This window comes from Phaseolus vulgaris, chromosome 3 (genome assembly GCF_051622355.1).
Source record: "Phaseolus vulgaris cultivar YP4 chromosome 3, ASM5162235v1, whole genome shotgun sequence".
Taxonomy (NCBI): Eukaryota; Viridiplantae; Streptophyta; class Magnoliopsida; order Fabales; family Fabaceae; genus Phaseolus; species Phaseolus vulgaris.
The window spans coordinates 52452196-52594864 of record NC_143500.1 but is presented as its reverse complement, the minus strand read 5'-3'; the positions used below and the strand labels follow the sequence as shown (position 1 = coordinate 52594864).

At 30.2% G+C, this 142669-nt stretch overlaps 17 protein-coding genes across 34 annotated transcripts in view; 10 read left to right on the top strand and 7 right to left on the bottom strand.

Moving 5' to 3' along the window:
• The window catches only part of LOC137808558 (phosphatidylinositol/phosphatidylcholine transfer protein SFH13), a 4502-nt gene extending 4177 nt beyond the window's left edge, over window positions 1-325 (bottom strand). Inside the window, exon 1 of one of the 2 annotated variants that reach the window (XR_016519331.1) lies at window positions 1-273. This exon is cut by the window's left edge and continues 13 nt beyond it. Coding sequence is in view for 1 of the 2 variants with exons in the window: in XM_068609725.2 (XP_068465826.2) it covers window positions 1-105 (105 nt within the window). In the remaining variant the exon portion in view is untranslated. The other variant, XM_068609725.2, reaches the window with a different exon arrangement.
• Window positions 326-9282: 8957 nt separating this feature from the next.
• Window positions 9283-11654, bottom strand: LOC137808557 (ubiquitin-conjugating enzyme E2-17 kDa). 2 transcript variants are annotated; one of them, XM_068609724.2, is made up of 5 exons: window positions 11501-11654; window positions 11259-11338; window positions 10198-10325; window positions 9658-9762; window positions 9283-9586 (listed from the first exon to the last, which is right to left on the bottom strand). In XM_068609724.2, exons 2-5 carry the CDS (start codon window positions 11326-11328, stop codon window positions 9443-9445), a joined length of 447 nt encoding a protein of 148 aa, XP_068465825.2. In that variant the 5' UTR covers window positions 11329-11338; window positions 11501-11654; the 3' UTR covers window positions 9283-9442. The 2 variants fall into 2 exon arrangements, with proteins under 2 accessions (XP_068465825.2, XP_090155951.1); XM_090299825.1 differs by having other exon boundaries at window positions 9658-9689; window positions 11501-11652.
• A 2471-nt stretch (window positions 11655-14125) lies between these two features.
• LOC137808556 (uncharacterized) lies at window positions 14126-17364 on the top strand. Of its 2 annotated transcripts, XM_090299824.1 has the most exons (3): window positions 14126-14457; window positions 14548-14634; window positions 15962-17364. In XM_090299824.1, exons 1-3 carry the CDS (start codon window positions 14330-14332, stop codon window positions 17190-17192), a joined length of 1446 nt encoding a protein of 481 aa, XP_090155950.1. In that variant the 5' UTR covers window positions 14126-14329; the 3' UTR covers window positions 17193-17364. The 2 variants fall into 2 exon arrangements, with proteins under 2 accessions (XP_090155950.1, XP_068465824.2); XM_068609723.2 differs by having other exon boundaries at window positions 14127-14634.
• Window positions 17365-21676: 4312 nt separating this feature from the next.
• On the top strand, window positions 21677-32375 carry LOC137808555 (DNA (cytosine-5)-methyltransferase CMT2). 5 transcript variants are annotated; one of them, XR_016519330.1, is made up of 23 exons: window positions 21677-22130; window positions 23820-23854; window positions 23953-24517; window positions 24746-24780; window positions 24890-24992; window positions 25535-25639; window positions 25713-25832; window positions 25924-26017; window positions 27342-27484; window positions 27592-27657; window positions 27743-27976; window positions 28833-28891; window positions 28976-29042; window positions 29130-29459; window positions 29868-29936; window positions 30036-30097; window positions 30334-30421; window positions 30662-30780; window positions 30858-30959; window positions 31457-31500; window positions 31579-31648; window positions 31892-31995; window positions 32075-32375. XR_016519330.1 is itself a non-coding variant. In XM_068609722.2 (23 exons), exons 1-23 carry the CDS (start codon window positions 21801-21803, stop codon window positions 32247-32249), a joined length of 3144 nt encoding a protein of 1047 aa, XP_068465823.2. In that variant the 5' UTR covers window positions 21677-21800; the 3' UTR covers window positions 32250-32375. The 5 variants fall into 5 exon arrangements, 4 of the variants coding, with proteins under 4 accessions (XP_068465823.2, XP_090155948.1, XP_090155949.1 ...); XM_068609722.2 differs by having other exon boundaries at window positions 30011-30097; XM_090299823.1 differs by having other exon boundaries at window positions 21763-22130; window positions 27329-27484; window positions 30011-30097.
• Window positions 32376-34970: 2595 nt separating this feature from the next.
• LOC137808553 (uncharacterized) lies at window positions 34971-40401 on the top strand. Of its 4 annotated transcripts, none has more exons than XM_068609720.2 (10): window positions 34971-35302; window positions 35483-35548; window positions 35923-36103; window positions 36613-36809; window positions 36942-36992; window positions 37839-37930; window positions 38121-38185; window positions 39353-39462; window positions 39617-39721; window positions 40017-40401. In XM_068609720.2, the coding sequence occupies exons 1-10, from the start codon at window positions 35030-35032 to the stop codon at window positions 40152-40154; spliced, it is 1278 nt and encodes a 425-aa protein (XP_068465821.2). In that variant the 5' UTR covers window positions 34971-35029; the 3' UTR covers window positions 40155-40401. The 4 variants fall into 4 exon arrangements, 3 of the variants coding, with proteins under 3 accessions (XP_068465821.2, XP_090155945.1, XP_090155946.1); XR_016519329.1 differs by having other exon boundaries at window positions 34984-35302; window positions 37751-37930; XM_090299819.1 differs by lacking the exons at window positions 39353-39462; window positions 39617-39721; window positions 40017-40401 and adding an exon at window positions 39227-39276 and having other exon boundaries at window positions 34984-35302.
• Window positions 40402-40475: 74 nt separating this feature from the next.
• Window positions 40476-42874, bottom strand: LOC137808554 (isoflavone reductase homolog). The gene is made up of 4 exons (XM_068609721.2): window positions 42311-42874; window positions 41373-41613; window positions 40929-41132; window positions 40476-40838 (listed from the first exon to the last, which is right to left on the bottom strand). The coding sequence occupies exons 1-4, from the start codon at window positions 42638-42640 to the stop codon at window positions 40675-40677; spliced, it is 939 nt and encodes a 312-aa protein (XP_068465822.1). The 5' UTR covers window positions 42641-42874; the 3' UTR covers window positions 40476-40674.
• A 1424-nt stretch (window positions 42875-44298) lies between these two features.
• Window positions 44299-52953, top strand: LOC137808552 (uncharacterized). The gene is given in 4 exon segments (XM_068609719.2): window positions 44299-44621; window positions 45206-45656; window positions 52308-52760; window positions 52762-52953. Coding segments are annotated over 3 exon segments (831 nt in total). The 5' UTR covers window positions 44299-44621; window positions 45206-45309; the 3' UTR covers window positions 52793-52953.
• A 1048-nt stretch (window positions 52954-54001) lies between these two features.
• On the top strand, window positions 54002-54549 carry LOC137805708 (egg cell-secreted protein 1.1). Its single transcript, XM_068605643.2, has one exon. It carries the CDS (start codon window positions 54051-54053, stop codon window positions 54465-54467), a length of 417 nt encoding a protein of 138 aa, XP_068461744.2. The 5' UTR covers window positions 54002-54050; the 3' UTR covers window positions 54468-54549.
• A 3023-nt stretch (window positions 54550-57572) lies between these two features.
• Window positions 57573-61567, top strand: LOC137805990 (diacylglycerol O-acyltransferase 2D). 2 transcript variants are annotated; one of them, XM_090299818.1, is made up of 9 exons: window positions 57573-57908; window positions 58014-58088; window positions 58633-58718; window positions 59436-59542; window positions 59624-59779; window positions 59851-59937; window positions 60860-60915; window positions 61038-61125; window positions 61249-61567. In XM_090299818.1, the coding sequence occupies exons 1-9, from the start codon at window positions 57610-57612 to the stop codon at window positions 61348-61350; spliced, it is 1056 nt and encodes a 351-aa protein (XP_090155944.1). In that variant the 5' UTR covers window positions 57573-57609; the 3' UTR covers window positions 61351-61567. The 2 variants fall into 2 exon arrangements, with proteins under 2 accessions (XP_090155944.1, XP_068461966.2); XM_068605865.2 differs by having other exon boundaries at window positions 60860-60957.
• Window positions 61568-66773: 5206 nt separating this feature from the next.
• On the top strand, window positions 66774-70814 carry LOC137808551 (diacylglycerol O-acyltransferase 2D). Of its 2 annotated transcripts, none has more exons than XM_068609718.2 (9): window positions 66774-67243; window positions 67325-67399; window positions 67562-67647; window positions 68648-68754; window positions 68837-68992; window positions 69494-69580; window positions 69772-69869; window positions 70047-70134; window positions 70450-70814. In XM_068609718.2, exons 1-9 carry the CDS (start codon window positions 67020-67022, stop codon window positions 70549-70551), a joined length of 1023 nt encoding a protein of 340 aa, XP_068465819.2. In that variant the 5' UTR covers window positions 66774-67019; the 3' UTR covers window positions 70552-70814. The 2 variants fall into 2 exon arrangements, 1 of the variants encoding a protein (XP_068465819.2); XR_016519328.1 differs by having other exon boundaries at window positions 66784-67243; window positions 69737-69869.
• A 1074-nt stretch (window positions 70815-71888) lies between these two features.
• On the top strand, window positions 71889-74166 carry LOC137808550 (pentatricopeptide repeat-containing protein At3g29230). Its single transcript, XM_068609717.2, has one exon. The coding sequence runs from the start codon at window positions 71889-71891 to the stop codon at window positions 73743-73745; it is 1857 nt and encodes a 618-aa protein (XP_068465818.2). The 3' UTR covers window positions 73746-74166.
• A 3383-nt stretch (window positions 74167-77549) lies between these two features.
• LOC137808549 (protein PIN-LIKES 3) lies at window positions 77550-81507 on the bottom strand. 4 transcript variants are annotated; one of them, XM_068609715.2, is made up of 11 exons: window positions 81291-81507; window positions 80957-81167; window positions 80794-80873; window positions 80584-80708; window positions 80177-80298; window positions 79831-80055; window positions 79241-79333; window positions 78901-79001; window positions 78248-78300; window positions 77968-78153; window positions 77550-77807 (listed from the first exon to the last, which is right to left on the bottom strand). In XM_068609715.2, exons 2-11 carry the CDS (start codon window positions 81089-81091, stop codon window positions 77683-77685), a joined length of 1245 nt encoding a protein of 414 aa, XP_068465816.2. In that variant the 5' UTR covers window positions 81092-81167; window positions 81291-81507; the 3' UTR covers window positions 77550-77682. The 4 variants fall into 4 exon arrangements, with proteins under 4 accessions (XP_068465816.2, XP_090155942.1, XP_068465817.2 ...); XM_090299816.1 differs by having other exon boundaries at window positions 80536-80708; window positions 81291-81412; XM_068609716.2 differs by having other exon boundaries at window positions 81280-81378.
• An 8249-nt stretch (window positions 81508-89756) lies between these two features.
• On the top strand, window positions 89757-98062 carry LOC137808548 (AT-rich interactive domain-containing protein 6). Of its 3 annotated transcripts, none has more exons than XR_016519327.1 (13): window positions 89757-89923; window positions 90260-91069; window positions 91178-91217; window positions 92265-92317; window positions 92781-92845; window positions 94164-94256; window positions 95707-95826; window positions 95915-95966; window positions 96050-96125; window positions 96307-96373; window positions 96452-96502; window positions 97412-97504; window positions 97784-98062. XR_016519327.1 is itself a non-coding variant. In XM_068609714.2 (13 exons), exons 2-13 carry the CDS (start codon window positions 90294-90296, stop codon window positions 97883-97885), a joined length of 1569 nt encoding a protein of 522 aa, XP_068465815.2. In that variant the 5' UTR covers window positions 89757-89923; window positions 90260-90293; the 3' UTR covers window positions 97886-98062. The 3 variants fall into 3 exon arrangements, 2 of the variants coding, with proteins under 2 accessions (XP_068465815.2, XP_090155941.1); XM_068609714.2 differs by having other exon boundaries at window positions 92781-92826; XM_090299815.1 differs by lacking the exons at window positions 92265-92317; window positions 92781-92845; window positions 94164-94256; ... (5 more) ...; window positions 97412-97504; window positions 97784-98062 and adding an exon at window positions 91819-91877 and having other exon boundaries at window positions 89766-89923.
• A 2196-nt stretch (window positions 98063-100258) lies between these two features.
• Window positions 100259-105946, bottom strand: PP7 (serine/threonine phosphatase 7). The gene is made up of 5 exons (XM_068609713.2): window positions 105334-105946; window positions 103971-104465; window positions 101367-101513; window positions 100748-100855; window positions 100259-100586 (listed from the first exon to the last, which is right to left on the bottom strand). The coding sequence occupies exons 1-5, from the start codon at window positions 105880-105882 to the stop codon at window positions 100509-100511; spliced, it is 1377 nt and encodes a 458-aa protein (XP_068465814.2). The 5' UTR covers window positions 105883-105946; the 3' UTR covers window positions 100259-100508.
• A 9133-nt stretch (window positions 105947-115079) lies between these two features.
• Window positions 115080-117998, top strand: LOC137808546 (thioredoxin reductase NTRB). The gene is made up of 2 exons (XM_068609711.2): window positions 115080-116552; window positions 117789-117998. Exons 1-2 carry the CDS (start codon window positions 115415-115417, stop codon window positions 117857-117859), a joined length of 1209 nt encoding a protein of 402 aa, XP_068465812.2. The 5' UTR covers window positions 115080-115414; the 3' UTR covers window positions 117860-117998.
• Window positions 117999-120145: 2147 nt separating this feature from the next.
• LOC137808545 (3-hydroxy-3-methylglutaryl coenzyme A reductase 2-B) lies at window positions 120146-124011 on the bottom strand. The gene is made up of 4 exons (XM_068609710.2): window positions 122706-124011; window positions 121985-122166; window positions 121541-121887; window positions 120146-120874 (listed from the first exon to the last, which is right to left on the bottom strand). Exons 1-4 carry the CDS (start codon window positions 123704-123706, stop codon window positions 120632-120634), a joined length of 1773 nt encoding a protein of 590 aa, XP_068465811.2. The 5' UTR covers window positions 123707-124011; the 3' UTR covers window positions 120146-120631.
• Window positions 124012-135559: 11548 nt separating this feature from the next.
• LOC150028911 (uncharacterized) lies at window positions 135560-136642 on the bottom strand. The gene is made up of 2 exons (XM_090300555.1): window positions 136160-136642; window positions 135560-135991 (listed from the first exon to the last, which is right to left on the bottom strand). The coding sequence occupies exons 1-2, from the start codon at window positions 136561-136563 to the stop codon at window positions 135700-135702; spliced, it is 696 nt and encodes a 231-aa protein (XP_090156681.1). The 5' UTR covers window positions 136564-136642; the 3' UTR covers window positions 135560-135699.
• Between the last annotated feature and the right edge of the window lie 6027 nt (window positions 136643-142669).

Genomic DNA, 142669 nt, shown 5'->3' with positions numbered 1-142669 from the left:
ACAGTGTTGAAGGTGGAAAAGGAAGGAAAAAGAGTTGTGAGTAAGAGAGAAGAGAAAGTTAATAATGAGAGTGGTGTTTGGGTAAATGTTTGCAGGTTCATGCATACATAGGAGCCATTAAAAAGGACAACATTTAATGACAAACGACAATGTGTGTGTTGAGGTTGTGGATCTCACCGGAAGAATATATGAGGTTTTTTTTTGATGTGAGGAGAAAGAGAGAGAGAAAAAAAATAATGTGATGGAAGGATGTGTAGACCAGCACGCTGCTCTGCAGAGCACAGTATAGGCACTACACATCTATAACTTGACACGTGTGGAAAACAAGCATGCAATGGTAAAGATCCAATCTTTCTAGTTTCAACACTTTCTTCTTAACAAAATTTCACAAAAACTCAAACCAAATCATTTTTAATAAAATAAAAATATATTTTACATAAATTATAAATTTGGTTCTACATTTTTATGTATATTACAAATAACACACTACAACAAATTAAATAATAATTAAAAATAACTAATCATTATATTAATTTAATTACATATTATTTTAAAAATTAACAAATTATTTGTATTTAAAATGGTTTTTATTATTAATAAAAATTTAAAATAATTTTTAAATTAGTATTTAAATTAGGTAAAATTGATTTAGCTACAAATATTTTAGATTCTAAATTAGTTTTTTAGAAATTAATTAAGAATTTATGTAAAACATATTTTATATAAATTATACATTGATTCTGCATTTTTATGTATATTGTAAATAACACACTACTAAAAAAAATTCATTAAATAGTAAAAAAAATAATCATTATATTAATTAAATTAAATATGATTTTAAAAATTAATAAAATAATTTTTATTATTAATAAATATTTATAAAATAGTTTTTAAATCAATTATCGGAATTTAACTACTAATATTTTATATTTTAAATTAGTATTTTAAAAACTAATTTAAAATTTAAATTATTACTAGTTAAAACATTTGTAGTTAATGGTTAGATACCAGTTTAAAAATTACTATATAGATTTTTTTAAATAACAAAAGTATTTTAGATATTAATAAATTTTTTAGTCTAGTCTCTAATTTAATTTAATAGTAACTAATTATTTTGCTTTCTAAAATTAGTTACAGTATTTTTTTTTTAATATAATTTTTTCTTACTTTTTAAATAATTTTATTGAATTAATTTCGTTTTTTTAATAAACTCACTTTTCATCTGTAATAAATAAATATCGCCCAAATAGCTTTAGAGACAAATTAAACATAAAAAAAATAATACTTAGACAAAACTTGAGAGCATAAAATGATTTTCATTGTTAAAACAAACTCAAGTAGTATCAAATACAAAAGATAATTTATTTGTTTATGTTTGGAAGTTTCACATTAAATGTTGAATTTATTCGTTTTTATGAGTCCCATTAATAATTTCTCTTGGAATTAACTACTTTTAGACCTTAGTGTTTCGGAAAAAGATCAAACGTTTACGAGAGAAAGTATCATTAATAATCCGTTTGTTAAAAAATAGAGTGAAAAAAAAAGGTAAGAAAATTGTTGGGAAAAATATTATTTACTTTATTTAACATTACTTGTAAATATTAACATTATTTTCAATTGTCTATAACAGTAATAAGAGAAAAAACTAAATAAAAAAAATACTTGATTATATGAATTATTCATTCTCTTTTTTCTCTTTCATTTTAACAAAATTTAATATGTATTACAATGTTTTTTTCTTTCTTAGAGTATGTTGACATGATATAAAATTTAAGATTATGAATTTTAAATAAAATTGTGAATAATAAAAGTAAAAAAAACATTTTTATCTTGAAAACATCTTTTATTCAACAAAATTTATAATTTTTTTATTAAAGTGAGACCTATTTTTATGGTCACAATTTCTCTTTTGACACAATTTTGTGAGTTTAAAAGGAGTTATAATTTTTTGAAAAAGACTTGGTATATGAATAAGCTCGTCTCACATTGTGCTCAAGAAGAGGAAAAATTGATGTGAGATAAGACTGAAAGTATTCATCTTACTTCTATTTCAATGAATAAGAATAAGTGATTAAAATAAAAAACATCTCAAGGGAAACAACAAAAGAAATCAAATAAATTTGAAGATTTGTTTTTTTTTTCTTTTGGAGCTTACAAGTATTAAAAACGTCTCTCACGACTATGTTATTGTGTTGTTTTGTGATGGTAATGTTTTTTTAGAGAATATAATTGCACTCATTATAACATTACATATATGGAATATATTCATATGCATAAGTTAAAGAATGCACATTTGTCAAAGTGACTTTTTGGGTATTTTATGTTGCTTTGGATACAAAGAGAAGATATTGGTTAATCCACACCTTTCTCCCTATTCCTTTATATGTGTTTAGACAGGGAAATGAATTTGAGAGATTGAAAAAAAAATATAACTAAAGTAGGTAGTTTAGATTGATTGGATTAAAAGAAAAAATTGTAAAAGATTTTATTGATGTAATATAATTTTTTATATTTTATATTTAAAAAATATTTTTAAAAATAATTTGATATCAACACATGATGTTGGAGATCCCACATCGACTAGAGATAAGGACCTTTCATTGTATATAAGTGGGTGCAAACCTCACTTTATTGAGTTGGTTTTATGGGGTTGAGTTAGGCTTAAAGTTTACTTCATAATACATTAATTTTTTTAATTAAAAAATTAATATTTCAAAATAACAAAATATATTAAAAAAATTTATTTTAATTATTAACCTAAAAATAATTAAGAATAAAATAATAACCTTTATAATCAATTATGATTTTCCTCCTAAACAAATGTATTTTCTATCTAAACTCCTCTAATATGAAAAAAAGAAGAAGTCTGAACCAATGTTTTATTTGTTTTTTTTCCTTGTACTTATTTCTTCTTGTCCAAAAAATAAATGTTTGTCTATCAGGGTAAACAAATAGTCCCTTACAAATCTGGAAAAACAAATAGTTCTTCATAATCTCATTTTTTTGTTGTCTCTATAAAAGAATGATCAAAACCAAACAAAGTGTAAAATTAAGTATATTTTATATAGAATTTACAAAAAATGATAGGTTTACAAAATTAAAAAACTACAAACTTTCATAACAAGATTTTAACAAAAATATGTGAAAATTAACATAATCATAACTGTGATTTCAGTATAAGAGATTAAGTTACACAATCAATTAATTATAGAAATATTGATATCATAAATAGTGATAAAATATTTACATTTTATTTATTTTAATAATAAATAAAAAATTGTTGGTTATTAAATTAGTGAAAAAAGCATATAGTTGGAGAGGTTGGAGAAGAAGAACAGTGATGGTGTCATGTCTTCTTCTCTTTCTTTGCTCTTATATGTCACCACTTTCCCCCACCCCTAATGTCCTTTCCCATCTTTTCATTTTTTCTTTTCTTTCACCCTTTTTTTCTATTTAGAGTACCTAAATTCTGCTATTTTATTTTTTAAAAATGCTACTCTTCAAACTTTCAAACCAGTAGAGGAATATGTACATAAAAACATTATTCACTCTTTTGGATAGTTGATTTTGATACTCTTGAGTATGACAAATATTTATTGTAAGAGGTTAAAAAGGTGTTTGTTTAAGTTGGTTAAAGATTTTGGTTTTCAAAAATATGAATAATGTTAAAATGTAGAAGAACTAAAAATGATGATGGTGAAGCAAAGGAAGTTAAACACACAATACCCTATGAAAGTTAAACAATAGGTGTAAGAAAAAAAGGTTTCTGTCATTTTGACTTTTCTTGGTCTCAGACCAAAAAGGGTTGAAAAATTGACAATAGTGTCTTAAACTCTGCTACTTTAACATTCTCTAATCTAAAACTTCTTTTCTTTCTCCTTTTTACTACTTTATGATAAATAATAATTTTGTTAGAAAAGGCAATGTTATGAAGAGAATTTGAAAGTTGAGTTTATAGATGAGGTAGTGTTGAAATTGCATGGTTTGTTTGTGAGGCATTGATGAGACATTTATGAAAACGGAATTTGAGCTCTTCACTTGCATGATGCATTAATGTTGAGTCAGGTAATATAGTAATATAAGGTATCGCTATCACTTTTCCCACACAATGTGACACTCTTTCCAAAGCCAATTTTCATCTCTTCCACACTTCTTTTTTTTATTCTTTTCTTCATAGGTAAAACTTCAAGGAAACTATATTAAATTAAAATAGTAAGATGTATTCATTAAAGTATATATTAAAGTGTACATAAATTAAATAATATAAAAAAATAAAAAATAATTAGTTGTTATATTAACTAAATTAGAGATAGTTTAGAGAATAAAAAAAATTAGTTTATAAATTAATTTTTGTTATTGATAAATAGTTTTTAAATTGGTATCTTTAGTAGTTCATTAGATACCAATTTATAAATTATCTATCAATAATACAAATTATTTTTGAAATCACAAATTTTTTTAAGTCTCTAAAATAGTTTCTAATTTAGTCATTATAACAACTAATTATTTTTTATTTTTAAAATTATTTTTTATTTAATAATTTTCTTGTAATATAAAAAAGTTAATAATGATGCGCGCCTTAATTAAAGTCTAATAATAAAAAATTATTGATATTATAAATAAACACGACAACTTATTATAATATTTATTTTACTAAATACTAAATATTTACTTGAGTAAAATAATCTTTCATATTTACTCACTCGACCTAAAATCTAAGCTCAAACAACTTAAAAAATGATGAAATAGATTAAAAAAAAATCAATTGTTACTATACTCTTTCAGTTTTACAAAAAAACAAGAATTGTACTAAATTTTGTGGGTGTTTTTGTTCACGAAAATCCATAACAGTATAAAAGGTGAATTGCAGAAAGTGAAAGTTGAGAGTCCCCACGCATACGCATGATAGCGCAATGTCAATTACCATCTTTAATGCCGCAAGAATATTGTTCACATCAGATTTACTATATACATTCATTCATTCTACATCCATAAAATGCCAACACACAACCTTCCATTCTCTTCAACACCTCTCTCTTTTCCTTTTCCATACTTTTTCACATTGCTTCTTCATTAACCAATTTCTTTTCACACTTCATCTCACTCTTCCTAACAAATATAAAACTCACATTCATCTTCTTTCCTCTCTCTCTCTGTTTCTACATGCTTAAACTTTCAATTGTTTTATAATCTAACAATAATGATACAATTTGAGTAGTTTTGGAGAAATTGAAAATTTTACCCGTCAATTCCGTAAGACACTTGAAAATCCGACATCTAGTCAAAACTGATTGATATATATGACTAAAATCGTTACATTCAAACATGATTAACAAGATTAATCGAGGTTAAGTAATAGATAATACATTTTAATTATTATTTAAAATTTTATTCTAATTTAAATGAAAGGTTTGTGATAATCATATAAATAGTAGCAGATTTCAATAATTAAGTATTCATAACAATGAGTGTCAAACATCATAATTTTATTTAAACATCAAAGTACCTTTTATAGATATCATCTGAAATCAAAGTTAAAAAACATCAGATATAATGAAACAAGAGAAATACAAAGAGATTGTGAACCAGAGAAAAAAGATAGAGAGTGAAAGAGAATAAAAATAGAAGAACTAATTATTCTTTTTTTGAATACTAAAAGAAAAATGATTTGCAAAATAATGAAATGGTGAAAGAGAGGGACAAGTCGAGTGGGTTGCATTGTGGATGGCAGCAATGTCTGCTCCCGAAACCCCAGAAAGTGGCAGTTAGTTGTCACTCTCAATTTGGCTCAACTGTCATCATTTATTGCACACAACAACAACTCACAGGTATTCATACAAACCACATGCATTAAATCACTCTTTGTATTTACCTAAAAATCAAATATACATTTTCTTAAAGTGAAGATCAATTTAGCTTCAATTCAAAAATAAGTGTTTTATTTTAGTTCAAAGTTTATTGGAGTTTCAGTTTGAACTAGATCTGATAATAATAAATATGTCGACAATGTATTCAAGGAAAGGAAACACGGAAAATTGGTTTTAATGTTGTCGGTGAAATTCAAATAAACACATTTCAGTTTAAATTTCAATTACGTTTTATTTTATTTTACAAGAAGAAAAAAACAGTTACACAATGCAGGAACAAGCATGTCTCTAAAATAGTGTTTTTTGTCAAAACACATATATTGCGTATCCAGAAATGTTTTTTAAATAGTGTTTTTGTGTGAAACACATATATTGTATACCGTCATTTATACGAAACTGGCAGATGTATTGGTAAAATGTCTAATTCAAAAAATATTTGTTAAATTTTTGCTTTTAGCATGGTTATAATATAATTTAAAAAATATTAATTTTTAAAAACTTAAATTTATTACAAAGTAAACTTTAAGCTTAACTCAACCCTATAAAACCAGCTCATAAGGTTGAGGTTTGCACCTACTTATATACAATGAAATGCTCCTAATCTCTAGTCGATGTGGAATCTCCAACAAAAATTTTTGTATAAAATTTTATTATGCTTATAAAAATAAGAAATAAATTTTTTTTAACCAGTTATGATAAATATCTTGCTAAAACAAAACACTGAAACATACTTGTGTACATAATTTTTTATTATTAATTTATATAATTTATAATTATATTATATATAAATTCATGTCCTCCTATCCTATAATTTTAAAATTATACATATTTTTGTATTTGTATGTGTAAATTGTTTATATGGTTTCACGTTTATTCTTTAAATTTTAAATATACGATTTTAGTTTACTTATTTTGCTTGATTAATAATTGTAATATTCTCAGTTTAAAATAGACATTAGTTTACTTATGTTTGGCTTACTTTTTTCAGAAACATGTATAATTTAATTAATTGAATAATTTTTCTGCTGTCTTATATAAATATACTAAGTCTAGAATCCAGTTTAATCAAAATAAAACACACAAAAAGTTAATTAAATATTAGATAAAAATATTAAGTTTCAAAGATAAAAGAGCAGCTATCTTTGTTTTAAACTGAAGATACTAAAATTGTGAATTGAAAAACAATAGGAGAACACAATAGTTCTTAAAATTGTTTTTTCAATTCAATTTAGTTTCAGTTGTTAAAGATTATAGGAACTAAAATATTTTTTTTAAAGAAGACTAAAACAGATAGAAAGTATACATGGACGAACTAAAATATGTAAATTATAAATATAAAAAACTAAAATGTAAAGAATAATAAGTGTAGGTATAAAATGTTAAAATATAGCTCAGAGTCCCGTGTTACATATATAAGCCTGACACTGAAGAAGAGTGATAAAGGGTCACGAGATTTCTGAGTTTGTGTTTTTTTTAAAAATTTAAACACTTTTAATAATTATATACACTTATATAAATATTATATAAAACTTTCATCTTAGGTATCATTATGAAAGTTGACATCTCAGTTAGGTTGACATCTCAAATAACAACAATTATTCACCATCACATGAAAAAATATTATTAAAAGAAAAAAAAAAGAAAATATGGAAGGATTAGACTAAAACTCATATGTTAATAAAAATGATACATAGGTAGACTATACTTGTTAATAATTTTTTTTTAAAGAATTTTAAGAATAAACTAAATGCAAGTCTATTATATCAATCAAACGAGTCTTTATGAATAACTCCTAAGTTAGTCAGTTTATCTGTGCATTCCCTTCACGAAAAATATTATTAACTCTAAACCTGATTTTTATTTAGTAATTAAGACAAGTGTTCAATCAATTACGAAACATCAACCGTAGTCATCACAGTAGATGCACAACTAACCAAGATAGAATCATATTCAAGTCATACATCAATAAAACCCATCTTTTGAACTTCCTCCATAAAACTCAACAACCAAAAAATTGTGAGTTAATAATTATATTTTAAATAAAATAATTAAAATTTTATTTTTGAGTTAAAAAGATAAATAATGATATTTTTTATTATCATTATATATATACATGATAAAAGTAAACATTTTAGAATGTGACTTTAAAAATTGAAAACTATGATAAAATGATGGAAATTTTTTTAAAACTAAAAACATTCTATAATTTTTTTTATGTGAAAGGAGACCTTAGATACTCATGTGAATAAATTTGGTATTTATTTTGTTTTGATATGTGAATTGATTTTGTATTTTGTTTTGTTAGGTTGTTACGAAGTTTGTGTCTCAACCAATGTCGGTAAGGGGCTTTTTGAAGACATTTCGCGTAACTTTAAAAAAAAGTGGAACAAATTCAAATCAGTTAGGGCCCATATTTTTGGACCCCTTTTATATTCTAATCACAGTTTTTCTTCTTTTCACTGTGAGTCAAGTAATGTTAGCTTATTCAGTTGTTTTATTTATTTTTGGTTGTCTAAAAGAACATAATGGACTCACACTTTTAACAAGTAGTTTAGATTACACATAATCCACTATAAATTGGAACAATCAGTAACAATAAAAAGATTAGCAAAAAGCCTCATAGAGTGAGTATTTATTAAAAAATACCATTTATACTTGATAAAAATACATAAATTTTAATTTTCCATCTTATTTATGAGTTTCATGACATGCATCTAATAAAAAAATCCATCTTATAAAATGAACAATAGAAGTATATTTGAATAAATTCCAGCATAAATATTTTATAAAAGATCTCTCAATACGCTAAAGCTAAAACATTTATAAATTAAAAATATAATATAAACAAACTCTTATGAAAAACTTGTATCTTCTCGATAAGCCAAACTAATTTATTTATTTATTAAAAATATAATTTAAAGAAAAAAAATTCTACGAACTTGATTTTTATTACTTAACTTCAATGTAAACATAAAATATAAAGTCAAAAAGTAACGACAAATACAAGGAAGGCATCGACATTAGAAGGTGAAGGACATACATTTTAAAATTAAATATAAAAATGTTTTATTTAATTTTATTTCCATATCAATTATTTCTAAGCTAGAAAATGTCTAATCCAAATAATATTATAACTTGTTAGTAAATTATTTTAGTCCACAACTTGGACATACCTCGCACCACCACCATATATATACCCCATCTGTTCTTTGCCACAATTTCATAGTTTGCTTCTATTATTGTCTCATATCCACAAAGTCCTATGTTTCCTTCTTTTGTCTAACATAAAAGAGTCCTATTACTCCCTACATTCCTATATCAATTAAAGGAAACTCATAAGATTCACAAGGATATTGATTTATTTTTGTTAAGAAATATTAAACTTAAATGAAAATTATGTTGCATCTGAAACTTCTTTTTCAATTTTAAAGCTCAAAAAAACTCGTATAAAAGAATAGATAATATAATATTTGTCAACCAATTCAACACTATTTATTTACTATTGCAGAAAAAGTAAGGAAAATGACTAAATAAGGAAAATAGGAAGTAGCATATCTAGCAGATCAGCCAGTGACTTAGCCCATGGCATATTTTTGAGTCCATGACCGGGCAGTGGACTCGTACTTGGGTCTATCAGTTTTGTACATATGAGCAATCTCCGGCACCAGAGGATCATCTGGGTTGGGATCTGTCAGCAGCGAGCATATAGACAAAAGGACCTACGAAATTTTAACATTTTAGTATATCACCTACAACAAAACTTAAAAAAAGAAATTATCAGATTGATTACCTTGGATATTGTGAGGGCAGGGCTCCATTGCTCTTTGAGAATGTCAAGGCAGATACTACCATTACTATTGATATTAGGATGGAAAACCTTTGTGCGGAATGAAACCTTAACAAACAGTTATATTAAAAAAACTTGCATTTGGGAGTGATTATGTCTAAAATCCTTGAATATTCTCTACTCAACACTAGCCATTTCTACAACTGATAATGATTAAAAAATTTGACAAAATTAAAAAAGAGTTCACAACCAATGATCAGATGAATAAATCAGATACAATACACTGCAAGTTCACAACAGATAGTTCAATCCACTACAATTGATAATGTATTGCCTTACTTGGTCCTTTATCAAATATAAACTTAAATCGAGATTTAGTCATTTACAACACTTCAATACAAAAATCTAATGAAATTGAAACTATTGATACGAAGAAAGAAGAAAATCATAGTTAGCACAAGAAAAAAGAGTTCCAGTGCATGCATACACATATACATATTAACATATTGGAAATATAAATATAGTGGTAGAGCTTTGATTTACCTTGGGTGGTTTGAAAGGATAATCAGGAGGAAAGTGAATTGACACAAGAAAGACACCTCCAGCAAATGGGCTATCTGCAGGACCCATAATTGTAGCTTGCCAATGGAACATGTCATCGGCCACTGGACCTGAATATAAAAGTTCAATTATTCAGACACTGACGGACAAAGAACAGTCCAAAATTTGACAGGTTTGAAGCAAACGAGAATAATTGGGGTCCTACCCTAGTTCCTTAGGGTCATACCATGGCATTATTTTATTTACCCACAAAAAAATCAACTGCATAACCTAAGGTGAAGTTTTCAAAATTTTCTATTCTACTAGTAGAAGAAGAGTCCACTGTCGGTTGTATTCTATAGACTTCGATGAATTATTGTGATAATTAGCAAAACACAAAAAAAATACCCCTACAAATGCATACAGTCTCAGGTGTGTATTAAACAGAGTAATCATAGCAAAACTGCCAAGCAACACTATAAATATAAATAAAGAACATAACATAGTTCATCACATAGCAATATCAACTAACATTTGTTCAAAGTTTTAAATTGATGTAACAAGGTAGTTTTTTCATGCTCTCGGATATTCAGTGAAGTCGCAGACATATATGGCCAATTTGGTCACAATTGTGGTTGCTGACACCAAAGAATCCAAAGAATCTAACACGAAAAATCTAATATAACAGTGAAATTGTTATAGACAAATTGTGGATTGTTATAGACATTACTAGCTAAACCCATAATTACTGTAGCAGATACCAAAACCCTTAACTTTGCCCCTGAAATAGCAACCACGGACCCTTTTTTAAAAATGTTTGTGTCACCCATTCCATCATGCTACCAAAAACCAGTCCCCATAAAAAGTAATTTCTAGCCCAATTTCAAGATTTTTGAAACCACTACTACAAATTGCTAATCACAACTGAAACCTCAACTCCAGTCATAATTTAAAAACCTCTTAGTCTATACATTTGGCCAGAAACAGAAACTAATCGATCAATGATGACTAATATTTTTCATTGTATAACTGAAAGAAAAAAACAAAAGGCAAGAGAAACATACCAGCACTGCAGGATGCAGGAGGATCTTTCTGCAGGTCCTTCAATTCCTTGTTGATTCGTTTGGAGGCCATCTGACCAACACTGTTCACATTCGAAATTGCATTTGTTTATAAATATCTTCATCTTCACCATATATTATTTATAACGATTAGGATTACATCAATGACAAGAGAAGGAAAGATTAAAAAAAAAATAAAAAATAAGAAAACAGTGCTAAAAAGAAAAAGAGAAACATTGAACAACCTGAGAGTTATATTAGGGTTTGGGGTTTGAGCGTTTGTGAAAACAAAAACAAAAACAAAATTGAAGTAGAGAATACGAAAGGAATAGAGCTCAAAAACCGCTTTCTGTTGCCTTCAATTCTTGCCACGCACAGGTTTACCTGGCACTGCAACACACCTAAGTATACTACTATTATGATTTAAAAAAGAAAATATTATTTAATTTTTTCAAATTTAATATTTAATGTATGTTTATAAATGTGAAACTTGGATTATTTTACTTATTATATAAATAAATGATTATAATTAAATGATTTTTATTTTGATAATTTTGTGAAAATAATTTTAAGATAATTAATTTTATTGAATACATAACCAAATAAAATTTAACATAAATTATCAAATAAACTAAAAATATTTTAATAGTTTAAAATAAAAACGGATATATAATTAATATAAAAAAATCTATCAAAATCAGAATAAATTCAAATAATACTATATTCATTTGTTATACTAGTTATCATTCAAATTATTTTATATACTCTTATTTTCTAAAAAAATAAAAAATTCTTTCTAAATATATTAATTCTTCAAAATATTTAAAGTTACCAATAAGATTTTTATTTATTCGGATTAAATTTAATCAATATTTATTGTAATTTTAAAATATCAATAATCTTTAAAAAAAATACATAATTGATTGTGAATATATAATTGTGTATATGTGTTGATAATGTGTAACATTGGGTGGTTTGTTTAATGACATGTGTCATGAAAGTGACATGTGTCTTGTTAATAAAAATTGGCTGATTGATAAAGTAAATGCAAATATTGTCACTTCTAATGTACAACCAAACCTCATCATAACATTCTTCTGCTTTTCCAAAATCACAATGCCTATGACTTTTCAAAAATTCTTCTCATTCATATTATAAATATTTAACCAATATTAATTCATATATTTGCTTTTCATTTTTTAGATTTAAATCTATATTTAATTTCCTATGATTTATATAAAGTTTAAAAGTCAAAATCAAAAGATCTCATTAGACTTAAATAAACTTTTTAGAGTTTTCAAGTATTGTATTTTTACATTTTGGAGAAATATAATGCTTATTGAAACATTCACCTTACAAATCAAAAATATCATGTGAGAATAAAATGCATGTTTTATTTCCTTCAATGCATTTTACTATAAATGGAAAAAATGTTTACTTTTTTCTACTGCAATGAATTAATATAAATAATTAAGAAAATAAGTTACACATTAGAGCAACACAACACATTAGATATCACTTAAAAACTATTTATTAATAATATAAACTATTTTTTAAGATATTTTTTTTTAATTTATAAATAATATTCTTATCTTCAAAGTTGAAAGGGTGGTCCAATGATAATTTCCTTAAGTGTTTTCTACTATTCACACCCTTTCGTTTTGTTAGACTTTATAGATCCAAATACATCAATTCATATTTGCACCTATTTTATATTTCAACAATAAAAATTTAAATCCTAATTACAAACGAATTACATTAAATATTGACAAATCTTTATTCCATCATTCAATTTACCAAGGTTTTAATTTTATCATCTAAAACTCATTACCTAGACCCCTTCCTGAATAATCATTAATCTCATAAGCATTCAAATATACTCGATATTCATTCAACCGTAATCGAAATAGAATGGACTAAGATTTTTTAAATCAGTTAAAAATATAATTATAATAAAAAATATATATTTTATTATAGATTCAAAATTATCTGCATAATAATTTGAGTCTTGAATAAACATATATTTTCCAAATATACTCACTACAAGTGATATAATCCGTGATCATTATTTCCCATTTAAACTAATTTTATCCCTATTAGAATAAAGTATCCTCACCCTTTATTATATTAATTTTTATCATCAAAGAATTTGATTTACCACGTTTAATATAATAATCCCTCTCAATCATTTTTACTTCTTTCGTACACAAGATGTCATGATTTGATTAAGTTATCCAAACTTAATTTCACTCTAGGAAGTTTTTTCTCAAATTTAATTTGATGTATATTTTAGAAAACAAATTATTTTTAATTTGATGTATATGTTGAATACATTATTACAAGTTATAATAATACAAATTAAAAAATAAGGTTATAAGATTGTCGTTCTCTTTCTCAGATTGGACCCAATGTTCAACTACTTGTATTAACATGGTCGTAAATTGTTGATTTTTGTGAAGTTTGAGAGGTTAGACATCTCTTTCAATTGTTTGTCTAGGTAGGGTGACATTTGTCGTAGGGTTCTTAAAGAAGTTGTTTAGTATTTTTACGTAAAAGGATTGGAACATCCATCTCTGTGATAAAGATTAAAAGGAAAAAGATATTAAGAAAGCGAAATATGATTAAATGAATGAAGTATTAAAAAGATGGAGGAGTATAAAAAAAAATTGAAGAAATCCAAGTAAGCATATACACATCAATGGTTAAAATAATTCATATTTAAACCCTAATAAGGAACAGTTGTTTCCAACTAAGCACATTTCATATTTTTCTTGTTAGGTTTTGTTTCTTGTTGAATTATAAAAGAGATTTTGACCTAAACTAACAACAGTGGAATCTATGTGAGATACAAGAAAATTTGAGAAAGCAAGTAAATGATTGAGCATAAGAGTCGGCAAAAAAGATGAAGAGAATATAAGTATTCGAGTAATATATATAGCTGCACTCAACAAGGTCCTTTTCTGCACCCTCGAAACTTTCGTTAACCAGCTGTGTTTGCATCCAACACTTACACTTCCTATGTTACTCTCACCATTCTTAAAACACCCTCTTCCATTCCCTCTTTCCACTCAACAATGAAGGAACCGCACACTCAAGAATCTCTTGTTCTTGAACCTCAAAATGGTGACACCATAGAAACTAGGTCCATTAGAAGTTCCAAAAGTTATGCCAATGAACAAGTTACAGGAGAAGAGGCATCAAGGTTTGAGGTTTGGGGATGGTATCTCTACGAGTTCTGCTCTTACTTCATTCAAACAGTTCTCATCCCTGTGCTTTTTCCTCTCATAATCAGTCAGTTACAGCACCTTCCAAGGGATCCTGTTAAGGAATGGTTCAAGAACCACCAAGGCCTCGTCTGTGCACAAAAGGAAATTAACCTGTAAGTGCACACATGCTTTAATTTCACCAGTTGAATGCATGAGGATGAATCTTACTTTGTTTTGATGAGTTTTTTCTTAACACCTCTTTCTGAACCATTCATTACATGTTCCCTTGGCATAATAAGAAAGTAGAAAAATGATTGATGAGTTTGAAATTTGGTAGAAAAGGTTTTGTTTCTTTAGAAATGGAGAGAGCGTGATGAAGAAAGCACAGGTTTTGATCATAGTCCTCATTATGGTGATGGATGGTGTCTGCTTTCACACTTCATCGTTACTTCTACTCAACAACACTTAGGATTTCACTTCACTTAGGTCACACACTAGGTTTATATCCACGTAGGATTGTTTTTCATAAATAATTTTACATAATATATATATATATATAAGAAAATTATATTTTAATTAAACTTTAAACTTGTATATTAGAAATGAATTAAATTTTGGAAAATTATTGTATGCATAATTATAATTTATTTATTATGAGCATCGAATAAAAAAATTTAAGTAACTAAAATTGATAATTATAATTGGTTTTTTGTTAAAATAAAATATTGATCACACTAAAAAACTAATATTTAAATATGGATAATTTTATATATAATAATATGTTAGTCTTAGTACTTTTTAAAAAAAAATTGTTGTATCTTTATCAATTATAATATTCCTCAGTATTAGTATTTAAAATATAATATTTTTAAATATAATAGTACATTATTATTTTCAATGAAAAAAATTAGATTATTTATATTATGTATGATTTTAATGAATTGTTTTTATTGGTTATATTATATCACTCTCTTATTATTAAAATTTATGTAATAAAAAAGGTATTAATAAAAAAAATATACTATGTTAGTATCTGATTGAAATCCTCGAATATTAATATATTTTTTAAATGTAATATCATTTTTCTAAATCAGTTAATTTTGTGAGCTTAGTTAATAAAATATTAAGTGTACTAAAAAAAAGTTCAGTATATTTAAAAAAAACTTAAGAAAATATATTTTTACCTTATATATAACTATAAGAAATTAAATTAAAAAAAATAGTTACTATATTAATTAAATTAGATACTAATAAATAAATTATTAATTTTTAAAATAATTTATATTATTGATAAATAGCTTTTAAATTGATATTTAATTAGTTATCATGTTTTTTTATTAAATTTAAAATTTAAATAATTAGTAGTTAAAAATTAAGTAGATTAACTAATTATTTTTTATTTAATAATTTTTTTTTAGGATTGTATTGATGCAAACATTATATTTTTAACCTAATGAGAAAGAATTACATTAGAACAAATGTTTGCATGAATTGTTGCAGTTACAGCACACTAACAGAGCGCGCCATAAGAGTGAGTGGTTCAACCTTCTCCTCTTTGGAGTGGACATCAATTGCATGGGGTGCAGGTCTTGCTCTAGCTGCTCCAATTCTCCCCTTCATTTCCTTTTACATCAATGCTTCCTTCCAAACACTCATCACAGCTTCATCCACTGCCATTGGAGCCCTCTTTTGCCTCCCTGTAGGCCTCTTCAAAACCACTAAGATCTTCATTCTCTACATTGCAATCATTGTTCTTGCAATCACACTCTCAACTGCAACACACACTCACCACTTAGCCCTCATGGCTCCCACATTTTCAACACCACCATCAAAGAGACTAACCCTCTTTTCCACAAAACAAAGACTCTCTAGTTGGATCTCTCTCTATGCCACTGTTGCTGGCTGTTTAGGTGCATGCATTGTCTCATCCTTCACCTACCACATGCTCAGGGAGCCCATTGAACATGAGTTCATCAGTCTTTGGATTGTGTCAATCTTTTCTGGCTTGTTATGGCTAGTGGGGGTGTTGCATGTGTTCACAGCTGAGAACAGAGCAAGTTCTGTGCCCAGCATTTTGTCCTCAAGGCTTCAACTTTTTACAATATTCAAATACCCAAATGCAATTGGAGGCTTGGTTTCTGTTCTCCTCTCCTCGTTTACCACAATGAGCATTTTCACTGGCGGGGTGCTTTTCATAGTGGGCCAACTCTGCATTGAGCCAGTGCACTTGCTTTATTTCTGGTTAACCTATTTCCTTTTCCCTCTGCTCTCCCTGCCACTGCTATTCCAACCATTGCAGCACCTAATCAAGGCCAATTCAGTGAAAATGAAGATCATGGGGTTTCTCTTGTCACTCATAAGCTCTGGTTTTGGGTTCTACTTTTGGGAGAGTCATTGGAAATGGGGGCACTTGCTGGTGTTTGGGGCGATTCAGGGCACATCAAGTGGGTTGTTGCACAGTTTTGGAAGGGTGTTGATGTTAGACAGTGCTCTACGTGGTGAAGAGGGTGGGTTTTCAGTTTGGTATAGTTGGGTGAGAGGTGTTGGGTTGTGTGGGGGTTTCACAGTGGGTTCAGTGGTGGCAGGGAGAGTGAGAACTTCTTTTGGGGCTGCGTTTTGCAGTGCCATTGTTGGAATAGTGGTTCTGCTTTTTGGAAACGTGAGTGAGTTTGGTGTTGATAAAGAGGGTGATGAGATGGCCTTGGATTCCAAGGAATCTATCAGCGTTTGAGAGTGTGTCGTGTAATAAACCAATGTTGTTGTTACATTGTACATTTTTTTTTCTTCACTTTTGTGCTCTCTTGCAAATGCAATGCAAGGTCGTGTAATAGGATTGATTTGGTTATTGGTTTTGGGTTATCCAAAGTCTCCAAAAAGTTATTGGACCATTCAAATTCTCCATCCTTTGATTTTGTTCTTATTGCTTAACTATTTTTTTACAAATTTTACAACTTAACATAAAGATAGATAAAAAGAGAGACATATGTTATATGTTATAAGGTTAATGATACATTCACAAATCATATTTTTTTTTACGAACACAATACAACTCTTAATACTATTATTTTAATATTTTTTCATATAATTTAATTATAAACTTATTTTTTTATATATTTATTTCAAAACTCATCACATCACATCAAAAGTTGTATTCTAAGGATTGTCAAAATATCATTTTTCTACAATATATAAAAGGATTCTCAAAATATCATTTTCTCACCTCAAATGAAGACGAGGGTAACAATACACTTTTTCTATTACACATTTCATTATTTGTTTAAATTTATTTGTGATTTCCAATCCATTTCAGTTAATAATAAAAAGTATGTTTAAGAAGTGTGTCGAACGCTAGAATTTCACTAAAAACGATGACACAGAGAGAAAATTAAAAATAAAATAAAATTGTATCATTATTTATTTTTTGGAACTCATAATTAAATGGTTTATAAAATTAACAAGATTTTAATAACTAACTACTTTATATTTTAAATTATTTTTTAATTAAATTAGTGACTAATTCAGAATCTATAGTAGTTAGTAATTAAAATCTTAATAACTAGTTAACTAGTTAATGTTAGATACCAATTTAAAAATTATTTTATAATTTTTTTTATTAATAATAAAAATTATTTTAGATACCAATAATTTAGTTTATAAAATAGTATCTAACTTAGTTAATATAATGATTAATTAGTTTTTATCTTTAAATTAGTTGATATTTAATAAAAAAATTAGTGCAACCTTAGCATTTTAGTTTAACACTCTTAAAGCCAAATCAATTTTCATAAAAGTGTAGTATGTACCACCCAAGTTGCCATCTTTCTTTGGTTTAATTATCTCATTTTAACTAGCCAAATTTATTCCATTTTAGTCACCATTTTCCATATAAAGTCTAAGATAATCTGACCAATAAAAGAATAAATACCAACAACAACAAAAATTCATGTAATAGGTTAGCATGTAAGTCTTTCAATTTTATTTTAGAAAATTTCTTCCACAAAACAAAATAACTTTACAAAATGATTAAGAATAAATTGAGAATGAGCATTTATGGTTTTCCTTTTCAGGAACACAAAAGCCAAAATGACTCTCTAGATAATCTAGGTTGCAAATGGAAGATAAGGTATAAGTTGTTAAGACATAAACAATTTATAATAAATATGATTAAAGGATAATCTAGTCTTTATGAGCCAATATAATTTTATTAAGGCAATTTGTAATTTTGATGATAAAAAATATTACTAAATTATGGTTAGTTTTATCACATCCATCTTAAATATGATAAGGAAAAACAATTTTTTTTATGAAAAAAATAAATGAATCCTCAAAAGATCATAAACTTATTAAAGAGCATAAAACAACAGGACACTATACAAGACTAGATGACATCAACAATAACACAAGAAGTAATTTTGAATTTTTAGCTTGTCTACTCTTCACCAATGTTGAGTCACAAATTCCTAAGTTAATTCCAACACAACAGATCAACTCATTATGAGTATGTACATTCAAATTAGTCTTTTACATATTATAAAGGGATTTTCAAAGGCAAAAGTTGTCCTAAGCATCGTAAACTTGAGTGTTACAAAGAAAGGTGTCAATCAATAGATAACCATACTATGCACATTAAAAATGGAAAAAAGGATTTGTGTGCAACTTCCAACGATATTTTTTCAATATGTTTATAAATAAATTTCTTTTTCGTGTATAAATGATTATTGAATTTAGCCATTCTACATGAATTAATTGCTTTGCAAACAATTGAATTTTTAAAAATTCTTAATGCAAGATCAATAGATCATATATTTGATGATATAAGAGAGAACAACATTTTTTTTTTGTAAAACCTTCATTCATAAATAATTATTGTGATGCAATCCTAGGTTGCATCTTCATTTATAGATTTATTTATTTATTTTTGATTTGAATATCTTTTATGGATGATGAACACTATTGCGAAAACATGAAAAATTGTAGAATTTTGGAAGAGATGAATATTATGACGCTGAATTTAAGTGAGCAACACTTAGATTCTAAAGTGAGATTGAACCAACACTATTAGGAGAAATCTAGAAAATTGTCTAGCAAGAAGACAACTCTAAAGAGAACTTTGAACAAGTAAAAATGTCTCAAATTGGACAACATTTCATTACTCAAATAAAAGTTAAAAATCATGTACAAGAGATGCCTATTTATAGGAGAAAGTCTATCAAAACCTCTCAAAATGAGAGTGTGACAAGTGTCACGACCTTATTGATGCAAATCCTCTTTATTGAGGAGAAGAAATGTGGAGCCTCATGTCTTCCTTGCCTACATTTCTATTTGCACCAATATTTTATTATTTTACACTTTACCTTTTTTCTATTTACATGCTTCTCTACTATGACCCAAAATACAAAGCCCTAAACTTCTTAACTACTCTATACAATTTTTACAAGGCTAAGACGAAGAAAAAACTTTACAAAAATCTCATAAAGATTTTACTGGGTCCATTGTGGCATCCTTAAATGCTATGTTTTTTCTATGTCTCCAAATTTTGCTTACTATACTTATCCATATGTAACCCCACATAGTATTTCCAATTTTAGATAATCTTAAGCTTTTGAATTGTTTAAAGTGAGATTTTGGAAGATTATGTTGGAGTGTAAGTTCACCAAACCATTTATAACAAATATTCCAAACTAGACCATGTGATGTTGAATCCAGAGAACAAGTGATTGATAATCTCTAATTCCATATTCCATAGGACACACACAATGTATTATCAAGAGTTATTCCCTTACGGTATAAATCAGCTTTTGTTGCTACTCTGTTTAATAAAACTTTTCAAACGAATACATGTGTTGATGGAAGTGCCTTTATATTCCAGATATGATCCAAAAGTGTTACTATTTTCCATGTTTTCATCATTCTCTAGCACATTGTATGCAGATTGGATCCAAAATATCTGAGATGTCTCACCTTTCCATCTCCATTCATCTTCCTTACCCATTATGGGGGTTGTGTTATTTAATTGACACATCAAACCATTTAACTAGTCTACTTCCCACAGGAACAAGTTCTTCTCCATTTATATGTCCTAAATCTAGGTATTGTTCTGCCAACTACGTGCCTCAGATATCATAGTCTCCTTATGGTTGAATAAGGTGTATAACCTAAGGAAAGTTTTTTTACTATTTATCATCACTTATCTTCCCACACTTTTATCCTTTCCCCACCCGAACAATCCATTGAATATTATCCTCAAAGCATTTTCCTCATTCCTCTATATAGCATTTACTTTTAGGTCTCCCCACCAAATCAAATCTGTTGGATTGAGTTCTAACTTCCTTAATGCTCTCCACCCCTCATACTTATATTATAGAATTTCTTTCCACAATCTCTCCCTTTCCACTCCTAGCCTTCATATCCATTTACTTAATAGAGTTAAGTTAAAGTTCTTCTATCTATCACTCCCAGACAACCATCATTCTTTGGTTTGCATTTCTTATCCCGATCTAATTATGCTATCTTTCTTCCATCGTTTTAGCCTCAAAGGAATTGTATTTGTATCTTTTTAATCGACTTCATGACTATTGTTGGCATTTTGAAAAATGACATATAAAACAATGGAAGTGATATTCTCCCTTTTCATCCCGCCAACCTATTCCTAATTTTCTGTACTATTCCATTCCATAAACTTTTTCTTCTATGGTTTTCACAATACAAACTCAGATACTTAAAAGTGATATTCATGACTCGACAATTCATGATTGAAGCAAATCTTTGTATAAATATATCGTCTACCCAAGTCATTTTCAATTAGTAAATTTAGTATAATTCACTTTTAAGCCGATGTGAGTTCAAAACATGTCAAAATAATTTTTAGCACTAATACATTTTGAACATATGCTTTGTGGCGTGAAAGCAAGAGTTTATGAAAAGTTATAATATATTTATAAAAATAGTAAATTTTATGATAAAAAGAAAAAATAACAAGTTAAATAAATAGTTGATTAAATTCAGAATTAAGATATTAAAATAATAAAAACTTCAAATTTAATTGAATAAATTAACACATTCCAGCTAAGCTAAATGAAAAAGAAAAGATCAGTACTAACAACACTTTTTTATTATTGATTTAAATTGAATAAAAATTATAACATGAATAATTTGTCTTCATTGAGTGAAAAAAAATGAGATGTATATATTTTGGTATTATTTTTTAAGTTAAGTGAGAAAGAGTTCCCACACATGTTGTGTCTCTTGTGCTTTCAATTAGATCTCAGTATAAATAGTGTCTGCTCCCTTTCCTATTTTTCAGAGAGAGTCAAATCTACATCTTCAAATCACCAAAGTCATGACATCAGCCGTTGATTCCCAATCGGATCCCCAATCCAACTCCCTCAGTCCCACACTCTCACCAAATGCACCCGATTGCGATCCTTTTCTTCCCCAAATTCACTGCAACCCCCCTCCGCCCCTGAACGACGCCGTTGAAACGCCTCTGCCGTTGCATGCAGAGAGTCTCCGCCGCTCTACCAGGCTGCACTCCGAGCCCGCCGCCGTGGAAAACGCCAATGCAGGGTCCAGAAAGCGGAAGCTGGCGACGGAGAAGGAGGAGAATTCTCTGAGACGCTCGCCGAGATTCTCAGCAGGTTCTGGATCAGGGTCGCGTCACGGCACCAAGGTGTGTCACTGTACTTCTTGCTTTGCATGCTGTCCTTTTCTTCCGCTTTTACTCTTTTTGGTAAAATCTGATATTTTAGGTCAGAATTCCGTTAAAATTAGTTTTAATCTCTTTCACTATATTTTTGGTCTTCAAATTGAATGTTTTTGGAGAATAAACTCAATTTCATTATACTTTTGGTTGTGCTCAAAACTACATTTGCACAATGATTTCATTTGCAAGTTTTAGTTTTATGTAAAAAAAAAATACTTTTTTTTATCCCAGTAATTATATAAACCTTACCAAAATGAGTTCAGAAAGAATATATATATATATATATATATATATATATATATATATATATATATATAAAGACTAAAATAAATTATAATATAGACATAAGATTAGAACAAATAATTTTTACTTATGAAGATTAGATATAAGAATTAGCAAGCTTAATTTTAATACACGGTCAACTTCGGACTCTTTAATAAAAACATATATATCTTTTATTAATAAGGATTTTACTGCATGTAATTTTAGTATATTTTTAATATTTTTAAAAAAAAAATCATTAATTTTAAGAATACTAAAAGTAAAAGGGTCTTATTTAGAATAAAGTAACTAATAAAGATAAGATATTTAAAACACATTAAAAATATTAATTTACTCTAACCTACCTCTGACAGTACCTACGGGTAGTATGAGAAATATAGACTTTTTTGGATAAAATAATTCTAAAATTTTCAAATTTTGTATTTGATTTTATTTAAAAAAAAAACATTGCTCCTTTCTCTGCGGTCTAATTTTAAAATGTATAGTTTGGATACTTAGTGATTCTTTAAGACTTTAAAAGTGTTGATAACACATTTAAAAAATGGTATATTTTAAAATTAGATGGGTGAACATTTTTTTTTAAAGAAATTAAAACTAAAATTAAAATATTTGAGATTAAAAATCATTTTATCCTATATCTATTTATTTATTGTTCATATATTCTTAGGGCCTGGGTTATGGTTAACAATGGTCTTTTATTGTATATGGAATGCAGGTTCCCCTAGACGAGAGCGAAATATTTAGACTCTAGGAGATTTAAAATATAACTTTTTAACAATAGTTATTTAATTCACGTAATTAATAACTGTTTGAAGGGATCAATTTAACATAAAAAAAGAAGAAATTATTGATCTTTTTCTTTTGTTCTTGTGGCCTAGTAATCATAAATACTATATGCAAAATTGATATATATTGAACAAGTTTGTACAAGTTCATGCATGTACAATCTAATAGTTGACATTGATTTATATTTCAATAAGTATTTACATTACAATACAAACATGGTGATCAAAATTCAACCACAGTTTTTATTTTGTGTGAAAAGCTATGCTGTAATTTTTCAATCCAACTGTTATATTGCATATGCTCTAACAGATGCGGTAAGTACGTCAAAGTTTATTCCTGGGATGTAGAGCAATGCACCAATTACCTTTGGATTTTGATATATCTATTTTTGAAGTACTGCATAATATTTATTATTTTCAAACTGTACTTGATTCTACAATTCATTCTCATTTTTGGTCTGTGTATCTTTTTTTTTCCTAGTATAATATTAACACATTGACACAATCTGCACTATTGATGAGGTGTCTTTGACTTTATTTTGAATTTCATGGCTTAAAATCCTGTTCTGTTGATTCTTGAGTTGTGCAGTGGCATGGGTCTAGGGGTCTGGAATTATCGCTGAAGTGAGTGAACATGGAAGTTGACATATCTTCACTTTCCTACATTGCTTCAATTTTCATGGTTTCAATTCCAGGCCACATAATGTTTTTTGATTTTGCAGTGTCCAAAATTTTCATGGCAAGATCTTTGGTGAGAGGCACTTGAGGCAATGCCCAAGATTAAATCCATCAAGTGAGGCATATACAGAAAAGCTTGACTTGAAACTGTCCGGTACATTGGAGCTTAGGAGATCCCCAAGATTTTCCTCTTCAAATGGAAATGAAAACATGGAAATTAATGTTTTACAAAGAAAAAGAACACCAAAAGCAGTTCACCAAAAGAAGAAAAATGAAAAAGAAGTTTCTACTTCAATTGAATTGTCTAGTTCACCAGTTGAGCAGCATTCTGAAGCTAAAACTATGTCTAGAAGATGTGGAATTGACAATACAAAACACTTGACTTGGTCTTCAGAGGCAATCACATCCCCATCCTGGACTCAAAATGGCAGAAGAACTTCTAATTCCTTTCCCTTGTCTGAGTTAGATGACGATCCACCAAGAAAGAAACATAAAACATCTTTTTCAGCTAAGGAAGGTACAGATTCAGAAAGCATTGCTGCCTTCATTGGTGATCCAATATCTGATGATGAAGCTCAGAAAAGATGGGAATGGCGATATGAATTAAAGGTTGTTGGCCTAATTTTCTTAGCATAATTTGATGCTATAAAGAACTTGTGTATGTTGTGCTCATAAAAGAGAAATATTAACCATGTTTTTGCCACTTGTAATGACGGTCTCATTTGAATTATTTTTTTACTTTTGAAGGAATGAAACAAGTTTTGTTAGTTACCATTTAATCCAAACACATTGTATTCCTCTTTATTGCTTGTCTGATTTTTCTGCTGAAGCTTGCAGGACAAAAAATGTAAAAACCAAAAGTTAAAAATAAAGTAAGTATTCATCAATTAATAATCTTATATGGTCTATTGTAGCACTCTTTCTCAGTTGTTGCGATATCTAATTTCTTATCCTTATATTTTGATTCTGTTGATTTCATAGTGAGGGTGAAGAAGATGAGATTATTGCAAATGTCAAATGCCATTATGCACAAGCTGAAGTTGGAAATTGCACTTTTAGTCTTGGTGATTGTGCATTTATAAAAGTAAGTTTAGTTTTAAAGAAGACAGATTTTTCTTCTGTTCTTTTTCTTATCCAGAAGTTTGGATAGTTTACATGTGTAAAATTAATTAGTAGCTCAACCAGAATAACCTTTTTATCAGTACTCCTTTTGCATTTTCATATTTTTTCACTACATTGCATGTCCACCATTACACTGACAATTTATTCAAGGTTATATATGTGGCCTAATTCTTTATTTCTTCTGCAATTTTTTCTTTTGATGTATCTTATCTACATTAATATTCCAATATATTTACTACTTTTTTCTTTTTAGTTGGGAGATAATTCTGGTTGAAAGCTTTGGTAACTACTGCTATATGTTCAAATTCATCAACCTTATTAACATAGATGTAATGAGGGTCCTTTTTAACATGCATGTGAATATTACTAATTATATTAATCTTTCTAATGTGCATGTGAGTATGTGAGTAACATAATAGGTGGATGTTAGTGACCTCTATGAACTTTAAAATCTCATGTCAACATAATGAGAGTAATTTATTCTCACCTTTTATAACCTTTTAGGGTGAAGGAGAAGAAAAACATGTTGGAAAGATTATTGAATTTTTCCAAACAACTGATGGACAAAGTTATTTCCGAGTCCAATGGTTCTACAGAATTCAAGATACAGTGAGTACTGAGTATGTCATGTTTATCTAATAATGTCAAAGGATATGTCTTTGTAACTTCCAATGATTTTCAGGTTGTTCAAGATGAAGGTGGTTTCCATGACAAGAGGCGTGTATTTTATTCATCAATAATGAATGATAACTTGATAGATTGTATAGTAGGAAAAGCTAATGTAACACAAATAACACCCAGGGTATGACATCTTGGTCAGACTCTTTCTTAATTGGTTTCTACATCTCTCTCTATATATATATCCTAAACAATATTATGTGTGTGACTTGCAGGTTGGTCTGAAGTTGGCTTCAATTTCACCATCTGACTTGTATTATGACATGGAGTATTGTGTGGATTACTCTACATTCCGCAACATACCAACAGGTGTGTCATTAAGGACAACTAGATGCTTTTGGTCATCAGTTTCTATATGTTAGTTTTTGTGAAGATGGGAAAGCCTATTAAAGATTTGTAACTGTTATCATGCATAAAATATTAATTACTAGAATTAAAAAATAGAAGATAAGAAAAATAATATCTTAATGGATAAAAAAGTAATGTTTACCTTCATATTAATAGGCACAAAACTAATTTTACTAGTCAATATAAAAGTATACCATTCTTTCTTTAAATCCAAAGAGATAATGCTTATACTATCTCAAAAGCCAGAAGATAAATTAGTTGCTAAAAACACCTTAAAAATGAAAGTACATTATAGAGCAAAAATTTGGAGTCCGAGAGAGGGAGTCCACCAATGTGGGACTTCAACTCTGAAGTAAAATCTATCTATTCCCTTATTGATATTATGGTGTTTTAGAAATACAAGTAGATAATGAAGAGAAAATACTTAATATTTTCTTGTATACGATTATAGTTTACACTAAGATGTGAAATGTTAACAAAGCTTAAAATACTCATCCTCATTTATACTAATAATCTTAATGAGGAAACAAATTACAAAATATTAGAAAATATGATGTTTGAGATCCCACATTGCTAGAGATATGATCAAATTATAATATATATAGTTGGATGAAAGGTTTTGTAAGGTTGAGTTAAGCTTAAATTTCACTACTTTAATATGGTATTAGGGTCATCAAGAGCCTATTTTCTACTGGTTTGGGGAGGTTGAGTTAGTCTTAAATTCTACTACCTTAATACATGACAAGTAAGAAATAATCCTAAGATTTAATTTCTACTATACTCTAAATTATTTGAAGTTATAATATTGATACTATGAGATGCTTCAATTCAAACACTTGCCCTTGTAAAGTGACTAAGCTTCCTATATACAAGCCCTTTTAAAATATAAAGTGGGTTCTACCAAGTGTGTATGAGGTGACTAATAGTTCTCCATTGGTGAGTATTAGTTGAGTGAATTTTGTTTCTCACATTTTACCAATCACGTGTCCACAACAGAGCCTGGAGAGTGGATGAAAGAGGCCTGCAGTGAAGTCTAGATTCTCATGATATTAATGAATGTTGACAGTGTTAACATGTACATATATTTCAACACCCCATGTCTTATCAATACTTTTTCTAAGTTTCATTTGTTCTTATGTGATCAACATTAACATTCATTGCTTTCACGAGTCTTCTAATATATGTTCTGTTCTTTTAGGATACTAAGAATCTATATATTGCCTTTGATCATCCCTTAAGACTAATGAGTTATCACCACCTTCTGTTCTTGAGAGTCTCTCAACAGATGCCTCTGCAGTGACAGAGAGTCTACCCTCTACTGAGCTGTGCAAGAAAGAATTATCATTACTAGATCTCTATTCTGGGTGTGGTGGCATGTCAACTGGACTGTGCTTAGGTGCCAAAACTGCATCAGTTAACCTTGTCACGGTATTATAAATGAAATGTTTCTCTGTGATGAAATTCTTCCTATTTATGGATTTCATCAAGTATCATCTATGATACACTTATCTTGCTTTGATTGCTGTTTTTCTCAGAGATGGGCTGTTGATAGTGACAGGTCAGCCAGTGAAAGCTTGAAACTAAACCATCCGGAAACACATGTGAGTGCTGACAATCGTCTGCTACCACAAAGATATTTGATAGTAACCGTTAACAGCAGAGATAATGTATTCCTTCACTGTATAGGTGCGAAATGAATCTGCTGAGGACTTTCTGGAATTATTAAAGGAGTGGGAAAAACTATGCAAACGGTATAACACCAATGTTGTAGAAAGAAAACTTCCATGTCGATCCAATTATTCAGGAGCAAAGGAACAAGAAGTTCATGATAATTCTGCTACTGAATTTGAAGTTTCCAAGTTAGTTGATATTTGCTTTGGTGATCCCAATGAAACAGGCAATCGTGGTCTATATTTGAAGGTAATAAATCCAATGTCAAACTTTTGGGTATTTAGTTTTTGTCTCATTAAACCTTATTTTTCATGAAGTCATGTTTATACGTATTTGCTTACTTCCTGCTAGATAGTGATAGTCATGAGACCATCAAACTAATACTAACAATTTTGTCAAATTCAATTGTATAAGCTAATTACATATTCTCTAATAGAAAAATATGAGTGTTGTGGATCTAAAAGGGCACGCAGGCTTGTGGGGACTATTTACCGTAAATTGAAAAATGTCTTCACTGTCCATGGATTGTGTGTTTAAATGAGCTTAGGCAAGCTGTTTCTAAATGATATGGTCAGCAGCACTCAGACTGAACATAGCCTCCACGCTTAGCTTGATAACAAACCTTACACGAACCATACCACTAAAACTCCTGTAGTAGTTGGAGAGACCAAGACCTTATAAAGCCCCACTAGAATTCCACATTTAAGATGTGGGACTCAAGTATCCTACCTTGTAATTGGATCCTAACATAGTTCAAGCTTGAAACTTCTAAGCGTTAAGCCGTATATGATTGCAGGATCTTTTGCATAAGGTGATTTCTTAGTGAAAAGTTGTATAAATGTTAGTGAAAATTATAGCATGGGTTTTCGATACATTACTTGAGTTTTTTACCATGTTATATTTTACCTTATTTTACCCTACTGAATCTCGAATAGCATATTTGGGTTACTGTTCTAGAGAGGTAAACCTATGTTGGAGGAAGGAGAATTCGTTACTTTAGGGTTCAAAGTAATTTTGGGTGGATTCCTATGGTTATTCAAACACAGACTAAAAATGCCTTTGTTCATAAATTGATGATGTTTGCATTCTCATGGTTGTTTTATAGGTGCATTGGAAGGGTTGCAGTACAAGAGAAGACACTTGGGAACCAATTAAAAGCTTAGGGTATGTATTTCTCTATTCTTTTCAATTTGGTGGATGATATTAAACAATCTGGGTGCATCAGTACTTATTTGTTTATTCTTGTAGTAAGTGTAAGGAAAGCATACAGGATTTTGTGAGAAAAGGGATGAAATCAAAAGTCTTGCCTCTTCCTGTAAGTTGTATTATTTATACTGTAGATAGGGCAAAATCTCGATGGATTATGCATTTTAAATAGAGTTGTTGCTTAAAATTATTTCAGGGAGAAATTGACGTTATTTGTGGGGGTCCTCCTTGTCAAGGAATTAGTGGATATAATCGCTTTAGAAACTCAGAGTCACCATTGGATGATGAAAGGAATCGTCAGATTGTGATTTTCATGGACATGGTGAAATTTTTGAAGCCTAGGTATGTTTTAATGGAGAATGTGGTTGACATATTGAGATTTGACAAGGGTTCACTTGGAAGATATGCATTAAGTCGTTTAGTGCATATGAAATACCAAGCAAGAATGGGGATCATTGCTGCTGGTTGTTATGGTCTTCCACAATTTCGGTTGCGGGTTTTCTTGTGGGGTGCTCATCCTAGTGAGGTCAGTTTTAAAGTTTGGTGCTAGATAAAGTTGACAAATGTACAATTGAATACAGGCATCTCTCCCTCTATCTTAATATCTATTTGGAAGAACATGCTTATGTTAATCCACCCAAATTTACCAGAAAGCGTGTCTCTCTTCATCAATGTCTTCAACAGCTTGCCATAATCATTGACATATATATGTAACATTCATTATTAAACCACAATGACAATGGTCTATGAGAATCTAACTATTCATAAAGATCTAATTCCATTATAATGGTTCCATTTTGGGTTGTGAGACAAAATCACTCTCTTTGAAACTACATTTAATGCAGTTCCCAAAGAGGCCACCACTAAAGCCAGTTAGGGATGAATGCAGTTAAGGACACTTTTAATAACAAAATTACTATTTACTATTTTGCAGGTTATACCCCAATTTCCACTGCCAACGCATGATGTTATCGTTAGATACTGGCCTCCGCCAGAGTTTGAGGTATTGATCCTCATGCGTAATTGTGTAATTCTATTTGTCTTGTATATTTTTCACTAGTTTTGGATTACATGCAGCGCAATGTTGTTGCTTATGATGAAGACCAACCTCGTGAATTAGAGAAAGCTACTGTTATTCAAGATGCAATCTCTGATCTTCCTGCTGTACTGTTCTTCATTCTTTTGCTTCTCTTTTTTTTGTTTGGATTGCTTCTCTAAAGTGAGTTTTGTTTCGTAACTGTAAAAGTAAGAAAGAGTAGCCTTCATTTATTAAGTGCTTGCGACGTTAACTCACTAAGATTGCAAGGAGGATAAACCCTTTTCTCACTTTAAGCACTTTAGATGAGCATTTCTTTATGTTTAACAGTGTTCCGCATGACCAAAGTAGTTAAATATTATAGGTCAAAAACTCGGAAACTCGTGAAGAAATGCCATATCGCAGTCCTCCAGAAACGGAATTTCAAAGATATATACGGTCAACTAAGTATGGTAATAGCGCCTTCCTTTGAGTACATAATTTGTGACGAGTCATAAAATCTATTTTTTCCAGATTCAAGATATTAAGTTTAGTTGTTTTGAGTTCTTCACAAGCACTAGTATTATTCTGTTTTAGTTGTAGCCATTTTATATTTGTTTTCCTTTTTAATTCTTCACTTATGCATTTTGGCAAATAGATCTGTGGACCAAACATCAGCTAAATCTTTTGTTTCCTTACTGTTCATTGAGTAGAGATGACTGGGTCAAAATCAAATGAAACAAAAGAGAAAAGGCCCTTACTGTATGATCACCGTCCCCACACTTTGTCTGAAGATGACCACCAACGTGTTTCTCAAATTCCAAAACGCAAGGTTGTAGTCTAGATTAAGTTCATGTCTTACACCTTTGATCCGTTCCTTGTTCACCCTTACATTTGATACGACTGTAGGGTGCAAATTTCCGTGATCTGCCTGGTGTAATTGTAGGAGCTGACAATGTGGTAAGACGACATCCGACAGAGAATCCGATGCTGCCATCTGGAAAGCCATTGGTGAGTCTTCATGTTTGTCACTGGAAAGAGGTTTATATCCATTTTCATTTATTTTATATGCATGCATCTGTTGCTATATGATTATTGAAACAACTCCTGATTAAAGGCATTTTGTAAAAAATAACAACAACAATGATAATATGAGATATTCAAGATTGATTCTTATAATAAGGACCAAACAAAATCTCGATTTTGGTTCTGGTACATAACTGTATTGGATCTTCAATATTGGCTATACCCGTTTTAAATTTAATGCTTTTGTTAGGAAGTTTGAGAAAATGTATGAAGAGATCTATAGCATCCAAGATTTCATGATATTGTTCCGATCTGTGTAAGCATTTGTTAAGAAAAAGAATGTTGTTGGATGTTTCTGGTTTCTTCAAGAAGTTGAAGTTAAAAGGGTTTTGAATGGCAGGTTATCTGTTTAGCTTTCTTAATTCATTTCTAGAATAGCATGAAGCCAAATTAATCTTACCTACTATTCTGTGTGGTCTCAGATCCCAGATTATTGCTTCACTTTTGAGCAAGGGAAGTCAAAGAGGTGATTTTTTCAATAAAGTAGTAATCTTGCTTTGCTACATTTGCATGACTTCTAATCTGTATTTTCTCATACATGCAGGCCATTTGCACGGTTGTGGTGGGATGAGAATCTTCCCACTGCACTCACCTTCCCAAGTTGTCACAACCAGGTCTTACCCGAGTCTATGATTTGTTAAAGAAATGACAAATGATGCTTTGACAATCCTGAAAGTTTATACAATTGTGATGAGTTTAGATATAAATATATACATAATAAAGAATAAATTTATAATTAAATGATATAAAAAATATTAAAATAATAGTATTAAAGATTGTAACATTGTTATATAAAAAATGTGGGTTATCAATGTATCATCACAAAATTGATTTCTTATATATTGAAAATCTTGCAGGTTGTACTACATCCGGAGCAGGATCGAGTGCTCACTATACGAGAATTTGCCAGACTGCAAGGATTTCCTGATTATTATAGATTCCATGGGACTGCGAAAAAGAGGTACAAAACCTTTGTTTACTATGTGTGTAGTTTGAGTTAATTGTGTGTATTATTTTTCTTATGACATTATAATTTGTAGGTACTGTCAAATTGGAAATGCAGTTGCGGTTTCTGTTTCAAGAGCTTTAGGTTACACCTTAGGACTTGCTTGTAGAAAGCTGAGTGGAAATGAGCCACTTGTAGCCCTCCCTCCTAAGTTTTCTCACTCTCATTATCTTCACTTGTCTGACAATGAACCTGCCAACACTCACTAGCACTCATCCTATTATTTTCCATTCATTTCATTTGAACTTGTTGCTCAGGAATTCTCCTTCCTATACCCTCTTCAACTACTGCACTTAACTTGAATTCACAATTTCACTTATTTCCTTTTCTCTTTAGCTTTGGCTAACTAGTAACTGCTTTCAACATTTAATTTGAGAGATCATCTTGAAAACTGCTTTCATTCGTTGGACCATGTTTGGTTTCAAGTTTCACAGATACCGTCAATTTTTTGGTGGTGACAAAAGGCTATAATGTTTTCTTCAAGGGAATAAAGAGTTATAGTAAGCACTTCAAAAAATCATGTGTGTGTTTACTAACATTCACTTGAATGTTCATCAAATTGATTAGATTAACTTTTGTCATAGAATTCTTTAGGTTGGACTTTTCTATTGCTTCATTAATGGAGTTTATTGAAAACAAACAATTTATAATAAGTATATGAACCAATCCAATCTAAGTCCTTTTAGACTTCAGATCAAATGGATCAAACCTTAGATCACTATTTTTTGAACTTGACCATTTAAATTAACTCATCGACACAAACCTATTTTGTATGTTTTATTTTAATGTATATTATTCCATCATATCTCTTTTCTAACTCCCACTACAATCTCTCTTTTCATTGTGTATCACTATTAAAGACATTCTAGTGATGTCATTATTTTTCCTTTCTTATTTGATTGGTAGGTGACATTTTTACACCCACCAAATACAATACATGTAGTTGACAGCTCGAATAATAATATTTTAATTATATTTATGTTATTTTTTAACTTTAAATCTTAATATACATTGTTAGAATGTATTGTGTTACCTATCATCGTTCTTTGTTGCTTTAAATAACGCGTCCACTAATACAAAATAACATCACATTTGCACCTTTGACAACCATGACACATGTAGTGTGCACTAGACCTTGATGTCATTAGACAAGCACACTAGACCTCTGTAGTGTCACAATCTCATTTATTCACCAAACCTATTTTGATTTTGTAACAACTAACGATAATACAACCTTTTGAATATTATGACTTTTTGAATAACGTGACATAATTAAAAAGTTCATATAATCATTCCCCTTTCACTATTCCTTTAAGGCTGATTCTTCCTACACCCAATCAAATTGGACCTACACCCAATTATATTTGTGAAAGTACCGAATTATCCTTAATGAAAATGAAATTAGGGTTTAGTGATTTCTGCACCCAAGTTTGTTTCTACCATTCTCCCACCCAACACCATATCTTGCACGAGCGTTCGCATCTTCACACCTTGGTTGACATTTCTCTGACAATGTAGTGTTGAATGGAAGGACCCCTTGAACAAAGATGATGTCAGGAATGCGAAGGTCGTCCATTGTTGCACGAAGGTTTGAGGGCATCATCTGCATCAGCGCACCCTACAAGCATTTTCAAAATAAACATGACAAAGGTACAATTGGGTTTTAGAATGTTCGTCGGGTGACAATCCCAATTGATTGGGTGTAGGAAGAGATTGCCTTCCTTTAACATGTAGAGACAACATAATCCAAATCCAACAATGATGAAATTGTTACCAGAGAGTGTGAAAAATTTGTTGGGGGTAGTTATACTTGTCAATTTGGCCTAACTCATAGGGTTTGACCCTGCCTTCGACTAAGGCCAAAAAAGTCCACAAAAAACTTATAAGGCTAAAATGCCAATAAAAGCTTGATGGGTTAGAGTCAATCCATGGACTATTTTTTAAATTGAACGGTCTTATTTAAAAATGAAAATGAAAAATATTATTTAGAAAATTTTATACACATGAAAAATATTTACTCAATTCAAATCCAAATCTAGTATGCACAAAGTCAGGTTAAATTTAAGTTAAGTTGGGATGATACCATGTCAAGTTGGTTTAGATGGGTCCAAGTCAATTCCGATTAAACCGAAACAAACAGATTCAAGTCAGACCGAGTTAAGCTTGACATAAATTGTATTCAAGTCAGACCGAATTAAGCTTGACATAAATTGTATTGTGTCAAACTCAACATGGATTAGGACAAATTATGTTGGATTAAGTCTAGGTAAGATCAAGTCTAGTTTTGGGTAAGTCAGGTTAAGGTTCAAATATATTAAATTGATAATTTTTTTAAAATGTATTTAAATTAATTAATTAAGTATATATACTCCAAACTATTCTTAATAATGTTTTGAAATATCTTAAAATATTTTTTTTTATTAGGAATGAGATGAATTTGTAAGATTTCCATGCATCATTTTAAGTTAAAACATGAAAAAGAAAGAAAACTATTTACTCATCTAATTGATAATAAAGAGAGAATGCAGACACACAACCTTTATCTTAAACACCAACTTTAGATTTAAACACTAATGAGAAATGAGGAAGATGTTAATAACCAAGAGTGTCAATTGTTGGGTAACTTGTTACTAAACCATCTCCTTTCAAATATTAAAAGATTGAATGAGAAAGAATCAATAGATATTGATTTAGAATTATCTTTTTAATCAATAAGATAAAATGAAAATCCATAAAAGAAAATATAAGATTATTTAGATTAGTGAAAAAGTGTTCAAACAACTAAAAAACAAATGAAAAATTTGTAAATGGAAGTGATTAATTTAAATGACTAGAAATAAATTAATAATTATTTTACAATTACATTACAAAAAATCATTCTCATACATTCCTTTAAATGTAGTTTAATTTATTTTTTATAAACAATAAGTGCATAATCAAGCATATATTATCCAAACCCTGGTTAGGGTTTAAGCACTTCCCGGCAAAAATGGCGGCAAGGTTCATCATTCTCCGAAGAACCTCCCTTTTCCGACATCATGAATCTCCTCTTCAACACTCTCTCTCTGCATTTCCATTCATCAGAACCCTCCATTCCCTCGTTTCTCCACACTCTAACACTACTAAATTTCGTTATCCTTATTCTGGAACCTTCCGAGGCATGGTCTCCGCTCCAGACCCTAATCTCCACGAAGCTCCTTCTCTCGCCCTCGATAATCGCCTTCCCGCTACAGTCATAACTGGTTTTCTGGGCTCTGGAAAGGTCTCCCTTTCCCCTCATTTTATTTTCCTCTGTAGAAAAAAGAAAACGGTTTGCAATGAGAAAACCATAAAATTAACACACAAAAAACTTGAAAAGGACTTCATCTCATTATGTGTTTTTTTTTTTCATTTTGAGTTTTAACCAATTGAACAGTTTATAACTTAGTTTTGGGCAATGCAGACTACTCTCCTTAATCATATTCTCACATCTCAACATGGTAAACGGATAGCGGTAATTGAAAATGAGGTATTGAGTTCTACCCTGCCTGTCTTTGTATCAAGTTCTGTGTACTTGGATGATGGCCTTGTCGAGTTTAATTGAAAATACTTAATTTCTGCAAGTCCACTTATTTTGAATTAGGAGTGATGTTTTTGCTAACTATGGTAGATGTTTTGGACCATATATAACTCATGGCATTGCATAGATAGTTTTTTTTCTAATGATGATGACTATAGCTGAATTAGTCACACTAGCAATTGTGCTTGTTGAAAAGATTATTTGGCGTGTTATTTATTTGAAGTTGGAGCAATTGTGAAGTGCGTGGAGTGTTTTAGAGGATTTGCCCTTTTGATTTTAAGCTTACTGTTATTTTTGAATTTGACTCGTTGGTGTAAATGCAGTTTGGTGAGGTTGATATTGATGGGTCATTGGTTGCTAGTCATTCTTCTGCGAGTGAAGAGATTATCATGGTTAACAATGGCTGCCTCTGCTGCACTGTACGGGGAGATCTTGTTAAAATGCTGTTGGAGCTGGTTACGAAAAAACGAGACAAGTTTGATCATATTGTTATCGAAACAACAGGTTTGTAAATTGCTCTGCTCATGTAGTTAAAGGAACTTAAACAGTAGAATTGAGATGTTGGAGGTTGGATTTTATTGCAAGTTGAAACTAAAATGTCCAAATTGTCAAGTAGCATTATTGCTTGTGGCCGCCTGAAATTCTTTTGGGATTTTTGGATCTTATGTGAAGAGAAAGTGAAATATATTAGTATTTTAGTGAAAGGGATTTTATAAAGAACAGTTTGTAGAACCACTATTAGTTCTGCTCATTGTTATCCTTATTTTAATGTTTCAATTTTGGAGAACCATAATGAGTTTTCATTACTTCCTTATCTTAATGCAGCAATTTTACTTGTGATCTTCTGAAACTTAGAATTCTTTTAGGGATTTTCCTTCGTATTTCTCAATTTGTTTGGAAGCCCTAGGGTGTAATGATAAAATGTATGTTCTGTTGTTAGCTTCATCCGTTAGGTGTATGAAACAATTCAATAGAAAGTTTATTTTAGTGTTTCAAGTTTAAACTTTTTTCAGGTCTTGCAAAGCCTGGTCCTGTTATTGAAACATTTTGCAGTGATGAACTGGTCTCACAGCATGTGAAACTGGATGGAGTTGTGACTTTGGTTGACTGCAAGCATGCCATGAAACATTTAAATGAAGTGAAACCAAGATTTGTGGTTAATGAGGCAGTAGAACAAGTTGCATATGCTGATCGTATTATTTTGAACAAGGTAACCTTCTGCCCTTAAGATTCTATGGTAGTATTTATGTGTTCTTTTCTACTTCCCTTTGTTCCAATATTGACTTCTAAGATATTTGTTACCGTGTTTCTAGATTCTGATTGTTTTTAATTGCTTTTGCAGATAGATTTGGTTACTGAATCCGAGTTAAATATATTGACTAAGAAAATTAAGGTGCGTTGTGTTACTTGTGGATCCTCTACACATTTTATTCCTTAATTGATCTAGGATGGTAGAAAAATTCTATTTAGCAAGTAAAAAAGATGATGTGTATTTGCGTTACACTAGGATCATGAAATGATGTATCATGTATGTACATGACTTGTACAAATTTCATACAAAGCTCAACATGTCCTTGGTGACTTCATATTTTATAATTAGATTTATATATTTAGGGGTGTATGGATGGGGATAAAACAGTCCAAAAGTTTTAAACTATTGATTTGCCTCTTTCACTCACTCACGCTCTCTGTCCCCTTCACTTTGCACACCACAAGATTAATTTCTTCTTTGGGTTTATCAAGGTAACTGATACTTGTTGTTGATTCTTCATCCCATCTTTCTTTGTTTGGTGTCACAACCTCATTCTCTCTTAGTGATTCAAAGAATTCTAGGGTTTGCATATAAATTTGAACTTGAATCTCTTTGAATAGACTGGATGCAAATGAATTGGAAGGAAACTTTTGACTGAATTGAATTGGTGCACAAATGAAACATAAATGGATTAAACAAGCTATTTCAACTCAAGTTTAACTTGTGATAAATATGTGATAACTTTTACAATAGGAGAGAAATTCAATTATTTTTTATGAAAGGGATCAGATTGATGTCCTTTGATTTTCTTTTATATGTTTTTTGATGGATCAAATAGTTATGAATAAATGAATCAGATTGTTGTTCTTTGATTTTTGTTTATATGTTTTTTTCATCAGCTTCTATTGCATTGTGTATGGATATACTTCGCTTCCCAAGAAATAGTGCTTATGGAAGTAGTTCTTCATTTTTGTGAATTGTTGCTAGCACATCAATGGAATGGCACAAATTACGCAAGCTAAATTTGGATCTGTTGACATAGACTTCGTTCTTGGTGTGGGAGGATATGATCTTGAGAGGTAAGAGGTGTTCAATTTGTTGTGTCTTCTAACATATTGCTACCTTGATTTATATTTTAAGTCCCATTATAGTACTTGATGCATATTTATAATATGGCTTTGAGTATAATAAATCACGATGCATATTTATAAATGTAGTGTATTTTCTACAAAATTATCTATTTTTCAATCGAACACATTTTTACTGCAGAATTGAATCTGAGGTACCTGGAGAATGTCCATCTTCTTCAAGCCATCGGGATGATTCTGGACATGGTAATTTTTCTAAACTCTTTTCCCACTTTTTTCATTATGTTTTCAACTGTGCTGTTAGCGCAAGCTGCGTAAAATTGGTCAATGATATTTCAAATGGAAAACAGAGGGTGTTGCTGGACAATGTAGAATTGATTGAATACCTTCTCTTTTTGAAATACTAATATAGAAGTACTACATAGTGAAGTGGATGTCTCCCAATTAGAAAGTCTAGCTTGTATATTTGGCGCATTTTATTTAGGACAACAACTCCTTGCCTGAGTACTCTCCCGATAAACCTAGAAAACTTCTCTATGACAGAGTGTTCCTCCATATCAACCATGTAATCATCTAAACAAAGGAAATATCGATCATATAATTATCAAAGCATCTCAAATATTTTCACCAAGGGACCATATGTCCAACATAGCCAAATATCTTAGTAAGTTATTCCTAATTGCCTGTTCCAAAATGAAATAAGGTAATCCAAAATAAAATAAAACCCTTAAATACATAGCAATATATAAGCCAAATTGTAAACCCTATATATGCAATTAGAAGCCCTAAACAACAAAATTGGTAACACAATCGACATTGTTCCCCCTAGACTAGAAGGACTTTCTGAAGATTCAAAATGACTGAAACATATACTGGGGCAAAAGTCCAGCAAACGAAAATAATCTTCTAGGTCTATTATAGTGTCCAAAGTAGGATGTTTCCTCCACTTACAAAGTAATGGTGAAAAATTATAGCTTAGAGTTTTCATATTCATGAGAACGTCTAAATCTCATTTGATGACTGTGTTAATGGGAAGCGAGTCCTTGAGAAGATGTGACGCCTGTAGAAAGCATTAGAACTCTAGTATGCTACCGTTTAAATAAGAGGAGGGTGAAGGACCTTGATTCTCCATATAACCAGGTAAAGAGACACCTGTTTAGCATATTATAGTCTGACATTAAAACTGTGCTAAAAAATGCACTGCATCCATAAGTTTATTAATTACTACTCAAAGCAAGGATATGCCTATTTTGTCACTGGACTCCCCTGCCCCGTGTCCAATCCTAGGTGGAATTCATATATGACAACAACAAAGGCTGCACAACTTGTTTGATAAAATAGGTTTCCAGAGTATTTTTATGCGTTTGTTCTGTTGTGGTGCTGCGTGACTTGATCTTTCCAATATATCCACAGAACACGAAGGACATCATCATCACCATCACCATCACCATCATGACCATGTGCATGATTCTTCTGTCTCCAGTGTCAGTATAGTTGCAGAGGGAACTCTTGATCTTGATGAGGTAATTGTTGCTCTTTTTCTTTTTAACCCTTCATAAAATAGTCTAAAATCACTGAGTTGCTTTGAGTGCATTTGACATGCTTCAACCTTTGCATCTTTGGTGCTTTTGTTAATGGCTGAACTTTTCCTCACTTTCCTTTTATACGATGGTCTAGGTTGACGATTGGCTTGAGAGAGTGATTGAAGAAAATGGAGAGGACCTATACAGAATGAAAGGTGTGTTGTCAGTGGATGGTTCTGATCAGAGATATGTGTTTCAGGTTCTCTCAATTTACCTATCTACAGTTTTTTTAAAGATATGTTTGGGAGGGAGGGTATATTTTTTTATTTCTAATCAATTCTTTTATTGGATAAATTTTAAAATAAACAAAATGGTAGATTAACATAAATTTAAATGTGTAAATATTTTGTTTATTGTTATAAATAAATGTTATATAATTCTCCTAATTTAAGAAAAATATGTCTACCCTCCTTTTCCGTGCCTTTCAAAACTCAATTACTACAACATTCCCAGGTGCGTAGGTCCTCTTACCCCATTTTCCCTAATACTTTCAGGGGGTGCATTCTATGTTGGATGGCTGTCCAGGAAAAACATGGGAACCTAACGAGAAGAGGACAAACAAGCTCGTTTTCATTGGAAGGAATTTGGATGAAACCACCCTTAGAAAAGGCTTTAGAGGTTGTATAATATAGCATTAGCAGCAGCAGGTTCTGAAGCAGAAGCAGCAGCTGCAGCCTTGGTTTTAGAATTTCCAACTAGTACATGGTAGCACTATCATAGAATCTGAACTTATTTTGTAGTATGAATATGCTCACTCTGCTCAAATTTCATTTTAATGTATTGTCAGAAGCAACATAGTTATAAGTATAAAAATTACGAGTGATACCTGATGTAAGAGGAGTAAGATGACTTGTTGAAAAAAATTATAGGTTTTAATAATCTCGTTTAAGAGTTAAATTTATTTTTTATTCAATATATAATTATTTATCGTTTATCGTTTAAAACAAAACAAATTTGGTTGAAGATAAAAAGACAACGTGTCTTTTTATAAGTAACTTTGTCTTCATTACCTCTCAAAAACAATAGAGATTATTTAATGATAGAGTAATTAAACTCGTTTACATTTCAAAATCAGAAAAGTCCACTTTCTCCCACAAAAAAAATCCCCTTAAATTAAGAATTTTTCTGCTAAAAACCGTGTGGGAGTTCATTTTACACATAAATTTTGAGGTACTCGTCCATGCGTGTGTAGTTCACTTCAGGGTAAAGCTTGGAAGCTTCTGCACCCTCTTCTCCAATTTCAAAATTTGTTAAACACCCCTCATAGAATATATGATAAAAGTGCCCAATCCCTACTTGAAGTTTGTAATCCAACCCTGCAAATCAAATTCAGAACAATTACAAATCAAAACGAATGGTCTAAGAAAATAAAGTTACTTTTTCCAAATAAAAATTGGATGTGTTACCTTTCAGTGTTGTAAGAAAGCCTTCTGGAGGAATGTATGTCTTCTCCAGTTCCTTTCCAATGAGTTTCTCCCAAATTCCAATAAGCTCTGCTTGGGACAGAATATTTTCTGGTGGCCTTAGGTACAACGTTTTGTTAAGGGTTCGTGGATCATCTATTGCTTTCACTGTGTATGTTGCAACATCATCTTCATCCAGAAAAACAGCTGCAATCATCACAGAAATGTCACTATAAAATAAAAGATATCTGTTTTGATTGAGTTTGGAGGGGTGACCAAGGTTTTAAATTGCAGTTGAAGCAGTAATTGAGGTTTCATTGATGATGTTGCAAGAAAATTGTAGGTAAATGCAAATGATGTGGTCACAATTGTTATGTTAGAGATACTCAAAAACCTTAATGTGGTGACTCAAAAATCACAATCATTTATTGAAACTTTGGTACTGACCTTTGAGAGTGCCATCCCCAAAGAGATGCACCTTGTCCCTTGGAGGGACAAAACACCCCATCTGAGAGAGGCTGCCAGCAAAGTATCCAGCAAAAAGGTTTGCAGAGATGTAAGTAAAAGGAATGTTGGCTTCCTCTATTGCTTTCCTCACAGCCATTTTATCTTCAAATGTTACCCTTCCTGGTTCTAATGCATCTCCCATCCTTGCTGGGTCTAGTCCAAATTCAGAAGGCAAGAAACGCTGCATGGAGCACAAACATTGTTTAGATATGAAAAATGTAACTATGAGAACCGCAAATTAAAAGTCACCAGTTTATAGCTGTGATTTGTTCAATACAATTTCAAAATTGCTCGATTTTAGTTGTTTCTTTTTTCAAGTGTAATCTGATGCAAAATTATCAACATATCAGCACTTATTAGATATTGTTTAGTAATTTGTGTCCATGTCCATCTATCATTACCAAAGAGTGGAAACAAAAATAACTAGTACAAGTGGGACACCACATTATATTACATGAATGATGATCATGTTATGGAAGGAATGGAAAAACAGTGGTTTTTATTCATGATAAAGAATGAAAATATTACTATATCAAGTGTATTTGTCTTGTGCAGTAGGTAAGGGAATCACTCCACATGCAAAGTGCCGAATTAAACAAAAATATGAGGTAATAAATAATACATTACTATCAATTGCCGCGTCTATGCTACTGCTAAATTGAGGAATTTTGTAACTGAAATTATAAAAAAAAATGATAAATATTAAGAAGTGAATTTTAAGTCTAATTCAACCAAATAAAATTAATATGAGATAGATTTACACACTTATATACTATGAAATGTTTTAATCTTTAGTTGATATGAGATATGAGATGTGCATAAAACTGATAAATTGAATGTTTTGTAAAAGAAATAGTCCTGAAAGAAGAAGGGTTGACCTTAATGTTTCCAGCTTCTTTGATGGCATGGACGAGTTTGAGTTGCAGAGTGATGCAGTGGGTTCTGAAGTGAACACCAGAGATGGCACTGATGACAACATCAACCTTCTTCACTGCATCCACAAGGCTTTTGTGATCAGAAAAAGAGGCTTCAACAAGATGAGCACCTTGTTTCTTGAAGGAGAGCAGCATCTGCAGCTTTTCAATTTGAAGGCCCAACTCTGGGCGTTGAACCACGTATGTTTCATGCCCCTCAGCCAAACATGCCCTTACTATCCTCCTCCCTATGTACCCTGTTCCCCCCACCACAAGAACCTTGCTTTTCCCCATTCCTTCTCTTCAAAACTGCTTTTCAATAACTGATTATTCACTCTGCTCTGCTACTGCTGTTACTGCTACTGCTAACAATATATATATAAGAATTGAGGAAGGTGGGGGTAGCTGGGTAGGTGGAGAACCATGTCGTGTTGACTCTGTTCACTGAGTGAGGTAGCCAATTTTGAAAAAAAAAAAGACTTTTTGACTAGTTTATGGAGTTTCTTGTTAAAACGTTCAAATAATGATGATGTTTAGTTCATATTCAGATTACATTATGGTTTAAATGTTTGGTCCAAAATATTATGTTTTTCTTGGTTTCATTTCTTTTACAAAGATTATTTATTCAATTTCGCAAAATATTTTCTTGTGTTAACACTATAATAACAGTTTTTACCTGAGTTGTATTTTTCATCATATTATTGGTGAAAGATAAACACTAAAATATGAAGAACTCTGTATCCACAGTTAACATGGACAATCTCCAAAATGTGGAATTAGAAGCCACATGTCAAATTAAGTATTGTTTATTTAATTTAATTGATATATAATCTTTGAATTTAACTCTAATCTATCAAAATTCAACTATGTTTAGACTAGATTATTGGTTTTAATTTTTTAAATTTGTGAATATGAGTGAGGGGCATGACTTTTTATTAAACACTTAAATATTAACTTATTTTATATATATTAAATTACAAAAATATAAATATTGGTGAATAACAATTGAAAAATAATTAGTCCTTTATTTTGTAAATATAAAACAATTTGGATTAGGGATGGCAAAGCGGGGCGGGCTGTGCGGGCCGGCCCGCGACCCGCTGGTAAAAAACGCGGGGGCGGGCTGACTTTTTCAACCCGTTAACCCGCATTAACCCGCCCCGCATTAGTCCACGGCCCGCGCGGGCTAGCAGCGGGGTGGGGCGGGCTGACCCGCTAACCCGCAAGAAAAAAAAAAGGATAAAAGTTCTTTTAAGGTGACATCCAATGTTATTAAAATGAAAGAATGTCAATAATGTTTATGTTTAATGTTTTTGAATTAATGTTTATGTTTATGTTTAATGTTTTGGAATTAGGTATTTTTAATGTTTTGGAAGTGGAAGAATAGTGATATTTGATATTTATCTTAATATTTTGATGTTTGACTATGTTTGAAAAGGAAGAAAAATTAATTTAGGTTTGATAGTAACAAATATATAAGTTTAATTTGACAATTTTTAAAAAAAGAATGTAAAAAAAAAAGAATGTGAGCTAACCCATAAACCCGCGGGCTAGCTCTTATGCTGGACGGGTTGAGAATTTTAGCCAGCAATAACTTTACGGGATGGGCCAACCCGACCCGCATTTTTGCGGGCCAAACACGGGGCGGGCTAATGCAGGAGGGGCTGGCCCGCTTTGCCACCCCTAATTTGGATGTTGAAAATCACAATTTTCACTGTGTTTTTCTAATTTAATTTAAAATAAATTTAAATACTTAACTCTGATTAGCGACTTAAACAAACTCTTTTTATAATTAAATTGCTTTTAAAAAGTCATAATTGAATTGGTTTGATTTGAGTTTTAAACAAAATTTACATAAAATCATTGTATAGTTATGATTACATTCAATCATAGATTTATCCAAACAACACATGGTATTTTGATTCAAATAATGTGTATCTGTCCATGTATGTGTTCTTCCTTTCATAGTATTTCGCTAAAAAAACCTCTGCTTTTGGCCTCGTTGGTATTACTCTTTCAGACCCTGAAACCAAGAGAGAGACTTTCATAATCACTGATGTCACATCTCCACCTTACTCATCATAACATTCTTTCTACCCTCCAATTTTCACACCTATCACCCTCTTTTCACTCCCTGCTGGTGCTGATTCAAATCATTGACACTGGTGTTGCAAATTGGAGAACCATAACTTTTAATCGCTGAATCATTGGGCTCTCTTTTTTTTGCATCCAAACCAATCAGCCTTTGCTTATGATATGCCATATTATTATTACAGTAAGTATAGCAAACCCTTTTTTCTTCATCATTGTTCTCTTCCTTTAGGACTTCTTAATCTCCGTTATTTCCCATGTATAGTAACTAATTATTTATTCAACTGGATTTAGTTTATAATTAAAATTCCACTTGCTTGCACAAATGCCCAATTTGTCTCTGTTATGAAAGAGAAGTGAAAGAAATGTACTTTAGATTTAGTTGGGTTTTTGAATATGAGAATTTTTGGGGTTATAGATGGATCTTCTCATCTTCTTTCTCCCAGTATAGAGTTTTTGGCATTTAGGTTTGGTGGCAGTTTTTCTTTGGTTTATTGTATTTTCTTACCATTAATTGTTATAGATTGTGACTTTTCTGCTTAGTTAGTTTGCTCCATGGAACTTGAATTGAGTTTTCCCAGAAAATGAAAATTGAAGTTGACACTTAATATCAGTCTTTCTGCAAGGGAATCTTAGCAGAAGAAATGGGTTAGGGTTGCTTGATTAGCAAACTTCTTGCTATTATGACTAATAAACATTATACTGAATCTTTGATCCAAGGAGTTGTAATTGGAAATTTGAAACTGACTGTGTTTTTATCCATAACAGGATTAGTTGGTGGGTGTACAAGGAGGACATTTTATAGTGGTCAACCATTTGCTTTGAACTGCTAAAGAATCATTCAAAGATCCGGTTGAGTGAGTACTAGGAAGATGGGATCTTTCATAGGTCATATATTGCCAGGGACCTTGTTTCTTCTAGTTGGGGCATGGCATATATGGGGATCTGTGGTGAGGTATGTATCAAATCCTAAGACATTCAGAGTCCATGTTTGGAATCCAGTTCCGGGGTTTAATGGAAGACTCAAGCACTTGGAGCTCTATGTCATTTCAATTGGTGCTTTCATTGACTTGTGTGTGGAGCTTTTGTTAGCAACCCAACTCAGGTTTTTTGTAGATGGATCCTTGAACACCACTTACTTCAATAACTTTGAGCACTCTGGAATGCTTCTAATGTTTCTTATCTATGGTGTTGTTGCTCTCTTGTCGCAAAAGACACGGTAAGTTTTTGCTGTTGTTCTTATTGATATTATGTTAGTCATTTCTTGTTAAAATTCATAACCAATCTCTCATTTCTTCCTGTTGTACCTGTGATTGAAGACCTTAGTTGTGTAATGCAATTTAAAGTGTTGGTATCCATCGCTTAAGAATAAATGTTTCCCATGTCTTTTAGTCAAGCCAGATCAATGCCCTTAATCGATGCAAATCTTTCTTTTTCTGGTCTGAAAAATTGAATGCCGATTAATTCTGATGTTTTTAATCTATGATACTGTTACCCTGCTCTCATAAGGGATAAGGTTAGTTTAGTTGTTTCTCTTTATTAAAGGAAAAGAAAGAATAGGGTAAATCCCTTGTGTATATTGAACACATAGGGTTATGTTTATATAGGAAAAAGAAACATATGGGCTAAGCCCATTACATAAATATGAGATATCTAACAATATCTATAATATCTCATAATATCAAATAATATCTAATTATATCTAATAATATCTAACACTCCCCCTCAAGCTGGTGCATATAGATCATATGTACCCAGCTTGTTACAAATGTAATCAATCCTAGGTCCTCGTAAGGGTTTAGTAAAAATATCTGCTAATTGATTATTTGAATTAACAAACTCAGTCTTGATATCTCCTGATATAATCTTTTCTCGAATGAAATGACAATCAATCTCAATATGTTTTGTCCTTTCATGAAAAACTGGATTTGAGCTAATATGAAGAGCAGCCTGATTATCACATATCAGTGTCATTTGAGTAACCTCTCCAAATTGCAATTCTTTAAGTAACTGTTTAAGCCAAATAAGCTCACAAGTAGCCGAGGCCATAGCTCTATATTCTGCTTCTGCACTAGATCTTGCCACAACACTTTGTTTCTTGCTCTTCCAAGAGATCAAGTTATCACCAATGGAGACACAATAACCAGAAGTTGACCTTCTATCAGATGGAGATCCTACCCAATCAGCATCTGAATAACAAACGACTTTAGTATGGTTATTATGACCATATAACAAACCTTTTCCAGGAGAGCCTTTAATGTACTTCACTATACGAATGACTGCATTCCAATGATCTTCACATGGAGAATTAAGAAATTGACTCACCACACTGACTACAAAGGAAATATCAGGACGAGTAACAGTGAGATAGTTCAATCTTCCAACTAATCTCCAGTACTTCTCAGGATCTGAAAGAGGCTCCCCCTGATTGGGTAGAAGCTTGACGTTGGGATCCATGGGAGTATCAACAAATTTCGAATTCATCAACCCAATTTCCTCCAAAATATCTAATGCGTATTTTCTTTGAGAGATAACAATACCAGTATTGGATTGTGCTACCTCAATCCCCAAGAAATATCTGAGTTTGCCAAGATCTTTGGTCTGAAAGTGTTGACAAAGGTGTTGTTTTACTTGTGAGATGCCATGGTGATCACTGCCTGTAAGAACAATGTCATCAACATATACTACAAGATAGATACACCCAGCACTCGAGTGACGATAAAAAACTGAATGATCGCCTTCACTGCGAGTCATACCAAATTGTTGAACAACATTGCTAAATTTTCCAAACCAAGCCCTAGGAGACTGCTTGAGGCCATATAAGGATTTGTGAAGACGACATACCAATCCAGAAGACTCCCCCTGAGCAACAAAACCGGGAGGTTGCTCCATATAAATTTCTTCCTGCAAATCCCCATTAAGAAAAGCATTTTTAACATCCAGTTGATAAAGAGGCCATTGTTGAAGAGCAACCATAGCTATGAATAAGCGAACAGAGGCCATCTTTGCTACTGGAGAAAAAGTATCACCATAGTCTAAACCAAAAATTTGGGTATAACCCTTAGCCACAAGACGAGCTTTGAGACGATCAATAGTACCATCAGGACCAACTTTGATAGCAAAAATCCACCTGCAACCAACAACAGATTTCCTAGATGGTAAAGGAACAAGTTCCCAAGTTCCATTATTCTGAAGCGCATTCATTTCATCAAGCATGGCCTGACGCCAACCAGGATGGGCTAAGGCATCACCTACAGATTTTGGAATGGATACAGAAGAAATAGACGAAAGGCAGGTATAAAAGGGTTGAGATAGTCTATGGTAACTCAAAACAGTATAATGTGGAGAGGGATTACGAGTAGAACGTATACCTTTACGGATAGCAATAGGAAGATCAGGTTCAACAGTCGGAGGTTCAACTATAGGAGCCGGAGGGGGATGAGGTGTTGGCACCAGAATAGAGTCTGCTGATGGACGATGAGACGGTTGACGACGACTATACACCTGAAGAGTTGGCGGCGGTGGTGAATTGTTAGGTGGACTAGGCACAACAAGAGGAATATTAACTTGATTAGATGAAGAAATTGAAGGAGAAGGACAAGACTTAAAGTAAAGGGAAGATTCACTGAAGGTGACATCTGCTGAAATAAAATAACGGTTTAAAGACGGTGAGAAACATTTATATCCTTTTTGTGATCTAGTGAACCCTAAAAAGACACATTTGTGTGACTTAGGAGATAATTTATCAAGACCAGGACTAAAATTATGAACAAAACATGTGGACCCAAAAACTTTGGGAGGTAAAGAGTGGAGAGGGTCATGTGGAAATAAAATAGAATGAGGAATTTTGTTATCTAAAACTGAAGATGGCATGCGATTAATGAGATAACATGCACTAAGAACAGCATCACCCCAAAAACACTGAGGAACATCACCATGGATTAAAATAGTACGAGTTGTTTCAACAAGATGTCTATTCTTGCGCTCAGCTACCCCATTTTGTTGAGGTGTATAAGCACATGAAGTTTGATGAAGAATACCATGAGAAGCCATAAAATTTTTAAAAGAATGAGAAAGATACTCACGTCCATTATCACTGCGCAAAATTCGGATGGAAATTCCAAATTGATTTTTAATTTCATTGTAAAATATTTGAAATATAGAAAACAACTCAGAACGGTTTTTCATTAAAAATACCCAAGTACATCTTGAATAATCATCAATAAAAGTAACAAAATACTGAAATCCTAAATTAGACTTAATACAACTTGGTCCCCAAATGTCAGAGTGAACTAAGGCAAAAGGAGATGAAGCACGTTGTGAGACACTACGAGGAAAAGAACTACGAATGTGTTTCCCTAACTGACACGACTCACACGATAAAGTAGACACATTAGACAAACTTGGAACAAGCTGTTGCATCTTGGCAAGACTAGGATGACCCAACCGAGCATGAATGAGAGATGGAGAATCCATAATTGCGCCAACATGTGCAGAGATCTGTAGTTGATAAAGTCCATGAGACTCACATCCGGTGCCAATCATCCGTCCCGAACTCCGGTCCTGTAAAGTAACAAAATCTTTGGTAAAAGAAATAACACAGTCAAGGGAACGAGTGAGACGACTAATGGATAATAAGTTAAATGGAGACCCAGGGACATTATCAATAGATAAAGATGAAAAAAGATTAATAGTACCAACACCATGTGATGGTACCCTATATCCATTGGCCATGGTAACTGAAGGTAAATAACCCGTAGTAGATAGGGAAAAGAAAAAAGATTTATTACCAGTAATGTGATCAGTGGCACCTGAATCTAGAACCCAAGGGCCATGGGAAGTGGAGTGAGTGAGGCCAACAAAAGATGTACCTGAATGTGCAACAGAAACTGTGGAACTAGGGTTCTGACGATCCTCATACCATTTAAGAAATTCATTGAAAATAGCAGGCTGGCTTGGGGTATCAATTGAAGTATGGTCCATGGTAGAAGGTTGCACAGGGGCAATTTGAGCAACCGCAACAGATCTAGGAGGACGACCATGTAAGGCATAACATCTGTCAATTTTGTGGCCAAGTTTGCCACAATGGTCACACTTGTGACGCCCTTTGCCCGGCTTGTGAGGGCGAGTACGATCATTATGCTGAGATACTAAAGCAGAAGAGTCATCAACATGAGACGTTATATCAGCGGTGTGTTTACCTGGCACGCGCAAAAGGGTAGAACAAGTGGAAGTAAAATTAGGCACAATAGGAGATCCCAAAATTTGATCACGAACGTGAGAATAATCATCAGGAAGACCATGTAAACCCAATAACATGAAGAACTTGGATCTTTGTTCTAGTTCTTGAGAAGGAGTAGAGGCAGGAGGTAATAACTCATTAAAATCATGAAGAAGAGCATGAAGTTTACCTAGATATTCTGCCATTGTACCATCAAGACGTTTGGGAGCAACAATTGTGAGAAGATTTTGACACACACCATAAAGACGTTGAGTATCATTGGTATATAATAATTTTGCTTGTTCCCAAACTTCTGAACATGTTTCATAGGTACGAAAAATTTGTTTTAAAGATGAGTGAATGGTCGATTTGATAACAATGCATAATTGAGCATCAATTTTCGACCAACGAACAACCTCATTTTCAGGAAGAGTAGGATGAGTAAGATGATCAACATAACCTTGACTCTTAAGCCATAATTTAATATCTGATGCCCAAGTGTCATAATTGGTTCCATCCAATTTGTCAATGGAAAGATGAACATTGACGTAATTAGTATAAATAGATGAATCCGGCATAATGACTGAAGAAGAAGCCATAGTGGCAGCGAAAGCGGAAGAAGCCATAAAAGATAAGGACAAATCCAGTCACCGGTTAATTGGCGGGAGCAACAAAGATGAAGGCTCCGACAGCGATTCCGGCGGCGTCTCCGGCGAAGGTCCGGCGAAGGTCCGGTGAGACAGTGGGGGTGGTGGCTGAAAAATTCCAGTGAATAGTGGATTCACCAATAAAAATTGAACCCTAAACCCTAAACTCTAACCTTATGCTCTAGATACCATATTAAAGGAAAAGAAAGAATAGGGTAAATCCCTTGTGTATATTGAACACATAGGGTTATGTTTATATAGGAAAAGAAACATATGGGCTAAGCCCATTACATAAATATGAGATATCTAACAATATCTATAATATCTCATAATATCAAATAATATCTAATTATATCTAACACTCTTCTTATTATTATGTTTCTGGCATTTTCTTTTGAAAAATGAGTTACTACAAGTCTCTAGAGCCTGTTAAGAACGAAAAAGTTGCTAATGGAATTTCAAAATGTTGGTATCCATCAGTTAAGAACAAGTTGTTCTAATCTAAAACACAATGAATGCTGCAATGCTGCTTGAATGTGTCTCTATCTAGTAATGGCTAAAAAGTTTCTATTAATTTATTTCTCACAAGTGTGTGGTGAGTTTGGTGAAGGTGGTTGGTGGTTGTTTTGGGTTGTTTGGATGACAAAGGTTAGGCAAAGAAAGTGCATCCAAGAAAGAAAGAGATCAAAACTCAGAAAGAAAAGTGTTGAAGGAGAAGAGATTACCTTGAGGAAAAGAAGGAAGCTAGCTTATGATGGAAGCTAGTCAAGAACCAAAAGAAAAAAAATAGAGGAAGAAAGGAGGTAGAGAACTTGCTCCACTTACAAAAAGATAAGCAAGGAGGGTGATTCACCACTTGATTCCTAGCACTCAAGATAAGAACCTACAAAGGATAGAATTTCATACCTCTCACAATCTTTCAATCTCTAAGCAAAATGCTCTCATTCATCCAAGTTATGGCCAAAACACACTAGAGCTTATAGAGCTAGACGGGTGGGACGGGTGGCCAAACAAACCCCTTCCTACAGTTGTGTCCAAACACAAAGCCACTAAAGGCATATTCAAACATCCTAAAGGTTATTCAATTTGTTGGATTCTTGATTCCCTCTCCTTAGCCTTAACCATGGCTCTGGTAGTTGCTCCTCTTTGAGATGTTTCATTCCCATCCATGCCCTCATCAAGTATGGAGGATAATTATAGGCCTGAAGATGTTGATGGTGAATGAGTGATAGGATCGCATGTTTCACTAGGATTTTTTTCCTTCTTCTGTTTACTGTAATTCTTGCTGTATAGGTGAAAAATGTCCCTTTAAATTTTTTAGGAACGTGCCTACTTTCTCATTATCTCTGGGGTTCTCTTTCTTCTGATTGTCTATATACATTAGTTCTTAAGCCACCTAGAGTTGTCTCCTGCATTGTAGCATGAAAATTGATGCTTCTGTTAATCAGTCCTAACATGCATCCTTTCATCCTTGTGATAAAATATGTTTCCTTTAAAAAACTGAACAAAAGTTTCCTTCCTGATTCAGAGCCACTGGTTCACTAGATTGATCGGTTATTTTATTCATGTAGTGTTTTGAACTAGCTTCACATAACCTTTTTTTCATGCTTTTGAAGATTCTAAGGGACAATTAGTTCCATAATCATGCTTGTGAGTTATTCTAGTGATGAGTCTGGATATCATCGGACTTTTATTACATGACTGTTTATCTCTCCTATAGTTTAGTGCTAACTGCCATATCTTCTTTTCTCACTCACTTGTCCTTAATTAAACCTATAAGTAGTACCATTGTACACATGCTATTGGAGGGAGATCACAAAGATCTTTGTGAGGCTAACAACATGCTATTCGGCAGATTTTGTGTCATTTAACAACTGATTCTTCCCAGTTTTTTCAATTTCCACAGACCTGTGTTTCCCTACATCTTAATTTATTTGTTAAGTGCTGTTTTTTTAACCTGTGGGCTCTTTTCCATTCTCATTTTCTTGATTGTCTTATGCAGATATCTTCCCTTGCCGGTCAGTGCTCTTTGTTTGATTGCTGCCACAGCATTCTGTGCAGAGTATCTTCTATTCTACTTTCACTCAACAACACACAAAGGCCTTGAGGGCTACTACCATGTCCTCCTTGCTTTCCTCATTGGGCTATGCATTATATCTTCAGTTGCTGGGGCCCTTTTGCCTACCAGCTTCCCAGTAGATTTATGTAATGGCATTGCTATAACGCTGCAAGGAATCTGGTTTTATCAGACTGCTTTAGTTCTGTACGGCCCCATGCTACCCTCTGGTTGTAGGCTCAGGGATAGTCATATCACATGTCATGCAAAAGAGAGTGAGATTCGGGCTGAATTGCTTGCTAATGTTCAACTCTTTGTTGCAGTTCTCACTGTTCTTGTAGGAACTGTAGCATGTTATGGCTTTGCAGCTTCAAGATATATGCCAACTGTGAAGAACTTGCCCAATTCAAGTTGCGTTAGAGGAGGAATGAAGTAGCAAAGCAATGCAGCATGGTTGACAGATAATTTTTTTCTTTAAATTTGTTGTCAGAGATTTGTTCCTATGCTGAAAAATATCAATCCCTTAAACGAATCTAATTACTTTCATTAGTGATTGAGTCTGTGCAGGGAATGGAGTTGGTTTTGCAGTATATTGACAGTGTTGTTTCTTGTAAAAGGTGTGCATATTGAAGTAGTGTGGTGAAGGAAATGAAATTTTTGGGACCAAATGTAAATAACCAGGGAAAGTGTTGTTTTTTATATGGAAACTTTTACTATGTAAATTTATGCAGTGGGTTTTGAAATTTCATCATGATAAGAATAAATCATTATAATTGTTGGCTTTCAACTAGACAACTTTAATAAGTATTTTAAAGATATCTCCTCCAAATGACTAACATTAATAATTAATAATCTTAGATTTATGGGTATGAACCCACTGTATATATTAGAGTTAAGGGAAATATTAAACTTTTAATAATGTTAACAGAAGAAAAAAAGTTGAATTTGTAATAATTTAAAAAAATTCAGACCAAAAAAAGTTTAAAACGGAAATCATAAACTATTTTTGAAGAGAGCAAAGAAAGAAAGTTCTTCCACCCCATATCAATTTGAATCTATATGCTATCATCTTTTAAAATTTTCAAAATTATACTTTATTCTGAATTTGAAAATCCAAAATTCAAAAAATCCAAATTAAAAAAGATGTATATATAGAATAAAATTAAAAACTCCAATTTTAACATATATTACAAGACACCAACTCGGTTTTCTTACCATCTTCGGGCAATTTCATCATGTTATTATTTAAAATTATACAATCCTCTACTTACTATTTCCTTTTCGCAGTGAATAGCAAGTAAAGTTTAATAATTTTTCTATATTACTATATGTTTTGAAAATTAAGAAGATGTCTATGGTAATTTTGTAAAGAGTTGGCTAATATATAAATGAGAAAAATGAAAAGTTAATAAAAAGCATTAAAAAGTATAATAATAGATCAAATGAACACAAATTTTAAAAGAACTCAAAGGACTAATTAGGATTTGATTAATCATTAACGTACATGTTCATGAAAACACAAAGAAAACGTAAATCATTGATTCAGTATAAAACAAGTTAATTATTTTGACACTGTTCATATCCTCACACCAGCTGTTACTAAACTACCATCTTCTATATAAATCTGAACCAAGGTTTCATCAGAATCATCATCCACTGCACCACATTTTCATCATTTCCTTCACTAAAATGGCTTCCACTAACACCCTCTTTCTCCTTTTTTCTTCTGTGACTCTAGCTGCATTGCTCTCATCAGCATCAATGGTTGAGTCCAGATTATTGGTCTCCAACAACCCCTCTTCAAGCCTCATGGTTCGGTTAAAGCTTGAGGGTGAAGCCTCCAACTGCTGGGACTCACTGTGGCAACTCCAAGCATGCAGTGGCGAAATTGTGACATTTTTTATGAATGGTGAGACCTACCTCGGACATGGTTGCTGCCAGGCAATTAGGGTGATTGGACATGATTGCTGGCCCAACATTGTTGCCTCTCTAGGCTTCACCGATGAAGAGACTGATGTGTTGGAGGGTTACTGTGAGGAGGCTGTTCTTCGTTCTCCTCCACCACCACCAAAATCTATGGCTGACCCAGAACACATTCTTCCATAAAGGAATTAACTTTGCTATTTCTGCTTTACAATGAATGATAACAAATAAGAGCTTTGTCTTGTTTCATTTTCAGTTTCACGTTTATGCTTTTGAGCTGTTCATATTTTTCTGAAATATATGAGTCAGTGAAACACGTTGTGTTTTTCATGCTTAAAATGGTTAATTGTGGCATAAGAATGGATTAACATCAAATTAGTAGGGAAAAAGTGTTTAACTATAGAATATGATTTGTATGATTTTATATTTTTTAGTGATGATATGTTCACATTATAACTAGAAAGAAAAATAAATTTTTTGTTAGCTTTGTATTGATCAAAGCTGATATATTTCAATTTGGTATTGATAATACTATTTTTTAGTTTTATTTATATTTTATCTTCGATTATTTTATATTATTCAACATAAATTACAAAATTTACTTATATCATTAATAATGATAATTTCCAATAATGTAATTATGTTATTAATCTCAATTTAGAATAATATTTTACTTACACAATAAATTAAAATGTAATATTTTGAAAAATATTTAATATTGTTTATTATTTAAAAAATACTAACTTTTTATGTTAATTACTATTAACAATTTTTTTTTAGTTTATAATAATTTTGAGAATATAAAAAAATAAAAAAAATATTAATAAAGTAATGTCTTGGTTCAAAAGTAATAAAGTATGTTTGCATATATCAATGTCTTGGTTCAAAAGTAATAAAGTAAAAAAATGTCAGTTACTTGGATCCATTATTTTACAGATAAAAGAATGAAAGAATATCCTTAACCTCTTAATAATAAATATCATATATCATTTTTGTATTTATCCTCATCATCTGTTATAGTATTTTTTATTATCCGTTATAATATTTTTTATTTTTTATTTATAAGGTTTTTTAATATTAATAAATAATATTTTTTTATTTATATAAGATGTGATTTATTTTCTAATTTTTAATATTTTAAGAAAATATTTTAATTTTAATTTTTATTTAATTTATGTTGTATATAATTATTGTTTATGAGTTATAATTTATTTAATTTTTTATTGTAGTATTTTTTATTCTTACATAGTTTTTAATGTTAAAAATAGTATTTTTATTTATTTATATAATATTTTATTTATTTTCTGATTTATTTTCAATTTTTATAATACATATTTAATATTTTAAGAAATTACGTAAAATTTCTGTTTTTTTAGTTATAATTTTTAAATTATACCTATGCGACCAAATTTTTGTATAATACACCAAATTTAACTTCTTGTACCAATGAAGTTGTATATATTAAATTTAGCAGATGGTCTATGACTTTTCACATGAGTAGACTAGACGCATAGACAAGACGGTCTATGCCTTTCACATCAAATTTTCATTAATAATATTAATTATTTATAAACAATTTATCAAGTATTCAAAATTATAATGGTGCTGGAGAATTAAATTATATTTATATTACTGCTCCAACTTTTAGATTTTATGTACTTTCATAATTATTAATCACAAAGGTCTACATTTATTCCAACCTAACAGAAACATGGCTAAGGTACTCTTAATCAAATTATATATGTTTTAGGTATCAAAGAAAGAACATAAGAACACATAAAAGTCCTGTTATGATTAAATCAATTTCTTAATTTATAATAAAAAAAATCAAACTTCTTTCATTAGGATATTTAAGTTGATTTTAATTACTTATTTATAATAGTTAATTTATTTTGCTTTTTATTTTCTTCTTTTATAAATAAATTGTTATTGAGAAATATATTAAATTGTGATATACCTAAACAGACCTTCAATTAGAACACATGTTCTAAGTATATAATTAAATCTTCCGAAACCACTTAAATTTGTCAATGACCATAAACTCCTCACATAAACCACATAAACAAATAATTATGTGTAACAATTATAAAATAATTTTTTTCATACATAGGCAATTGAAAACAGGTCTAAATATTTCATACCCTTAGGCAATGTGAAACAAGTTTGAATTCACATCTTAGTTTTCTAAATAAGGACGAACTTGCAATATGGAATTATAAAATAATATTTTTCATACAATCAATATGAAACAAGTTTGAATTCATATCTTTAGCTTTTCAAATAAGACAAAACTTGCAATACGAAAATATATGAAAATGTGGTTGTGTGTAAGTTACTCATTTGTTTATGATTTTTGGATTAAGAAGTATAGTGAAAAACTCAAAGAAATTTTCTAGTGAACACAAATTTAATCAAGTGGTTATCTCAAAAATCATTTTTAGAGGACAAAGAGAAAAACACAAATATGATGAAGATGATGATAATGATTGGTTGCGAAAATAAAGGAATACAAGATGAAAATGACAAGTAAAAATAAAAAAAAATTAAAAGACAAACATGATAACATAAAGAGAAATGGAAAAGTGCACAAAAATAAGGTAAAAAAGAGGAAGGGGTGAAGGAACTAAATTAGTATCTAATTATATATAAAAAAATACTTAGTCACTGTATTGACTAAATTAAATATTATTTTAAAGACTAAAAAATTATTGATATCTAAAGTGGTTTTTATTACTAATAAAAATTTATAAAATATTTTTTAAATTGGTATTTAAATTAGTTAACAAAGTTTTAGTTACTAATATTTTAATTTTTAAATTAGTTTATAAAAGACTAAGAAAACTAACTTTAAATATGAAATAGTAATGAATAATTAGTAATTTGATACCAATTTAAAAATATTTTATATTTTTTTATTAATAATAAAACTACATACTAATAATTTTTATAGTTTATAAGTTATTTTTATTTTAATTAAATAATAACTAATTATTTTTATATTCAAAATAAATTTATATTTATTGATTTTTCTGAACATAACATTCCATTGGCAGTGATGTTTTGTTCAATTATTGGTCTTCTAAAACAGAAAAATAAATTTTTCCTTTTATACAAAAGTACAAGACAATTATTGGTCTCTAAAACAGAAAAAGGAACTTTTGCTTTTTATGAGACAGTGTACAACTGTGAAAAAGTATAAATTAGTTGAAAATTGACAGAGAATAGCTCATCATGACCTCCAAGAAAGCTCCCTTTAACTTCCATCCATTTCTGCTTTCACGTTAGATGAGAGAACAACACACGAAATATACTTTTTCCAATAGTTATGAATGGAAGAGACAGAAGAAAAAAAGGACATCAAAGTCATTTTCCTTTACCCTTTTTCATTCTGATTCTTTATTATATATTTATGGTGTTCTCCAATGTGCAAATCATGCCAACCAACTACCACACACACCAGAAAGAAGAAAGCATGGAGAAAAATGGAACTGAAGAAAACTCCTCTGAATCATGCACCTTCTTCAAGGCTCTTCCAGCACTTGCATTGTACCTTGGAACCATTCATTTCAACCTCATCTTGATTCTCTTCGCCACCTTCTTCCTTCCTCTCTCCAAAGCACTCTTGTTCGTCTTTTTTTTCTTCATATTTTCTTCATGTCTCTTCTTCTATCTGCAACACTTGCCTTCATTTTCTTCATCATGTTAAGGGTTTCACACTTTTCATGTTAGGGTCTTTGGTTTGCTCTTCGTGTTCGTCATGATTCCTGTGGACGACAAAAGCATGTTTTGTCGAAAGTTGTCCAAGTATGTATCATTGTCTTTCTCACTCTTCTTTGTTTTTTACTTCTTTAAAACTAAAAAGTAATGATATATATATATATATATATATATATATATATATATATATATATATATATATATATATATATATATATATATATATATATATATATATATATATGGATATGCATTGTATATAAGTGGGTGCAAACCTCAACCCTATGAGCCGTTTTATGGGGTTAAATTAGGCTTAAAGTCCACTTGGTAACATAGTATAAAAGCCATTTTTGAGTCTATCCTAACAAGTATTTGTTGGGTTTATTAGGTCACCACTCATAATAAGTTATCCCACACACGAGCTCCTATCTATCACTCTCGACGTGAGGGGTGCCGATTTTATGTGGTTGAGTTAGGCTTAAAGTCTACTTCATAAAAGTATATTTACAACCTGAGTCATTTTGTAAAAAAAAATTGAAATTTAAGAAAGTTGTATCCTATAACAAAGTTTTTAATGATCATTTTTCTAATCTTAATTATCTGAAAATTTTTGTTTTGGGTAAATTTTCAGATACATTTGCAAGAACATTTGCTCCTATTTTCCCATAAAGCTTCACGTAGAAGAACCACAAGCCTTTCTTCCTAATCATGCTTATGGTTTGTATCTATCCATCTACTAAATTTTCAGATTTCTTTTTATGTTTTGCCCACTATGAGTTGAATAAGAATCAATGTTTAAACTAATTTTTTATGAACATTTAAGAAAAGAATAAAATATTATGAAAGAATATATTTACAAACTAATTTATACATAAGATAATTTTTTAAAATATTTATAAAGAATCCTTACGCATACTTAAACCATATAAATAAATAAAAAAACTACTGTACTTAATATTTAATTGAATGTTACCTTTTTTTAGATCATAAGCAGATTATATTATTTATCCTTCTTTTAGGTAGTTGCAAAGTTACCTTCTTATTTATTAGGTAATAAATAAATTTGCATTTTTTGGTTGGGGATGCCTCACTCTATTTATGAATGTGTGATTCCAAACTCCTACTTGGCTTTTTTTAATAATAAAATTTAATTTAACAGTGATGGTGGAAACTAACTATTTTTAAAATAATCTGGAGGAACTTTTTGATGGGATTAAAGAAATAGAAAAAACGTAACCTATCTAACAATATCTTGAAAATTTATTAATATTTTAAAATTAAATTAAAACAGCTTCTTTAACAATAGTATCCTAAACCTATTTTTGTCTTATGAGTGTTAATTTTAGTATTACGAGAATGAAGATTATTCCAGTTTTGGTTTGTACTATTGTTGTAATGAAATGATTGAAAAAACTCATGGCACTACCTGTGCAGTGTTTGGTTATGAACCACACTCAGCTTTTCCGATTGGCATGGTTGCACTTGGCGACGGCGCCGGTATGATGCCCCTTGCGAAAACAAAATTTCTTGCTAGCAGCGCCGTAAGGGTTTGAGACTCTGAACTGAAAAAGCTTAACAAGAAGGATTCAATGCTAATTTGTTGTGATTTTTACATTTAATAGGTTTTCTATATACCTTTTATGAGACACATATGGAGATGGTTGGGATTCACGGCAGTGACAAAGAAAAATTTCATTTCCTCCTTGGAATGTGGTTACAGTGTGATTTTTGTACCTGGTGGAGTTCATGAAACAGTTTTTTTGGAGGCTGGTTCTGAGGTACACGTTGGTTCTCTTAGTTTGAATGTTGTAAGAAGTGATATGATATAATAAGAGTATACATTTTGTAGATTGTGTTTCTGAAGGAAAGAAGAGGATTTGTTCGGATAGCCATGGAGATGGGTGTTCCTCTTGTTCCAGTTTTCTGCTTTGGTCAGGTACTTCATAACTATCTCACTTTTTAATCTTAATGTCAATTTCATTTTACTCTTTAGTATACACTTTATACAAATATATATGGAATAAGTTTTTAAGAGTTGTTTTTTTTACTTAATAAATAAATTTAAAATTATATTATAATATTATAATATTTACAATTTTTTTTATGATTATAAAAGTTATTAAAGGGAAAATTTATATTATAAAAAAATATTAAATAGTAATTAACTAAATTAGATACTATTTTAGAGAATAAAAATGTTTTGGTATATAAAATGGTTTCTATTATTAATAAAATTTATAAAATAGTTTTAAATTAGTATTTAAATTAGCTATCAAGGTTTTAGCTACTAATATTTTAGATTCTAATTTAGTATCTAAACGACTAATAGAGACTAATTTAGAATATAAGTAATTAGTAGATAAAATCTTAGTAGCTAATGGTTAAATATCAATTTAGAAACTATTTATAAATTTTTATTAATAATATAAACTACTTTCGATACCAATAATTTTTTAGTTTATAAAATAATCTCTAATTTAGTTAATATAGTAACTAATTGATTTTGTTTCTAAAATTAGTTTCTATTTCGCAATTTTTTCTAGTGTTAGTAAAACCAGTAATGTCACAAATGGACAGTATGAATTATCATGAAATATTTTAACATTTTAATCCACTCTAAAATTCGTTTGACACTTAAATTTTTTTTACAAAGATTCATTTGAATAATTTACTTATTACAAATATACAAATATAAAATTTGGATTAAAAACAAAAAATAATTTATATAAAAAAAATAAAGAAAAACATATTTAACCTTCAATTTATTATATTTCCATGTCTTTATTCTTGGTTGTTATCGTTTTCATTTTCTTGAGCCACATCTAAAAAATCACCCTCTCTCTGGCTTTTGGTTGCAGACAAATTCCTTCAAGTGGTGGAAAGTTCCAGGGAAATTAATTCAAAAACTTGCTAGGTTTATGAAGATCGTTCCATTATTTTATTGGGGAATTTATGGGTGCGTCTCTCTCTCATATTGAATAATTGATTTTAGAAAGTTTAAACTGTTTATTTCTCATTCATCACTCTTCTCTTCAGATCTCCAATACCATTCAAAAATCCTTTGTATATCGCTGTGGGTAAACCAATTCAGCTACACAAAAATTCAGAACCAACAATGGAGCAGGTAAACATTCAAGAACACCTCTTTCGTTCATTCAAATTTATTGCTGGATATAAATTGGAACAATTTTGCAACATTTTTCAGTCTCAAACATGCTTTTTAACTTCATTTATATTTGGTTTTTAGGTTGTGAAAGTACACAGTCAATTTGTTGAAGCACTTCAAGATCTCTTTGAACGACATAAAGCTGAAGCTGGATATACAAATCTTCAATTGAAAATTGTATGACATCAGAGTTTTTTTTTTTTTATGAGCAATAAATAAACAAGACAACAGAGAATATAACCGACTTTAAATTATAAAATTTAGAAGTTAAAGTTATGGTAAAAAGTTAATCTTAATTAATTTTGTATCGGAGTCGAACAAATCACGTCACTCGTGATCGATCAACGGGATGATTGATTAAATTAAAAAACAAATAAAGGATACATGACAAGTATGGTAACACCCTACAAATCAGGGTAACATCTCTATAAATTAAGATCGCACCCTGATAAATTTGTGAGTTATAAAATAAATCAGTTAATACTATTTTATTGAAGGTCTCATATAGGATCCATGAATGAAATAGTCCACCACTAAACATTATAAATAAGTCTTTACTTTTTCCAGATTCACTCCTGAACATCAAAGAATTTAAAAGTGAAAGAAAAATGATTGAAACACCAAAAAACAGATGCAAGAAAAACAAAAACAAAATTATTGAAAAATAAAAAAATGAATTGTTAATTCTAGATACTATTTAAGCCTTTCCATCTATATAATTACAAATTCCAAAATACACTAATCCAAAAGGATAGTAAACCGATTTGTTTTAAAATTAATGTGTAAAAACATACTAGTGATCAAACACAACTTTTTGTATTTTTATTTAAAAAATACATTAATCTAAAGCCCTATTTCTTTGAAAAAAATTATGATCAAACTAATAGAAACCTTTCGTGGATAGTTTTTCTCATATTCTCGTAATATCATAGATGCTTGTGAGGATCGCGTAATTATAAATGATAAAATTATATATATATATATATATATATATGTGTGTGTGTGTGTATAAATCAATATATTAACAATATTAAGAATTGATTTATATATTAATTCTTTATAAAAAAAAAGTTTAAAACCTTATTACGTGTGAATATAAAAATCAAAAGTATTTTTTGTAGACGGGCTCCATTTTTTTGTACATTTTGTAACATTGGGTTGGTTTCTGAAAAAGGCTGCTTCTTTCTTCACCCATGGCTTCTTCTTCAGGCACCTCCTTACTAAATTGTAATTACTTTTTTGTTCCTGGGTAAATAATTTAAAAAACAAAACCCTATATATTTTATCTTCACACTTTGTTCTCTCCTCTCACCCTGCGGGTTTTCCTTCATTCCATAGCATCTCCAATGCTGGTTTCCTTCCAAAACTATTTCAGTTGATTTTTTTTTCAAACAATTCAACCTCTTCATATCTTAACCTTCATTAATAAAATATAATTTTTTTTATTTTATTGTAATTTTCATTGAAATTCACACAATTATATATGCAAATAGAAAGTCATTCAACTCTCCTTTCGGAATGGATAATCCATAATTCGTTTTATAACTCAAAAATACTTTTTGGATTAAGTAATTCATAAGTAATTTGATAACTCAAAAAAATACCTTCTGAATTGAGTAATTCATAAGTTATTTGATAACTCTAAAATACCTTATGGATTACGTAATCTAGAAAAAATTCATCATCATTTTCACTCCATTTTGGATTCAATATATTTTTGGATTACCTAATCCATAAGTTATGAAATTCAATAATTCTATTATAGAGTTTGTAACACAAAACTTATTTTTGAATTTGGATTAACATTTTGGCTTATGTAATATAGAATACAAAGATGTATTATGAATTGTGTAAGCCATAATGTTAATCTGGATTCGAAAGTGAGTTCCGTGTTACACAATCCATAATATAATTTCTAAAATCTTTAACTTACACATTCTATAATTCGTAGATGCACCGAATTATCCAATCTAGAACATAAAAAATCCACGATACTTCTGCAACGCAACCATGGTAAGTTGAAAACTCACTTAAAAATGCTACAACCATCACGAATCGTCGCCAACGACCGTCAACACAACCCATAAGCATTGTCACCACCACCACCTTCAATGCATACACTCTCTTCACTCACCAAATCATAATCATTTTCACTTTATTCTGGATTCGATACATTTTTAGATTACCTAATCCACAAGTTTTAAAATTTTGTAATTCTATTATGAATTATGTAACACGAAACTAAATTAACAAAGATATATTATGAATTACATAACTAGATTAATTAACAAAGATATATTATAAATTACATAAGTTAAAATCTTAATTTATATTTGGAAGTGAGTCCATGTTACACCATTCATAATATAATTTCTAAAACTTTTAACTTATGGATTATATTTGGTTTCTATAATCCATAGATGTATCGATTATCCAATCTTAAACATAAAAATTCCATGATACATATAGATAAGGAAACTAAAAATTCACCTGAAAATTAAGAATAGTAAATATAATTAAAAATAAAAAATACATTCTGGAAAAAAAAATCCAGAACACAAAATTTCAAAAAGTGTATTTTGGAAATTGAAATTCGGAATATTTCGAAATAAAAAGTTTCAGATGTAATTTTTATTTAACACCTTTAATATTATAATCATCATTAAACTATATGCACAGTCTTTATTAAACTATATGCACAGTCTTTCAACTTCCTATCATGTGCAATTTTAAATTTAATTTTTTGAAATGAAAAATCTTTTAAATATATCTTCAGGTTGGTTATTAATATTGAGTGAATTGGATCGTTAGACTCTTATCGAACAATTATTTTAGTTCAAGTGTTTTACAAAGAGTTAGTTCAAAAGCTTAAAGAAATATAAAAGTATTAAACTGCTTTCATGATACTTATTCATTAAATAAAGAGTTCATCATTTTTAATTTTTATCTTACATGTAAGAATGAAGAAATTCTCACAATCAACAGAAACATAAAACCCTACAAGAAAAGTTGGTTTTAAAAAATAATTTATTAATCTAAATTGGTTATTAATTTAATTAAAAAATAGTTAAAATGAATGTAATTGATATTGTTGAATTTATTGGAGAGGTGAAGCATAAGTGCAGAAAGGTACAAAAAATAGTTGATAGTTGATAGTTGAAAGTTAGGTATAAATGTTATGGATGATGTTGTTCGTAGAATCCAGCACGTCACACACAACTCCTATAGGTTATGATACTTCCGTCACCATTACTCTTATGCACTCTCAATAATTAATTAATAGTCTAATTATATTTTTTTTAAGCTTAAGAAAGTGTCATTATAAAATACAATTAAAATTTTCTTAAAGTATATATTACGATTTGGAATTGTCGTTAAAATTTATTACGATTTTATTCTTAAGAAAATATTTTAGAAAATTTGTCAGAGATATCAAATCGACTATAAATTAGGATATTTAATTTTTTATAAGTGAATGTTGTTGGAGATCCCACATCGACTAGAGATTAGAACATTTCATTGTATATAAGTGGATGCAATTCTCAATCTTATGAATTGATTTTATGGAGTTGAGTTAGACTTAAAATTCATTTCGTAATATGATATGAGAGCCCTTTCAAGTTTATCCTAACGAGAATATTTAATTATGTTTATAGTTAGTTTCTCAATATGATACCGAAATTTTTTTACCTATCGTTTATTTTACTTTATAAGTTAGTTTTATATATTAAAAAATTATCTAAATTGTCTTTAATATTGAGTTAGTTAGACATAAACAACACCAATATTAATTCCTTAAAATGTGAAAGTGTAAGTTGAGTCATTTTATCGTTATAGATGAATTTATTGGAGAGGTGAAGCATCAGTGCACACAGTACAAAAATAGTTGAAAGTGTGTTATAAAATGCGTGTCCAACGTATATTTTATATGTACACCCGATATCGTTTCACACGAGGAAATATTATATTAACATATATTAAAATTGTATATATTTTTATTAATAATTGCTTTAGTTTTTATTTTATTGGAGCAAAGGGATTATAATAAAAATATAAAAGAAGTACATAATAAATGAGTGTAAAGTTTGGTTGATTGATTGAAGTCAGAGATAATCATATGATCTAGGTAATAATAAAAATAAAAGACAGTAGTAAAATGTATTAAAATATAAGATATAATAATATATATTCGATTTCAGCATAAGTTTTTTTATTATTAATATTTGTAGTGTTAAAAATTTTCGTTATTAGATTATTTCTTTCATTAGACTTGATTAAAATTAATAAGGATGGACTTCTAGGTATTTTGATATTTGTGAAAGTATTAAAATTTATTCATAAACAATTATTTTATTAATATAATAAACTTCTATCTAATCATAATTATAACAATTATTTTATTGATATAATAAACTTCTATCTAATCATAATTATTTAGGAATAAGTATAATGTATTTTGTATAATTTTCGTTAATATATGAATTTTGATCTAATTCACATATTTTTATATTATTTATTTATTTATATTTTATGAATAATATTTTTTAATTAATATATTAAGTTGTATTCTAACATGAAGGTTTTATAAAAAAAATATAATAATATAAGAAAGTTTGATAAACTACAAGCAAGTGGAAGTAGTTTGTAGCTTATAAATTAAAAGCTTATAAAATAAGTTATTTTTTTTGAGATATCTTACCAAACATTTCTACTTAGGTTAAACTATTTTATAAGCTATTAATCTAACAATTAACTTATTCACCTTATCAAACACATTCAATATTTAATTATAGACATAAAAAATTGTGACTTAATTATCAACATCATCGATATTAACAATTGTGACTTCAGCCACAATAAATTGCAAATAAAATTTTGGACCCATGCCTCTCTTTTTATTTGGTTTAATAGAGGTGACCCACCTCATTAGAAGATGGGCTAATAGTTATTTTGTTATATTTTTATTTATATATATATATAAATACTAAAATATATTTAATTATATAAATATTTTAAAATACTTTAATTAGTTAATTAATGTATTTAATCAAATTAAAAGAATTATTATACTTATATATTAAATTATTTTATTATAATTAATAATTGAAACTTAATTTATGAGTATTAATAGTTTATGTTGTAATATTATTACATATTTGTAAATTATATAATATAAAAATAATATTTTGATTTTTAATTAAAAAAGTTACGATGGTTCAACCCACCTCACCCAGAAGAAGTTAGAAGTTTGATACTTATTTGGCAAAACTAACTTAGATTTGATAAACTAACAAGGTAAATGGTGGATAATAAGTTTCTAAATTATAAGCATAAATTTGATAAACTATTTTTATTATATTATAAGTCTTTCATAAAATTAATTCATAATCAATTGGTATAGATATTAAAAATTGAAATTATAATTAAAAATATATTATCTAATATTAAACCTTCAAGAGTGATACCTAACTAACGGTACAAATTCAACTACTTTTGAAATGAATACGATTGTAATAACTTTTTCTATCACGTTGTTTTGACAGTAAAAATTTGATGAACAGTGAGTGTTCTTTCTCTTGAATTTATTTGAAACTTGAGTTTCACATGGATTTGTCCAATCAGAAATAATGATAATATAAAAAAGAAGAAGAAGAAACCCCTTTCCATGTGCCATGAATGAGTATCTGTTTTCTGCAGTTTTATCTTAAGAAACTGAAAGAGTAAAATAAAACCAAATTAAGAAGGAGACAAGAAGTTGATGGAAACTACGAGACCAACCCACATGACATTTTTACCCCTCACTCTTCCTTCATAAGACAACGCTTCCTCTGTTCCTCATCGCCTATCAGACCATGCAGCGCGCGGTGGCGGTCAAAGACCAATCACGGCGGATCTCCGGCGTAGCGGCGGCGGAGGGGGAAAAGGTGTTCAGAGGGGATGAGAAGTTCGGTCACACCTCCTCCTCCAACTATTTGAAGAAGATTTTGGCCCTCGCGCTGTGGCTCGGAACCTTTCATCTCAACGCAGGGCTGATTCTCCTCGCGCTTCTCTTCCTCTCTCTCCCCCAAGCACTCTTGTTCGTTTCTCTCTCCTATTTCTCTTCTCTTGAATGAGGTTAAGAAAGAGGTCCTTCTCATGTTATGTTATGTTATCTCAGGCTTATAGGTTTGCTGTTCGTGTTGATGCTGATTCCTATTGATGAAGAGAGCGAATTCGGTAGAAAATTATCCAGGTGCTTGTTTCTGTTTATAGCATTGCAATTTTATATCAAAACCAGTGATTAACTTAATCTGAGTTTTTGTATTTTCTTCTTCTTATACTGCGTTTGAGTCTCTTGCTTTTCTGGTTGAATAGAATGTATCTTTTTTTAGAAAAAAATTTGGGTGCGTTTCAGGTACATATGCAAGCACGTTTGCAGTTACTTTCCCGTCGTTCTTCATGTAGAGGATATGAAGGCCTTTCATCCTAATCGTGCTTATGGTTTGCCCCTCACTGTTTACTAAAGTTTGACTTCTGAAGATTTTTCTTAGATGAAACTGCATCTTTGTTCTCAATTGCAATTTTTTGCCTTCTAATGGAGATTAGTGATACTGACTCGACCAAAATATTGTATGTAACGGTTCACCTTATGACCAAAATAGTATATGTGACTGGAAGTCATAATTGCTGGCTAACTGTTTTGCGTTTAAATTTCTTGAAGGGTTCTGGCAACAAGCTGTTAAGCAGTGTCAAATTGAAAACAAATTAATATTGATATTCAATACACCTTACTAAATGTTTCTAATTGCTCAAAACAACATGTATTGAAGCGTTTTTGTATTTGGTACAGTAAATATTTTCCTTTTTTTTCAATTAAAACTTTATAGTTGCATATACTCAATCCATGCTATCTTTACTGCTAGTTATGGTGATAGTGTTTGAGTATCCTAATTTGTAAAATCAACTAAATGTGTAGACAAATATGAATATGATTAATTAAGGTTTGACATTAATAATATGTTTTAATTTAGAAATTGCAATTAGAAGTAGCTACTTTTGGTGTTGCTGAATGCCCTTTCTGGTATGAGAGCTCATCAGAAGATGGCAGAGTTTTTTATTCCACCTCTTGAAAGTTTTGGATTCTTTCTAAGGGGATCAAGCTTTTACTAGCTAGCTTCGTTGCTTTTTTGTTCTTTTCCTTTGTACCAAGAAAAAGAACTAGCTAGTTTGCGGTATGAGTAGGTCACATTATAGTGCTGATATTGTTCCAAACAGATTTATACAAGTATTCATTTTGGAATGAAATAATTTTTCATTTAGAGGTTCAACGTTGCATAAATAAGACAAGTGTCTGGAATGAGTTGATTTATTTCTTATCCTTTTCTGAAACATGTTTGCAAGTTTTAAGCTAGTATATCTCTCTCTATGGTGATGATTCCTATTTTATTTGTGTTTTATTGTTAGTAGTTCATCAATATTTATTTACTACCTTTGCCTGCAGTTTTTGGTTATGAACCACATTCAGTTTTTCCAATTGGAGTTGTTGCGTTAGCTGACAACACAGGTTTTATGCCTCTTCCCAAAATAAAAGTTCTTGCTAGCAGTGCGGTAAGACTTTTGCAGACCCTGTTTTGAACGAAGGTTATTGAGCATATAATTTAAAAAATCTCTAATCACACTCGACAAATAGGTTTTTTACACACCATTTTTGAGACACATATGGACTTGGTTGGGTCTGGCACCAGCGACAAAGAAAAGGTTTACCTCTCTGTTGGATGCTGGCTACAGTTGTATCTTAATACCTGGTGGAGTTCAAGAAACATTTCTCATGGAGCATGGTTCTGAGGTACATTGTTTTTCACTCTTTCTTTTTTACTATATTTTTATGTTTATCCTTTTTTTGATAACTGAAAATGTTTATTCTTTTAGATATAATAAAGAATGTAAAATAAAGAAATCTTTTATTTAATATGCCTCATGCAAGCCTATAGATCACTGGTGCGATCATAGTCATGTTTGTTTGAATTCTGACATTGGCTGTGAGTCATTTCAATTTGATTACTGCAATTTGCTCACTGATTACAATCTACCAATTAAACACCCTTCATCGTAATTGAATCATTGTACAATCACAAAATGCCTAAATATATGCAAAGAATATATTCAGTAAATCATCATAGTTGTTAGATAATTTGGTGGCTATATATTACCTGGTTGTTTTTTTTTAAATAAAGGATGTTTCCGATAAAGTGTTCCAAATAAAATGGGTTTTGCAATATGAAACTCCTTTATTTATATAATTTGCATTCATGCAAGTTAACAATATTAAGAATCATTTTCTTTCTAGATTGCCTTTCTTAAAGCAAGGAGAGGATTTGTCCGCATAGCAATGGAGAAGGGCAAACCCTTGGTTCCAGTTTTCTGCTTTGGGCAGGTATTTATTTCTTGCCCATGTTTATTCTCAAGGAAAAATCTTGCAGTTTTTGCCGACTCTCACAAAACTGTTAAAACTAAAATGTCGCTTTGTATTATTTCCTAAATGCTAATGTTGCTACTTTATTTTTCTGATTTTTTCTATTCATTCAAATAGATTATCACTTCCCTTTTGGTGTAATTTTGCTATAGTCAAATGTCTATAAGTGGTGGAAACCAGGTGGGAAGTTATTTCTGAAGTTTGCAAGGGCTGTGAAGTTCACCCCAATATATTTTTGGGGAATTTTTGGGTATGTTTTTCTTTTAAATGTCAACTTGCCACCTGCCAGTTTTTATATAGAATGGAAGAATTTTTTTTTGGACAGCAGTTATTTGACTGGTCTACCAGTGTGAAAGCTTAAATTAGCATGATAGAAGTTGTTATCTGGAACTAATGTTTTATACGGGTTATCTTTTCTCCTCTTCAGATCTCCGATACCCTTTAAACATCCAATGCATGTGGTGGTGGGTAGACCAATTGAACTGGAGAAAAATCCCGAGCCAACTCCTGAAGAGGTATATTCTATTATGCCTTTTTATTTTAACTGGCATCCAGTATCTTCTATCCTCTTCCTGTTATAGAAGTCTGCGTTTTCATCTTGTTAATAAGCGTACAATACAGTAAAGAAATCTTGGAATAGTAAAACTCCATCTGGTTTTAACTTTGAAAGGCATATCTTGTGCAAGAAACTAGCATGTAGTCCTTTAAATCTGAGATTTGCCTGATATGGATAAACTATTTTTCAATAGGTGCTTGCAAACAATGTGGCATGCAAGATATTTACAAAAACTAAACTTTTTGTCTCTTTTATTACTTTCACTTTGTTTTAGGTTGCAAAAATACATAGCCAGTTTGTTGAAGCACTTCAAGATCTATTTGAACGACACAAAGCTCGAGCTGGATATCCAGACCTTGAGTTGAGAATTGTTTGATAAGGCTGTAATTTGGACCTCTATTTTCATGGGGTAATTACACTTATCTCTTAGGATAGGCTCTGTATTTGGGAGTTTTGAAGGTGGAGTGAGAGGTTCATGGTTAATGGGATTGGGAACGGAGTGAGGCAAAATAATGCTGTTGATTTTTGGGAACTCACTGATGATTAATATTGTAAATTATAATTTTAACTCCCAATTACAACTCAGAACAATTTATATCAGATATACTTATAATATAATTAAATATACATTTTCTTAAACTTTGGAAGTAAATTTTATTCAATTTTGCAAAATCCAAAAGAGAAGATGTTTGCATCTCACTTGAATATTCTAACTAACTATATCATTAATTGGAAGACTCTTTCTTCCTACACCTTCCTACACCTTCGTGTGCCACCCCATACTAAATATGAAAATACCATTTTATCCTTTTTTCCCACCTCCTTGGATTTGAAATAATAAGCTTATGGATTATGTAATCCGTATATATTCTGGATTACCTAATTCAGAATTCAATTTCATATTTAGAAAAGACTCTGGTTTATGTAATCTGGAAGCTAATAACACATCTGAAAAAAAGGCTTCCGGATTACATAATTCGAAAGCTAATCTTATGTATAAAAAAAACAAGACTTTCGGATTATGTAATCCGGAATATTGAAAAGGGTATTTTTGGAATACGAAAAACTTATGGGGGTGGCACAAGAAGGTATGGAGGTGCAGAAAGAAGCAGCCTAGTTGGAATTACACTACCACATTTGAGGTTGCAATTTATGTTTTTGGCCCTGCAACCCCTCTTAGAGGATGAAATATTTAAATGTTATTGTACCTTACTCCTTCATATACCCCTATTCAAGTAATCTACCCTAAACTCCATACCTTCTTTCAAAATTTTTCTTATTTTCTTCTCATTTCAAATTCTATTTATTCCTTCAATTTTTTTTAATAAATAATCAGAAATCACCAAAACTAATTAGACATATCTTAGACATAAATAATAATAAAATCTCCACACATCCTTACAAATATTAAATTAGTACAGTAAACAATGCATAAAAGTTGTTTGAAACAATGGTGGTTTAGGAGGACTAGGACAGGCACATTTGTTAACGACAAAATAATGCAATTGTAGTTTTCATCTCTAATCTATTCATGCCGCACAAAACATCCTTAGTTTGTCCTTCAAAATTCAAACGTTGGTGTTTCTGCACAAAATGTTACTACTCTGACACCACATTCGTATTTCGGACTTTCGGGTCGGGTGGATCCAAGTGGAACACTCTCCGGATCCTACACATACCACCATCATATACGTTTTTAATCCACGGCTACAAATGCAAAGCAAAATAGGGAAGTTAGTGGTGAACGATTCTCCGAAGCTTCTACAGAGAGTTGCAGAGGAGACGTTGATCTCCCTGTTAAGGTCATGCCAAACGTGCACGCGGCTGCACCAGATCCATGCCCAGATTGTCGCCCATGGACTCCAGGGCAACGATTACGTCACCCCCAGTTTCATCACGGCGTGTGCGCGCCTCGGAAGAATGGGTCACGCCCGAAGAGTGTTCGACAGAACGGCGCAACCAAACGGCGCCACTTGGAACTCCATGTTCCGAGGCTTTGCCCTGTTGGAGTCTCCCTTCGACGTCGTCGTTTTGTTCGCGCAAATGCACCGTGCCGGTGCTTCGCCGAACTGCTTCACTTTTCCAATGGTTGTGAAGTCGTGTGCTCAGGCGAACGCGGTTAGAGAAGGGGAACAGGTTCACTGTGTGGTCGCCAAACGCGGCTTTAAGTCGAACTCGTTTGTGGGAACCGCGTTGATTCACATGTACTCCGCGAGAGGGGAAGTGTCCGTCGGGGATGCTTACAAGGTGTTCGGCGAAATGCGCGAGAAGAATGTCTTCGCTTGGACCGCGATCATCGCTGCTCACGTGGCGTGCCGTGACATGGCTTCCGCGCGGCGTTATTTTGACCTGGCGCCGCAGCGGGACGTGGTGCTGTGGAACGTCGTCGTTTCGGGGTACATCGAATTGGGGGACATGGTCGCTGCGAGGGCGCTGTTTGATAAAATGCCGAACCGCGATGTTGTGTCGTGGAACACCGTCTTGAACGGTTACGCCTACAACGGTGATGTGGAATCGTTCGAGCAGCTGTTTGATGAAATGCCTGCGAGGAATGTTTATTCTTGGAACGGGTTAATTGGAGGGTACGTTCGGAATGGGCTCTTTAACGAAGCTTTGGAGTGTTTTAAACGGATGTTGATGTTGGCAAAACAAGAAGGGGAAGGTGGTGATGTTGTGGTTGTTCCCAATGATTACACAGTTGTGGCAGTTCTGTCCGCGTGTTCCAGATTAGGGGACCTTGAGATGGGTAAATGGGTGCATTTTTATGCAGAGAGTATTGGATATAAGGAGAACTTGTTTGTTGGAAATGCTTTGATTGACATGTATGCAAAATGTGGGGTTATAGAGAAAGCCCTTGATGTGTTTAATTGCTTGGATGTGAAGGATATAATAACTTGGAACACCATAATTAATGGGCTTGCCATGCACGGTCATGCAGCCGATGCTTTAAGTTTGTTTGAGCGCATGAAGAGCGCGGGTGAGAAGCCAGATGGTGTTACATTTGTTGGGATTCTGTCTGCTTGTACGCATATGGGGTTAGTGAAAGATGGGTTTCTGCATTTCCACTCGATGGTTGATAATTACTCAATTGTGCCTCAGATTGAACATTATGGATGCATGGTGGATTTGTTGGGAAGAGCTGGTCTTATAGATCAGGCTGTGGATTTCGTGAGGAAGATGCCAATGAAACCGGATGCGATTATATGGGCGGCACTGCTTGGGGCTTGTAGGATGTACAAGAATGTGGAAACAGCAGAAGTGGCACTTGAGCAGCTCATTGAACTTGAACCCAACAACCCTGCAAACTTTGTCATGCTTTCCAACATATACAAGGATCTTGGAAGATGGGAGGATGTTGCCCGGTTGAAGATTGCAATGAGAGATACAGGGTTCAAGAAATTACCGGGATGTAGTGTTATTGGGTGCAATGATAGTGTGGTGGAATTCTATTCCTTGGATGAGAGACATCCTGAGACAGAGACTATATATAGGACATTGAAGGGATTGACGATTCTGTTAAGATTGAATGGGTATGTTCCTAATGTTGTGGATGTTGCTCATGGAAACTGAACGAGGAGGGATTTGAGGATACTCAAATCTTCATACTGGCTCAGCATCTGAAGGACCCCTTCAGTTCTACACACCAAAACCAATTCTTCAAATTCAGGGTCTGTTTTGAAAATCAATTCTAAGGCCTTTGAAACACTGAAGAGTCACGCAGCCAAAATCAGTGAGTGTTTCATCCTCCTTCTGCTGCTTGTTGTCAAATTCTTGGTATTTATATGAGCAATTTGGCAATGATCACTTCTGTATATCGTGTCGACCTTCCATCAGACTAGGGAAATCCTTGGTATTTTTGGAAGAGTGTATTATTTACATTGTTGTAGGTAGTAAAACATGATTGAAAAAAGTTCTGTGTTATATTGGTGAGGATCATATTTCGATTATGTAGAATAAATAAATGAACATAAGATATAAGAGCTTTAAGAAACTATTCTGTTTTTTCATGTTTCTGTTATAAAAAATAAACAAGTGTTTTATGTAATAAAACTTATTGCTTTTATTGCTCAATTTATATTTCTTTTAAAATCATGAATGCAATTTATTTTATTTTGTACTTTAAAAAGCCAAATATTATTTTTAAAAGTAGTCATAAAAAGTCCAGAAGCAATAGTCTCTCAACCTTAGGAAGTTTTATGTTCTGAATTATGTAAGGACAAAAAAGAAGTACATACCAAATTAGAAAAATGAAATTTGTGTCCTTTTATTATAACAACATCAGTGTTTTCATTAATTTATACTTCATTAATCCTTGTTTACAAGAGATACTATTTTCTACAACTACTTTAGTGTACCTTTTTTTTTTTTACAATTTAACTCCTTTTTATTACTGTTGTAGTACATATTTTTTTATTTCATAACTTATTTTTTATTATGATAATCATTATTTTAATTACATAACAAAAAAAATAAAAAATAAAATGTTTTTTAACTAATATTAATTTACTAATACAAAATCAAGAGACTAACAACATAAAGTAAGTTGACAAAAGAGTAATTGCAGAAGCTAAGGCATAACTCCATAGCATGATTACATAACATTCACTTTCACCATATCCGAACAACTGACCAATGATGCCTGCCAAATTAAAGCGGCCAAAATTAGATTTATTACCAGTATAAAGAAGTAAATTTTAAATTTAATTTAATTTTTTAAAATTAAATTATAAGGTGAAGTTTCTCTACGCTTATATATATTGTAAAATATTATAATTTATATTGTAAAATATTATAATATTTAGTATGATGATTTTAATATATATATATATATATATATATATATATATATATATATATATATATATATCATCCATGGTGTGTTATGTAGGATTAAGTGTTTCAAAAAGATTGTTGGTTGTAGTGTCTTCTTTCATGCCCATAGATAAACTGCTCCAATCTAAAGTTTCCCAAATCAACTCCAATCAAAAATATTAACACATAATCAATTATAATCAAAATTAATTTTAGAGAACTACTATGGATAGAATGTAGTACAGACACTCTATACAATATGAACACAAATACTTCAACACATATACAATATGAACACAAATACTTCAACACATATTTTTCAAAATGTAGAACATAAGATACTGATCTATATATTATATAATTATGAATTATATAAATTGATATAAAGATTTATGTGTACAAGTGTGTTTGAGTTTTTTTTTACAGAAATATGCTTCACATAACTAGTTAATTTTTTTTGTTTTTTTTTATAATTATAATAAGATTTATGTGTACAAGTGTGTTTGAGTTTTTTTTTACAGAAATATGCTTCACATGACTAGTTAATTTTTTTTTTTCTTTTTATAATTATAATAAAAACTTATACAATAAAATTTAGATTTTAAAGAATTAATGTATTTGTATTTTTTAAAATTGTGTTGAAACTGTGTTAAAATTTTTATAATATTTAATATTTGCTTCTAGACTAGATGTAATAGACGTATTTGAGATAAATATAAGTATATCCTTATAAGTGCATTATTATTCAATAATGGAATGAAAAAGGTCCACTAAGGCAGATTTTGAAAAGTAATAGTACCAAATTACAAGGGTACAATACAACATAATTTCTTTTTGAAGTTTACTTTTTTCTTGTGTAAGTGCATATTAATTCACCACATGTTTAACATTTTGCATACTGCCATAGAAAATAGCAGGAATAAAAAACATTTTTTATTCTTTTGAAATTATAATCCATTGTGTAAGGAATGGAAGTGATTAAAAGTACCATTAATATAAGATTACAAAAAGAGTTTTGTAATTCTAAAATTAAATGCATAGTTTTTTACTTTGTTTTTTTCAAACATGTCACTGCACGTGGTCCTCTATTTTTGTAAGAGGTTTGTTTGTCTTATATATAAGATATATTTATCATTTTCAAATGCATTAATTACAAATTGACTTATATACCTTTGATTCATTATGAAATCCATTAATAAGATATTTTTTCATTGGTAAATTTATTGATTTATTAAGAATGTAATCACTATCGTTTCCTGTTTTTGTAAGAAATTCACTAAATAAAATTATATTATACACCAGTTTTTTTAAAATGAAATATTATATTAATAAAATAATATATAATTTATTTGGATTTCAAGCTGATAAAATTGATGGTAAGGTATTATTATCTTTAAAAAGTGTGTGATATAATATTGGTGTGTTTTGCCTTCAATAAAAAAAAATAAAGGATGATTCAAATACATCATAAGGTTAAAGTTCTAAAGTTATTTAAATCATATTTATTATATAGTTTAACTTAATGAATAATATGTATTTTAATTATATATTTTATATAAAATTATCATTTAATATAAAATTGTTAACAAAAATTAAAATTAAATTGTTTGATATATATATATATATATATATATATATATATATGAAAAAGTTAACAAATAGATTGATAATTTTGGAAATTATTGAAAACTTATTTAAAAATATAAATCAATAACATGAAATTACCTATCCATAAATTTGCAAAACTAATACAACTCACCAAGAATCAAAATATTTACTTACCACAATATAACAATAAAAAAAAGAATTGTATAATTTTATTAACAAAACCATACCAAAAAGATACAAAGCTATATAAAGAAAGAAGAAGACGATGACTGTCTAATGCGTAGAAGATGAGGACAGTCTAAACATCTAGTCTCTTTATTCTTACTATCATATAGTCTGTTAACAAATCCTTTAGATTATCTTGTTTATACCAAATCATTAGTTTGTTCATTTAATGTTATAGAGTGTCTAGTATGCATCAAAAGACATACAGTATTGGTGTTCATCTTGCAGTTGTTACCAGCTCTGACATCAAGTTAATTTTGATATCTTCGACTTCAAACAACTTAATCTTTCAAATACATAATTGTTCCTAAGAAGAAGGGTAGTAACAACCATGAGATTAACCAAGAGAGGAACCTCATATTGACTAAAGTAGATGAATTTGATATGCTCAAAGCTCAACCTTGAAGTCTGCAAAGTTGTGGATGTATACGTATTTAAGTAGATTTTGTTGTATATTTTTTACTAAATAGTATGATTCAAGACATCTCCAATAAAACATTTTAAAACCAGTTATGTTTTTAAATCTATTGATTCAAATTTTAAATTGGTTAAAATGACTTAAACTAAAGTTAGGTGACTTTAGTAAAGTATTTTAACATGTTTTATCGTATCAACTAACTGAAAATATTAAAGTCTTTTTAATGTTTTAAAAGTAAAATCTTTTTATACTCTTTAAACTTAAATATTAAATGTTTTTTATTTTATTTTTTTAATGAAATCAACTAATTATTTTGATAAATAAACTAAATGTTTTAAATTGAATTCTTTTATTAAATGAAAACAATCAGTTATTTGATAAAATATAAAACTATCAAATAAAAATAAACATAATAACAACAATAATTTCAATATACAAAAAAGTCTAAGAGACTAGCCACATGAAGAAAGTTGACCAAAGAGTAACAGCAATTGCCGCCAAAGCATATGTCCATAGCATGATAACTGAACACTCACTTTCACCAGCTCCAAACAACTGAGCAATGGTGCCTGCAAAATTGTAGTACCAATCAATTTATAATGTAAGACCTTCAAACATGAAACATGAAACAAATCAAAAGTTGTCCCTGACAAATCAACTGATAGCTTCTTTAATCTTAGTCCATCATGTTTTGGCACATTAAACTAAAACAAAACTCTGATAATATACCTATGTTCATGGCTGGGGGAAGTGCATGTTGCAGCAGAAGCACGAACTGATACAAAGCATCTGATTGCACGAAATTAAAATGTATAGCTGCTTTCACAACTCCCACACCCAAAACTGGCAGGAAAATATATCTCACAGCTACAATTCCCACAAGGGTCCACACTGGAGTACTTGATCCTTTCAAACCTGTTCCATTTTCCATCATTCTTTTCTTTTCAGCATATAATCAGAGAAACAAAATGAAAAACACTTGTTCAATTCAGAAACTATCAAGTTTCACCTTTAAGTAGGTTTGCACCCATTATAAGAGTCAAAGTAGGGATAGCTGCCTCACTGCATGCACATGCAAAAATATGACATAAGTTGTACTGTCATGTAATCAAGAATCATTATAACTTTGTGTAATAATTAAACAATTTTAATTAATGATAACATAACAGTTTTTTCAATAATCTTACTGACCATTCACAATATATATGCAGTAGTGGGACTTATATTGTAATATTAAAAAGCATATAAGGATATCTTTATTTTAGCTACTAATGTTATCTTCAATTGTTTCTATCCTTATCTTCTGTTGTATATTTAAATTTAGACTTTCTCAAATATGTATTGTATTCTTACTTATATAGATGAAATAATTTAAATGTTTAAAATATTTATTAAATATGAATTTTAATTATAATATAATCTATATATTTAAAAATATTTATTTATTATAAGTTTTGCCTTGTACTTGACATGCATATGATTGTTATAATAACATTATGAAACTTTTGACCAGCAAACTTTAAGGTTTCAAATAGATAGTAAAAAGTTGTTAGCTATTATGTAAACCAATAACAAGTTTGTAGTTAATTTAAGTTCATAAAGTTTTTGGTTAGTTCTTATCTTTTGTTACTGAAAATGTAAAAAAAGTTTTGAGATGGATACCCCAACGTGGAAATGGATTCTTGGACCACATGAAGCTTAGCACTACTACCTATGATTAAATTCCTCAATGGGGAGATTACACCAATGAGAAATCCAGCAATCTGAAAAACAAAAACAAAAAGAAACAGCAAATTCATCATATAGTGTAACCAGTGTTGTCTAGATCCACCAGAAGACCTTTTGAATCTTAGCAAAGTGAAATGTCTGAAGGTATCAAACCAATTCATGCACCTTAGATCTCACATTATAAAATTCTATGTTAATGAGTATATGCAGTAAATGGTAAACAGGGAAAACATGATGGCAAATTGTTTCCAAGGAAATGAACCCTGAATCATACAGCTCCAATGGTTGATGGCGCAAACATGGCTTTGAAATTTAAGTTGCTTGAAATCACCCTCACGCGGTTCTTAATTTTGCTTGAGATTGAAACCTGAAAAAAACACCAATGAATCATTGTTATATATATGTATATGCTTCATGGATTGCAGCAAACTTTTGTATCAAGAAAGCAGATCAATCATTAGATCGGTGAAAGTAAATAGATTGAACTCATATATTATGCATTCAATTCAGTTTAAGTTACATACTGTTATATGTTACTAGAGTAGAGATACTCGAAGGGTTAATTCTGCTGTCATGCTTCAATTTGAAGAATGCAAACTAACAGATGTTTTGACATTTCGTTTCCAATGAGCTCCACTAAATTAAGAGTGTGCCTGGATTCTTTGTTAGAACTTGCATAAAATTATATCCTAATGGAAATACTGCATTAGAGAGTATGTTAGTACTAATATTCTCAAGATTATTGAATATATGTAAGTTACTCATTTGTTCTTAACTTTTTAAAATGCAATTGAAGCAATATTGTAAAGGGAAATTTTTCAGAATAGCTATCTTTTGAAAAGGGAAGTTTGTAGTAAGCCTCACTTTCTTCTCTGATTCTGCTTCAGGAAGCAGTAAGGTACATGCATCATCCATAGTGTCTTTAGTAGGATTAAGTGTTTGTGAAAAATGGTGTGATTGTGACTCTGATGTTCCCCATGAAGCCTTCACTATGCTGTTGTCATTACTTGAACCGTCTTCCTTTTGGATTCTACTTGAGGAAATCCTCATTATGTTGTAAACATATGACCATATATAAACTGCTCCAATCTGAAGTTTCCAAATGAACATAAGTTTATTATTTTCTTGGATAAAATGCAACTATAGCCAATGAAGTTTATCATTTTCTTGGATAAGTGCAAACTATATCAACAATTAACATCTTGCATACCGCCATAGAAAGTGAAGCATAAGCCATTCCATACTCATAACAGACATCAGAGTCTCCAAAAGGACTACCACTCTGTGTACACATAGCAGGAATAATGATAATAGGCAAGTTCCCCAAATTTCCTGTTCATATCAGTCCAAAAAATGAGCTCAACCATAAGATGCATAAAGCAGAGAATGGTGCACAAGTTTGACACATTATTAAAATTATAAACAATACATTGCATCAAGTGGAAAGATGTTTCTTAGTTTAAGCAGAACTTTTTGGGGACAATAAGCACATCACTCTCATCAGTTGACAAGTTTGATTGGAAGAACTCAAAGTGTGTCTAAACTAAGTTATGCAGAAGAAGAGATTACATGTGTGGTTTGGTGCATTGATTTAGTTGGGCTGAGAAGAGTGTATACCAGCAGAACAGCAACCCAGGATTAGACCTTCCAATTGTTTGGGAGGCCTTGTAATCTTAATCAAAATCCATCCCAAGGCCGAGCCTAATACGAATGTGATAAGAATATTGAACGGCATGAACCACCTAAACCACAATAACAAAATGTCGCAAAAGCACTAGTTGCAGGATTCAAGCTTCTCCACACATAACATTACAAATCAATACTCACAACTGAACAACACTCTCCAAGGTAATCGTTTTGGCCAGATTGGTACCCACCAGTGATGGATTAAACACATAAAACACAAGCTGTCGCAGAAACAGAACTGTTTTCAATAATCTGGAAGAAAGTCAAAACAAAACAAAACAAAAAACATATCTGTATTTGTAACCTGATTCACTTTCTTCCTCGCATCTTCTCCCAATATTGATATGTCATCCAGTGCAAGAAACAAGCCAACTGCAGTAATCAGTAACACTTTGATCACCGGGAAAGAGGCTACAGAAAGTAGCTGAAGAAACCCCATTACACCAAACCTTCAAACAACCTAGGCCAATCCTAAATTCAAAGCAAATATGTTCTTGTGTAACAAAAATATCTATCTGCAAAAATACAAAAAAAGAGCAATGGTCATTGGTCACTCTCAAAATTCATGATAATACTAAGAACAAAATAGGCATGGAATAACAAAATAATTTGGTCCCATCCTCGTACAACTTGAAGACCTTTTCGAAAATGACCAAACGCGTTCATGAACGTGAAAGTGGAGAAGATGAACTCTAGTTACACCATACGCATTGCATAAAAGAATTCGATAAATATGATAGAGAGAAGTCAAATAAACACCGATTTGATCAGTTTCACGTGAATTCATAAACAACACAATAAACATGGCATTAAATTATTGTGGGTCAGCATTGCATTAATTACTAACTAAGATGTGATGAAGTCGCCTAAAAAGGTGCTATCTATCACTTCCGAACCACCATTTTCATTTAATTTAAAATAAGACCTAAAATATTTATAGCGGCTTGTGACTATAAACTTAAAATATTTTGATACCATATAATTCAATCTTATTTATAAATTAAAATTTCCACATTCTTATATAATATTAAATGTCATTGTCTATAATAAACATGGAAATATATATATATTTATTTAACATATATTGATTGAAAGATTGGTATGCATCAACACCAACAAAAATTATAAAAAGGGTTCAAAACTTTTAAATACTTTTTGTTAAATTTTAATTTGATATACTATTATGGTGAGAACTTATATATTATCAACTAACTAGTTAGACAATGGGTTATATGAAATATTTTTTTATTGACTAGGCCGAAAGGTTGAGAGGTCGAAAAGTTATCAGCATGATTGATAAAAACTAAAATAAATAAATAAGAAAATAAGAAAACACGGTATCGAAGTCGAAGAAATAGACCTAAAATATTTAGAGTATATTTAATAATTGCAAGGTGTGAAAAGTAAAAGTTCAATTAAGTCAAAGTCCAACAATTGAGCACTATAAATAGATGATATGCTTAAGTGGTAAGTAGAGTGATTTTTATCTGATAACTAAACAAATTGAGTTTGACTTTATCATCGGAGCCTCTTGCAGTTACACACCCACCCGAGAGCAATTCTGAGCCTAGAAGCCGATAGTTGATCATGATCCAGCAGTTGAGTGAGACCCATTCCTTTAAGTGAAAACTAGTTCAACCCCAATCCAATGAACTTAGTAGCCGAAAACCTAAGATAACAACAAGAATCGGATAGACCCAAAAGAGGAGAAGAAAGTTAATTGTTTCATAGATCCGATAAAAACAATTTTAATCAATGAATTTTATTTATAATTTTGTGGTCTTAAAATTTACTTATAATAATAAAAAAATTACAATTATTTCAAAGTAAACGTTCAAATTATAACAACGAAACACAAAGTCAGTGTTGCCCCGTTAATTGTGGGTTTGATGTTACCAAAGCTTGATTGATTAGGTTTGACCCGAGGATGGGAAAAATTGTTGCTTTAGTTTAACAATCAGTGACCACACGTTTACCTTGCATTTGCCTCTTTTAAAAGTTTGAAAACTGAATTGAATAAATACTAATTACATATTAATAATATATAATCGCATTTTTTTACTCTTAATAATTTATAAAAAAAATGAATTAGAATCACAAGTATAATTAATTATATGTGGTCACTTAAATTTAAAAAAAACGAAGAAAGGTATAACCAAATAAAATGCATGTAAATGGCAAATAATACTTAAACGCCAATAGGGACAAAATATTGAATAAAATAGACGTAATAGAAAATTTGGTGATGCATGAAGATTCATGAACCACGATCAATCTGACGCAATGAAGTAGATTTTCTTCTTCCTGTTTTTATAAAACTCTTCTTTCACTTCGTTGTCTCCATTCTCAAAAACGTTTCAAATGGTGCTTCGTTCAATTTATGTAAGACAAAAAAAAAGAATCACGCAATGTCATGTAGGGTATTATCTATTCAGAATTTTTATTTTCGACTATTTTTTTTTGTTTGTTTTCTCCACGTTAGTTTTGAAGGGAGGGGAGGAAATTTATAAACATTTCAAGAATATTAACTAAAATATATTTACTTATATTTTCAAATCTTATATTTTAAAGATATATATACTGTTGTTACAGAGCGAGCAAAGAGTGAGTTTTCTTTTATCCTCTGCTGTTAGCTTTTAGTGGGTTTGATTCTCAATCTTTGTGTTCGTTCTCTTAAGAGATTTTGATGTTTAAGTTAAAGTTTGATATATGATGGTTAAATGATAATAGATACATACTTTGACATGAGGTTGATCGACCTATTCATAAAAATGAGTTGAGTTTTTGTGTTTGTGGACCTTAGATTAACACGATTTTCATGATTAATATTTTTATTAGTTTATGTACAACCTTTTCTAATCGATGATCTTAATTGGTCTCGAGTATTTTAGGATCATTTTAAAATAGATTAATAGATTAATGTTAATATTTTGATTATCATCTTAATGTTAATTATTTTGAATAGGTCCATTTTAAAATCCTACATACAGAAATATTTAAAGAAGTTATCATTAGTACATAAATAGAAAATTATGTCCTAAATACTATAGTGGTTATCGTAAAATTGATCTAAAAAACATTAATTTTCTTAGCATAAATAAAGTTCTATTATTAAGTGATATTGTTTTTCATCTTAAATACATTTAGTTACTTTTAGTAATGAGTTTTATATCATGTAATCATGGATTATTCTTGTCTCCACTTTGCTTGGGTCTTTTTTTTATATATATATATACCTTTGAGTATTAATTAGAGATTATTTCTCAATTCATTTTTTTATAATATATATTTTTAGTTATTCATTTCTTCCAACTAATCTTTAAACAATAAGTCGTGTTATCTGTTTTTCTTTTTCATGTCGTACGTGCTAACAACCAAAACTACCTACTGGTCAATAATTATTCAAAATAATTTTATTGTTTTGAGTAGTAGGAATTGTCTAAATAGTTTTATTTCTTTAAGCATTATTCAAGAGGAAAAATAATAATTTGATGACAAATTTATTATTTTATTCAAATTCAAGTTCTGCTATACATTTTTTATACATGGGTGATGCATATATGCATTTTTTCCAAAAGTTGTTGCTATTATTTTATAATTAAAAATTCCCCCTAGTGTCTTTTTTCGATAGTATTTTAATGACTTCAAAAGTAACATAAATACAATCCTTAATTTGTCGATCTTTAACAAACACATTCTAATTAATATAGACAATTCTACTAGCTACATTCTAATTTAGATCTAAAGTATTTCACACACTCAACCCTAAAGGAAATAACATCAGCATGATGTTTGAAAACATTACAATCATAAGAACCAATGATATCCCAAAAAGGATGGTAGAAGCAACCATCAAAACAATTCAACCAAGACACTATTAGTATTGAAGTAAAAAATTGTTTTCCTAATTTACTTATTAGAAGGACAACTTAATAGTTGTCTACAATCATCATTAGTTACCAAATGTGGAATGCAAGAGGTAATAAGATGATTCATACTAGCATAGGAATCAAGACCATAATCAACATTGTAAAGATCCTTATAAAAAGAAAAAAAAAATATAATCTTCAATCATCTTAGAGTCCTCCAAGACCAAATCACCTTCAACCAATCCATGTATAAAATGAACATTAATACGTTTTTTAACTACAGCATGGAAGAAAATATGTATTTATGTCACCGTTTACAAACCAGTTTATCCTTGCTTTCTCCTATCAAAATATTTATCCTTGCTTTCTCCTATCAAAATAAAGATTGAATATGCAAAGCAATATTGAGATTATTAGTAGCTTCATTTCCATTTTTAAGAAGAGAATCTAACTCATCCAAAGAAATAACCATTTGCTACTGCAAAGAATCCAAAATTTGTTGGTTTTCAACCACAACACTATGTCCCAAACACATTTATATCCCAATTTTTATGGACATGTTTGAGACATTGTAGCTTTTTTTGAAGAACAACATAGGAAAACCAAAGACCTCCTTTGTCCAGGATTGTTGTATGGCATTCTTACAATCAGGATGCTCCAACCACATTCTAAAGAACCTGGAAGAAAAAAGGTCTATGAGACATGATTATGAGTGAAGGAAATCAATAATGGATGACGATAAAAATAGTTCTTAGTAATGACTTTGCATCTATAGTTAGACCATTGATCAAGGAAAAATTATAACACGCTCTTTCAAGTTTTCTCTCAATCTGTTGACTACCATGTCTACCATTGCTCCAAGTAAAAAAATGAACCAAAAGAAAGGAATATTAATGAGTTCATTGCATTGATCCATTTTTGAAATTCAACACAAGACAAGCTATTAGGAGTAACCCTCTCTTGGTTTTAAAGAACATTTAAGTTCCCAAAAAGATACCAAGGTGCTTGTTTAGATTGAATATATCGATTTAAATGAACATTCTAACCATGTATAAAGTAGAGCAATAAATGCCTGGAACATTCAAAACTTGTCCTATTAAAGAAATTGTGACAGAAATATATTATAAAGAGGACTAAATAATATTGCTAAGGACATCCTATCAGGTCAAAATTTGGAAACCAATTTAGACCCTTCAACAAGCTTGGAAGCATTTATTAACATAAGTTTTCCCCTTACTAAACTCATTTATATTTGATTCATAATTATTTTTATCAAAATCAAGAACCATAATGTTCAAACCTTCTTCAACCAAGCTAAGAATAGATTCCAAAGTTGATATACAGTTAAGTCATTAGAAGATCCCTCCCAATTCATCAACTATAGTAGTAGCCTTGACAAAAGCACTGAGATTAATATCAAGAAAATTCAAAACCTTATCCTTCTTTGGATTAGGAATATACACATATTTAGCAATATTGCCACACCTTTCTCAAGACCAACAATTTTTTTTTCATCAACCTTATATCTTCTACAATTATTTTTAGTGTGACCAATCATCTTGCAAGAACAATATAGAGGATGTAATATTTCATATTTAATGTCAACAACAAAAGAAAAACCAAGCCTCTCCGGTAGGATTTGGTTAGGTAGCTCTGGAAGCATATCAAGATCAAATACAACATGAGCAAAGAACTCCTTGATAGTATTCATTGTACAATCATCAAGTGAAATAGGGATACAGACTCCTCTTGCAATAGAGAAAATAGCCCTTTAACTGCCAATATTTCAAAGGTAGACACTGTTTATACATCCAACATTTAACCTGTGTTTGTTTCCACCGATGGAAAGTTAAAGAGTGAAGAAATGTCAAGAAAGTCCGAAAAACGAGGTAGAAAATTGTGAAAAACGAGATGAATTCCACTAGCAGACTTTCTTCTTTCAATAAGAAAGAAACTTGCTTCTATGTGAAGAAACTTCATTTTTAACACGTTAAATCACAACGTACATAAAATAAATATAATAATATATATTATTTTATTTTAAAATAGTAAATATTAAATTCATAATAAAATACAGTTAATGTTTTATTAATATATGTTTAATGTTAAATAAATAAAAAGTAAATTAAATTAAATTAAATTTTGATAATTTATTTAATATACTTTATTTTGAAATGTTATTTTATTTATTTATTAAGATTTTATAATAATTTTTATTAATGTAAATTTTTTAATCTTAATTTAAATTTTCAAAATTTAAAATTCAATTACATCATTCACAAACTTTCATAAATTTTTTATTTACTTTCCACTCTTTTTTCCTTAATCCAAACAACCTCACTTTTGTTTCAAATCTTTCCTTTTCCACTCCCTCAAATCCATCATGTAATCCAAACAAAGCCTTAACTTTGATCAGTTTCATTGGCCGAGACAAAATCTTTGGTCCATGAAAAACCCAAAAAAATCTTAAAAAACATGTTCAAAGAGACGACTATAAAAACACATCTCATTTACTAAAGAGAGAAAAAGAAACAAACTCATACAAATCTTTACCTGTAGGTAAGAACCCAATAATTTCCAAAAAAATCCAACTTCTTGCGAATATCCAAATCTACCATGCAGACGAGTTTTACATTTCTCTAAACCAAGAAGATAAACTTCTTCTATGATCATCAAACAAAACCCACTTAAGAACAAACTCAAATCTCCTCAAACTCCAAAGTTAAAAATATATTACAAACAAAAATATATTTAATCTTTAATTCTATTTTAATATATTCATTTCATTACACGTTTTTCACTAGTTTGATTAAATATAACCTATGGGGGTACCGAAGAAATTAAGTCCAAAGTATAAATATATACTTTACAGGAAATTATGTTGGGCTGTTTTGTTTAAATGTTAGATTGGGTAATTAAACCCTTCAGTCTCGTATACAAATTTAAGTTGAATATTTAAAATTAATTAATACAAATTTTCGTGCCAGTTTCCTAACCAAAAATGTTTTTAGTGGAAAATCATGATCTGATTTCATTATTAATATAGTTAAAAGCAACATCTGTGTTGCATTTTATGAATTCTGTAACTAGAGTACAACATTGATTGCCCATTATGAGTTCTATATATTGCTTTTATAGAAGTTGGAGTGATAGTGATTGCCAGTGAAAATGTAATTATAAAAATTTCCATGACAATCATGAAATTCGTGGTAATTGTTTTAATAATTAAGATAAAATTAATAGTCATCGTAATAACTTAGTTCTGCTAACAAATAATAATAATAATAATAAAACGATATATATATATATATATTTGATTAGTTTTGACATATTTTATTCTTAGTATAATAAAAAATTATAATTTTAATAAAAATTATCTTTATTAATTTTTTTAATAATTAAAATAATTAAACATGTATTTGATTTTTGCCATATATTTAGTAAAACCTCCACAACTTGTTTTGTGCCACTTCAATACTTCACCTTACCCCTCCGGTGATAAGTATTAGGTGTGGTATGTATTATGTAGCACAGACACTCATACGACACGGACACGGATATATATATATATATATACGTAAAATCTCTAAGATGTATGACACGGGGACACTTATCTATATATTATATAATTATGAATTATATAAATTGACAATAAAGATGTATGTACACAAGTATGTTCCAGATTATTTGTTGGAACATAAATATGTTTTTCATGACTGATTCACAAGGATTTGTTTCTTATTTTTATAATCATAATAACAATTTATACAATAAAAATTGATTTTTTAAAAAATTAATGTATTTTTTCTTTTTAAAATTGTGTTAAAATTGTACTAGAATTGTTAGAAATCTAATAAATACTTTTTGAATTGGACATTTTACGGATACGTGTCCTACAAATATCACACGAGTGTCAGTGTCAGATATATCGGACACCGACACACCATTTAAGAGGAGTGTCCGAGTTTCATAGTATCTAAATAAAATTCTTGAAAGCTAAATTAGTATTTGTTAATTAACTATTCATTAAACTACTGAAATAAATATACTACTATGTATACTGCTTACTAATGGACATACATAATGGACCCATTGTTTTATATTCTGATTAAATTTATTTATTTAATTAACATTATTTTATAATTCTGTTATTAATAATTAATTAATTAATTTATTATATCTATGTCATTCTCTTATGAAAACATATAAATTTGATTTTTAGCTTAATTCGGCCTCTCAATTTTTTGACATACCAGTCCATATACAAATTATAGTTATGATAAAAATTATGGTAATATTAATTATAGCGATAATATTAAAATATACTGATATTAATTCTATTGATACACATGGGATACTATAACTCTAATAATTATAATATAATCATAATCTTAATTATAAATGAGATACAAATATATATTCCCTATCTTATTTTGTTGTTTTCTAACTTATATCCTATCAACTACACTAACAAAATAAATAAAAAATCATATTTTATTGTTACTGTATACAATTATTTAAACATTATATAATAATTAGTTTATCCTATTATATATTCATTGTAAAAACACTCTAAGTATATTCTAAATAATTGAATTTCTTTTTTTAGCATGGTATGTATAAATGTTAGCCATAAATAATTCTTAAGAAAATATTTTATTAATTATTGAACCACTAGATAATAAATACCTGAAAACTATTAATTGTGAAAGATTCTCAATAAAAAAAATTAAATTCAAAGTTTTTTGAAATATTATCATTCGAGTTAATTATTGTATTTGAAATATTATTTATTAAAGTTAAAAACTAGGTTGCAACTTTGCTTTTGAAAACTTTATTATAATTTTTTTTTTTAAATATTAAAAAATAAAAAATATATTTAAATTTTTTTTAATACATAAATAACACCAATATATAATTTGTTAAAATGTGAAAGTGTAACTTAAGTATATTTTATTAGTAGACTTAATTATGAATGCAAAGAGGAAATGATTTGTACATGGAATAAAGTGAAAGGTGTAGTGAGACAAAGATTCATTTCTTCATAAGAAAAGTGCTAACATTATGGCCAATCTCTAATTTTAATCTCTACAATTTTTTAAATTATTTTTTTTCAACTATTTTCTTATAATAGGTGAAATTATTCTGTGATATTGAAAAAAGAAATTTAATAACTAAAAAAAAAATTGGTAAATTTCTGGAAGAATAAAAATATATCCAAACCATATTTTTTACAAGGCGTTTTTAAATTTAAATAAATAAAAGGTGTAAATGGCGAAGCACCTTAGAATTTGTCATCTTACAATTTTTTTATTATACAGAATTAGGGTTTAACAAATTCAACCCTTTTGCATCTGCCATTGTTGGGGTTTCTTCTGCAATACGATTGAATTTCAATATAGGTAATGCTGCATCAATTTCTTTCTTCTTGTCTATTTGTTTTTTCATGTCAATTTGAACGCCTGCATAGAACTCCGAGAAATCAATTTTATTTTTGTAGCTTTATGAACTTGTCTTGCTGCCTGCAATGAGGGATGAATTTTTTTTTTGGAGATTTTGTGTGTGTGTGTAAATTTCCTTCTCCCTGTTTTTAATATTTCTTCATTTTTTTTATTGATTTTTTGGTCGAAAGGAATTGGAGGATGGGGGTGGTTCGGACAAGGGTTCTTTCAATATCTGGTTTATTTTTTCTTTCTGACCTCTTATTTGTCTTAAAATTTTGTTACGGGTCGGTGTAGGAGGTTTTGGTGTGTTTGTGGTTAAATTTTGGAGATGAATGATACAAAAGAGAATGAAGAAGCAGGGCAGAATGTGCCCGTGGAAAATTTGGCTGAAGCACAGGTTCAACCAGAAGTTTTGGATGCTCCTTTGTCCGTAGGGGATACTTCAATTCATGCTGAAAATGGGAAGGTAGAGGCAGAGGCACCTGTGGAGGATAAAATTGTGAAACCAGAAGCCAATTCTGAGTGCATTTCGCAACAAGATGTCCTAAATAGTCAAAATACAATAAACTCGGTCCCTGTTATAGACAGTGCTCCAGTTTTAAATAAAACCGAAGGTGAAAATGCATTAGATGTGAAGAGCAAAGCAGAAGAACTTCCTCAGTGTGATATGGACATAGAGAATGATTCTAATGTTTGTCAAAACAATGCTGATGCTTCTGAAATGACTGTGGAGGTGAAGCCCAAAGCTTTTGAAGCTGAAAGTAAAACTTGCAATAATGGGGATTCCAACTCCGCACTCCCTATTCTTAACGAACCTAAAACAGCACATGCTGTTCAGACCGATGTAAGAGCTGAAGTCAAGAGTGGATTAGACAATGAAAATAAGTATAACGAAAAGCAGGCTGCTGTTGGACAGGCAGATAATGGAAATTTGATCTCACAGAACTTGTATTTTTTGGATCCTGAATATTCATATGATGGTAATGAGTCGGGAACAGAAGATGAGCAGTCAGCTTTTATGAAAGAGCTTGAAACATTCTTTAGGGAGAGGAGCATGGAATTCAAACCACCCAAGTTTTATAAAGAGGGGCTTAATTGCCTTAAGTGAGTCATACCAGTTTGTTTAAGTTTTCTTCTACATTTAAATATGGAACAAATAAACCAAGTTCTGACATATTACTTTATCCCAATTCTTAATTGGCTGGATACAAGGCTATGGAGATCTGTAAACAGATTGGGCGGCTATGATAAGGTATTCATTTTCCATTATTCTTCTGAAGCACAAATATAAATTTATGTAACCAATTTTGTATGAAGTCAGAAGTGTATGATCACAAGTACATAATTAGATTAAAGGACCTTAATAATTCCATATAGTGGCTACTGGTTTGGCTCTTTCACAGCGTCCATTTTTTCATGGTTCTTCCTTTTGTGGACTTAAATCTGTCAATAGTGGTATTTTTTTAGCCAATGCAAGTAAAATTAAGTAAATAATTACATAAACATGCATGCTTACTCTCTCTCACACTCAGGAGCAGAGAGATTTAAATTTCATTAGGCATTCAGCATGAGTTACTCTTATGCCAGTTTGTGATATACCACGTTGTCAAATAACATTGTAGTTATGCTCAATATGTTTAGTATGAAAACTAAATCTAATTAAAAATAATATACCTGGGATGGGAGATACAACATCTTGAGATCAAGGATTTCAAAGCATACTTGATTCCCATGACAATAACATTTAAAAAATTAGCATTCCTGTTTGTGATATATTATCTGTTTTCACGAATAATTACAAAAAAGGGCCCTCCTGTTTTCACTGTATTTCCTTATTTGAAATATTTGTACAGTGAATGGTGAAGACGAAACTGCTTGGTAGTATTTTGTGTAGTGAAAAGTGAAACATAAAACTTTTCTACAAACCAAAGACGGCCTCAAGTACAGTTATGAAGAGACCTATACCTGTCAAATGTTCTCATAACAATCCTGAAATCTATTTTGTTTGATTAAATTTATTTTGATTTGGAAGTCAGTGAATAGTTGGTAATGATGCATTTACAGTTTGTAACTTTGTCTGTCACTTGTAAGTATCTCTACTACTGAATCTACTTTCAATTCTTAATTAAATGTCAGTTTTATTTTTGGGCAACTGGAATTCCTTGGAGGTTGTTTCTTGAGGCGTTAACATCAATTACTCTAAACTTCAAGTTTGTTTAGTTCAAACTTCAGAGAAGTTGTTTTCATTGTTACCAATTTACCAAGAAATATGCCTAATTGGGGTTACATTTATGAATAGGTCACGACATGTAAATTGTGGCGGCAAGTGGGAGAGTCTTTCAAACCTCCAAAGTAAGGAACAACTGACAATTTCTTGTCTCAATCTTCTTGGTGGCTCTGAAAAGCTTTTGCTTAGTTTTTGTTTGAGTTTTATTGAATGTTAAATTTGTTGTGTTTTCTATCTATTTTACAAGGATGCAGAGTTATATTCTCTATTGGAAAAGGTGTTGAGAAAAATTAAATTGTCCATCTAAGTTCTAATTCTTGATGGAAAACAAACTGGATTGGATGTTTGTATTTAATATGCATGCTTGTTTGGTTCCTTTATTGATTGGAAATCATAATTTGGAAGCACTTTTCATTATCAGTATATGTATTTCTCTTACTATTTCCACATTTGTTCAACATGTTTTTTTAGTTGTTTTTTATGTTGTTCTGATTTTTTTTGGGGTGTGGGCGTGCATATGGCTGATCTGGATAACTTAGGTTATTTATGATATGTGAAAATAATGCTCTCTGTTATTAATTTTTGCAGGACATGTACCACAGTTTCATGGACTTTTCGGGTTTTTTATGAGAAGGTGATTCTAGATTAATAAGGTGTACATTAGTCTTCCGCTCTTTCACATCTTTTAAAAGATTATTTGACAAATATGTTTTCAAGATATCCATGCTGCCATGCAAAGTTAACATTCCCGTAAAGCTTAGAAGTAGACCGTTTTCTTTGGCACAAAAATGTAATGTGGATCTAGATGACATACATTTGCCCAGATTTCTTTGTAAAATATTTTATATTGTGTATCATACTTTTCCTTATTGGTATGAGTTGAGTACAACGCTACATTATCTTAGCTTTATGCTGTGATCCTGCACCTATCATTATGTTTCTGTTTCATATTCCTCTTGGGTGTAATTAGTACCAGCATTTATGATAGAAATTTTTAAATGCCTAAAGTATAATACACTTTGGCATAAATTATTCTAAGCTGTGCTAGGTTTTCAATAGGTTGTCTCTTTTCCTTATCATCGCAGATGGAAATTTTTGTTCTTCTTTTGGAGATCTTTTTGCGAGCTTTTATGTAAAAGCAGATGAAGAAAGTAAGATTATAAACTAAGGGCATTTGATAAGAATGTTTCTGCGAGCTTTTATGTAAAACCTGTTATTTCTGAAGTCCATGTATTGAAATTTTGTAAACACAAGGATGGAAAGAAAAAAATTATCCTTTCTATGATTTTACCCACCCTTGATTCCTTTTTCAAGATGTAGTCTTTATAAAGTGAGATTATTGTATATTTTGAATTGTGAAAGCAAATCATGATTTGCTTCAAAATATGAATGGTTAGTATGAAAAGGCCACATAACAGGTGCATGATTTAGTGTTTTAATTTTGACCATTTATGTATCCCATGTCCAGACCAGATGCTTCTTTTGCTTCTCCCAATCAATGATGTGCATTGTTAGTTTTTTTCACACATCTTGCTTAAATATGTAAAATTGAAAAATCTTTATCAACTACTACTGATTAAAATTTCATTCTTTAAGAAGTAATGAAGATGGTGTTATCGATTATTAACTGCTGCCAATAACAAGCTTTCTATTCCTTGGTGCTGATGCATTTTAATCCCTTAAAGAAACAGCATTCTAATCAAATTATTGTAAGTTGATAACTAGTAGGGACTTCACCACTCTACGTTCCCAAAAATATGGTCTAATGCATTCTACATGCACTTTGGAATTAACCAGTACATAGGTACATTTTCTGTTGGCCACAATATCTGTTCTTTATATGGGCTTATTTAAATAGCATCTTATCTATTTCCAAACTTTCAAAACAATATCAAATATTGTGTAAAACTATACAACTTTGTTATCTTCAAAATCTATTTCACTATTGCTGTTTCTTTTATGCTGCTTCAGGCTCTTCTTGACTATGAAAGGCATAAAACAAAAGGTGGTGAGCTGAATGTGCCTATTGCTTCTAATTCCGAGCCAGTGAATGTTGAAAATCAGGTAATATTTATTTGTTTTAATGTCATTTTCATGAGCAATAATATAATGACCAACTGTCTCAATCTTTGGTAAGTTGACTTTATGAACTGCTGGACCATTCTCTTAAATAAGATATGGATATGTTGGAAAACCACATTAGGCATCTCCATTTTTATTATTTAACATGCTGCTGTATGTATATTGTAACAGGATAAAATTCCCATGCACATTCTTTGAAATTTATTTGTCTTTATTTACGGAGGGACTATTTTATGATCTCCCTGTGTGTTCAAATTGCTGTACATTTTTTTTGGTAGTTTTAGTAGTTGATGTGTCATTTCTAAGGATCAGTTTAAAATTAAATGAAGTATTATAATTATTATCTGTTAGATTGAGTGTTTATCACAAAGCCAAAAGTTATAATTCATAGTTAGAACGCAACTCTTTCTATTTAAGAGCATAGCAGTTTAAACACCACAATTTAGTTGACTTGACCCACTTGGTCTACCTCACAGACAATTGATACACCCTGCATTAGTCTCTTCCTTAGCAATTGTCCTCCTATGAATCAAAATTCTTCGATTGTGACTAGACAATTGATGGATTGAGCACTTATCACAAGCCTAAATGTTATAGTTCATAGTCAAAAAACACAATTCTTTATACTTAAGAGCGTAGTAGTCTAAGCACCACTTTTTGATTGTGACTTGCTTCACCTGATCTACATCATTAGAACAATTGATGCACCTTGCAACACTATCTTATACTTTCTGCCTTAGCAAAATTAAATTATATGCATGGTTGTCTCCTCTCCCCTTGAAAAAGTGTTTTTTTTTTTGCCTCTAGTCATGACTGTCTAGCAGATTCCCCTTATAACAGGTGTAGGTAAGATAGAATAAGAATGTTAATTGTGTAATAAGGGAGTGGGGCCCTCAATCATGTTGATAACGAAATAGCTATTTGTGTTCAGTAATTAAAAAGGGGATAGGAAGGATGTTAGAGTCAGCTTAGAATTGGGAGAAGGAAATTGGAAGGGAGAGAACTGTCTCACAATAATTGGGTTAAGGAGGGTGGAATTCCTCTCTGTCTGTGTTCTTGATCTTTTTTCAATATATTATTGATACTAGTGCTGAGTTTGATTATTTCATAGTAGATTAATCAGATTTTATCATACACTGGTCCAGTTCTACCAGTCTATTTCCAAATTATATCTCCCCCCACTCCCTTAACGATAGAAAAAGGTGACTTTGAAGCATATGAAAATAATGAATGGATATTGGATTTAAGGGATCATTAACTGAGCCATTTTTTGTGTTGAAGTTTCTCGAATAATATTTGAAAATGGTTTGAATTTCTACCTTGCAAGGCACTAAATTTCTTCAATTGCAGTAGGCTTTGCTAGTTATGTCGTAAGCAGTACTACTGTGATGACTACATTATTTGTGTCTTACAATCCCTCTTGCCTGTTAAGTGTGTCCAAGGATCAGCATCATCAGGTAGGGCACGGAGAGATGCTGCGGCTAGGGCTATGCAGGGTTGGCATTCACAACGTCTCCTAGGCAATGGTGAAGTTAGTGATCCTATTATTAAGGTCTGGTTAAATTGAGCTGGTGAGATTCATGTTCTCCTTAATTTTACTTTTACTGGTAAATAATTGTTTAATAATTTGTTTCTTATAGGACAAGGGCTCTTTGTCTATGCAAAAGCGTGAAAAGCAGCTTAGAAGCATCAGTATGATCTTATTGCTATCATTTTTAACTTACTAAAGTGCGGAATGATTCTAAAGTTTCCCCTCCCCCCACTTATTTGTTCAGATGTACTTAAACGCAAGAAATCATCAGACATGGTGAATGCAGTCAAAGTTGCTCACAGTAAACCATCTAAACCACAGTTAAGACACGTTACTTTCTTTCTCTTTTTATCGTGAACGATTTGTACTTAGTTGAAATCTATTTATATAGTTACAACCCATAAAATGTGCTATTAATTTATATTCTTGATAGAGGTGTTTACTTGCTTTCTTGTTCATTTGCTGACATGCTTGCCTCTGTTGGTGTGTATGGTGGACTAGATTGGACACATCTGTGGTTGACATTGGACCTCCTGCTGATTGGGTAAAAATTAATGTGCAAAAAACTGTAAGTTTATCTTGTGTTTGGATAGAATATAATCTGTTTAATCAAGTAATTTACTCATCAAGAGAAAGTTGTGTACAGAAAGATTGTTTTGAGGTCTATGCTTTGGTTCCTGGACTTCTGCGGGAAGAGGTAATAGCAGAGTTATCGTTTTTTCTCCTTAATAATTCTGCACATGCGTTGAAATCTTGGCTTATTATTTTTATTGTTTTGTGATAATTTGGCAAGCATACTAGTAGTCTCATCCTCCTTTTCATACTGTATAACAATGCCATGCTATCTTTTTCTAATTCGTAATTAAGTCTTTTTCTTAAAAAAAATAGGGGTCTTTTTGGTCTTGGTCCTGTACTTTTTTTTTTTCATTTTAGTCCTGGACAATTTTTTAAAAGCCATTCCTGTCTAATTTGACCGCTAAAGTTAATGTTGAGAATGTCATCAGGACATCATGATGAAGACATCACATAGTCAATATAATTAAATTTTTTACTTTCATTTAACTGTGATAATGTTTATTATTATATAAAACTTTAATGTTTATTATTATTTTTCGTTAGTTCTAAATAAATTGTTTTATATTTACTTTCTGCAAATTTTATTTTGTTTTGATTTTTTTTATAAAGATGTTACTTTTTTATTCTGGTCTTTACAAACATTATTTTTTATGTCAAATTATTGACATGGACGAAAATTAAGAACTAAACCCAAACTATACCCTCATTTGTCAGGATAAAAGACTAAATTTAAGTCTTTTTTTCTAACAATATTTCAATCAAATTTGTGTGTTTATTTTCTTTTGTTTCAAATTAAATATTGTAGAAATTAGAGGGGTTTGTATTAAGGGATCCAGAGTTAATCTCTGCAGTGTTTTCATTGACCCATTTTACATTTTCCTATTTCTAGTGTTATCTTTTTTGTAAGGTCTGCTAGTTGTGAAACTTTTCCTTTGTTATCTTAGCTTTTGATGCAATAATCTATGAATTTAGAAGTGTAATTTACCAAACTGCTTTTGAATCGAGAATATCATTTACTTCATGAAATCAGGTGCGTGTTCAATCAGACCCAGCTGGACGCTTGGTCATAAGCGGTGAGCCTGAACATTCTGACAATCCATGGGGGGTCACACCTTTCAAAAAGGTATATGATCTTTGCTTTGCTATGATATCAAGGATCTATCTTCTTTCAAAAAGTTGTTGTTTTCAATCTTCAACTTCAACCTTAATTTGCTAACAATGTCTTTGCATCCATGGATTCTACTTTCTGTTGTTTTTTTTCTGCCTACAGAAGTTGAAGTTGTCTTTTTAATAACAAGGTGTTAGTATTTGTTGACAGTAAAAAGCTTGTGTGCTTTGCTTATGAAAACAGCCATGGTGACACATTTAATTCCTTCTAATCCAAATATTTGAATTAACTCAGGTTGTGAGTTTGCCTTCAAGGATTGATACTCATCAGACATCTGCTGTGGTGACTTTGCATGGACAATTGTTTGTTCGAGTTCCATTTGAGCAATCCGAATAGAGATGGTTCATAGATTCTTAAGGAAACAAATTACCATGATTTATAGGATAATTCATATTCATGTCAAGTTCTACTATGAATTTTGTTCATATTTTGTTTATATTTTTCACCGATTTTCTCAACTTGAGATTTACAATTTCAATCAAACCATAAATAAGTGCCTGCATTGGATGTTAACCAAACTCTCAGCTAAATTTGTTTCATTATTAAAACTCCTTGCTACCAAAAGAATTAAAGGAATCGTCTAAAAGCTAAGTAACATAAATATATAATAATATAATTTAAATATGTAGATATGTATTAAGAAAATTTTTTTTTATCAATAATAATCTACTCCAAATAATTAATTTTAAAGAGTATTTTTAGGTTGTGATTAAAAAAACTAACGTTAAATATTATATTTTATTGAGTTAATTTATTAATCATTTTTACGGATTATATATCTCATTTATTAACTTCTAAAAAATGGAAAAATAAAATTAAACCTCATTCTATAATTATTAAAGCTGACTCTATTTTTATAGAATGTTATCATAATAAAATTGATTTACTATCTTGTCATCAGTGAAACCATAAAATACATAGTCAATACTTTTTTTCATTTTTTTTTCATGGATATATATTAATCATAGTTGAATTCAATTTAAAAAGTAGATGCATGGTCAATATTTTTTTTTTATTGTCATGGATCCTTTAATATAAAAATATTAAAATACATATACTGAATAATAATTTCAATAATTAAATAATTAAAAATGTTGACAAATTTTTAAAATTAAATCATTGTGAGAAAAATAACTAATAAAATTATTTATACCAATTTCTAAATCTTATTAGTTTTTTTTTTTTTTACTTGTCTTAAAAACAATGTAATAATTTTTTTCTAATTAACTGTTCAATCTGACTATACACATCAATTTTCATTTGTTTTAGAAAATAGGTTGATTTCCGGCCTATTGAACCTACCAACTCCGCATGATTTTTAAAATTATGATAAAAAATCTACATTGTTAATATATGATTAATTATTAAAATGTGTAAGCACGAAATAATATATAAAACACATGTCATGAAAGTTATTGGTTAAGAGAAATTTAATATTTTGTAATCTCAATTCATTGAACAAATAGTTAGTTATTTTATTTTTTAAAATTTTCTAAATCATTAATTAAAAGAAAATACTATAAATTATTTTAAATTTAATTATATATTTATAATCATTTGCTTGCTTTATTATCAAAACTGTAAAATAAATATCACTAATTTAAGTAATTTAATTATTAAATGTAACTAGATTTATTAAGGGTTTTTACATTAATAAAGGTCACTCTTTAAACAATTTTAAAAATAACTTCACTTCTCAATAAAAAAAACATTACATTTTTATGTTACAACAAACATTAATGTAGTTTAAATTCGAAACTAATTAGCAATAAAAGTATTGTTTTATTGAAAATTGGAAACAGCAATGGATTTGGATTTATTTTAAAAGCTTAAATTGCAATCATTTTAGGATAGAGAAAATATATTTAATTGGATTTATACCCTAACCACTTCTTTGCAAATAAAAATTAAAATCGTTTAAAATTTCAATCAATAGTCATTGCTTTCATCAATTACTTTAATAAATAATTTTACCAAACACTTCTATATAATAAACTAGTTTAATAATTTTCAACTATCAATTTTCAATTACATTTTGAACTTCCAGCTAGTTTTTTTCAAACAGAGCCTTAAACTAACTTTAAGATTCTGATAGTTTTCAATTAATAAAATTATAAAAGAGAAAGGAGAGCAGGAAAAAAGTGTTTTTTTTTTTTAATTTTGTTTTCAAGAATCCTAAGAAAAGACAGACCAGGTATTATCTTAGTAGAGTTAATCTTCCTGCATAAAATCAATTGTGATATGCATCCAATACTTTATAAAAAATGTCTGATATCTATATCCACAATACAAATAACGTAATTTTAGATATATAAATCTGAAACTAAGATGAAACTAAGATGTGTATTCGCGACACAGCAATGTCTTTCGGATGCTAAGATCCAAAAGTTTTTTTTCTCATTCCAGATGCGAAAATCCAAAAAATATTACAAGAGCAATTTGAGTTTATAAAAAAAATGGATGCAAATCACAATTGATCTTGGAGAATTAGCCTCTTAGTAGATGTTGTATATGTTTTTCCTTATTTTTCCTATGTTCAACATATGATCATTTTTTCCAACGGGTCATGATGAATGCCACCTTATTTGACCAGTTGGAATTGTCTTCCTCAGTTACATGAACAATTTCCCTAATTCACTGTTAGTAACACAATAAGGGTATAAACAACCAAAGAAGACAAACTCTAATAAGTTTCTACAAGGACTGGTATTGAGGAAAACTAACTGAAAACATTCACTCCATTGAAAACCAGCAGAGTTTCTTTGAGACTCCAATTTACAGTTGTCATACAGAACTGTCCAGTAACTACTTTTGGGGGCAATTGATTTCACAAACATAATAAATGGGATATATAACTAACAATTATATAAGTTAATGATGAAGCCTGAAAAATCTTAAAAAATAACCATACAAATTTTACAAAGGAAAACTTTTTGACATTTTCGTCGCCGAAAAATCCTCAGGAAGTTACCATGGAAGCCAAGTCCAGTTCTTCATCTGAGTCTATAACCTCTTCCAAATCGTAATAGGGATTCACCTGCCCCACAGATCAAGGATATGATTATTAACTTTGTACAAATTTTATATTACAAACTGGAGATATCATGCAATTTTAACCCATTAATCCAATAATTAGATCATTAGACATCAGAACAATCATATATTCAATGATAATGAGAGAAGTTAAGATTTGTTTACCTTCGGCCTGGGAGTAACTGCTGAAAATCCATGAAATATAGGATTGTCAAAATTCGGGGGTTCAAGGACAACATAGCAACCTTTGTTGTTATACCTCAACTCTGTTGCCTGAAGGAAAAATAATTCTCATGATAAAGAAACTCCAACATTTAACAAAGAAATTTATTGATCTAGTTATTACAGAAACCATTATTGCTTCCGACAGAGAATTAAAACAAGTACAAGAGATCATCATAGCTGATGACAGATTGAGAGACAAGGTTGTTTCCACAACTAGAACCTAGCAACAAAGTCACAACCCAGTGAACACTTACCATTGCGTCAAGGCCCAATCACAACTATTAATTGAATCCTAGACAAGTTGTTTTTCCTACTTATCTATATCATACAAATAAAGTCAGCATTTAAAAGCAGAACGGCAACTGACAAGTAATGGATGTTATTTTACATGCTCTTCCACTCGACACATGAACGATGCTATCCTTTCACACATACACCCTCCCATGCCGAAAACAGGTTTTAAATCAGCAAAATCTGTGTAAGCTTGCAGTATACAATGCTCTGCTATTTAAGAAAAACATTTTGGAGTAATCTGGGGCCAAGATAATTAATAACCAACCTGAAACTGCGGGTAATCTGGAGCACTAAACACAGTTACCAGCTTTCCAGAATCTACAGTATGGTCAATGGTGTATCCTTCATCCATTCTATCTAGACCATCCCTTTTCTCCCTAGCATCAGGACCTTCATGTGACCTGATGATCAACTGAAAATTAAAAATATGAGCGACCATCCACATATATCAGCAATAATTATAAACAATAAAACACAAAACAATACAGAACCGTGATAAAACAGTAGTCCAAACACTCAGAGTAAACATTAAGGTTCAGAGTAACATAACATGTACACCTGATTGCTCATATAAACAAGCAGCCTAAATCATAATTTAGCTAGACAATGAAAAAAGCTTGAATTTGAAGCAAATGCATAGACATGGAACACATAAAAATCTAAATAAATATGGGCAAAGAATTATATAATTAATAAAATAAATGATGTATATAAGTATAAAATAATCAACATATACACAAATACAAATCTATATTGAACTTGTGCTTATGTGTTAGGAGTCTCACACAAGTAGGATGAGCTAGTTGATGTGATACTTAAGCCTTAAGGTTCTTCCATTTAATGAACCAGACCAGTTTTTTGGTTTGAGTTCTCCTCTTGTTCTTAAGTCTTAACAATTGTTTTTTTCAATGAGAGTTGGACTACGGAAAGGACTACCTATAAGCTGGGGTAAGAGTGCAAACTGAACACTGATAGATGTGTGGAACCGTTTCAAAGAGAAAAGAGCTACCACTAGGTCATTGTTGATGGAGTGAAATCTTGCAATTAGGGCTTGTTGGATAAGTTTTCCATAACTTTTGCAGGAGTTAAAATTAGCATTTTGGAGAAGCTAAACATTATTTAATTTATCCAAAAAGTTGATTTTAACTTGTGCAGAAGCTATTTTTAATTTATTGAAGAAACTTGTTTCATTTTTCCTTCATATTTTCTTTTTCTACCAGTGTTTATGAAGAAGTTTATCGAAACAGGGTCTTAGTTAATAACTTCTCTAATTGATTTTGAACTTTCTATAATTATTTGTCTATCCCCCTAATTGCAAGATTGCACTTTTCTAGAATAATTACTTGAGTACCAGTCTGCTTTAGCTACATATTTGATACAGATAATAAAGATCTTCTATGCAACTTCAACAGAATAAATTATCAGTAGAGAGAACTAATGTATTGAAAGACTATCTTTTGATGTTCTTTCCCCCAAGGAATAGATTTCCTTTTATGCACAAATTAGGATTATAATTCATTCTGATCATATCTTATTTGTCACCTAAGAGTTGAACTCCAGCTACACAAACTCTACATCCCACCCAAGGTTGTCAAACATGAGAGTTTACATAAACTCTACATCACATTTTATATGAAAATTATCAGAAACACAGTAGAGAGGAAGGTTGCTAGCTTTGTGCTATTAAGTTAAAATAAAAAAATTTAAATATCTTAATTATAATATTATATTTTAGTTTCCAAAATATTTTGATTAAAAAACCTTTATTTAAATTTGATTATTATATTGTATCTAGATTTTAATTTTTTTAATTAAATTTTGATTTATGTTTACAAGTTTGTAGGATGCCAGTGTGATTTTTACTCTACAAGAAATTAGAAATTTGTACGAGTAAGGTCTATTAGTTGAAAATTGAAACCATTGGGGCGAAATTATCATTATTCCCCAATAACGTGAGGTCCAAAAATACAAAAATTCCTAAAGTGAAAAAAAAAAATAATCCAATGCCATTTAGTGTCACGGCTCTCTTGCTCCTTAGTGAATCAGTAGTCAACTTTGACCCTCTTTTCTCACAGCAAGCAGCAGTCATAAGAGGAAGCAGCAAGCAGAACCATGAGCAGAACAGGTACCAGTAAGCAACAGATGTAAACACAATGACGAGAAGAAAATCCCTAAAACTCTGTTCTGTAAAAAAATGAGACTCAAAATGGCCCTACAGTGCATTGTTTAGGACTAAATTTTTCCAACCTCACGTACTTGAATTTACCTGAGCTCAGAAACAAGTTTGATTGCAATTGAACAGCTAAATGCATAAGCTCATGCAATTTTACAAGTTGGAACACAATTTTAACCATGAACCTTCTACCTACCTAACCTATTTTCATAATTTCTAACTTTTCATCTGATCCAAACCTGATTGAATTCCTGGACTGCATCAAATACACTATGTTGAACTTAGGTTTCAATCAGTAACAGTATATAACTGGCTAGTACAGCAAATAAAAGCAAATCGATCAGCCACCCAAGGTCCTGATCTAACAACATAGTTTTACTTTGGGTTTTGCTCCTTTTATCTCCCCACTTGTCGAAAGTTTGCTGAAACAATAGCTATCAATATCTAACTAATTGAATTTTCTTTCCTTTTTCCCTATATAAACAATACAATCATGTTATAAATCAAACAAAACTCTGAAGTTGGTAAATGATGATATGAGTGCTCAATGTACAACAAATAATTCTTTACTCACAAAACATTATCTGATAAAAATTTACTATAAATAACTTCTTACAGAATTAGTGTAATGATTTGACATAATCCACAAAGACAATCAAACACGTCACCATAATTAATAGTAACTTATTTTGTTACCTTTAGTTGGTACTTCTTCAAAAATTCTTCAGTACAATCAGGACCCCACAACAAGCCAATGCCTCTTTCTTTATTTGGAGCAAGACCCGGAGTTTTTGATGGATCAGACCACAAAACATCGCCAGGTATCAAATTTGGACCTTCCCAAGGAGGATCAAGAACTGATCGTCGAGCCTTAGCTAATTCTTCCAATGAACCAAGAGATAGAATTTTGCTATCTTGATTAACATTAATCTTACGGTTCTTCTTTCCTTTGAACCTCTTTGACGGCGTCACAGTTATACTGCGGAAAAGTCCTCCATGAGCCGTGTATACACACCCTGCTATAATAGAAGCCAAAGGAAGACCTTCAAAGCACCCCAAACATTTCCGATACACATGCTTACCTTTATCACCATATTTTACCATTACTTCTTTCTCAAAACCATAAACGGAGGTACAGTATTTTGATTCATGATTCCCTCGTAGCAGATATATGTTATGTGGCATGAATACCTGACACAAAAGTTATAGTGCCATAAATATCATAAAAGTATAGAGAGGAATTACCCTATTCCTCAATGATCATAACTGAATAACCCCATTTCAAGTATTTAAATCTTTCAACAAAAGTCTTATCCCACAAGATGAAGTTAGCAATATTAGTTCAACAAATTACAGTAAACAATTAAGACCATCAAAACAATAGCATATTAGCATCTATCTGTCTAAATACTAAAACAAAGTGTACAGCATAATTTACATCAACTTAAACTCTGAACATTAATCATTTGAACTGTTATGTTGATAACACAAAATACTATACACACAAAAAACCTTTGAAACTGAATCACGCCAGACTGTTCATGGGAAGCCGTAAAAACAAAAAACACAAGATCCAAAAGTGAAACTTCAGATTCGAGAATATTATTGAAAAGTTTGAAAACATCCAACCCATTCATCCATAGAGAATAACGAATGAGACTTTCACTCATTGTTAGTATAAGGATCTTTACATTGTCAACCAACATGCAATGAGATAACTCTTACTTCACATACCTATTTGTAATTGAATGATATACAAAACCTCTACACAATTGGTTCATTTAAACCAAATTCAATAAAACAAATCTTTTATTTCAGCAAAATAAGACTAGGAGTATCAACATTTGTTCGGTGAAAGTATTCTCAGCCCCAAGAGTCAAAGACTAATCTCTCAAAGAATTAACAAACATCATATATATCTACAAACTGGAAAACAAACTACAGTCATTTGACCATCTGGATTGATACAGTACATTAGCAGCATAAACTCCACCATGAAATGGTTTTACACTAAATAAATAAGATGAGAACAAAGGCTCCCTTTGCCAAACAGATTTACCTTCCAAGCCAACAACAGCAAGAAGGTTTCGAGGCCCCATGCTCCTCGATCCACATAATCCCCGTTGAAGACAAAGATTCGATCTCGTGAGGGGAAACCGGCATCTCGGAGAAGGAAGAGAAGATCATGGAGTTGTCCATGAACGTCGCCGACAACAACGACGGACGCGGCGGATGGAGAGTTATCGTCGGGGCTAGGGCGAAAGGGGTCTATAGTGACGCAATTGGGTTCCTTGTGGAGCATCTTGGAGCCGACGAGGATGAGCGAGTCCAAGACTTTGACGGGCAGAACCGAAGGTAATTCCGACGGAGGGAGGTTCCAAGAACACCAATCGAAGCACAGCATCAGGTTCTCTACCCAATCCATGCTGATATTTCCGTCTTCCGGCCACCATATTGGTAAGCGCAGTTCTGGCGGCGGCGTAGAAGGCAACGGTTGCGGAGGAGGCGGCGACGGTGGCTGTAGGGTTTCCTCTAAGACGGGGACGACGCCGTTTGTGGTTGCGGAATCAGGTGGTGGTGGTGGTGCCGAATCAGCTTGCAGGGTCATGGTAGATGAATGGACTTGCAGAAAAATTTTAAACCAAGGCTTAACTTATGTATAAATATGCACCTTATTTTTTTAGTAAAAAATATTTTATATAATATTCTTTGTGCAACCATTATCATTTGAAAAATGTTTCAAATACACCATAGTGTGTTAGAAAATAAGTTCATCAAACTTTGTAATAATCCATTTATATATGTGCTTTTTGCATAACCTAAAATTATTTCCATGCTTTAGATCTTATATTTATTAGATATTTATAGTTTCAAAAACTAAGTTTATCTTGAGTTATTTCCTATTTATTTAAGAGGTGTAAAAATGGCTCCAACAGATTTACACAAATAAGAATCGGATTAAAAAAACATTTAAAATTATTAATGATATGTTGAAACCAACTTCTCTATACAATTTAGGATAGAAAAAAATATAAAAATAATAATTTTTTCATAAATTAAAACTAGTTTTTATATGAATTCAAAAAAAATTATAAATTAATTATAAATGAAATAACTTCTACAATTTAAGTTATACATAAGCTAATTTTAATTTATGAAAAGTTCAATTTCATTGTTTTTGTATACTTTTCATTCTTATGTATCATTTTGTGTATTTTTTTTCTTCTTTAAGTTTGGAAAGTTAGCATGTCTAGAATGAGAGATCTTTAATACAAACACCATAATTTGTTAGAGTTAGTTTAAATAAATATATTCTTGAAAGAAACTAACATGAGAATCAAAATTTCTTAGAAAAAAAATTGAGTTATTTGTTAATGTTGCTTGAAAACAAAACTTAATAGTGTATCCTTTCCTAAGAAAACAGATATCGAAACCATGAAAAAAAAAATAGTAACCATAAAAAATAACACTGGGACATAACAAGATGAGAAAAAAAAATATATACAAATCAAAACATACAAGCAAATTAAATCACAAAACCCTAAGAAAATTAATAAAAGTCAGAAAACAAAACCACATATCATTTATCTCCTCACACTACAAAAATGAAAGGGGAAGGGAGAAAGAAGAATATAGAAGGTTTCATAATAAAAGTTATTAGTTGGAATGAAAAGAATTAATATTAAGAAAACTCAATGGGTTCCAATTATAATGTTGCAAAGTTGTGAAGAAAATTTTGACACTCAAGAGCAATTTTTTTTTTTTATTGAAACCAAATTGACACTATATAAAAGGGTGTTCATTGTAGAAAAAATCTACATCTTCTTTATCTTTTTATTTTTCTTCTTTTAAACCTGTTTGTAATTTTTTTAGTGTCCTGTTGATTTGAATCAATTTAATTATCATTATTATTACACTTTGTAGTTTATCAATCATTAATTTAATATTGGCAGAAGATTGAAGAAACAGATAACAACAAGAAGAAACATATCGTTTTGATAATGAGAAGTCAATTAAAATCTTGATGAAACAAATTTTACCTTATAATAATTCTTTAATGTATGACAGGAGCAAGTGACATCACAATATTTATAAATTTAACATGCATTTTTTTGACACTCAAAGATCAAATAATCAATTATACAACTACACTAAATGCATCTAATTTGTTTAATGAATATCTTAAACGTGCAGTTGGACTCTAATATAATTATTGAGGATAAATGATATAACTATCAAAATTATATTGATTATGATATTATAGAACATAACATCTAAAAATCTAAAAGATTGACATGTTTTCATGTCTTCTCAATAAGTGTTATATATACATATTTTGAAAGAAGAAGAATAATTCAATATATATATATTAAGAGAGCATAGTAAAAGTTAATTTTATAAAGTATATTGTATTTATTTCAGTTTTATGTAATTTTCATCATTATTTATTTATTTAAATAAGTAATTAATATTATTTTTAAATTAAAATATTATTATAGATTATTAACTATTCAATTAATTATTTTTCCATAAAATTAATTAAATTTTAATTAGAAATGACATAGTAAAATAATTAAGGTTTCATAATTTATAATAACTCTTAAAATACATTATAATAAAGTTTAAGTAAAATATATATAAAATAATGAGTTGTTAGGAACTCCTTACAGTATTTTCTATTGAAGCCAAATTGATTGGGAATTGCTCTATTGAAAATGTCTTTACTAAAATAAATATTAAAAGATATATTCAAATAGAGTATTGACAATCAATATTAGGTTTACATCTAGTTGATAAATACTTAGTTAATTACTTGTGAAGATGTCATTGATAAATACTTGAAGTTTATAGTGAATTAAAACAAATTAAACTTAATAATAATATGAATCTCATATTTCACTTTTTTTAATGTAAAATAGATGGATGACATTGGGAGTTTGAATTAATAATTTAAATGAACAAGACACTGTAAGGAAATCATTAAATAGAAACCAATTTTAAAAATAATTAGTTGTTATATTGGCTAAATTAGAGACCATTTTAGAGATTAAAAACTTTATTGGTTTTTAAATTAGTTTTTAAATTTGTATCTAATTAGCTACCAACGTTTTTGCTATCAAATTTAGAATGTAAACAATTAGTAGTTAAAACCTTGGTAGCTAATTAAATACAAATTTATAAACTATTTATTAATAATAGAAACTAATAATTTTTGTAGTCTCTAAAATGGTATATAACTCAATCAATATAGCAATTAATTATTTGTAGTCTCTAAAATTGGTTTCTATTTAATGATTTTCTTGTAGTGAGAATGGTAAGAATATATGAAACAAATAATTACATCATCGTAAAGAACTAGACCGAATGGAAATAAGACTATTGGTGAAAAAACAAGTAAAACTATATTATAATTGAATAAAAAAACAAAAAAAAGTGAAAAATTAAAAAGTGGATGAGACTTAAGAGTTTAGAAGAAAATAAATGATAAATGTCATTATTCAGTAATATTTCATAGAAAATGATAGACACTTATGAACTTTAATTGATAAAATAATTATAATTCAACCTCTAATCATTTGAATTTTTTTATATGTTTTTGAATTATGAGATGAATAAGAAAAATTCATTTCTAAATTTATAGAAATAAGTTATATATTTATTAATAATTTATGTGTCATACAATATTTAATTTAAAACACTTTCAAGGATAAAAAAAAACCCACAAAAATAAATTTAAAGACCAAATTGAAAATAGCATGTTATATAATATGTTGTAATGCCACAAATTTTTCTAAGAAAATCAACTTTTAGTTTGAAATGTAACATGTTATCTAAGTGTACAACATATACATATGATTAGAGGAGACAATTCCACTTCACAATGTCTTGTTGTGGTAGTATTATTAAACCTAAAGTTAGAGCTTGGTTGGGAGATAATTGAAGAGAACAATTTTCAATGAAAATTGTGGGACACCTTGAGAATCATTAGTGCATGTTTTGTGAGGAAAATGTAGTGATTGAAGATATGAAACATGTAGTGAGAGTTAGTTAGTGTGATTGTGGAAACCAAGTAAGTTTTCCTTTGAATAGAGAGAAAGGGTTTGAAGGTCACGAATCCCTAGTTAGAAAAAGCTAGGAAGTAGCCACCCTATCATCATAAAAGCCAACAAACAAGTCAAACTTTGCTACACATACAAAGCTACAATGCTCACAATTAAAAATATAAGTTTATAGGAACTTAGTTTTGAATTTTCACTATTCTTTAGTCACCTACTTTCAAAAAGAATTGGTGACATTTTCTCATTTCATGCTCCCCTTGTCCCCTTTGGTCCTACCACACCAATCAATCATTGAACACCTTCAGCAACTTTTAAGAGATTAGTTAATTTTACATCAAATTTATTGGAATGTGAATATTTAAAAGAATTATGAAAAAATGGGTAACTTGTATTTGGGCAGACAATTTTACTCTTCAAAGTTGCTATTATTGAATATAATTTGATGATAAATTAAAAATATTTTATTGTTTCACATATTGTCATCAACATTTTAAATAAAAAAGAAATATAATCTAATTATAAATATTTTTATTTTATTCAATAAATTATTATTCATTAATGCAATAATAACGGTAAATAATTTAAGAATAATAAAATCAGAATTAATAACTAACATTTAAGGTTAATAAAATATGAATTAATAACCAGCCGATGTAATTAAAATTGTGTTTAAAGATGACTAAAAAGTGAAATTCCGCGCTTCTACATACTATTTTTATAATTTTTTAAATGTCTGTTAATATACTTAGTTTTTCTTTTGTCTTTCTCTCTTTTATACTTATCAGAACCTCCTTTTTTATTGCGATTACGTGTGCTCAAACTCAATTTGATGCACCACTATTCATTTAACTGTAATAATGTCTATTTCTGTAAATTTGGTGCAAAATTGTAAACAAATTTTCAGACCTTGATGTTTATCGTCCCATCTATATCTAATAAAAACAAATTATGTATAGTTTAGTCACGGTCATATATGCCAGCCATTATTCACTCACAACCCAAAAAAACTTTGTCTTTGCAGCAGCACACACAAGACCCTCCAAAGTTCCAAAACAGTCCAAAGCCTCAAATTCCTAGGTATCTTATTTGCTTCTTGTCTTCACACCACACCATCATCATTACCTCACCATTTTCATAAAGTCATCCTTCAACCTTATACACTTGTATATATCTCCTGCACAAAACTCTGCTTGCTTTCCAACAATAAAAGCATGGCTCACATGAGCTACAGCAGAGTCTGCAGTGGCAACGCATCAAGGTGCAGAGGATTTAGATTGAACCCCAGAAAGCTTTATGTTCTCAGGCTACGCAAGAGGTTCAACTTCTTTCTTAGGGTCTTTCAAAGTTGCAAACTTTCATATGGGGAGGCCATTCAAGTGCTCAAGAAAGTGTTTTGCAGAAAAGGTGGCTTCAAAAGAAACAACACCAACAATTTGGTAAGGGAGGATTGTAAGATGGGATCTTGTGGTAGGTCCAATTCTTTCTATGCAGAAGCCATTGCAGATTGCTTGGAGTTCATCAAACGAACATCAACTTCATCCATGGACCAAAGCCAAGACCCTATTAGCCATGTTCAAGATAGAAACTAGAAACTCATCACTGCTTTTTTGGTAGACAGAATATATATATGCAGAGCTATCAGCTTTGCTCCCTTATTTGTTGCTGTTTATTAAGATTTTTTTGTTGGTTTTTGCATCTCTAGGATTGCATGAAAATATTGTGAATATTTCATCTCTAGTTTTGCATCGGTGATGGATCATTCTCTGTACAAATGTTTGAGAAATGTCAGAAAATTTAATGTGTAAGAAAGAAGTGTTGGTTTAGTTTGGAAATCTTGTTGAATGCAAGCGTGTTGAGTTTTCTTGTTTGTGGTGGCGAATTGCAGGGAAGATTCCTAAGTTTTGATTACTACCTAACACGACATTAATTTTTTTGACTAATTAAGCATAAAGTAATTAAAGGGAAAGTGTTGTTGACATTAGAGAGGGGAACAATCATATCTTTGAATTTATAATTTGGTTCGTTGTTATTATTCATTATGCATGATGTTCGTTTCTAACTATATTAAATTCAGCACTTTTTAATTCATGAGACATCTACTACACACTAATCTCACTCCCCGTTTTAATAAAAGAAACATTCTTTTTAAGAATGATAATGCGGAATGAAACATGTAAGTCGATTTGTATTACGTTAGAAAAAGTGTGTAATTGACTTAATAATTCAATTCGTCGATCTACTTATGTTTCTTCAGCATAATTTGTAATTTGTGTGAGTTAACGTTTAATAAATAAACTAGCCTACTGACCCGTATAAAAAAACAAAATTGTGTAATTATGTCAAACACCTTTGAATATATTACAAATATAAATATACGAAGTGAAATTTTATTCATTCAATCTTTGGAAAAATTAGTTATTCTTTGTAAAATTTAACATGGTTTAGAAAATTATCAAATTCCTACAACACGTACCTAAACTTGAATATTAACCTTGATTGAGGAGTTTTTAATATTATTAATTTATTTCAGATCCCAATGCGATTAATTTCAGTAAAAATACTTAGAGTTTGGAATTAAAGGTAGATTTTACAAACATAATAGATGTGATCTTATTTACTTTTTAAAAGTGTTTTGATTTAGAATTAAAATTAAAATTAAATTTTGTTAAGAAAATAAAATTTATAAACTTAGGCGTGGGTTAGAACAGGAGGATGGAAATGGGTTCCAGGGGTGGCCAAGTGGTTTTGGAGAAGGGAACATGTGTGAGGCCTCACCCATTTATATAGGACCAACATCATGTGTCAACTTCCAAACAATGTTTTCCAACATGTGTAGTTAGATACCATGGACAAAAATTAATAAAGTCTCATCTTAGCTCCTCATTTTGACATCTGTTCACATCTCCTTATGTTTTCTTTGGAATGTGTAAGCAATTAATTATACAAGTTCTACATATGTTATCTGAATTAATTATTTTAAGATATTATATATATATATATATATATATATATATAATACATGCCATTTTCATGTATTGTACTTGTGTAAATGTCGGAGCTAAGTAATGTTGATACGCAATTCGTTATCGTGCTTGTAGTCTCTGAATTCTTCAAAGTTCTTCTTCTCCTACGTGTGGGCTCTGCCGGTCGGTGGGATACCTGCGATTGCACTCCAATGCTCAAGTCAGTGCTAATGATTGGTCTGTTCTCTTAGGATATCAAAAACATACATTTTCTCCCTTCAGAAGTCTTATTTATAGGTTGACTTGGGCCTCTTCCCGTGTGGGCCAGATAATCAGTTGACATGTGTAGTGGTCACCAGGTCGTGCGTAGTGACTTCCTGATATCACAAGAGTGTCTTTTGCAGTGAGTCTTTGACTCATTCAACTTTAGTTGTAACTGCTTTCTTGTCACGTATTTATTACTTTATATTATTAATTCATGTCTTCATTCATCCGGGTCCGACCGATACATATATCATTCAAATAACATTTTTATACTAAATTATATTATAATTAATTACATATCAATTATTTGCATCTAATGTATGAATCTTCAATTACAATTTAACTATTCAAAATAATATGTTACTGAATGTCTTTTATAAGATTTCTGTTAAATATATTGGATGATAAAGATTAATAGTTCACTTATTAATAAAAAAATTCATCATCAAACCTCCTTAAGTTTGTCATCACTTAATTTTTTAATATAAATAATTAAATAAAATGAAATATAAAATATTTTTTATTAGTAATTAATATTATGAAGTGTTGGATCACTCTACCGTTTCTATAACTCATCATCACTCATTCATAAAAAAAAAATAAAAAAATCACATCATATCCATAGAAAATTGTAACATGTATAGAGGGTCTCAACACCTATTAATTAAAGGGTTATAACACATTCATAAATAGTCATCAAATGAATATATACATTATAATACTAAGTATATCATACATTTATATATACATATTTATGTATCTTTTATACACACAAACTTGTATAAATCATCACAACAATACTTCATCACTAGAGACACATCATTTGTCCAAATTTATCCTATTTGCACGATCTTATGCTTGTTTGATAACAACTATAAAGGAGAAAAAGTTGATTTTATCTCAATCCACTAAAATGCTCAGTTAACACTTAAATGTTCATCGTTAGAGCATCATCTTTACAATTGAGTGTGTCACTTACTATAACCTCCAATAAATTCCAAAAATATCAAGCACATTATCTCACTAATGTCGAAGCAATCATCATGTTGTTTGAGCATAAATACATAATTGCATAAACTTATATTCTAAAATCTCATTCACTATTGTCACAACTCAACATTTTGTGGTGTGAATGTCAAAGAAAGAGAATTATCACTATATTTTCGTTAATCAAGTCTCTCAAACCCTAACTTAAATATCACTAAAGAATACAAACAATAACAAATTACCACTTGAATTTCACTTCTAGTGTTTGAGGAATATCAACCTAAAATCACAAATTTCATTAATAGAAATTACAACATTTCAATTTTAACGAGTACACCATCTTCCAAACCACCAATTCAAGCACTAAAAAAACATGTATGTCCTCTTGTAATACTTTTTCTTAATGATTTTATTTTTATTCATTGGAATGGTTCCTAAATTTTATCTCATCGAGACTGGAGCTAGCTAAAATTTAAAGTTGTGTCCAATTCATTTCTTCCTTTATTGACGATGTTTTCTATTAATCAATTGTTCGAATTTTTGTACTAATTTTTTATAAGATGCTATCTTTACTACATTTAGCAACCTTATTTTCACCTTATGAGAATTTTAAACCTTTGTTGTGTTTTATATAAAATAATTGTTTTTTCTTTCAACTAAAACCTGAATAATAACTATTTCATGAAATAAAATTTAGCTGTGCTTATTGCATGCATTCATGCTTCGTGGATGAGCTACGGTGCAAATAGAATTTGTAAGAGACACAATCAGTAATCTAGGTGGTGCATATAGTAACTAAGAACAAAATGTTTTCTAGCCCAATTCAGCTTCTGTAGGCTGAAAATCGTAGAACCAGTGCTTTTTTTGGACCCAACTTAGTGAACTTATAAGGGATGTTTCTTCCTGCACCCCTATATTTTTCTTCCTACACCCCCACAATTTTGTAAATTCAGCAATTGACCTTCACCTTTTATTTGAAATCGAGATCTGGGGTGTGTTACTGATTCATCAATCTGGAAGTGAATAATGTTGCTTTTTGGATGAGAGGGTGTTCCAGAAACAAAGTTTACATAAATTGTTGATTTTTGGATTACTGAATTCAAAAGTCTAATTTCTAGTACGAATTGATTTTTTCAATTATGGATTTCTAAATCCGAAATGCATACTTTGAATTATGAATTGACGTTTCTGGTAAAAATGTAAACCTTGTGGGGATAGTTTTGTTTTTGCACAACATTGTAGAGGTGAAGGAAGAAAAATATAGGGGTATAGAAAGAAACTGTCACTTATAAGATATGATGTTCCGACACATCTTTTATATTTGTATCCGTATCATATCGTACATTGATATTCATATTATATTTGTAGAACACTTATCAATAAAATAATTTAAAAGAATTTATTGGATTGGATTTTTATTTTACCACGATTCAAACACAAATTAAAATATAATATACATAAATATTTATTATCAATTTATATAATTTATAATAATAAAGTATTAAATACTATCTTAGAGATTATAGTGCTACATGATCCTTTGTGCAGTTACTTGCCGCTGGTTGGAAAGAACAAAGTAGAAAGGTGTTTTTGAGGATGATGGAGATTTGGGAATACCCCTATAGAAAGAAAACAAAGCAAAGAACAAAAAAGGCTTCGCAGATGCAAAATGCCAAACAAAGCACAACCAAATCAACACACATTCTCTCCGTAATGGTCACAGCTTTTCTGAAGCAATGGTATAAATTGTTATCCTTTCCCAGCTCTAACCATTATTTCAAATTTGGAAAGGTATTTTTGTAGAGAATCAGAGAATGAGGTCTCTACAGTGAGGAAAACAAAAAACACAGAGACGCGCGAAAATCAAATGAGAACTTTCTCAAACTCCTTCTTCACCAAAGCCCGCAACCTCGTAGGCTTCGGGCTCGCTTCCACCGCCGCTGCCGCCGCCACAATCGCGGCCTCCAATTCCTCCGTCTCTTCTTCCGCTTCTTCTTCTTCTTCTTCTCCTTCATCCACCGCCTCTTCCACCTCTTCTTTCGATGCCGACGATAATTCTTCTTCCGATGTCGAAATCGTCCCCCAGAAAGTACTGAAAACGAAGCTCTGCATCATCGGAAGCGGCCCGGCGGCGCACACGGCCGCCATTTACGCGGCGCGAGCGGAGCTGAAGCCGGTCCTCTTCGAAGGATGGATGGCGAATGGCGTCGCTCCCGGCGGCCAGCTCACCACCACCACCGACGTTGAGAACTTTCCGGGATTTCCGGCTGGCATCCTCGGCGCCGAGCTCATGGACCGCTGTCGCGAGCAGTCGCAGCGCTTCGGCACTGAGATCATTACGGAGACAGTGACGACAGTGGACTTCTCCGAACGGCCGCTTAGGGTTTTCACCGACTCCACCACCGTGGAAGCTGAATCCGTCATCGTCGCCACCGGCGCTGTTGCTAAGCGGCTGAATTTCGTCGGCGCGGGTGACGGTCCCGACGGTTTCTGGAACCGCGGGATATCGGCGTGCGCCGTGTGTGACGGTGCCGCGCCGATATTCCGTGGCAGGCCTCTGGCGGTGATCGGCGGCGGAGATTCTGCTATGGAGGAAGCTGGCTTCCTCTCCAAGTTTGGTTCCAAGGTGTATGTAATTCATAGAAGGGACAAGTTTAAGGCTTCTAAGATTATGCAGGGGAAACTGATGAATAATCCCAAAATTGAAGTGTTGTGGAATTCAACAGTGGTTGGGGCTTATGGGGATAAGAAGGGTGGGGTTCTTGGTGGGTTGAAGGTGAAGAATGTGGTGACTGGGGTTGTGTCTGATTTGAAGGTTTCTGGTTTGTTCTTTGCAATTGGGCATGAGCCTGCCACGAAGTTCTTGGATGGTCAACTTGAATTAGACTCTGATGGGTACATTGTGACCAAACCTGGCACCACAAAGACTAGTGTTGATGGAGTTTTTGCTGCTGGTGATGTGCAGGATAAGAAGTATAGGCAAGCTATTACCGCAGCTGGAACTGGTAATTCTTGTTTATTTTCAAATAAATTAGATTGCTTTGTTTTATGATAGTTATGGATTCATGTGATGTTAGTTTCCTAGTTTTGAAACTGGTTTTTTGAATCTGATGGCCATGTTTTCTATCTGTTCCATTAAACATCATTTTGAAGCAAATTAGAGTATGGACAGGTTATGTTATTATTTGGTTTATATAGTGCTTGGTTTTGAAACTTTGTCTTGGAACTCATGTTTTCAACATTTTCTAATTTTATTTAGAAATGAGTGTTTTGGTTCAAAGCTTATGTGACCTCAAGCTAGAACAATCATAATTGAGGCACTGTCTCATAGTGAGAGATGGATTTTATAAGTCATAATTAGTTATTTACTATCCTCTAAATTTTAACTAATATTATCTAATCCTTAAAGTTTGTAATTTTTCTCCAGCTATTTCAACTACTACAAGCAAATGTTTTCTTATCTTTGACTAAGATTTCGAATAGTTTTATTGAATCTCTCTGTTAATGATTAATATAATAGGCCTTACTTTGGATAAGTTACATTTCCTTTTAATAGGAGATAACTAACCCGTAGAATCACCACATTTTGAATAACTGTCAACATACTTTTTGATTATTCAGTGTCCCCATCTTCTAGTAATCCACGGTTTCCCACCTTTTGTTACTTATTAGAGAGATTCAATAGAGAGGCCTGAGAGTTTAGGTGTACGATATAGTCTTTAGTTTGCTGATCTTCACTTCAGTTATGTAGACTATATGATAATAGTAGTATGTCTATCAACAATGTTCTACTAGAACTTAGAAGTCATGGCAACTGTAAATGAATTCCTGCGTTTTATTTTCCATTTCTGATTTGGGTATAGTACTTGATATAAGACAGAATACAGAGTTTAAAAATAAATTACAGAAAGAGTACGCTTATTATTTGGACAAAAGGGACTGAAGCTTAAATTTGAGTAGTCGTTAACTTACATTTGGTTATGAACTCAATTTTTGGATTAGTCATTGATCTATTCTGTAAGAATTTGGAATCAGCTATAATTATTTTACCTTTATATTTGAATTTTTTGAACTAGAAGTAATGTAGATCCTGTCATAGAAGTGATTTTGAGTGTGTTTGTTGGTGATAACACGTAAAAAAGTGTGAATTATAAAATGCTCATAACAGAATTAGAATGAGATAGAATGCAGCAAAAGCTATACTCTGCGAAAGGATAATGAAAATGATAATATTGGTGCAGGGTGTATGGCAGCCTTGGATGCAGAACATTACTTGGAAGAGATTGGTTTGCAGGATGGTAGGAGTGTTTGACGTTGTGTTGTGTTGTGTAGTTCAGAAGGTGAAGGTTTCTTTCTCCACTTTAAGTTTACATTAACAATTGATTGCAGAGACAAGCTGCGATTTCATCACAAATATAATAAAAGCTTTACCTTCTGTTTTTACCAAGAAATGCGTACTAGATAATAAGGAAGGAAGGAATGGATTGGAATACCAAATTTCTATCATTTATTTCTTCAGAAAATAAATAAGGCGTTATTCTTTTCCCACTTTTCCCTTAAATTGCCATGGAATTAGAAGACAAATTTTACCCAGTAAGGAAAAATGGGATTGAAATACCAATTTTTTTTATCATTTATTTGTACAAGAGAAAGATGAATACATTTTATTTTATTTTCATTAATTAAAAAAATTATCTTTCTTTGCTTCTTATTTCCATCCATTCAAAAAAAATGTTTAGTCTCTGGATTTTTGAAGAATTTTATTTTTGGTCTTTAAACAAATATTTGACAGGTTTTATATTAATAAAAATAATTATGGATATTAATGTACTTTAAAAATATATAAATAAGAAATGAAAAAAAAAAGTTTATATGCATAACTTGTTTGGAGTCGTTCATTCTCAACACTACTCTAACAGAGCAGGATGAAAATAAAATCTTGTTCAATAGTTAAAAAACCTAGGCCTAATCATAATGTTAAAAATTAACCTTAATAAAGAAACCAAAATGCAGTTTGATACTCTCATTTTCTAATCTATTTTTAAGAAAAAAGCTTAAAGTTCAATTTAAAACCGCTAATTTCTTATTTTTCTTTTAAATAACCTAATTAAATTTTGAAATGAAAATGAGTGAGCTTCGTGTTTAAGTTAGTTGCATTTGTAATAATCACTTACTTTTGCGGAAAAAAATAGAATGAATAAAATTGGAACATTTCCTATAAAAAAAACGTTTTATGTGCAACCAAAAGTAGTAGAATAGTATAATGTTTGCATCCAATTTTTCGGTAGATTACACGGTATTATCCTTTGAAACTGTTCTTGTCGATTGACCTGAATTAAACTTTAGTGGTGAACTCTGGTCTGATTTTTTTTTTTTTTATGCTTTGGGATGCTAATAATAATTTACAATGAATAGAGTTTTACCTGTTGACAAGACTCTGATGTTCAAGTTAGTGAAAGCATATAACTATAAGTATCTAAATACAGTGTATGTGTATAAGTGTAGTATCGCAAGATTGAACCCCTTTGTTCAAGGTTTTGTAGTCCTTTCATAGCATTCACGGATCTCCCTTAAGGAGTCAATAACATAAAGATATTATGTCGGTATCTCCCTCATGTAGTTATTTATTCAGTTATTTTTATTTTAATTACCTTTATTAAAGCGCCTTGTCAGCTGCTTGAGTTTACTCCTAAACACATTATTGAATCTGTTATTGTTTTAGGTTGAGTTAAGCATTTTGTCTTTAGGTGAATGAGGATAGTGCACTTAAGTGTTTGGGTTGCACCGTACGTGTGCGACCAATAGAGAAGCCATTAGGAAATATTTGTGTCTATAAAAAAAATGTTCTTAAGTCTATTATCCTTTACACCCATTCAACATCAAGATCCGCTATCTCCATCCTAATGTTGCACTCTTCTTATTTGGACCTAATTTCATATTACTGGATTCATAAGGACTTAAAACTAAGAGTAACTCGACTTAATTCTATATATCTTATTAGTTAAAAACCTCCAATTTCTTACTTTACCAAGAACTCAACACAATCTGTTATCCAATTTCTAAAAAAATTATTTTATTTCTGTAATACCACCATACTCATATTATTGTCATTAAAACACCTTTCCAAACTCTATTATGTGAACGGTTAAGTCCTGCGAAATTGAATTTGTTTAAAGGACGTTTTTGCCTTTTGATATTCCTGTCCAATTATTGCACAGATTTCAAATTCCACTATTCCTATCAAATTATTGCACATCTTTCAAATTCCACTAAAGTCCCTGCATCTAAAAAACAGAGGAATGATGTCTTCCTCTTCTCTACCACACACCACACATTGGTTAAACACTTTTACAATTAATTTTATCTTAAACTTGGTATAACGCTTTATCAAATAATCTATTTATTGAAGATTTAGTTATACTATCATTTTACAAAATATTTTTTAATAATAGAAAATAAAAAATTAATAAAATAAATTATAAAATTAGTAAAATGTACATAATTAATATAGTAACTAATTTTTGTCAACAATTCATAAAAAAATGAGTGGGGGCAATCTTAGGAATATTAGGAAGATGATGGCACCCAACAAAACCAATAAAGCTTGAACAATCAGAGACTATTATTATTACTATTGACAACTCTACATCCCATCTGGAGACATCTCTGCTCTTGCTAAAATTACAAATTAATCAGATGAATCTTCCAACCAACACATGAAAATACTACAGACTAAAGCACCACATCATTAATTAATGCAGTGGTACTTTAAACAGAATAACAGCACACGACACAAATGATTTCTTAATAGAAGTCTAATATCAGAAGTGTGGCTCTTGTTTTCCTCCACTCCCCAATCCAAGTCCCTCTGTATAATCTCCGTAAGACTCGCACCAAGCAAATATTCAATGAATGCCAACCAACCACACGCTTTTGGGGAGCTGGATTTACTCGTGGAAGAAGCTAACCATCACTTTATCTTCATCCCTTACACCATCCATACCATTTTTTTTTGTCATTTTTGTCGTTATGTGATGGTTTGCTTATTAGTCTCTTTAGACAAGTCAATTGCAATGTGGGAAGCTCACGCAACAATCTTAGAAATATCCCTGCTAGATCTGTTGTATTTCATATGGCTCTTAACAAGTTGTCCAGCTGCAATTGCAGACATGAGTGATAGCTCTCCAGCCAGGACTGAACCGGCTACAATGGTGGCCAGTAGCCTAGAATTTGCACCAGGAGATTCCTTACTCGCACCCTTCACACCAAGTAAATTAAGACATGCAGACTGAGATGCAAGTTGCGTGCCCCCTCCAACAGTACCAACCTGAGAACCACAAGGAAAAGGGTTTGAATTCATTCCCAAATAAATAAATGCTTTCCTTCCACTGTCTAAGGAGATTAAGACAAAAAGCAAACATAAAACAATTGACAGTGAAAATGGGTTTCAATTCATTTATCTACACATGGTGGTTAAGTATTGCACTCTGCACATTGCTTTCCTTCCACTGTCTAAGGAGATTAAAACAAAAAGCAAACATAAAACAATTGACAGTGAAAAAGCTAAAACCGATCTCACATAAATGTTGAGGCACCGAACTTGGATTTGGATGATGTCTTCTTTAAGGAGTTAAAATAAGGCACGGAAATAGGCACTGGCCCGGCCTAAATCATAGGCCAATACAAAAACGTGCAACGCATGCTTGGGACCACCAAATGCATCTATTAATACAGACTAATATCCCATTAAACAACTCTATTCTTACTTCAAATGGACAAACTAATAGGTGGTCTGAGTCCACCTACCTAAACTTGACCAAAATGACAGCACCTTTTCATTGGATTACAATGCGAGTGTAAACCAAATTGATTTCGTATACTGTATTTTCTATTCGTTTCTTTCTCCACATTAAATTGTCGTTTTTCCATCTTTAGAATCAAAGAGGCTCTAAAAGATGAGAGAAGCAGTAAAAGATGAAAGAAGCCGTTGTACCTCAATTGAGGGCATGGTCACAGAAACGTGAAGGTCCTTCCCATCATTGACAGCTTCCATCATGGTGATGCAGTGAGAACTCTCCACGTTCTGGGCAGGATCCTGACCAGTGGCAATGTAGATAGCAGACACAATATTGCTAGCATGGGCATTGAACCCACCAAGAGCACCAGCCACGGCTGAGCCAGTAAGGTTTTTTAGCATGTTAAGCTCGACTAGGGCCTCTACAGTGGTCTTCAACACCTTATTCACCACCTCCTCCTTAATTACGGCCTCACACACCACCGACTTGCCACGTCCTTCAATCCAGTTCACTGCTGCTGCTTTCTTGTCCGAACAGAAATTTCCTGGAGCAAAGCAACAGGTATATGACAATTTCAGCTACTGCCTTCAACCATGGCATCGAAAAGTGCAGTAAAAACACATAAAGAATATCATGTTTACCAGAGATTCCAATAACTTCCATGTCAGGGAAGTCTGTCTGAAGAAAATCAAGGACATTTTGAACACCTTTAGACACCATGTTCATCCCCATGGCATCACCAGTGCTGCATCGGAATCTCATGTACAGATTCTTGCCCGCAATAGCACACTGAATAGTCTGCAACCTGGCAAATCTGCTTGACCTGCGCATATATCCATTACATATTACTCAATAATTATAACAAAGCCGCATATTGCTTGCAGTAATTCTAGAAGACAAAAAGCGATGACATCCGCGATCAACATAAAAAAATGAAATATAAAGATAACCGTAACAAACTCCAGCCAAAATTACCAATTCACCGCTGGAATTCAGCCAAAAAAAATTACCCATCAACAAAACCATCCATAGTGGAATTCAAACTTATCTCAAAGCAACTACAAATGAATCCCGTAAATTAACCAACTACGGTTGCCCATAAAATATATGATCCTCAAATTGCGAAAAAAGAGAGAAGAATGTTCCTTTGCTTACTTTCTTTTCCTGACGTCAGAGTGAAACTTTGGTAGCAAAATATAACAAAACAAATCAAAAAGTAAAAGAAAAAAAAGAACTTTCAACAGAATATAAAGGCCTAAGATTCTAAGTGAACCACATCGCAATCATTGGTTTCGGAAATAGCAACGTAAAAAGGTGGGGAAAGAAAAGAGCGAAGGAGAAAGAGAGAGAAGAAGAGAGTACTTGTTGAAAACGACAGCAAGGGAATCATAATTGAGAGGATCCTCCAAGAAGAACTTCAACTGCGCAGCGCGCTGAGCAGAGGGCAACCTCACAACGGGAGCTCTGGTCATGCCATCCCTGAGAAGCACAGAGGAAGCACCACCAGAGACGAAAATAGCTTTGCACCCTCTGTTCGTGCTGGCAACCAAACACCCTTCAGTGGTGGCCATAGGCACAGTGTATTCCTTCCCATCTAACAACAACGGCCCCGCTACTCCCACGGGAATCTGCACGAACCCTATCGGCATCTCGCAGCACTGCCCCAATATCGACTCGTAGTCGAACCCCTGCACGGGCAAACCCTCCAGCGACCGACCCGTCAGCCTCTGCACCGCCTCGCGCCGGATCGCAGCTGCACGACCGCACTCGCCTAGGCGCGACTCCAACGCGTAAGACGGAACCGATCCCGACACCACCGCCTCCACGACCTCCTCATCCTCGGGAGACAAGGAGATCGGTGCTGGTGCTGGTACTGCTGCTGCCTCGCCGGCGGCTTTTAGCGGGGGAGCATTCGATAACTCCACCGATTTGTCGACGGATTTGGAGCGTGGGAGAGAGTTTTGACTAAGTTTTTTCGTGGAGACTGGGGAGTCGTGGAGCGCGGCGGGGCAGGGTCCAGGAGCGCGAGAGTCTTCGCGGAGGACAGTTTCCTCGTCGGATAGCTCGTCGAGGGAGGCGCGGGAGGCGACGCCGAAGAAGCCGAGGAGGTAGATGGCGGAGGCGACGAGGGAGACGATGGCGGCTGTTTCGGCGGGGGTGACAGCGTGGAGGGGAGTGGCGGTGCGGATCTTGTCGCGCCAGCGGTGGAGGAGGAAGTAAGCGACGGAAAAGAAGACACCGAAGAAGAGGGCGTTGGTGAGGTAGAGTGGGAGGACGGTGGTGGTTAGGTTATCGTTGTTGTTCAGCTTCTGGGTTTTGACGCGGTCACCGGAGGCCGGGATGGATCGACGGCGAACGTCCATTTTCCTCGCCGATCTGATCGACGAAATGCAGATTCAGGAAAAAGAGGGAAAATGCAGAACCCAGAAGCTGAATGATGGAGGAAGTTGAAGAGGTGGATAAATCGAAGAATGGATTTGGAGTTGAAAGGAAGAGCGATACTTTAGAACCCTTTTTATAGAAACTCTCAGCTTCCCGCGCTCCACCGTTGCCCACGCGGACAGCGTGCGTCTCTTCTTTCTCCCAATAATCTTATTCAAAAATATGCTAATTACATACTTTATAATTAACTAATCTATTTTTTCAATTTATTAATATTATTTTAATTCTCAAATATATGTTTCATATATTATATATATGGAGGAATGTTAGATTGTGTTATTATTATTGCATCATAGAGAAGAAAAAAGCATTCGATAAGATCATGTGAAAATATCATTGGTTATGCCGAACTCTATAAAAAACAATTATTTAGTATGTTTTTTATGTTTCATTAAAATTTATTAAATTATGAAAGTGACTAATTTAACAAGTGAGACTTGAAACATCTCAAAACAATTACATATTAAATTAATAATAGAAATTCAATCAAATGTTTATTGAATAAAAGTATCTCCAAATAAAATATACACATGTAAACATGTTTAACTTAACAATTACAGCTAGCTATAGTGGTTTTCTGAATCTGTAATATTTTATCAAATAATCACCTGAGAAAAATATACAACAATTGTTGAAAACAAGATAAAAAAAAGGATAGAGTGAATTCATTGTACATAATTGTAATGTTATGTTTAAGTGATATAAAAACTTATCATCAACTTCTCATTACATATGACATCTTAATTTATATCACATAATAAATTTACATGACTTAAATCATTATTGAAGCAATAAGTTCTTCCTATAATAAATTTTGTGATTAATTTTTTAAATAGTTAAATATGATGTGTCATTTCAAAATGATTTTAATTAATATATCATAGGTAATTTTAATCAAAGTTTCCATATAGAATAACAATATTTACACATAAAATGTATTCACAAAAGGTAAAATGTATTCACAAAAGGTAAATTCATTAATAAAATATATTCATTAATAAGCTAAGATCATACAATAAATTAATTAAGCATGTGATTCTAAATAAGGTAATTTTGTTGAGCAAAAGATTAATCTGCTAAACAAATTTAATTAAAAACACAATTGCTCTCAGATTTGGATTTTTTTTAAGAATAATGATTTACCAAAAATTTGGTGAGTGGATAAGTTTAGAAATGAAGTTTGACTATTTTGATGAAATTTGATTACATGTATTATGCAAACTACGAGTTCTAACGTGGGACGTGGGACAGACCATGATCCTAGCAGTTTCCTATAAAAAATGCAAAATTTGTAAAAAATAGTTGTTATAGATTACAAAAGGTGAAATAGTTATTTTATAAAGATTATTCTGAAAATAAAAAAAATCTTTTATGTTATGAAATTAAATTTCAAAATTGATGAGATGCAAGAAGAAATTTGACGAGAAACAAAAAGAAACATCCTAATAAAAAACTACAAAATTGTCTTCGTTCTTATCAATGTCATGTCTTCAATCATCCCACGTGCTCAATAATGTTATATACATCTTATGTGAGGTGGTTTGTAGGCTTGCGGATTATTTATAATATGAGTGAGCAAATAAAATCAATCCATATTACTTAAATAGGATAGACCAATGCAAAGCAGTCTAACACAGAATAAACCAATCCTACATAATTTTTCAAAAATCAGTTTCACTTAAAAGAATAAATTTATTTGTTCTAGTAAGTATAATATGTACAAATAATAAATATAAGACAAATATTACATATAATAATTATTATTAAACATACCACATCCAAGTTTAAGAACATAACCATGCATATAAGCAACTAATTCTCAAATATGGAGAATAAGATTGCTACTATGGTCAATTTGGAAAGACGAGGGTGTTGTTAGAAAGTTCTTTGTGTTATCTGTGTGGGAAGGAGGAAGAGTCATATCGTCACTTGTTTTTCGACTGTATTTTTGCTTGGCGGGTCTGGTGTTTCTGTTTCAAGTGGCTGGGAGTGTCGTTCGTGTCTCACAATGATCCTAAGTCAAACTTTGCCCAATTTAGGATGATTATGTCCTCCGATTTGATTAATGAAGTGTGGAATACAATTTGGGTGGGGGTTGTGGGGGAAATATGGAATCACAGAAATTCTATTATTTTAAACAGGGGTGTGACTGACACATAAGAAGTTTGTATCTTGATGCAAGCAAAGGTTTGATCTTGAATTTCTGCAAAATCTCGCACTACTTCGGTTTCCTTTTCCAGTTGGTGTTTGGAACCTTTGGAATGTATGCGTTTGGTTATTTGATGTTTTTTAGGTTTTTAGGTTTTTAGGTTCTTAGAGTGGATTGTGTTTTTATCTGTTTGGTTTGGAGAGTACTGTTAGTTAAACGTTAAATTATGTTCTTATTGTATAAGGGTTGATCCACCCGTGAAGTGGTTCACATTTATATATTTGTTATTGCTGATTAAAAAAAAACTAACTCAATATTTATCAATTAAATCCAAACATATCAAAGATAAAACATCAACACTTCTGAACCTACTATTTTGTTCCAAACCAATAAAAACATTATCAGAACGCATCTCAATTCAAATACTTCGAACTAAAATATTAACAATATCAATATAAATACTTAATGAATCATAATCTAATTCAAATAATTTTCCCATACTTTAATTTATATGTTTTTCAAGGTTGTTCCAAAACCTTATAAAAGCTACATAAATTTTAACTTGCTCCTAGGATGCTTGATATCATTAATTTAGTGTACATGCCTAACTAAACCATACACATTTAATTAAAACAAGAAAAAAAAATTAAAGAAAAAGAAGTTAGAAATAAATAATTAAAGAATTAAGATTTTAATTTATAAACTCAATATAATTTGAAATTTTAAGCATAATTGTATTTTACAAATGATCTCTACTAAATCGAAAATTAGGCCTCATAGTACTTCTTTTATTTTATTTTTGTAAAATTTACTAAATAATTAAATCAATATTTCATTATATTTATTCTTTTTATTAATATTTTAAATTTATATTGTTTTATATTCATTATTTGACTTTTTTATACGTAAAGATGGAATTAAAAATATCTATTTAAATAATAATTCTAATACAATACAACATTTAAGAAAAACAAAAATATCAATATAAATGAAATTATAAATATAAGTAATATTTTATAAAATATAAATTATGGTTTCTAAATTTCTAAATTTATAAAATTTAAAAATTAATAAATAAAATTTTTAATAGTGTCTAAATTTATTGAAATATTAAATGCTTTAAAATTATTTTATAAAAATATTAAAATATTATTTTATTGCGTTTTTTAGATTTAATAGAATAAAATTTATCATAACTTTAAAATTATTAAATTATAGCTTACATTATAATATTGTATTTCTTTGAGTTTTTTAAAATTAAAATACCGTAGTGGCCTTAAAAATTATTATTATGTTCAAATATCAATATTTAAATTGTATTTTCATTAATTATTTAAGGTTTAAAAATAACATATTGCAGTGAGAGTAGTATGTCACTATGATAAAATTATATTTTAAATTAAATTGTATTTTATTAAAATTTAATAAAATAAAACTTCAGTAGTGGCAGTTATAAACGTCTGCTATTTGTAAATTCATGAGTGACTAATTTTTGTTTAAGAGTGATTTAAAATTGCTTGAGTTTGTGAAGTTAACTTTGTTTCTTTCAATTGGATTGGAAATGTTTCAATTTTAAAAGCATAACATAGAAAAGTTCATTCATATATAATAATTTAGCTTGCAACTTATCTCAATTAGTAAGTGTTATATATCCATAATATTTAAAATTAGCTCTTACATAATTTTAATTTATAAAAAACTCTCTTATATGAATTTTTTAAAATTTATATAAATTAATTTTAGGTATATTAGGTGTATTTTAGGTGTATTAGATGTATTTTTCTAAAAATACATCTAATATAATAAAAAAAAAGAAACCAACTTTAAAGACAAAAAATAGTTAGTTGTTATACTAACTAAATTAGCGACCATTTTATAGATTTTTGTTTTTATAAATTAGTTTATATTATTATTAAATAGTTTTTAAATTGATATCTATTTAACTATCAAAATTTTTAACTACCAGATTCTAATCGTTTAGATTCTATTCTTGTCCCGTGATATTAAAAAATACTATTTTTTAAAAATTAGTGTAAGTTAATTTAATTTTGAACAATTTAGATATCAATATAAATGAATTTAGTTTGGGTTAGTATGTTAGTTTATGTTTTAAAAAAATAATTATTATTATTATTTAAAAAGAATTATAACTTTTTCTTACTTATAATTTATATATTAAACTATTTTTAAAATTTGAAATGAATTACTCTTATATGATTTAATTTTAAAAATACATTAATTTTTAATTTTCTTAAATCAAACTAAAATAACCTAATAGTTTATGTCAATTTATATAGTCAGACCGACACAAATTTCTTTTTCATTAGGTTTATTGGATTATGTCATCCATTTTGTAAGCTTTACATAGTCGCACATTTAAAACGAGGGATCCATCATTCACGTTTCTTGAAAATTTAATGGTTAATATTAGTTGTTATTTAACCATTAAATTTAAAGAAAATAGTTAAGATTATTAATATCTCTTTTCATAAATTAAAAAGTAATGAACATAATAATTATGTTATTTGAAATATTAGTTTAGTTTGGCTGAAATGTTATGTTACATAATAATATTTAATATAAAAATATTTTTATAAAAAAAATTAAATAACCACTTTAATTTGCAAGGTTCTTGATAATTGTGATTTCAATGTGAACACTTAAAAAAAAAAGCCTTTTAGTAAAAATGACTCTATCCATAGATTGCACATTACACTTAACCACAAAAAGTTAGAAGGTTATTTTAAAGGCACACTTTCAAACTTCTCAATGTCTATACTTAATCTACACAACATAATTAATTATTTTAAAATCTCAATACTAGTTGATACTAAACAAATGAGATAATAATACTTTATTTATATATATATATATATATTAATAATTTTTTTTATGATTATTATTATTATTCGAGAGTGTATTACGAAGTGAACTTTAAGCTTAACTCAATCCCATAAAACCGGCTCATGAGATGAGGTTTGCAAATCTCTAGTAGATGTAGATCTCCAACACACCCCTCTCACGCCGAGAGTGAGGGCTCGTGCGTGGGATAACATATTACGAGTAGTTCGATAACGGTCCGATAGCGGGTGACCTAATAAATCCAACAAACATTTCTTAGGATAGACTCGAAAATGACTTTGATACCATATTACGAAGTGGACTTTAAGTCTAACTCAACTCCATAAAACCGGCTCATGAGGTGAGGTTTGCAAATCTCTAGTCGATGTGGATCTCCTACGGAGTGACTGAAATGTTGAGTTTCATCATTACATTTAACATATAAGTTTTTTTATATATATAAAAAAAAAACTATGAACTCTCAAAAGTGAAACTATATGTTTTCTGTTTGGATTTTATATGTGATGATTATGAATTAAGATTATTTTTGAATCTATTTCCACACACTTAGGTAAATCAGAATTAGGACATAAATCAGAGAGAAAAAACAATATAATAGATGGTTACTGTTTTATTTATTTCCATTATTCGGTTTCACTCGTGAACAGCAAGGGACATATTTTATAATATGTCAATACAACCTCATGGGAATCGAGTAACAAATATTATTATAAATTTTAACACAAATTTGACTCTTACAACGTTTCACTAAACACAACATTTGAGTTTCGTACGATGTAACTTAATTACTGTCATAAGCTTAATCAACACTCTAATATCCATGTGATTATATGTAATTTAAAGAACATATTGACTTTAAAATAGTTATATATAAATGATAAATAGCACAAAAATATAGTTTAATATACCACGTGACAAAAATAAATTTATTATCATATTGTTATAAAATGTAGTTCATTTGCAGCGGAATAATATGTTATCGTAATTCTAATTTTCAACTTTCTGCATTTAGTTTTTATATATCCTTCTTTCTATATCATTTAGTTTCTATACGATCACACGATTTATTTTAAAATTTTGTTATGATAGACCTATATAGCAGATAACTTATTTTAAAGAGAAAATATTTTATTTGATATGATAATTGTTATATTATTAGATAAAAAAAATTCCATAAGTAAATTTTCATTATATGACTATTTTTTTATTTTTAAAATATGTTTGCTTTGATCGAGTATCAAATGATCTTCTCGTCAGGTCATTCGGCCTTCCATAAATCACACTAAATAATGATTCAGCCTTGTGATACAATGGGACAATCACACTGTACATAATTAATCACTACTTAAACAGAATTAAAGGATTACGTCTTTATGTTTTTGCGATAATCTTCTGACCCATAGCAAAACTATAAATAGATAAGAACTACAAAAGAAATAGGTAATTATTTTTGCAAGTACCCATTCCAAGATACCAAAATCGACCTTATTCATTAGTATGAGAACAATTAACATAATAGTTAAAATAATTTTATGTGAATTTAAAGAAATAAGTCAAAAAAAATTCAAACTACATATAATTACAAATTTCAATAGGAGACAAGGGAAGTGCAATAATATTAATATAAGACCAATTTAAAAGTACTAAGAACCTCATCAAAGTATGACAATGAATAACTTTAACAATGGTAATGAATATAAACTTATTAATCACGAACAACAAACTCATAACACAAACAATTATCTTTTCAAATAATTTATTATTTACTTATTCTTAACTCACAAATAATTTTCAAAAGTACAAAATAATTGATTATATATAAAAATAATCAATTATTTTGTTTTTACGTTCCTGGCCAATTATATTTTTAATCACGTGATTTAATTCAATTATTGTTTCGATTATATTTTCCTTTTACCTTTTTTACATACAATATTAAAAGAATAATTAAATAACAATTAATTTAGAGATAAAAAATAATTAATTACTATAATAATTAAATTATTAATATTTAAAGTAATTTTTTTATTATTAATAAAAAATTATAAAGATTAATTAAATCTATAATAGTTAATAAACATGTTGTTGGATATAATTTAAAAATTAATGTATAGTTTTTTATTAATATAGAAATTACTTTAATTTTTTTTTTAATTTATAAATATTATTTTTGTATATATTAATCGTGGATATTGAAAAAATAGAACAATTGAGATAATGAAAAAATATGTAGTAAAATAATGGTTTTTCAAATAAAAGGAGACTATTAACTAAGGAGTAATAATGTAATATATTAAGAACTAAACTTTAACTCTAACTTAATCTCATAAAATCAATTTATAAAGGAAGGTTTGCACCAACTTATATAATATAAAATGTCTTAATCTTTAGTTAATGTGAGATCTTCAACACACCCCTCACGTCAAGGGTGTCAACTCATACGTGAGATTATATGTTTATGGGTAGTCTGATAGCGAATGATTTGATAAGTCAACAAACTCTCGTTAGAATAAACTCAAAAATGGTTATATACTATATTCAAAAGTGAACTTTAAGTTTAACTCAATCTTATAAACCAACTTATAAGGTGAGATTTACACATTTTTATATAATACTAAATGTCTTTATCTAGTCGATGACGACTTCAAATAATACATAGAAGTACATAATTATTTATCATCACATCATTAATTTATGAACTCATTTTAATGTTTTTTTTATGTATCATTAATTATCATATTCCGTAAATCTCGCATCAAGATATTTAGAATCATGTGTCATCAATCACATCTAAGTCGTTTCGGAACACTGAAATAAATAATATTACGAGAAGTGATTTTTGTATGAAACTGAGACAATTTTTGTTCCTTATCATTCAAACGAGTTATCTTTATTTTAAAATATTGTAAGATTGGTGAAGTTGTTCCAAAATGACATCATTTTTTCCATTTTTAAGTGAAGTTGTATCAATATAACACAATTTTAGTTCAAAATAATTACACAAAAATTGTGCCATTCTGACATAATTTCTTTTTTTTTCACAATAAAACTGTGTCACGTGTGTAACACTTCTTCAACCTCATAATAAAGAGAAAAATTAACACTACAAAAACTAACTTAAACTCAAACTCATATATTTGAATGTAATAGTTAAATAATGTAGAAAAACATGTTACCCTTTTATATAGTACACTGTAGAATCCAGAATATAAATTTAGTATTTTTTTATATTCTAAAATACAAATTTCAAAATAAAAATTTATATTTTAAATTACATAATCCAAATTATAATTTAAAAAATATATAATTTTTATATTTTTCAATATATGGAAGTGAATGAAGAAGCATATGAAATGCATAAAGAATTTGCCTTCCTCAAGCTGAATTAAGCAGTTAAACTGTTCGGACTTCAATACTTTTATATATGAATTTGTTTCAATTGAAACAGATATCGTTTGGTTTAAATAAGGTGGTGATATGGTAACACTACTAACAGTAATAAATATATATTTTACAAATTAATAAAATAATATTTTAATTATAGTTAATTTATTTTTTAATTAAAAATATTATTATAATGTATTGTTAAGTGTATTTTTTACTGTATTGTCTAAAAAGAAATCCGTTATGACAAAGAGAAGGGATGGGTGTGAGTTTTTGAAATAAAAATTAATATTCGAATAAATCTTCATAGGTGTGGTCCTTCTCAATCTCATAATTAAATAATTAAAAATCGTAATGAAAAATATAAACATTATCAAGAATTTAACGTAAAAAAAAACATATTTTTCCTGAATATTAAATAGAAAAAAAAGTGTAGAAACCTTAAAACATATTACTAAATAATAAATGTATAAATATTAAAATAATCATAGAAAACAGTAAAAAATTAAAAATAATTAAAATGTTATGACAGTTACAATATATATTATTTTTGTAGTTGATAGTAAAAGTATTTTGAAAATTGAAGTGAACTTCTTAAATATTGAAACCACACACGAATAGGAGAGAGAGAGAGAACGATAAATAAATATTAAAAAAATATAAATAATAAAGTTTGTGCTTTGAAAATAATTTAATTAAATAAAATTGAGATTTTTATTCATCCTTCAAACGAAACTAAAAAAATGTAGTTGAGGTTGTAATAATAATAAAAAAAACTTATCTTATAAATTAAGTAAACTAACTTGATTGAAAACATTGCAGGAAAATACTTTCAGAATACATTGCCGGAAAATACTTAGAGAATACATTAAACTAATTTTAGATAATAAAATAATTAGTTATTATTTAATTAAATAAAATATCATTTTATAAATTAAAAAAACTATTGATATTTAAAGTAGTTTTTATTATTAATAAAAAATTATAAAATGATTTTTAGATTGGTATATAATCGTTAGTTACTAAAGTTTTAGTTACTTCATGTTCTTAATTAGTCTCTATTAATCTTTAAAAAATTAATTTATAATTTAAAATATTAGTCGTAAAACTTAAGTAGCTAATTTAAATACAAATTTATAAATTATTTTATAAATTTTTATTAATAATAGAAACCACTTTAGATATGAATAATTTTTTAGTCTTTAAATTAATGTCTAATTTAATTAATATAGTGACTAATTATTTTTTATCTCTAAATTTGATTATTATTTTTAATGGGTTTTTTTAGTGATAATAAAGAGTACAATCCTATTGAATATCAAATATTTTTTATTTTATAAAACAAGTATAATAAAGTATAATACCAAATAACAACTACATAAATATCAAATAATTATAAAAAATAATAAATAGTTTATTAATTATTATTTTTTCAAATATTGTCAGAGAAATGGTACTTTGAGAAGACAATGGAGCTTTATGGATATTGAAAAAAATAGAACAATTGAGAGAGAATGAAAAAAAAAAGTTGCTTTTCAAATAAAACGAGACTAAGAACTATAGAGTAATAATTTAAACATTCTCACGCAACAAAAAAAAATATATTAAAAAAATTATAAATAATTAAATATATGCCTTAAAAATAAATATATACATATCCACCATGTTTTTATAACAATTCAAATAATTGAGTATTACTCATATTCATATTCGATTAATATAAATTTATTTTTTTAAGGTGGAGACAAGTTAATATTTCATTTATTTATCATTATATTAATTTATGAAGTCATTTTAATGTATTTAATTTTTTATATGTATTATTAATTATTATATTCCGTAAATCTCGCGCAAAGATAAGTGAGGTTTATGAATATTAAAAAAATAAAACAATTGAGAGAGAATGAAAAAAAAAAATCATTTTTCAAATAAAATGAGACTAAGAAATAAAAAGTAATAATATAACACTATGCTTTGAGGGTGAGACATTCTCACCCAACAAAAATAAAAAAAATATTAAAAAAGAGTATAAATGATTAAATATGTGCCTTAAAAATGAATATATACATACATTCCATCACTATGCTCATTGACATCTCAGTTAGGCTGACACTTCAAGTAACAACAATCATTTTCCATCACATGAAAAAATACTATTAAAAGAAAAAAATAAAGAAAATATGGGGGACTAGATAAAAAATCATATGTTAACAAAAACGATACATAGGTAGCTTATACCTATTAATAAAGAGTTTTAAGAACATATTAGATGGAAGCTTATTATACCAATTAAATTATTCTCTATGAATAAAACCTAAATTAGCCAACTTATCAGCCCACGCATCCCTTTACAAAAAGTAAATCAATTCAAATAATTAAGTATTACTCATATTTACATTCGATTAATACAATTTTGTTTTTGTTAAAGTCAAGACGAGTTCAAATTAATACCTATACGTACATATTTATTTATCATCACATTAATTTATGAAGTCATTTTAATGTTAATTTTAATTTTTTTATATGTATTATTAATTATCATATCTCGTAAATCTCGCGTAAAGATATTTAGAATCATGTGTCATCAATCACGTCTAAATCGTTTCAGAACACTGGAATAATCAATCTTACGAGAAGTGATTTTTTTTGTATGAAACTGGGACAATTTTTACTCCTTATCACAAGTAACTTTTTATAATATTATGAGATTGGCGAAGTTGTACCAAAATGGTACAAATTTTGTCATGTAAAAGTGAAATTGTGTTAAGGTGACACATTTGACATCTTGACACAACTTCACTTTTTCTTCACAATGAAATTGTTTCACATTCTCACAACTTCTCTAACCTCATAATATTTTTAAAAAAATCTCATTTTGATAATAAAGAGCAAAAATTAACAATAAAAAACCAACTTAAACATACTCAGACTCATATGTTTAAATGTACTAGTTAAATCACTTAGGAACATATTTTCTTTTATTGGAAAACTCTCTCTCCCACATTAACATAATATAAGTTTAATATCATTTTGATTTTATATTAATTGAGAGTAATATTAGTTTGCACAAACAATTTTTTTTGTTACAAATGATCTTAATTAACTACTACAACGAGAAGTCTCTTGGGTAAATCACATCTCTTAATACATGAAAACTTAAATATGTATTCAATATTTTTCCTAATTTGGGTTAATGGGTTCACAATTATCATCACAAAAGTATGAAAACTTTGATGTTGTACAACAAAAATCCCAATCACAAATTATTTCTGAAAAAATCTTAGTTAAATCACAAGATAGACACAGAAGAGAAAAATATGTTACCCTTTCAGAATAAGAGATGAATTTGCAAATGGAAATATATTAAAAAGACGAGCCATTCAAAATGACAACTTTATTACATGAAAGGAAAGACACAGATTTGCAAGTTAATGCCCACAAAACCTTGATAAACATAAATAAACTCTAACACCAATGAAAACACCTCGCTGTATTTGTCCACACAAGCATATTTGAGTCTCACTGGCTTCGACCCAAGCGCAACTCCAAATCAATTTCTTCATCAACATTCATGGAAGGGCTTGCAGTTGCATCACCCATTTGAATTTGAGACTCAAAGGTGCTACTGCTAGTTTCTCCAGATGTGACAGGTGTGAAGAGTTGCAGTGTCGGGTTAACAGTGATGGGCATTGAGTTTGAGGCAGATCGAGCCACCAGAGTGTTCTGATTTTGGGACAGGGGATAGGTTGGTGATGATGATGATAGTTGCCTATGGAACTCAGCAACATGGTTTTGAACATGTTCAGGAATCCTGCTGCACAAAAAGGTCTTTTAGCAATACAAATAATTATAATGCAACATAACATATCCCTGTGAAATGAAAACATAGAATTTGAAAATAAGAAGACTGGAAAAGCAATTAGAAGAGAATAAGCAAGATTAAAGAATGTTATTTAGATTAAGGTTGAAGGAAACAAACTGATGTTGTCTTTGGGTCCAAGACTCATTAAGCAAAATTCCACGAGGAATTACTTGTCTGTTTGATTCATTTATGAGTTCATACTCTCTTTGAGTCCAAGGCTCATTGAGCCTAGCTCTATGAGGAATCTCAGGTATTGGTTGAAGTACGGCATGGACCCCATCAGGCATGGTTAGTTGAAACCTAGTAACATTTTGAGAAGGGTCAAGGGACATTCTTAAAATCATGTACCAGGTTGTTTGTTGTTGGTGGGTCTGGCCATGGATGGGATTTGTGACAGCCATTATTAAGGGTATAGGAGCTTGCTCAAATTGAATTTGCCTATTCGAATTAGGGGTTATGGGTGGTTCATTTGACCTCGGTGGTGATATGTGAAGGTTGTGATCAATGTTTTGAGGCCTCATTGTTTCAACCAGGGTGAGAAAACAAGAGAATTTTTCTAGAGGTGGAAGGAAATACAAAGACAAAATATTGAAATTGTACTCGGACTATATGGCTCGAATGATACAAGCTCTTCCAACTTGGTTTATTATTTATAATGCTTAATGACTGCATTTTTAACAAAAGAAAAATGATATATTGACAACTTGTACCAGTTTACAACTCTATTTTTAAAAAAATTTAATTTTTATGTAAAATAACAAGAATATCCTTTTCTCATATCATTAATCACAAGTTGTATATTGAAACAAGTTGTCAAAGTATCATTATTGTTACCAAAATATCCCTAAACAATATTTTCACATATATCATATTTTTCCAAATATACATTTACTACTTTCTTTTCAAATTTTAAAGCTGATAATTAATATATATATGTATATACATACATAAATATAAATATAGATATAGATGAAGATGTAGAGAGAGAAGAAGAATGAGAATACGTTACATCATGCATATCTCTCTTCATTAAATTAAGCTTGTTTAATAATTAAGGTTTCATTTAATGATTAACATAACATAACATATCATATTATAATTATTTTATGACAATGCAATTAATATTTTTGGTGTATCAATAAAATTTAATTGTTTTTTTTATTGTGTATCTCTCAAAGTTTGTGTTTATATATATATATATATATATATATATATATATTTATAGGAGTATATTGTATGAGAAAAAAAAATTCTACAAGTGAGATTTTTACTAATTAAATTAAAAACAATCACCGTTAATAGATTAATTCAATTTCTAAATAATATTTATTTCATATAACTTCTTAAAAACTTGATTTCACAATTTCACTTTAAAATAATGCAATATTTTACCCTATTTCTTTTGGGTTGTTCTTCTTCTTTTTCAAGTAGAAGCTGGATCAAATACTTCTTTACAGCAACTTATAAAATATAAAAACGTTACTTTAATAAAAATAATAATGGCAACCTTAAAAATAGGTTCCTTTATTTATTTTTTCTTAATATTACCATTACAAAACGCATTTGTCTTCTTTATAGCATTTATTAATACTTAATATTTGTAAGAAAATAATAACTTCTTTTATAAACTATAAGTTTTGAACTAATTCCTTAATTGCTATATATGATTAGACGAACACACACAAAAAGAAATAAAAAATAAAAAATAAATATATATATATATATATTAATATAATCAAATTATATTATTGTAAATTTTACCAGATATTACACTTTTTTTATAAGACATTTTGAAAAAATAAATAATTTTAACTGAAATATAGTAAAGAACTAAAAGAATTCTTTTACTAGTTTTTTTTTTCTAACTTTTCAGTAGTTTGGTGACAAAACACATTTCTCTTATTTATAATACAGCATAACTTTTATCAAATATGACACTTTTCTAACTTTTAGAAATCAATAAACTTATTTATAACAAAAAAAAATGAAATAAATTAAAGAGCTTTAAAAAAAACTCCTTTAACCGTTTTCCCTCCTAACTTTTCGATAATTTAGTGACAAAATGCGTTTACTTTATTCATAACATTTATTATTATGTATAAATATTTAATATAGTTCTATCTTTTAATTGAATCAGTTTTTTTTTTCCCGCAAAACTCATGATTAAATCAAAACTTTATTTCACATATATTACAAAGTTATTGACGATCTAATATTTAGTAAAAGTTATATTGGTGTAATTTAACCACTTATAAATATTATATTTTTTCTAGAAGAACTTGTATACAATAATAAGCTTAATTTTTTTTAACAAAAGTAATAATCACGAATTAAACAAATCTCCTTTGTTAGTTTTCCAAACTTTTTATATAATCTAATGACAAAACGTATTCATTTTATTTATAAAAATTATTATTGATTTTTAATAACCATTAAATTATAATTTAATATTATGATTATCTATGTCAAATTTTATTAAAATTAAATAACATTAATAAGGTGATCAAATTATTCATGATTTAATATATTTTGAAAAGTATATTATATCACTTTTTTAAGTATTTTATATTGATATAACTTTTTGTATATATTACATATGTGAAAAGAATTATCAATATAACATTGGCTTCTTGAAGAAAGATGATCGAATGGAAAGATATTAAATAATACAATATTTATTAAAAAATATATTGGTCTGATTTGATTTTTTACATGTGTATACATATAAAATAATAATATTCAATATATAATATTAATTATATTGGATTTCAATGTGATCAAGTTTTTTAGTATTAATACTCGTACTTCACCAGGCTGAGTTAAAATTAGCACTGGTGGAACTGCTTTGGGATATATTAGTCTTGCTACTTGTAGAGGTATTTTTTGTGGAAGTATGAGAGAATTTATTGGAACTTTCTATACGTTTCTTGAAGTTCATAAGCTGAGTTTTATGGGATTATATATGCTATTGAAGAAACTCAAAAGATGGGGCTTACTAATGTATGGCTGTAATGTGATTATGCTTTGGTTTGTGCTGCATTTACCGTTAGGATTAATGTCCCTTGCATGCTTCGTAATCGATGAAATACTTGTCTTAATTATTGTGAGAAAATCAGGTTTAAAGTTAGTCATATTTTTCGGAAAGAAAATGCATATGCTGATAAGTTGACTAATTTATGATTTATTCATAGAGAATCTTTACATTTGTATAATAGGCTACCATCTAATCTCTTCTTATAATTCTTCATAAATAAATATAGTCTACCTATGTATCATTTTTGTTAACATATGAGTTTTGGTCTAGTTCATCCATATTTTTGTATTTTCTTTATTTTTTTAAATAATATTAACTAAATTAAAAACCATTCTATAAATAAAACAATTATTGATAGATGAAGTAATTATATTATTAATAAAAAATTTATAAAGTAATTTTTAAATTGATATCTAATTATTAGCTATCAATATTATTTTATCTACTCACTATTTCATGGGTAAATTCACTATCTAGCACCATTTACACTTTTATTTCCTTATCTAGCACCATTTTGTTTTTATTTCCATATCTAGCACCCTTTTGTTTTTATTTCCCGATCTAGCACCATTTTTTTTCCTATCTAGCACAATTTCAAAAATAAATAAATAAATAATAAATTAATTTTTTTATAATTTTAATTTTGAATGCCTTAAAAAATAAATATTTTTAATGTTTAAAATAGTTAGAAATATAATTAATGAATAAAGAAATAAGTTTTTACAAAATAAAAATAAAAAAGTAATAAATTTAAAATGTTTAGTTTAATTTTTTTTTAAGAATGAAGAAAAAAAAATTAAACCCTACAAAAACATAAAAGTTGAATCTATAAACATAAATTAATATTTATTTTTATTATTATTGATGATGTAATCATGTTAATTTCAAGTAAAAGATACATGACATAATTATAAAAACACCAAAGTCAATTAGTATTAATTAACAGTGGACACACCAATAATATTGAAGTGTCTACCTTAAATGAAAAATCCTAAAAAAAAAAACTAATGCAAATATTACACTTAATGCTTAAAAATGAGAAGAAAAAATGCAAAAATAAATAAGTCTAGAAAATAAAAACAAAAAAATAAAATAAAATAAAAACAAAAAACATAAATAAATAAAGAATGGCTGAAAAAAATAATAACTAAAAACATAAAAGATATAAAATAAAGGCAAAACAAAGATAATAATAAAAGATATAAAAAAAATCCAAATAAGATAAATATAAGAGATATAAGGCATACTAAATAAATATATGTTGAACATAAAATGGAAAACAAATGAAAGATGATCATTCATTTAATATTTTCTTCAATGGTACATTAAATAGTTTGTGCGAAATGAAACATAATTAATGACGAGAAGTCCACAATCCAGTAATATTGGGACATGTTCTTTATGTGTGTCCTAGTGTTTGACAATATGAATATTTTTTTGTTCGATCATGTTGTTCTCTTATGTCCATATCAGTCCTTATTCAACGGTTTTTTTATAATTATGTCCTGTATTTTTTACTTGAAATTAACATAATTACATCATCAATAATAATAAAAATAAATACTAATTTATGTTTATAGATTCAACTTTTATGTTGTTGTAGAGTTTAATTTTTTATTTTCTTCATTCTTAAATAAGATAATTTTTAAACTAAACATTTTAAATTTATTATTTTTTTTATTTTTATTTTTATTTTGTAAAAACTCATTTCTTTATTCATTAATTATATTTCTAACTATTTTAAACATTGAAAATATTTATTTTTTAATGTATTCAAAATTAAAATTATCATTTTTTTAATTTATTATTTTAATTATTTATTTTTGAAATAGTGCTAGATAGGGAAATAAAAAATAGAAGGGTGTTAGATACGGAAATAAAAACAAAAAAGTGCTAGATAGAGAAATAAAAATAAAAGGGTGCGGAAATAAAAGTGTAAATGGTGTTAGATAGAAAATTTACCCCTATTTCGTATCTTAAACTAATCTTTATTAATTTTTTAAAGATTAATTTAAAATTAAATTATTAATAATTTAAATATTGATAACTAATTTAGAATTTAATGTTTAGGATGTATTTGAAACTGACAGGGAGAGGAGGGTCCATTTCCACGTTTGGGATGCAAGATGACAGGTTACATTACTTGGTCACGTCTCTCACACACATATCACAAGCAAATCATGGCAAATTCACATAAATAGTGACGAAATATTAGAAATAGATAAATGATTTTTTTTATAAAAATGAGTATTTTCGTAGTAAAAATGTTATACAGACGCCAATAAATATATGTAATTAATTAAATTAAATTTTTTAATAAATTCATATTTGAGTTGAGAATTTCAATTCAAATAAGATGTAAAAAAACAAGGACATTATTTTATTTAAATTAAAGTTGCTTGACAAATTGAATTTTTTCCAATAAAAAATATAATAATTATTTTTTAAATAAAAATATGTATATAATAATAATACTTTAGAAATTGTTTAAATTTATTGAATAAGAATGTTGTGAATTTTTTTATTTTACAGATATATAGTATAAACAAATTTTATTTTATTTTATTTAAGAAAATCATATATAGAATTGAAGAATTAAAATTAAATTGTTTTGACCAAAAAAAATTACCTTAAATCAAGTTTTGATATATTAAAAATATATATGAAGTATTTTAAATAAGTTGGAAGAAAACACAGTATTTATAGGATTGCCTAATGGGCTTTCTGTCCCTTGGACTCAGGGTGGTTATGGATAAGTCTTGACAGTCGTGCCCCGGAATATCCGGAGAACATATTTTCTCTCGGAGGTGTATCTTAACTACTTTAGCTTTCTACATAAATGCCCTTACATTTATTATGCATTCGGTCGGTCGACCACGTGTGTTCGTCCGGTGTCTACCGGTACACTTGCCCCCAGGCTCGAGGTGAATAAAAGTCGAAGAGTCGTAATGATTGTTGTGCTTTTCGAGGTGTCAGGCATTAAATGTAACGGAATGACGAGATGTTTGCTTTTGGTCGGAGGGGCCAGAGATTGATCTGACGGTGGAGGTCGAGTGACGGTTCGACTTCCGACTGGCTGAGGCCGTAGGATGAACGTGCATCCAACGGTTGAGGGAGAGGGGGGATACTATAAATAGCGTTCTCATTTGGAGTAATTTCACGTTTTCGTGAATTCGACATTCGAGTCGCTCTGAGTGCTGAGTCTATATTGCGAGCTTGTGTTGCTGATCGATCTGTAGGTGCCGACTGGCTGTTTATTTCTGCACGTTGAGGTTAGTTATGTCGTCTCAACTCTCCACAAATAGAATAGTGAGTATAGAGTCGTCTGGGAGTGAGGGTTCCTCGTCCGGGAGTGGTGAAAGTACGAGTGGGTCGAGGGGTCCAACGTATGACTAGGTGGACATTAGTGTTAGGAATACCCCTACCATTCTTAGAAAATCGGACGACCTAGATAAGGTGATAGTAAGGGCATCGGTTGTGCGGTCGGGTTTACCTTCGGATATTCTAATTGCCGAAATATGTAGGTATACCGACTGGGTTTGTCATAGGAGGGAGAATGCGCCGGTAGATTTTTTCTATGTTTATACCACGTT

Bases quoted from the DNA above. Each gene is read 5' to 3' on its own strand.
- LOC137808545 (XM_068609710.2), bottom strand. From the start codon at position 123,706: ATGGACGTTCGCCGTCGATCCATCCCGGCCTCCGGTGACCGCGTCAAA. The intron at 122,167-122,705 runs GTACTCTCTTCT...ATATATGCGCAG, and splicing joins CTTGCTGTCGTTTTCAACAA to GTCAAGCAGATTTGCCAGGT. The intron at 120,875-121,540 runs GTACAACGGCTT...TGTGGTTCTCAG, and splicing joins TGACCATGCCCTCAATTGAG to GTTGGTACTGTTGGAGGGGG.
- LOC137808551 (XM_068609718.2), top strand. From the start codon at position 67,020: ATGCAGCGCGCGGTGGCGGTCAAAGACCAATCACGGCGGATCTCCGGC. The intron at 68,755-68,836 runs GTAAGACTTTTG...CTCGACAAATAG, and splicing joins AAGTTCTTGCTAGCAGTGCG to GTTTTTTACACACCATTTTT. The intron at 70,135-70,449 runs GTATATTCTATT...ACTTTGTTTTAG, and splicing joins CCGAGCCAACTCCTGAAGAG to GTTGCAAAAATACATAGCCA.
- PP7 (XM_068609713.2), bottom strand. From the start codon at position 105,882: ATGACCCTGCAAGCTGATTCGGCACCACCACCACCACCTGATTCCGCA. The intron at 100,856-101,366 runs GTTGGTTATTAA...TTTTTCCTTCAG, and splicing joins CAGATTACCCGCAGTTTCAG to GCAACAGAGTTGAGGTATAA. The intron at 100,587-100,747 runs GTAAACAAATCT...TCTGTGGGGCAG, and splicing joins CAGTTACTCCCAGGCCGAAG to GTGAATCCCTATTACGATTT.
- LOC137808557 (XM_068609724.2), bottom strand. From the start codon at position 11,328: ATGGCCTCCAAACGAATCAACAAGGAATTGAAGGACCTGCAGAAAGAT. The intron at 10,326-11,258 runs GTATGTTTCTCT...TTTTATATTCAG, and splicing joins TCCTGCATCCTGCAGTGCTG to GTCCAGTGGCCGATGACATG. The intron at 9,587-9,657 runs GTAATCAATCTG...AAAATTTCGTAG, and splicing joins CTGCCCTCACAATATCCAAG to GTCCTTTTGTCTATATGCTC.
- LOC137808550 (XM_068609717.2), top strand. From the start codon at position 71,889: ATGCAAAGCAAAATAGGGAAGTTAGTGGTGAACGATTCTCCGAAGCTT.
- LOC137808555 (XM_068609722.2), top strand. From the start codon at position 21,801: ATGACATCAGCCGTTGATTCCCAATCGGATCCCCAATCCAACTCCCTC. The intron at 24,993-25,534 runs GTAAGTTTAGTT...ATAACCTTTTAG, and splicing joins GTGATTGTGCATTTATAAAA to GGTGAAGGAGAAGAAAAACA. The intron at 25,833-25,923 runs GTATGACATCTT...TGTGACTTGCAG, and splicing joins TAACACAAATAACACCCAGG to GTTGGTCTGAAGTTGGCTTC.
- LOC150028911 (XM_090300555.1), bottom strand. From the start codon at position 136,563: ATGAGGCCTCAAAACATTGATCACAACCTTCACATATCACCACCGAGG. The intron at 135,992-136,159 runs GTTTGTTTCCTT...TTTGTGCAGCAG, and splicing joins TGGACCCAAAGACAACATCA to GATTCCTGAACATGTTCAAA.
- LOC137808548 (XM_068609714.2), top strand. From the start codon at position 90,294: ATGAATGATACAAAAGAGAATGAAGAAGCAGGGCAGAATGTGCCCGTG. The intron at 95,827-95,914 runs GTCTGGTTAAAT...TGTTTCTTATAG, and splicing joins TTAGTGATCCTATTATTAAG to GACAAGGGCTCTTTGTCTAT. The intron at 97,505-97,783 runs GTATATGATCTT...GAATTAACTCAG, and splicing joins GGGTCACACCTTTCAAAAAG to GTTGTGAGTTTGCCTTCAAG.
- LOC137808549 (XM_068609715.2), bottom strand. From the start codon at position 81,091: ATGGGGTTTCTTCAGCTACTTTCTGTAGCCTCTTTCCCGGTGATCAAA. The intron at 80,709-80,793 runs GTGAGTATTGAT...ATTGTGGTTTAG, and splicing joins TTGGAGAGTGTTGTTCAGTT to GTGGTTCATGCCGTTCAATA. The intron at 78,301-78,900 runs GTATCCATCTCA...ATGTGCATGCAG, and splicing joins GAATCCATTTCCACGTTGGG to TGAGGCAGCTATCCCTACTT.
- LOC137805708 (XM_068605643.2), top strand. From the start codon at position 54,051: ATGGCTTCCACTAACACCCTCTTTCTCCTTTTTTCTTCTGTGACTCTA.
- LOC137808554 (XM_068609721.2), bottom strand. From the start codon at position 42,640: ATGGGGAAAAGCAAGGTTCTTGTGGTGGGGGGAACAGGGTACATAGGG. The intron at 41,133-41,372 runs GTCAGTACCAAA...TGATGATTGCAG, and splicing joins TGGGGATGGCACTCTCAAAG to CTGTTTTTCTGGATGAAGAT. The intron at 40,839-40,928 runs GTAACACATCCA...TTTGATTTGCAG, and splicing joins CTTTCTTACAACACTGAAAG to GGTTGGATTACAAACTTCAA.
- LOC137808553 (XM_068609720.2), top strand. From the start codon at position 35,030: ATGGCGGCAAGGTTCATCATTCTCCGAAGAACCTCCCTTTTCCGACAT. The intron at 35,303-35,482 runs GTCTCCCTTTCC...TGGGCAATGCAG, and splicing joins GTTTTCTGGGCTCTGGAAAG to ACTACTCTCCTTAATCATAT. The intron at 35,549-35,922 runs GTATTGAGTTCT...GTGTAAATGCAG, and splicing joins TAGCGGTAATTGAAAATGAG to TTTGGTGAGGTTGATATTGA.
- LOC137805990 (XM_068605865.2), top strand. From the start codon at position 57,610: ATGAATGGAAGAGACAGAAGAAAAAAAGGACATCAAAGTCATTTTCCT. The intron at 59,543-59,623 runs GTAAGGGTTTGA...TACATTTAATAG, and splicing joins AATTTCTTGCTAGCAGCGCC to GTTTTCTATATACCTTTTAT. The intron at 61,126-61,248 runs GTAAACATTCAA...TTTGGTTTTTAG, and splicing joins CAGAACCAACAATGGAGCAG to GTTGTGAAAGTACACAGTCA.
- LOC137808546 (XM_068609711.2), top strand. From the start codon at position 115,415: ATGAGAACTTTCTCAAACTCCTTCTTCACCAAAGCCCGCAACCTCGTA. The intron at 116,553-117,788 runs GTAATTCTTGTT...ATATTGGTGCAG, and splicing joins TATTACCGCAGCTGGAACTG to GGTGTATGGCAGCCTTGGAT.
- LOC137808556 (XM_068609723.2), top strand. From the start codon at position 14,330: ATGAAGGAACCGCACACTCAAGAATCTCTTGTTCTTGAACCTCAAAAT. The intron at 14,635-15,961 runs GTAAGTGCACAC...GAATTGTTGCAG, and splicing joins GCACAAAAGGAAATTAACCT to TTACAGCACACTAACAGAGC.